This window comes from Phoxinus phoxinus (assembly GCF_949152265.1).
Source record: "Phoxinus phoxinus genome assembly, chromosome: 17".
Lineage (NCBI taxonomy): Eukaryota > Metazoa > Chordata > Actinopteri > Cypriniformes > Leuciscidae > Phoxinus > Phoxinus phoxinus.
The window spans coordinates 16,437,248-16,581,426 of NC_136892.1; the positions used below are offsets into that span (position 1 = coordinate 16,437,248).

The following is a 144,179-nucleotide window of genomic DNA, read 5'->3' on the forward strand; positions in this document are numbered from 1 at the left end:
GGATTAACGCGCTGTGTGAAAGGGGCTATAGAGGGAACAGCCATTTGGACATTGTGGACGTTATTGAGTGCACTTATTCAATCTCACATTCAATCCCACAACTGGAACTGTGTTCTAGAAATAAATTTGATATTGATTGATTTCGGACACAACCAATATCTGATTAACGTGAATATTATTACTAGTCTTCTCGACTATATGTCATCATTTTTCTTTTCTTTTTTTACCTTATGTTACAACGGGGTTCCTGATGTGTGGCATATAATAATAAGATACGGGGTCTCCAAAACCACACCTCCTCCAAAACACATGAACTTGACACAACCAGAGCAGAGTCTGCAAAGTGTAAAATTACCTGTCTCAAAGCACATAATAATAATCAACGTAAACAATTTAGTCTGGGTATGGAAATACAGGTTGACAGGCAGGACATCATTGTATTCGAGAAGAGAGATATTGTGAAGAGAGTTACATTGTATAATGTATACTGTATATGATAGAATAAATGTATACTGGGAGTAGCCTAATATACTGTTGGTGCAGAATTACAAATGGAAAACAGATAACACAGTAGAAATAATCTAGTCACAGGTGTATTTGTCATCCATGATACATTTAATCATTGATAACATGGTAGCCACCATGAAGGAACCCATCGTAGAATAAAACCGCTTATGGGCACTGATCTGGAGCCTTCATTTTATGTGAGTGTATCTGTAACAAGGTTCAATATTCAGGGAGGTTATGTTCAACATAACTTTAATCATAAAATAAACAAACAAAACGAAAGTAAAGCGGCAGCCTCACGGACAACTGCCAACTGCCAATTCTAAGCCTGGTCTTCTCTCGTCCTTCACTGTCGCATCTCCTTTTATCATTCCGGTGCTTCTCCGTGAGACTCGAGACCGGTGTGGTGCACAGCACAGGCACACACTCATTAGCACGCGCCACCGGCCTCGCTCCGTTCCCAATGCTCTCGGCCTCACCCTGCTTGCCACAGTATAATTTCTAACAATGTTGGTTTTTCATGTTTTATGGGGACATTGATAAAAAAAATTTATTTCATGCTGTACAAACTGTATATTCTATCACCTACCCCTTTTCATTTTTACATTAAACAATGCATTAACATGTAGTTTTTTTATTTATTAGCTGTTTTCCTCATGGGAACCAAACATTATATTTTGACCCCACATAGGGTTTAACAGGACCCCCAACACACACACGTACACACACACGTACACACACACACACGTACACACGTACACACACACGTACACACACACACACACACACACACACACACACACACACACACACACACACACACACACACACACACACACACACACACACACACACACACACACACACACACACACACACACACACACAATGATGAGGTTCAATTCAGAGTTTGTTTCTTTCATTAACCTAACACAAAACAACTGACATAGGCCTATAAAACGTTATCATAATGAAAAAACTTTTTTTTTGCTTGTCGCATACATATTATACTTTAATTTTAAAACTATGTATGAATACTGTAAAAGACTTTTATTTTAAAGCTCGGTGTGAGTGAGGCAAAGGAAGTCGACCCACAGACTGGTTTCACATTTCTCTTGAACGCAAACAACACTGGCGTCCGGGCGCTGCTGCGGTACCAGTCGTGACCGCCCGACTGCTCAGCTTTTCACGGCTCACAGATGTAATTCGTCGCGTACCACGGACTGGAACCGACCAATTTACACCCATTCACAACCGGGCCACGGTTAGGACATATTCTTACAATCATACTGTCAAAATATCAGCGACTTTTTCGAAGTCACTCGGCCAGCTAACGCGCGTTAGCAGGTTAGATGTGATTTTCAGAGGCGCAGAGAGCCAGTATAGGAGCAGCTGCGCGATGTTTTTGTGCTTGGATCGTTAGTTTGTCACATTGAGACGATATCAAGTGTTTGATTTGGTTTTGAAATGGACGTGTTGACACCTGTATGACGGATCATTGCTCGGAGTAACGCTGATCTGAGCGCTGCTGAGTTGGCTAACTGGAAGGAGCAGCTCAATAACTTGCCCTAAAGTTTTTGTGTGTTCCAAGTGGGACTTCCATGTGTCTTTCCTCAGGCTTGTGAAGAGGAAAACAGGACTTAACTTTTGACATTACTGATGCACAATAATATGCAGCCGAACATTTTTAGTTAGGGATACATTAAGGACCCTTTTGCCACCCGGCCTAATAAAACTTGTGAGTCCTCGGACTCGATTTTGCACATTTGTGCTGGGAACAATATTGTTGTATTTCATTAGCTGACTGGTTCAAATGAATCTGACTATGTTTTAATGCTGTAATTCCCACGAAAACTCTCTAGTTTAATTTTTGAAAATCACATAGGAAGTTGACATTCAATGCTGACACTCGCCGATAGGGTTTTTGTCGAAAGTTTTCAGTAAATTTCGTCTTCCTGTCGAAATTAAACAAACTATGACTTAACGACAGGACTTTTGTATTAATCTGTGCTGGTTTGGGGGTCTCACGCCGAGCTCAGGATCTCTTTACAAGTTGGACTTTGGACACTTCTCATCGTGCTGTGCCGATGCCACATTTGATTGAATTGTGAGAGCTGTGAACACGTTCAGTTTCAGAAAATAAACTGTCAAAATCAACCTCAGAATATGTCGACGAGGACACCACTGTTACCCATGATTGACCACTCCACTGGCCAGGTGAGTCTAATCCATCTGTTTTCAAAAACATGGAAGATTACTCATTACTTTGTATAACAAGCTTTGTCTTCTTTCATTACTATATTGTCATGTCAGATCTTGGCCTGGTTAGGTAGAATAAAATACAGGAGCTTATGATTCTCTAGTTTAACAATCAGCACTGGGAAAAACCTCTTTAGCTGCCTGTTTTTGACTGGAAAATGAAGTAATAAGAAAATGCTTTTTTATTATTGTTGTACAGACAGGAAACCACACAACAGTCTTGACTAATAGTTTTCATATTTACCACAAATAGAAGAGGCTTGTTTTAAAATGTCATGAGTTCATTCTAGATATTATTTTGATATGTTGTCATGATTTATTATGTTAGTGTTTGAGAAGATAAAGCCTAGGCTAAATCGCCAGTTTACTTTCTGTACCATTGCAAGTTCAGTGGTTGGGAATTCAGTGTAAATTCCGTATAGCCTGGATGTGTAATTGCCTTGTTCTGCTTTTTACTTAGTCAAATTTATTTGTATAGCGCTTTGCTGAATACACATTGTTTCAATGCAGATTTTAAAAGAAAATTATGATAATATTCAGTAGTGTACATTTTGCGTTAATATAAACAAAAATAGTTGAGATCTGCTATATAGTATATTTTGCTTTAAACGGGTCACTGAAGTTTGCCAAGTAAGACTTGTTCCTGGATCAACATATTTAGTTGATCCTGCAACAAAAAATGAGTCCTACCCAATGAAATCAGAGGTAAATGATGGGTGAATAACACTGATGTAGAAGCACCTAACCTTTGGTTTAAGCCTACTCTTGACATAAACTGTAAACTTGTCCCTCAAATCTGATTGGTTGAATGTTTTTCCAGGATCAACACCCTTTACCCAAAGTATACTACTCTATGTATGCGGATGAAGTTGGATGTACTTATGTATCCAAGTTATATATATATATATATATATGAGAGAGAGAGAGAGAGAGAGAGAGAGAGAGAGAGAGAGCTGTGCACTGTGCAGTAATGTATTTTATATTTTGTGATGATTTAAACAATCAAGCAGGTGAGATTTGCTATTTAGTATATTTTGCTTATGTGGATGGTTGGGTGTATATGTATGACAATAACAGTGGTATATACTTATAGTAGTTGTAGGTTGGAGTTATAACTACTTTATAAAGACATTTGTGGGTGAAGTTGGGTCAGTAGTTTTTAAAATGATGTGTTTAAATGTAAACCAATTGTACATCAGTTTTCCAGTGTATTTTTCATGGTTGTTGGTACTAGTCTTGCCGCGGTAGTCCCTGTTACTGGTGTTACTCTTTGTTCGGCCATACACCGATCACATTATTTGCCCCCTGCGGCACCGCCCACACTGTTGTTGTTGTTTTTTCATAGAAATAAAAATAATTTATTTCAGTTGAAAAACAGATGCTCTGCTTCACATACAGCACGAGCTGCAGAGTCAGATTTCACTTATCACGTGACGAGTGTAAGGAGAGATGACTGACAAGATGGTGGCGAAGGATTTGGTGCGCAACATCATTGAAAAATATCTAATTTTAAAATGTGTGGTCAGTACCCCCTCTCCCTACACAGATTAGCCTACACGTGATCGCGAATTTGAGTAGCCTAAGTAAAAAGTGAGCGTGCATTCAAAAGCGATTTAAATACCCTGCATATTGATAGCTGCTCCTTGATGGCCGCAAATTATAAGACTACCGTATATACTTAAAGGTCGCAAATTTAAAAGCGGAAGTTAAAAGCTAGCATGCATTCAAAAGAGAAACTCACCCCCCTATTGGTGTTGTCACAAGTTAAATGTATATAAGTGTTGTGTTTTAAACTGAGCTCACAGATCTTGAAACTTTAAATAATTTGAATGGTCTTAAACCCATGGAAGGAACACTAATAGCTTGTTTCTAAGGTCAGTTTTAACCAAAAAGACTGATCCTCTTTCAGTGACTCACTGGCAGAATTGTACCAACAGTAAGCAGCTTGCAGTTGAAATCTCACAAGACTGAGTTGAAGTCAGTTTGAGTGTAAGGTTTGTTTATAGAGGAGATGAAATGTTTGCCGAAATGTGTGTCTTGCTAATTCATACCCAATCGTCCTGTGATTTGCAGTCTGAAAAGGTTGGTCAGCAGGTTTTCCCTCAAGAACCTTTCTTGTGGTTTGAGGGAATCGAGTATAATCTGTTTGGCCTGCATGTAGTGTATTGATTTTAATCATCTCAGGCTGCTTTCCGTGTGAATTATTTTTTTAGGTCAGATAAAGACTTGTTTTATTTTGCCTACTCCTTAAGCAATCTTAGGAGTTGTGGCTCTGTTTCTCTGGGCAAAGATTTGTGACCGCAGCCCTGTCAGTCTGGACTGGCATTTCCAGTCGGGCATGGTTTGGGGAGTGTCATTGGAGGTGTGTTTTTATTTTGAATGTTTAGTTAATCTTCATGCACAATGTGTTTTTCAAGCCTTCCCTAACAAGATACTTATGGGTCTGGAAGGTCATGGGAGGAAAATTATAATTTTGTGAAATAATTCCTACCAAAACAATCATGATTTTGAATTGTCATCCTTCACATGGCTCAACGCTAACGCCGGTTTCACACTGCATGCGCTAGAAGAGCGTCAACAGCGCATGAGCAGTGCGTACAGTGAGCGGAAGCAGGACACGCGCGTTTTGCTTCCACACTGGCAGCGTTTGACACGCGAAACTGAACCGCGGCGTGTGTAGCTACAGACAACTCTATAATGGGTAATTTAATAAATTTGTTGTTTCTTGGAGATGGGTTTTCTTCATTTAAACTTGTCAAAAAAACTTAAAAACTTACCATCTGCACCAAGAGCCACTGCAACTTCCTCCCATGGCTTTTCCTTTGCCTGTGAGTCTTTATAAAGTATGTTTCTTGGATCATAAATAATTGAACGTTTCGAGACGAGTGTCGTCCATAGTTATATTTTCAGGTGCACTCGACCACGCATGTGCTTTTATTTGATTGTCAGCATGACATCAGCATGACATCCTTATGGCAATATATATATAGTCTATATAATATATGTATGTATGTATGTGTGTGTGTGTGTGTGTGTGTGTGTGTGTGTATATACATAAATATATTAAATTAATCTGTAAACTGGCAGTATACATCGATTAAACTTGTTTTTGTAGTTTGGCCAACAATTTTGTTTTGGACATTTAATTTTAAATTGATGAAGGTAATTTGATTGACTGTTTAAAACACAAGAGATCTCATCAATGTGCTTTTTGGGTGAAACTGCTGTGTGTTTTGGCCATGAAAAATGCATGGTCACTTTAATTCAGCGTAAGCGGCGCGTTAAAAATAGACTGTGCGCCGAAACTATCGCGGCACTGCTGTTCCTGCTCTGCTCCTGCAACGCGCTGCCGCGCCGCTTCTGCGTGCGGTGTGAAAGCACTCATTGAATAACATGGACGCCGAAAAAAATACGCGCAGCTCACGCGCCGCTGACGCTTGCGGTGTGAAACCGGCGTAAGGATTGTTTTTCTACTGGCCCAGTCAGGCCAGTTGTACATTTTTTACTTGCCTTGCTAAAATTTTCATGGACTCCAACAGAAAAAAGTAATTAATAAATAATCAAGGCTCAAAATGCGGTACGGGTTATGGGTATTGCGCATAATTTGAGTCATTCCCACAGGCATTGCTCTTATGATGCGGGAAATTCCCGCAAACATTCATTCCCTTTATCATGTAGGTTGTATGAGTAAATTAATCCACACAGATTATAAGATCAAATCAGTCATTTAAAAACTGTCTGCAAGACGCAATTTCACAAACCGCTTAAGTTCAGTGGGTGCTGCATTTTCTCTTTCGCTCTCAAAATGGGTTGCACGAGGTAAGCGTCAAGCGCGCTGCTCGCGGCGATACCAGACTCTCGTTTCGGGAGTCGAGAGCGAGACAGTTGGCTGAATTCTCAGTTGCACAATTGGGCCAATGTTGCATCGTCATTAATGTTTATCATTTTCACGTCTTTTTAAGTTTTACCAAAAGCGATTTTTATTTTATTTTAAATTATTCAGTACTCCCGTGCACTCTGAGCGATAGTTTTCTCTGCGCACACAATACATAAAGCCGCAACCTCGTAAACAGTCGGTTATGCCTTAAACATAAACAGTTGAAAAATGCATGTAATGAAAACAGTATAATGGATCTGTGCAATAGCTCTTAAAGTGACAGCAGCCTAATATGTGTCAGTCATTAATGCTGATAAAACAACAAAAGATTACTTTAATTGTTAGAATCAGTATTAATAATAGTATTTCATTTATACAGGACTCAAAGACTACCCAGTGCTATTTTACATTTTATTACTTTATCCAGTTTCTGTAGTATTTCTGAATTCTAGTGTTAGACCTACCAAAAAAACTTTTCTCTTTATTTCACTCAATTTCATTTGTACATTTATTCTATTGTATTTATTTGTGCTGCTTTTTTCAATTTAGTTCAAAGATTGAAATCAAGCTTCATTGGGTGTGTAAACCCTTGAGCAACAAAATTACCCCATTGTAAAAACACAAGTGAGCAAACATTTAGGTGAGATAAATGTAATTAAAAGAAATGTCTGGTATTTTACCCCCACCAAAACACCAAAAACTACTAGCTTAACTAAACAAAGTATTTTATGTAAGTCTAAACTATATTTTCAGGTAAAGAAATAGTAATCAAATGTCACTGTATAGTTTTTATTAACCCTTATTACAGTTTTGTGTCTGCTTGCGCTTGAATATATAAGTTGGCAAGGTTTAAAAACGCACAATTTATCAACTTCCGTGAAGATGCACTGTCCCGATCGGGCAAGTGACAGCTCCATCAACCGGCCCCAGTCTCTTTCACGGTGGCCCCAGCCATCGGACAGTCCTCTGTTTTGCCATTGAAAAAAAAAATAATAAATTTTCTCATTTGACTTTAAGCTGAAATGTTTTCAGTCATGTGCTGTAGCTGATCACCTGTAGTTTGAGCTTGACACGGGCATCTCAGTCTCTCTAAGTCTGAAGCGATGTAGCATTTCACCGATGGGGGGATGTTCAGCTGCCGTCTATTTGTGTACTGGCTGCTACCTCCCTCCTCTTGAAATAGTCATGATGTGATAAAAATACTGATAAATGACAAGCTGGCTCACACCCCTCCTTTATTTCCCCCTCCCCCTTGTGCCAGTCTACCCTGCTGTTTTCCCCAGCGTCTCAGACAGTTACCCTCATTCGGAGCCTCTGCTTCTCCTTGACCTTCTAATGCACGGAGCGCCGATGTTGAACGTGGTTGTGAGCTGTCGCTCAGCAACATTCCCGCAATCAGTGTCTTCTTTCTGGGCTGCGCTGTGTCTTCGGGGTTGTTTTCATATCCTAGTCAGATATTAGTCATTCACGCGGTCCTGAATGTCTTCCTTCAAGCCTTTGTAATTAAAAACCGGCAATTCAATAGGATGTGTGCGCCATGTGTATCTGCTCTTTAACCAATGGGACCTTCTCGACACTACCGTGACAAAGTTGCCTCCTGGACAACTTGTTTGGTTCTGTTTACATATAGGGGAGAGTGGGTAAGATATGCCACTTTTTACTGATGTTGTGTTCTAGGGAAGAGGAGGAGAAATTTTAGGATGTTTGCTATCATCTGAAATTAGATTAACACAGCTTAGAGTTGTCTCACATTTTTAAAATCACATTTCTATGGCTCTACACTACAGACGTTGTACATGGGTTAATTAAATAATTGTCAATATATAAAAATACAAACAATTTATGTTAAATAAAATTGAGCACGAATGAAGAAAAACCCCCAAAAAAGTATGCTAGGCCCTGCCCTAAGAAATACTTTTAGTTGAGCTATTGGCACTGCTAACCCCAAAGCTTAAAGGATTAGTTCACTTTTAAAATGAAAATTCTGTCATCATATACTCACCCTTAAGTTGTTTCAAACCTGTATGAATTTCTTTCCTCTGCTGAACACAAAGGAAGATATTTAGAAGAATGTCAGTAACCAGACAGTTTTTGGTTCCCATTGACTACCATAGTATATTTTTTTCCTACTATGGTAGTCAATGGGAACCAAAAACTGTTTGATTACTGACATTCTTCTAAATATCTTCCTTTGTGTTCAGCAGAGGTAAGAAATTCACACAGGTTTGAAACAACTTAAGGGTGAGTAAATGATGACAGAATTTTCATTTTAAAAGTGAACTAATCCTTTAACACACATTACCCCACTTTTACCATTTGAAAAAAAAAAAAGATATATATATTTTACATCCATAGCATTTTACTTATTTATTATTTCTCATATAAATGTTTTATTGTAAACATTAAATGCATATAATTGGTGAATTGCTGTATAAAAATATATAGATTTTGCTTTTGAGCTGCCTTGTAGAATGTATGTGCTTACCTCTTTATTTACAAGTAAGGAGATTTACCGACTTACCCACTGACACGTCTTACCTCACTTTTCCCCGTGTGTGTGTGTGTGAGATGTCAACTGCAGGTCTCTATTAGAAGAGAGACCGAAGGCTGAGGTGAGCATATACAATCAAAAGAACATTTTGAGCAAGAGATCTCCATAGCAACATGAAACTTCAGAGTTACGCCATCGAGGTGAATGCAGTCGAATCTTAGCAACACTACCGTGACACCTCAGTCATTTTCTGAAAAAAATTTTTTTAGTTGCTTTGTATGTTACATACTGTCCCAATAAAACAAACCCCTCCTGAATGTTTGTCAGCTCTGAGGTCTGTGATCGGCCCTCTGTAACTAGGCCATAAACGTCAGTGGTGACAAACGCTGAAACTAATCTTGCTTGGAACACCCTCAGATTGTTCATTGAGGAACTCCAACCGGTTTGACTGATGATATAATGAGGAGCCTCAAGTCCTGATGAACTATAAGTCTAGTAGTGGAAGGGCTTAAATGAAGGGTTGTGTACTGTAGATGTGGAGCTGGATCATCTGGTTGGTTTTCCCACTGGTGCTAGGTTAAAGGAAATAAAGGTGTTGGGCTAAACTGGTTTTTCTAGGAGACAGGTAGAGCTAGTTCATCTGTAGCACACTGTAAGCACATAGTTTGTATGCTGCCTTCTTTCTTTGGTTATAAAGATGGTTTTAATTGATAAGCGTCTGTCTATTTCTTAGGGTTTAATTAGTCTTTGAATGAGCAGGATTCCACCTGGTCTGGCCTATTCTGTGGCAGAAATAATGAGTATTTTATGGATGTTTACTGATGGGTGTGGCACTGAACTGATTTTGGCAGATGTTGTCAAGAAATCACGGCAGAACTATATATATTTTTTGTTATAACACATCAAATTCTACCATTTACTTTCTTCCGGAGACCCAATAAAAAGGGACGGACCGTACCCATTCACATAGACCGTGTGTGCAGGTTGTTTCAGCTCAGTTGAGGAACAAATTTAAATCGATTTGAAGCTGCAAATGTGTGTTCGTGTCCAAGATTTTATCTTGTAAAAATGATTGGGAAGATCGTTCATTGATCTTTGACTAAAACAATTATTAGACTCATGGCTGACTCACAAAATGTCCTGTATTACACTGTGATCATGGTTGGAGAGTCCAGAAAGTTTGTCTAGAAGAGTTTTGGAATACCTCATCACATGACAAATATATTACCCTGATCTCATAACATGCCAAATTTAGTATTGATGTAAGAAGTTTACTTTAATGTAAAAATGAGTCATAAAAGGTGTAAAAATAAATTGAATTATGAATAATAATTGTGTGACCGGTAGCCTAGTTTTAACTATTGTTTTATTGTAGCCTACATTTTTTTTCCATTTAAAGAAGGTATAGTTTTATACACGGCTAAGAAAAATAGAGAGTGAAATAAGAAAAACCTTTTCTGACGATCTTAGAGGTCTATTCTCTAATTCTTCTCATTTTATTTATTTTTGAGCATGTCAAAAATTAATTGTTTATATAATCAGCTTAAAAGGCTTTATCTACCTTATTTTACATTATGTTCATTCAAACGAATTCTTTCAAATAATTATTATTAGTAGTTAATAATACAAATAATGATTGGTAAGTCAAGATTAAATAAATATAAAATTGAAGTGATAATTTTGACAATTGTATTTAAAATGTTTTCTAAACTGAAAAATATGGATTAATAACCAAATAAAACATTTCTAATGATCTTAGAGGCCTATTAAAATAAAATTATACTCTTTATTATCTTTTTATACTTTCATACTCTTCAATTATTCTAAATTCCAATAGTTTAAAATGTTTCTCTTACCAACTTACAAGACTTTATTTTAATGATTAGGTTTCTACTTTAGAGTAAAGCTTAAGTCATAATTTGTTGCAAACCTAATTCTCCAGTGGAATTTACTGTAGTGATTAATATAATTAATTCAATGTTCTGATTGTAGTTTTGTTGAATGCTCATCCCTGAAATAATTGAATCTAACATCCACTTTTTTTTTTTACAGTAAGCTCCTTAATCTCTTCAATTCCTTTAAAATGTAGTCCCTCTTCTACATAAGGCTGCAATGACATCATTCATCTAGCGTTCTTGTATGTTTGACTCATTGCTAGTGGATCAGATTAACTGGAGAAACCTTCAGAAGGGCTCAGTCTGCAGTTTGTCTTCCTCCAATCCGTTCCATTGTCTTGTTTCCCAGCTGTCCGGGCATGTCAGCTTTCATTTCCAGAGGGCTTCTTGAAGCCTTGTCTTGCTCCACCAGCCACTCCTCCTGACAAACCCAGACACGTCGCTTCCTGTGTATGACCTGGAACCCAAATCATTTTGGCTTTTTTCTTCTCTCTCTCTCTCACTCTCCTCTATCACTGTACTTCCGGGAATTAGCTCGACTTCCTGTTATGCCGCAGTGTGTGAGGAAGCTGCTTTTCCCAGCTCGGACCCCCAGAGTGATCAGCATGTGGATCTTATTTTAGGCAGAGACCTCCTGGCCCCTGAAGTCGTCCTCAGGGTTATTCGTCTACTGCTATCAACGCTGTTTTTTTTTGTTTTTAAACCATCCTGGAGTATCTGTCCTCATTTCTGTCATGAGCCTTTAGATTAAACTCTTCGCAGAAGGTATTTTTATGGACACAGAAGCTAAAAACTAGAGGTACATTGTTTTGATGACTGAATTAAATTAGTATAGACAATGAAATAAAATTACAGGTGGACATTAAAGAACAGGTGGTTTATGATTGTGCCATTTGTTTTTGTAATGTGCATGTAAGACCTTAAAATCTTGTGTCAGTGTGTGTACAAGCACGGACAGCATGTTGTGTGACCCAGAAAGTTATAGCCAAGTGTTTTAGCCAAGTTAGCATGTCCTGTCATTCTGTGAGGATTTTTTCCAAGATTTATGGATTGTATGTTGTATTTGGACATTCATCTAGATTATTTGCCGAAAGTAGTGGCATTTTTTTATATTCTCTTTATGTTTCAAGGCATAAACAAAATTGAAAGCATGACAGCAAAGCCACATCTTTATGACTTAGGGGGCCGTTCGCATAGGACATGTTCTCTGCACTATTTTTTTTTATTGTTGGTCAATGTTTTTAGCTTTTTTCCAGCATCTTACATTTTTTTGTACGTTATTTCAAGTTAAAAGTGGTTAATCTCTGAAAATATCTCTTGAGACCCTTTATTTTATTTCATTTTGTTGGGCTCTTTGCCTCTTTCTATCTGTTTTTGAATCATTTGTGTTGCGTGTGTGTGTGGTGACTGTAGTTAGGTCTAGCCTTTTCTCTTAGGTGTTATATTTTTTGTGGTGTGCACAAAGATTTCTGTTTGACTTCTGTTGGTTTTCCCTTGCTGCATGTGTGTTGAAGCGATATAGATTTGGTTAGGTGATGGATGTGTAAATCGGTGTCTGTGCAGCAATGCTGCTGTACTGAAGGTCAGAGCTCTGTGTTTGTGTGTGCATTGAGTGTTAATCTCACTGCAGACCCTTACAGTACATCAGCTCAGTGACGTTCACTCGCTGCAGTATCATTACACTTCCCTTTTGTCAGGAAGAGGAGGCAAACTGGTTTGTGTGAAGGTGATTGTCTAAAAGTGGGTGAATCGCACAAAAAAAAAGTCTGGGTCGTATTTCACACTGAAATGGAAAAAAAAAAGATCGTACAATATATAGAATAATAGATATTTTTGTATACACACACACACACACACACACACACACACACACACACACACACACACACACACACACACACACACACACACACACACACACACACACACACACACACACACACACACTGCAGTCAAAATTATTCAACCCCCTGAATATAATCCCTCACAACAGCACAAATCTGCAAAACAGGTGTTCTCTCAAGCACACCTGATGAAACGTATCAAGGGCTTCATTAGTTGCACCAGGTTTGCTTGAGCTAGCCTAGAACACATTGAAATGAGAATCTTTTTCTATTTTGCTAGCAAAAGTGGAGTGTTTATTAATAGGCTAAATCAGGCTAGTCCCGGTATAATGAAGTAAAAAAAGATCCTAATAATTTTTTTATCTGATTTACTTAGGACTATATCATTTTAGTGATATTATTATTAATATTTTGCAATTGTATTGTTTTTAGTGTTATTAGTGATTAATGGTTTTGTTAATGTCCTATGGAAACAAAATACTGATGAACAACGATGCCGTTTTCATCTTGGATCTGTATAAGAATGATGTGTCTGTAAAGCACACTTGACAATTTGTGAATGGAACAGCTTGCGATTTAATTTTGATGTGGGATGTAGTTTTTTAGTCTATGTGGTGATGTCGTTATGAATTTAGGCAATGCAAATTAATTGCTGTTCCTAATATTAATTTAAAAACAATAGGCTAACTAGCTTTATAATAATAATAATTTTAATACATTAATGGGAAAATGAGCCAATTATCATATTGATATCGTCAAAGGCATCTACCATCAGCGATAACTCTGACTATCGTCGATACACAAGACTATCGTCTATCGGCACAACCCTACTGCAAAACACCTGCAGCAAGACTTGGTGGCCACAGGCACTGAGGTTTCAGCTTGCATAGTAAGGAGCGAACTAAACGCATGTCTGAGCTCCAAGACGTACACCACAACTGACCCAAAAGCACAAGAAAAGTTGGCTCCAATTTGCTCAAAATCATATAAATGAGCCACAGAAGTTTTGGGAATCCTAGGAGAAAACGTCATGTCGTCAGTGAGGAAGCTGAAGCATTGGCATCATTGGACCTTCCAACAGGACAATGATCCCAAGCATACCTCAAATTCCACCTAGGCTTGGTTGCAGAAGAAGTCCTGGAATATTCTACAGTGGCCATCAGTCACCTGCCTTGATCCTCATAGAAAATATCTGCTGGGATTTGAAGGCGGTTGCAGCACGCAAACCCAAAAATATTATTGAACTGGAGGCCATTGCTCATGAGGAATGGGCTAAGATTCCTCAGAAAAGCTGCCAGAAGCTGGTGTCTGGTTTATGCATCTTGTTTGCAGTGTGCTAAGTACTAAAGACGCTTGCCATGAAGGGGTTGGATAATTTTGAGACTGCAGAAGTTGCATGTTCAGTTGAATATGGATTCTCAGTTTTCAGAGAAAAATACTTGAAACATTTGTTGTTGAGCTATTCCAATTACTTTAGTTCGATTTGTTTCGACATTTTGCCAATAAACCTAATTTGAAATGGGGGTTTAATAATTCCGATTACAACTGTGTATAAATGTTACATCTATTTGAGTCAGAAGTCAATTTGCTGAAATTTTTTAAAATCAATTTAGTTTTCTGAAGGTTCCAAAACAAAATCACCTTGTAACCATACCTTAAAATCTCTGTTAATACTAACTAAACGTTAGTAAACTAACTCATTTAGTAAACTAACTAAATGTTAATTTAAGACATAACAGATGATGTTTGCGTGAATGCTTGCCAAGACAGATATTTTAAAATACTGTAATTCTGAAGTGTCTTTGTGCACACGATTCGGATCTGTGAGTCAGTGCAAGTAAGATTGTTTTGTTTACATCATGAGCATGAGTATGAAAATCACATTTCATTAGTTCAGACTCATGCCATTGAGAATTCACTCTGAATATTCACAAATTTGGAATGCAGTGCTTTACAACGCTACCAAACTTGTGCTGAGAGGAAGTGCCAGTCGTCGAGAAGCGAGCAGAGAAAAACAGCAATTTTTCATGGATTATTAAAACAAAGTAAAGTTTTAGGAAGGTACACCTGTCAGAAAACGTACAAATAAAGATATTTTTTGATGTTTAATAATTATTTGGAGCATTAGGATTGCTAGACGAGGGCATATTGAACACATTTTTGTGAAAACCTCAAATTTGTCATAAATGTATATTTTTTCACTTGTTTTGCTTGCTGCTCGTAATTACCCGTTATTACATTTCAGTCTCATTTTGCCAGCACTGGTCATAAATGTTATGATTCTTTATTATTGAACTTTACAGTTGTTCTTTTTCCAATTTAAACATTTTAAACAATTTTAAACATTTGTTTACATTATACATTTTGTGAATTATTCAAAAGTACTGTTATATAATATATATAAAGTTATTTTAGTTATATTATAAAATACTAACTTAATATTAGCCATGTAAAGCTTGAAATAATTTAAGCCTGTGGGTTTTTTTTTGCATACAGTATATATAATTTATTTTATTTTATTTTATAAGCATAATTTTATTATATAGCATTGTGTAATGTTTAAAAAGCACTTAAGAGTCTATCAGTGATGTGCTTAGTAAAACCCCTGAATGACTCACCACCAGTGATGGGTGTGTTTAGCAGAAGTGAATTAATCTGGCTTTATGAGGGTGTTATCAGGAAGATGCGTCACAAATCACAGACCTCATCCAGTGCTTTTTTATGTGACTTGAAATTAAGTTTCTTTAGATGTTTGCCATCCATAGACAAAGGGCTCCCTTAGCACACTGACGTACGGACACAAGCCAGACTTCAGGGACAGACTATTATAAACGTGGTGGCAGTAACCGTGTTTTGAAAATGTGCGACGATAGACAATGGAGTATCTGTTTGAATTGATGTACTCACCTCACTGGTCAACAGCCTGTCCTCAAAATCCAGCTCTAATGTGAGCTCATACACAGGGACAGGCCACAATTGATGCTCTGTTCCCCAATCAACGCAGAAAGAACCGAGTGTACCTCACACCAGTCAAGAGAAATTCCCATGGTCAAACACTAGTCTCTCACTCACTCCCCATCAGTTTCCTCTTCTTCTTTTCCCTTGACTGCTGTCTGTCCTGTGACCTCTCTCTCTCTTTTGTTATCATCTCTGCTGGTCATGCACTGAAATGAAAAGGCCTGAAACTGAAAATACTGGTCTGATAACCAAACTGAATGTGTTCATTTTAAATTAGCCCTTGTTTGGAATAACGGAAGTTCTCTTAACTTATTTTGTTGGAGCCTAGATGTTATTGTAGTCATGGCTCGACAATAAAAACTTTTCCATTTGCCCAAGGCCAGTGTAAAAGACGCTTGGGACGGTTGAAGGAATGGTCACTGGCCTGTGTTTTTAAGTCTAGTCAAATGAATCCGTTCAAACACACAAACGAATACTCGTTTCAGTATAGGGCTGATAAAACGATAATGATAATTATTGCAATATATTTTTGACACACTCAAAGCGGTCACACAGATGGCATAGATGGAGTCTAAGACATTACAATTTAAAATATATTAAATTAGGAACCTGTAATTTTAAACTTTAATAATATTTGACAGTATTGCTGATTTTTTTTCTCTATTTGTAATTGAACAAATACAGCTTTGGTGAGCAAGACTTCTTTCAAAACATAGTTAAATCTTACTTACCCCAAACTTTTGAGCGGTAGTAGATCATTGCCCTGAATGGTCTGTGATATTTTTACAGGAATGTAATGTATGTTTTCAGATGTTTCTCTCGTATGAGAGAGAATTAATCTGATGTGCTACATAAGATAGACTTGTATGCTTTATTCAACCTTATTTGGTTATTAACACAATCCAATGATTGCACAAAGTAGGTTAAGTTTGCCATTTAGACTTTAGAAAACCGCTAGAAAACGCAAATATAAATTGAATATGCAGTCACATTTAAATATTGACTGCAATCTGCTTCTTTTAGTCATTGTGCTTGTCTGAAGAGGTGTTTAAACAACTGTTGAACACAACCTCTTTCCCAACTATATATCATTCATCAACAGCTGCTGTTTACTTGTAAACCTGAACCATTTAATCTGCTTTTTTAAGGTCAGTGAAGCTGTTATTGGATGTCAAAGGGTTTTCCGTTCTCATTTTTGGCCTGAAATTTCTGCCCGTTTTCTCTCAGGCAAAAAACAAAAATGATTTCTGATGAAATTGTGGTGCATCCCTAATCTCTGCTCTCTTTCACAGTCTCTTCCTTTGTCTACCTCACTCTTCATCTCTGCCTCTCTCTGCATGTCTGCTTGGTGTGAGAATCAGATGGTGACTGGCGACAGTCCTATCCAATCAGAATCAATTGAGCTCTGATAAGGATATTATTAAAGCAGTACTCTGCAAACCTCCCATCTGTGCTTTTTAAGTTCAACTTTCATAACCGCTCCCAGGTGAAGAACTGCTCTGGAATAGAAAAAAAACAACTAGTAAAAAACATTGGTCTAAACTGTTTTTTTCTCTCCCCCTTTGTAGTCTCACTCCGACTCTAAGCCTGGGGGGCGCTGCATCATGCCCCTCTCCACAACAGACGAGCAGCCCCACATCGGCTGCTACAGGCTCCTGAAAACCATCGGCAAAGGCAACTTCGCCAAGGTCAAACTGGCCAAGCATGTCCTCACTGGCAAAGAGGTGAGGATTGAGTTTGAGTTTAACCCCCAAAGAAAAATATGAGAAGGCAAAAACCGTTGGCTGGTTAATTGGCATGCTATTTGTCAGATGAGTGGAATGTCTTTGAATCATCTGTCTGATCTCCAAAATGCAGATGATGATGATTACATGCAACTCAGTTGTTAGCTCAAAAATATTATCCCAAAGTGTGTACTTCACTGGTGATGAGAATGTACTTTTGAGTATTTAGAAATGGCAATATAGTAGCGATATGGCAAAAATATCATATCACGATTTTTTTTCAGGAAATGCACGATTTTAACACTATTCTCTTTCATGTTGTTTTTACTATTTTGCAAGTGACTGAGCATTACATCCAAACTAATTTCGCTATTTTAAAAACAAAGCCTTACAAGGTAACAAAATATGAAATAAAAAAAGAATGGCAGACAATTTGGCCAAAGTGGCGCAAATAAAAATAGGCTACACAACATAATATACAAATGAAATAAACAGTGCTTTATTTTTTCAGCTACAGTAGGTGTATTTAACAGTGGCATTCAAGAAAGAAATTTAATTAACAAATATAAAAATCAAACACCACATAGACATCACTGTATAAATTATACAGTTGATTCTATTAAAGCTTACTTTTAAAGGGCAGTGAGTGATTTTCTCTTTGTGTTTTGTTGTTTTATTAACATTAAAGGATTATTCTTAAACTGATTTAAGATTTTTAATCTTTTTAAAAGATTTAAAAATTAAAACACTGCTAATTACACAACTTGTTATAAAATATATAGTATATATATAGTATATATAGTGCATATTATTGATCTTATTGTCACTTTTTTTATTTTTTTTTATTAAAGGTGCTGTATGGAGTTTTTCTACTAAAATGAATCCATTTTTTATTACCTGTGTGTGAAGGGGTTGTAATCTCACAATAAAATGATCCACTTGGTGGGTTTTGCGATTACCTCTCAGGGAACTACACTAACCTTTTCCACTGGTGGCACTTGCGCTACTAACTTTTTCAGTTACTGGCGCAAAACATGATTTGGTCGCACAAATTAATTATAGTAAGCCGCTCTGGATAATAATGAACAATAATGAAACTGTATTGCATACAGATGTGCTTTTTATTTTACTTTCCATCTTTTAAACCACATGCCGCCTTGTTTTCTTTAACATTGGTTGGGATAGATTTACTGCAATAGAAAATACAGCACACAATAATGTGCAAAATTAATTTATTTTGGATTTTCAACATGCTATGGTTGCCACAGATGGGCAGACTCCTGAACTCTTAAAATAAAATAAATATAATCCATAAAATAATATATTAGATTTTCAGCAGCTATTGACTCTTCAGTATTAAAGAAAAAAAAATGCATGTCTACTTCACAATTAAGTGAATAAGGCTATATTATAAGCTACATTGAACTTAATTATCAATTCAGATTCCTCACTTGCTCGGTTTGCTTGACGCCGCCGAAATGCAGTAGGGAGGGCTGCTGCGTCACGGGATATGTACATGTCTATACATTTCGCGTGCTTCATACTGTCATTGTGAAGCTTCAATTTACATGAAGCTGTGTTTACATGGACACTTATAATCGGATTGACAGCTCAATCGGACTAAAAAATCTTCATTTAAACACCTTAATCGATCGGATTGAGCTCGATCCGAATGAAATTTCGATCCCACTAATTGTTTTGGATTCTCATCCACAGACGACTGGTTTTGGCCGCGGGGAGGGGCATTTTTACTGCGTGATAAATATAAGCAGCACGGCAAAACGGTTCAATGCTCATTGTCTCCAAATCATGACCAGAGACGGATTAATATTACGTCTGCTGTTTAAAACAAAGAACCAATAGAGGAGACTAGCTATGCGCGAACAGCGGGAAACGTGTGACATATAAACGCGCACATCAACCCGATTACTTTATAAGTCGCGGGGCTGAAGCCAACTTTGTGTTGAATGCTCAGAGCACGTTATAAAACGTATACTTAAAATACACATTTCTGTTTTAATAAATGCTCATAGTAAATCATAGCATATTGCCTAAAACATAAGGTAGGTACAAAAATAATCAGTGATACATTTGCGACCCATTAAAAATTAGGGTCGCAACGGCATTTCAAAAGGTCGCATATGCGACCATTTTGGTCGCAGTGTAGTTCCCTGCCTCTGAAAGCAAGTATTCCTATTTCTATGTGAAGTCTCCGGGTTGGATTTGCCGTGAAATCTAGTGACGTGACTGAGACCTGCATGCGCGCTCCCGAGCGTCTCGGCTCTCGCCTCGTCTACTGACTTTGCACTCAATAGCGACGACACTGCAACTTTATGACATGGAGTCTGCTAATACTAGGAAACGACTAGCACAACACAGACTCCAACACAAACTCCACATAATAATAAAAAACAAAAGAAAGCACGAGCTCGCGCTTGTAAACGTATTGGTTGCAATCTGAAACATCACCGCTAGATGCCGCTGAAAACTCCATACAGCACCTTTAAACATGACCTTTTAATGTTTAATTGAAATATCATGACTCAACAGTCTTCTCTTTGGTTACCTATGCCAGACTTCTCCAATAGTTGTCTGCTTAAACTTAAAATCTTTCTTACAATCAATTGCAAGCTCATATTCACATCTGCTGCCACAACCAGTGAATTGACCCTTCGCAGGGAGTTTGATTGACAGGTGATCTGACCAATCATACTTCTCCATCCGCCATTTTGTCCGACAAAGCAGTCAGGAGAGTTAGATTAACATGGGAGGATTTGAACTTAAAAAAAGGAGTGTACTGACGCCTTTCCGCGGTTAAAACAACATTCCTTCCTATGTTCATTCATGTTTATTTGATGCTATAAATTAACTAGAAGGAAGAGATGATCGGTTCACGAGCAGCTTTAACTGAGGCTCTACAGCGATCTGTCAGACACTTTAAAAAGCCACAAAACGGTATTTATGGTTTAAATTTCTTTTTTAAAAAATGACCAAATTTGAAAGGATGAGACCGTTTAATATCAAAAGTAACCTGGTCTGTCCTGTCTGTCAGCGCGCTGTCAGTGTCCTCTCTGCTCCGCGATGTATTTTTCACTGCGTGAGAACATGGTGTGCCGTGAGAGTAGCGTAGCTTGTCGGACATAGCAACAGTAACTAAAGGGGGCGGGTCTTTACGAACGGAGCCAAGTCACCGCCCAATGTTAGTTTTTCAATAATTTTTCACTTGGTTGTACGTCACAATGTGGAAGAAGTTATCTGTTGCTACTTCCGTTACATTACAAATTTAAAGTGCTTTATTACTTCTTTTTTTAACATGAAATAAAATCTAGCTGAGATAAAGAAATTTAGCTTTAATGTTTTAATAATAGTAATGCATAGGTGCATCTGTTATATCATACAAATACTATGCTCATTTGAAATACAGCTGTTCATTTACAATTCCTGCATAATGAGCTGATCAATTGACTTTTGCGTTCCAGTTGTCATTAAAGCACCATGAACCCCTCTGTTTCAGCACCAGTCAGTTCTCACCGTAGTTTTGAAACATGCTACAAAAAGTGGGCATAGTGAGCTGGAGGGCGAAGAGGGACCAACAACACAGAAACGGCTTCTAATTTGGACAGTTTTATTTTACTCTCATTAAAAGCATCAAAGCTCCCCACAAATGCACTCTGCAAATTACCATTTACAATTACATGCAAATTACACGCAACACAAACACATGGTTTTGTAAGCTCATCGTAAATTAAACCAAAAGAAAATGTGGTTTAGGGTTTCTTGACCTTTTAAATGTCTCTGAATCCTCCACTTGCTGTTCTTTGGTGCATGCTACAACACCCTTTATATCAGACTTGTTTTTGGATCCCCTTGCCTGCTAGTATGAGACTGCATGGTGTCTGAGACACCGATAATGCACTTGATAGAGAAGAGGGGGACAAAGATGAAACCTGTGGTTTTGCGTGTGTGTGCACTCGCCGCAGGAGCGGCGCGCTGTAATCTCAATGCGCCGTAAATTGTTTCCTGATGATGTGAGATTGTGATCTGTAAATGCAGACCAAAGCTGATGTGTGCCTTCTGCCTCAAGGCTTTTCCTTGCGCTTGTCCTAACTAAACTCTTTACCCTCTCGATCAGGTGGCGGTGAAAATCATAGACAAGACTCAGCTCAATTCATCCAGTCTTCAAAAGGTGAGTGTGACCCTTCCTCAAGGTTAATGAGGTCAGAATTTAATTTCAGAAGTTTACTGGTAAATTTTAGTTTTTTTTAACTCTCCCACCCCTGTTAAGTTGTCTTTCTTCCTGTTGCCTTGTGACTTTCAAAACGCAAAGCCTTTTCTCTGTTGGGCTCATGGCAGATAATTATAGGAAATTAGGCTCAAATACTTCCTGAAGTAAAGGGTTGATTTGCTTTGGGGAGAGAGAAGAGAAGAGGGGGGGAGGGGGGATTGTTCGGTGGTGAGGGGTTCTTAACCACATCTTACTCATGTGCACAAGCTTGAAATATTTATGCTCTGTGAAGGACAAACACATCATCTGTTTGCAACACATTGACATCTTCTGTCTCCTTTTTCAGCTATTTCGGGAAGTGAGGATCATGAAGGTCTTGAATCACCCAAATATCGGTGAGCTTAACTGACAGACAAATCGCCCTTAAGTCTCTCAGCTTGAGTCTCCAGTTTTCCGGTTTTGGCAGTAGCCACTGTTTTTTTCCCCCCTTTTTTGGGTTCATTAATCCTTGTCCAAATGTCAGTGTTTTTCTGTGCAACTGGATTTGGTGAGCGTAAAACCTCTTGGGTATAACCCAAATCAAAATGATTTTTAGTCTTCATTCAGAATGCTGAAAATTGCAAATAAAGCAAAACAAATTGTGTATGTGAGTTGAACCTGTCTTGCATTCCTTTTTTCCCTCTTCTGTCCTCATGTAGTGAAGTTATTTGAAGTGATTGAGACCGAGAAGACACTCTACCTGGTGATGGAATATGCCAGCGGAGGTGAAAACTCTCCCCAACCCATTTTAACCTCTTTTTTTTTTTTTTTTTAACCCTGTTACATCCTGTACTGTTTTTCTCTCGTATGCACTATGAATGTTCAACTGTTATGTAAATGCCTCTAGTTACTATAGACAGGATTTGGCTCTCAGTCTATAGTTTGATCACTGTCCCCATTAAATACCTAAATTTACCAGGATACTATATATTCATTCTTCAAATTTCAGAGCCTGACCCGGATTAAAAAGCGCTGCTGTTCAGCACAGTTCAGTGATTTAGGCAGTGTGACTTGAAGTGTAAAAATTAATGCATCTATGCGTGAGATTCTTTAAAAGCCTTCTATAATAGATCTAAATCAAATCTAACTGGGATGTTAACAAAATTTAAGTAATTTGCACTTTCTATGGTACAGTTTAAAGGAACACTCCACTTTTTTTTTTAAATAGGCTCGTTTTCCAACTCCCCTAGAGTTAAACAGTTGAGTTTTACCGTTTTCGAATCCATTCAGCCGATCCTCCAGGTCTGGCGATAGCACTTTTAGCATAGCTTAGCATAGATAATTCAATCTGATTAAACCGTTAGCATCTCTCTCAAAAAAATTACCAAAGAGTTTCGATATTTTTCCTATTTAAAACTTGACTCTTCTGTAGTTATGTCGTGTACTATGACCGACGGAAAATTAAAAGTTGCGATTTTCTAGGCCAATATGACAAGGAACTATACTCTCATTCCTGCGTAATAATCAAGGAACTGTGCTGCCGTACCAGCAGGTGCAATGATATTAAAAACTTGGTGCCTGTCACGTTGGAAGTTACCTAGCTGGGGACTATTTTCAGGTGTTGCGTAATATCATTGCGCCTGCTGGTACATTAAATATATATACTTTTTTTTTTAAAACATTAAGATCGCCAGACGACAGCTGAAAAACATCCCACTGCAGACACAACATTCCTTGGGAAACACTAGAACCCACATATTCTACTTTGTACGTCATGCAAACAGATTGTAGATCCCAACACGTACACGTCATCAATATTATCAATATTGAATTATGACGGCTCTAGTTTCATTTAATCAGTCACCTATTTGTTTCACAAGGTATTGATTCATAGTAAAGTACCAGCGGCTGTAAACGCACCAAAGCCACACCCTAGCTTAGCTTTCCAATTTGTGCTTCTGTTTCTTTTCTAAACGTGACTGTTGTTCCTCTTCTTGGTTTGCAGGTGAGGTGTTTGATTACCTCGTAGCCCACGGCAGAATGAAAGAGAAAGAGGCCCGGGCCAAATTTAGACAGGTGAGAGGCTGTGCATGTTTTGTTTTTTTATCCACTCACTTGTGCATATTTGATATCGCTGTTGCATGAACACAAAACACCATAGGAGCTGTAAACACATGAGTGGTGTTTGGGTTTGTCTGAATTTAAGAAAATTTAAACACCCGGTTACATGACTGTATGGTTAGTCCAATCACGAGGAGACAGTATTGACTATTGTTTAAAATCATCAAACTAATGGTTTTAGCACTCAGTTTGTGTATAAGCTTTTGTTATGATTCAAGTACCTATTTTTGTGTGTGTTTGCGGGCAGATTGTGTCAGCAGTGCAGTACTGTCACCAGAAGTGCATTGTCCACAGAGACCTCAAGGTACACAAGATACATTTTCACACTCTATTTTGTGTCTTTACCTCTGCCTTTGTGAGTCTAGTCTTCTATACTGATGCAAGTTGGTTTCATCTCTAAATACATTATCGCTAAAGATCCTCCCTTGCTTACAGGCAGAAAACCTGCTCCTGGATGCAGACATGAATATAAAAATAGCAGATTTCGGCTTTAGTAACGAGTTCACACTGGGCAACAAGCTGGATACTTTTTGTGGCAGCCCTCCATATGCTGCACCCGAGCTCTTTCAGGGGAAGAAGTACGACGGGCCTGAGGTGGATGTCTGGAGTCTTGGGGTCATACTGTATACACTGGTCAGTGGTTCTTTGCCGTTCGATGGACAGAACCTAAAGGTGAGCACAAAGAAATGGGAGTAAAGGTCAACAGCTTTGCGTTGTATTCTGAATATTTGTGTTCTGGTGTTCTTAGGAGCTGCGAGAACGCGTTTTGAGGGGGAAGTACAGGATTCCCTTCTATATGTCGACCGACTGTGAGAACTTACTGAAGAAATTCCTCATACTCAACCCAACCAAGAGAGGGAGCCTTGAGGTTTGTACAGGCTTTAAAACTTATGCAAACTTAACTTTTAACTATTGGTGTAGAGTCTGGTCTACATTGCAGCTTATTCTGAGCAAGAATATATTTGTTTCTTAGGGATTGATCTTTTTATTAAAAGATTTTGTATAGGTTTTGTTTTACCCTTGCCCTAGACTTTCAATATGAAAATATGAAAATTTATCAAAAATGTATTACTTTGTTTAAAACTAATAAACAAAACTAAAAGTATAATAATAAACCATTACCAAATGAGACGTGACAAAGGAAAGTTCTTGAACAGAATATTTTAATATTATGCATAGTTTCCAATCAGATTGTAACTGTCCATATGCAAAAACATTGTGAAAATGTATAAAAAATAATAAAATAACATAAAATACTGCCTATGAATGAGCCTTTTAGATATAGTATGTAAGATTAAATGCCTATGAAGTATGAACCTCTCGAACTGTGGTAAATCCAGTTGTTCTTGTGCAGATACCTGGTAAACACAATGGACTGATTTAAACCTTGATTCCTGGAAATTACATAAAAAGCCAGCCGATCAAGTATGGTGATTTTAGCCAGCTTTTGCTATTTTTGCGTGCAAAATGCATCAGACTGTTCATGAAGGGTCTGTGGGCGTATAGTCTGAGGCTTAGACTCCGCATAAACAACTGTTTGCAGATTGATATGTTTTTGATGGAGTGATTCAGCGTTTCAGCACTGTGTGATGTGCTCAGGTGACTATCTGTGCATCCCATTCATAAAGCCCAACTCTTGTTGCATTACGTTACTCCTCCCCTAATATGATGTCTTCACTTTTATTCCCTTTCTTTCTGCTTGCACTCAGCAGCAGATCATGAAGGACCGATGGATGAACGTGGGCCATGAGGATGATGAGATGAAGCCCTACATAGAACCCCAACCTGACTACAAGGACCCTAAGAGGACAGGTCAGCACTCCATCAGTGCAGCGGGTTGGAAGAGAGGTGGGGCAGACGTGGCCCGGGGCTTTGGTTGTGGGTGGGATTTGAGACAGAGATGGGTTATGATTGGGTAATAAATCTTGGTGATGGGACTGGATCTAAATTCCTTACAGCAGCTCATCTGAGCATCTTTATTTGTGAGTTAAAGCAACGATTGATGATTTTCCTGCTTTCTAACGCTTTCAAATTTCCTGTTTTCTCATCTCTTTATGGTTTGTGTTTGAAAATGGTTTGCATGATTATTTGTTTATTTTGAGAGTATTTTTTTTAAATCAATACATTTAGTTGTTTTACATACCGTAGTTATAATATGCTTAGAAAATTGGGTATCAACGAAATTTGCACCATTTGTACTGCATACATAAATTATACCCTAAATTGTATTGCATTTCTAAGCAGTCATACTTTTTTGACTAGTGGATTGCATTTTTGAAGGAATCTCAGCCATATATAGTGACTAGAATATCGGGACATAGGTGATGGGCTCTTATGGCCTGATCCAGTAATAAATCACCCACCAAAACATCCAATTCAACTTAGAATACACATGGTGACAAGAAGTTATGCTTGAGGATATATTATATATAAAACTAATTCAGCATGTTGTGAAACTTGTAAGCTGTTTTTTTTCCCTACTTATTAACGCTCTGGTCTCTGTCCTTAGATATTATGCTACGAATGGGATACTCTTTAGAGGAGATACAAGACTCCCTTATCAACCAAAAATACAATGATGTCATGGCAACTTACTTATTACTGGACTATAGGAACTCAGAGGTATGTTGCTCTAAATATCTTATGAATATCTGTTTTGCATGTAATTTAAAAAATATATTTTTTTTTATAGTTTTGTTCTATGTTTTGTTCTGTTTGTTCTTTTTTTGGTTCTTTTTTGTTTTTGATTGGTTCTTTTTTTTTCAGTTTGTCCATTTTATTTACTAAAACTGCTATATTAAGCCAATGATGCAAAGAATTTCTGTAATTAGTCATTAATATAGGCACCTTACGATTCATATTAGAGCGTGGAGATTCTTGATAAATTGTGAATAATGATTTTTCTGTTTAGAAACCACGATTCTGAATAGACTAAACAAAACAGTATATTAAGAAATATTTAATTAATTTTTAATTCTAAAAAAAAAAATCAGTTTTAATGAATGATTCAAGGATTCACTCATAAAGACTTGACTTGTTTGATTATGCCTACTGGATGAATCAGAATTTTTAAACGAATCTCTTCAATGAATGATTCAATGACAAATAAATTTTTTGTCACTTGTTGCCACCTACTGGCGTGATGTAACTGATGCAATCTTTATTTGAAGGTCAAGTTTCAAAAGGTGATTTCCTTTACTTTTGATCACTACTGTAGACATCAGTGTTTATATCCGAACTATGAGACAGAAATAATGATACTGAGTGGTTGAAATGACTTCTTGCTCAGAGGCAGTGCCAACACAGTAAGATCGCATGGGTGTTTGACTCAAGTGATCTTTTAACGATTGATCATGCAGCTCTTCATATATATGATTTTATTTTAGAGGCTTCATTATACATGAGATAAACCATGGAACAGACATGTGAACTAAGTTGTATTGTTCCTGTTTTTTTAATGAGAATCGTTATTAACTTTTATATTGTAATTATGCAGATTTGAAGCGATGAGCACACAAATGTTAAATGCTTGTTGTCTTGATACCCTTTTCTATCTCCCCCTCCTAGCTGGATGAACAATCATTAAAGCACCGCCTAAGCACTGACCTCACAAACAACACCCATTCACCTTCTCAGAAGGGACAGCGCAGCACCTCCAATCAGAAGTCCCGCAGATCCACAGACCAAAGTAAGCATCATTCCGCTGGTCATTAGCCACAATAAGCACTGGCTCTCTTGGTTTGTAGATCTCAAATATTTTCTCTTTCTGCCACAGGCTCTTCTGTTTCCACCAAGCGTCCTCAGGGCGACAGTAAGCACATCGCCGGTTCAAGCAGCTCCAGTAAAGTCCCTCCCAGCCCGCTGATCTCCGGAGACCATAAGAAAACTCCTACCCCTTCCACTGTGAGTACAGAGCCCCCTGAGTAGTCATAGTCAACAGGGTTGTGAGTTCACATCACTGATTTCTCTGTCTGCTCTCCTTGTGCCGTATAGAACAGCATCCTATCCACAGGCACCAGCCGCAGCAGGAACTCTCCAATCACTGAGAGATCCACTCTGGGTGTACAGAACGGCAAGGACAGGTACTGCCACATTCCACTTTATGCACAATCTTCCTTTCAGCCACGGATCACATGGAAGAGCCTATCAAACACATTTCTGCAAAGTGGACTGGTGTTAAAAGTAGTGTATGCGTGTATGTGTATATTTAGACTTGGAAAGCTTCTCTGCTCTCGACTCATTCTGTCAGGCTGTTGCCCTGCCAGCATAGGAAACATAATCCTGTTATGCACACACATACATTCACACATTGACAATTGCACACATTTGAGCGCAGCACGAAGCTGAAATCGGTTCAGCTAGATTTGCGACGCCTTCGGGAACTTCGAATTAGTCCAGATTAAAACGGAGTAATGATTAAAAAGGCTTGACCACTTGGGTTCCTTTTTAATACAATAAAATGCAATAAAATGTAATAAAATACAATATTCCAGGTTATTTTCAACTTAATGTCTGTCGGTGGCATGCTAGTGATTGGCACAGGCAATAAGTGTGTCTTGTCATTCAGGGAAACTCTTACAGCTATACACTTAAAATGAATCAATGCATAAAATATAATATAAAGTGTTAATACCTTTGTAGTCACTGAGTTTTTGTTGTTAAGTATCTTGTGCTCACTAAGACTTTTATTAATCAAAAATACACTAAAACATTGTTAATATTGTGAAATATGATCAGTTTAAAATGAACTACTTTCTGCAGTTTATTCCAGTTATGGCAAAGCTGAATTTTCAGCATCACTACTCCAGTCTTCAATGTTACATTTTCCTTTAGGTTTCTTTGATTAGAAAATTCAGAAGAACAGCATTTATTTGAAATGGAGATCTATTTTTTTTTATATTATAAATGTCTTTACTGATGCTTGATCAATTTATAAATACATTATTGATAAATATTACTTTAAAAAATAAAAGTACTGACCCCTAGCTTAAACTGTAGTATGTTAGCATAAGAATGGTATCTTAGAATCTCTTACAGACCCTGCTTGTCTAAAATTACATCCTTATATCATTCAATCCATAATATGACCAACTAAACAGTAAATCTAATTACTTTCTCTCAGTAAACACACAAGTTTTGCTCCACCCACCGGAATTATGTTGATAACTAGATTTCCATCCACCTAGAAAAATGATTTGGATAACTGCACAGTTCAAGCAGGCAATGTAAGTGCTTTTTACAGAAATATAAGCTGCACATGTCCTCTTAAACCCTCTGGGCAGCATGCCAACTATTGTAACTCCATTAGTTAATTTTTACACACTCGGGGACAAGTGAGAATTGTTGTCTGTGGTAATCAACAGAGTGCCACAGATGCTGTCGATAAAGCCTATGTTGTAAACCACCTCGAAATTTTCTCTAATGGTTTCTATAAAGGTGCCCATAAATATCTACTGTGGTGAATTCCAGCAGTCGGAGCACTGCAGATTTTATTTGTATTTTACCAAATTGATACTAAAATAAAAAAGTCTGATCTGTTTCATTATGGTATCGAGACATGTTGCTTATGTTCATATTGAACAGATTAGCAGATTGAAAAGAGAAAACTACTTAATACTCTGAATGTATTGACTACATACTGTACTTTGAATTTGACTATCTACTTTGAATTTATTGACCGCTTGTGTACAGTTACAATTGAATTTATTATGTTAATGTCACGGTTCCCACAGTCATGTAAAACTCAGAAAGACTGAGAATTTTTAAAATTGATGTTTAGATTCCAGTAATGGAGTAGAGGAAAAAATTCAATTCAATTTATTGAAAATTCATAGAAATATATATAGTGTTGTTGTTTTTTGCTCTGCTCTAAAATATTACATTGCCTTAAATTGAGTAGGAACCCCGTAATATGTAACTTTAAATAAAGGAGTGTGTTCCATTGCTTTTTTCAACTGTGGACACTGTCGAGAATCAAGAAACATCACTGCTATTGGTACGTCGACTACTGAATTTTACTGCAGATACTGAGACACACTGACGTATTACCGCTGATTGGTATGTAGTCAATCTCATTCCTTAATCTGGAATTAGTAATTTTTTGCCTGACCCAAATAATCAGGTTACCGAGAGAAGAGATGTGGGAAACCGAAAACAGCAGCCTTGTTATATGGATGTTTAATTTAGCTTGAGGTGACAGGCAGCAGCACAGTCAGAATGCTGACGCGGAAAGAGTTTTATATGTGTGCGCAAGGTCAGTTGCAGAGAAGCAAATAAAAATACGTAAATTGAGTTTATGGGAGTAGCTTTTAAAAGCACATCATGCCCATGAGGCTTATACTGTCAGACGCTTTTGATAATCATCACTGCATCTCATTTCAAATTCTAACACGATGAACAGAGACAGAGCGAGCTTTCCAGTGATAATGCAAGTTTGATCCAACTTTGACTAGCTTTGATCTGTATAGATCTAAGAATAGACTAAAAAGAGCCCAAACTTGCATTATCGCAACGCAGTGTTGTATTTTTATCTCCTGGTGTGTGTGCTTTTGTCTAATTCCATCACTTTCTCAACCCTCATCCCATCTTTGCTGAATCCGCTTTATAACCTCACCCATACCTCCCTCCACTCTGTACGTTGGGATGTTCGTACGTGGGGGCTGTTATTCATCTTTCCCCCAGCCTGAACACTCCAGGGTCCCGCGCCTCCACCGCCTCAGCGGCCGCGGTGCTCGCCGCCTCATCCCGCACCCGCCACCACAAGTCCTTTTCCACCTCCGCCCACCCCAGCCCCCCAGACCTCCATGCACATCGCCCCAGGCAAGTGGCAGCCAAACTCCAATCTATTCCGAAGGGGGATTCGACTTCAAGAATTAGTGACGAGTAATGTCGTATGATTTTTTTTGAGTTTTGGAATACATGAGATCCGCAGACTGAATTCGTCAAGCAAAGAGATGGGAAGGCCCTGAATTTTTTTTTTTTAAACCCTGTCTACTTTTCTCTCACTCGTTGTCCACAATAATACAACCGTCTCACTCGCCATCCCACTTTCCCATCCATGTGAACACACGTCACATACCTGCCAGCTCATTCCTTTCTAACCCATAATTCACATGCATGCTTTAACTAGATGTCTGTCTTTTCATGCAAGATCCTCCTTCATTCATGCATGTGTTGCTTGGTGTCATGCTGTTGTGTTTTAGGTCTGCTGCTCCATCCTTCTCCACCCCTTCTTTTCTGCAGACAAACTAGACGGTGCACTAACATCCTCTAAAACCGGTCTCACTGCATGTTCCATTTTGGAACCGTCACAGACAGTTGTATGCATGCTATAAAAGGGTTTTGTCTTCCTCCGTAAAGTTTTTTGTTGTTTAAATCTTGTTATTTGTTGGTAATAGCTGCATGATAACTATTATGGGTGACGTGTGTCATTTTTTTTCTGTGTTAAAATACTTGTTCCCAGTTTAATGTGGATAGACTAAGCCAAATTTTAAATACCGTTGTATTCTGAAGACATGGGATTTATTAATATAAAAATTCTGTTGATACTGATAAAAATACTGATAAGAACTCTCTTTGAACTACCTTTGAAAAATACAGTAAAAACTGTAATATGTGAAATATTATTACAATTTATTCTTGTGATGGCAAAGCTGAATTTTCAGCATCATTACTCCAGTCTTCAGTGTCGCATGATCTTTCAGAAATCATTCTAATATGCTGATTTGCTGCTCAAGAAAACTTATCACAGTTGAAAACAAATGTTTTTGTAGATACATTTTTTTAATTGTAATTGTAATTCAAGATTCTTTGAATAAAAAGTTCAAAAGGGCAGCAACGATTTGAAATGGATATCGTTTAAAGCATCATAAATATCTTTAGTCATTTTTGATCAATTTTAATGCATAAGTTAATTAATTTAAAATATATATTATTGACCCCAAACTTTGATCTGTAGTGTTTTATGATGCTACAAGTACATTTTTTAATTACAACATTGTAATGTACACTATGAAAAATGTATTAATTTAGACATTTTCTGAAGATTACATTTAACTGTTAAATTAAATTCAAATTGTTTACTTTAAGTTAGTTTAACTTTAAGGGAGCATTGGATTACTATGTAATCTAAATGTAAAAATAGGTTAAATGAGCTGCACGGTCAATATTATACACAATATCAGCCAAGACAAGATATTTAACTAATATATGATATAGTGATGCAGAGGTTACACACTTTACCTTTAACTATTACCTATTGTATGTTTTTGTAACATTAAAAAAAACAATGTGGTCCTCGTGATTTAAGCCTGTGGATTGTCACATGTCTGGCATGGTACTGAAAGGGCTGATGGTGGAATTGTACTTGGATTTCACACGCATGTGCATGCTTGGATTTTATTTCATCACATTTTAAAATCAATCTCAAATTAAATGTTGGTTCATTTCCACAAGGATAATTTGTCATCGGTGCATTAGCAGCAAGAGCTACAGTTGTTATTATAATGAAATGGCCTGTTTGTTCTTTTAGTCCCTGATTATTGAAGCTGCATGTTGAAAACAAGTGGCTTAAATGTACTGTGTTAAGCCTTAACGTGTTTTAATGGATGCTAAAATGGAGTTGAATAAAGTATTAACCGATTCTATTTTCACCTTTGCAAACTTCTTTGTAAAAAAACAGCACAGGCAACCAGAGAGCACCAGTTGTGTCCCCCTCAGCTCAGAACATTTCCTCAATGGCTGACCGTACCAACTTCCCCAGAGGGGTGACTAGCAGAAGCACTTTCCACGCTGGCCAGCAAAGAGCCACACGAGACCAGCAAGCCTCAGCATACAACGACCCCTCTGCCTCCCCTTCCCTTTCCCACGGCAACAGCCAGGTGCGCCGTCCCGGGACGGGTATCTTCAGCAAGTTTACTTCCAAATTTGTACGCAGGTGAGTTTATGATCGGTCCACATGACGACACGGTTACTTGCAATTGCGAAATATTGAGTTCAGAAATACACATACACACGTTCTCATTACTCTCACCAGTGCTCCCCTCTTTCAGGACGAAATGGTTTGGACTGGCACTATTTTTTTATAGCTATGATCATGAACTCTGAAACAAAGGGCCTCTGGAGCAGAGATGGTTTTAAGTGTGAGAGATGCTAACTGCTAACATTAAATCCAGGGTTCCCACAGTCAGGGAATAACTAGAAATATCAGGGAGCGATTTCCATGCCTAGAAAAGTCATGGAGATTCACTATCGACTTATTTAGTTTTTGTAGTTATGCTAATTTAATTGCCTAAACAATCTATACATTTTTTATTTATTTATCTTTATTCGGTAATCAGAAATAATTTGGAAAGTCCTCGAAATACATTGGCCAAAATGTGTGGGAACCCTGCAAACCTTGCCCTGATCTAACATCCATCATTCCTGCAATGCATTTACAATTCACAATTTCTTCAGCGATCCTAAATGGCCCTGTTGTAACTTAATAAATTGCAATTCCCATTCTTTAATCTGACTTTAAACACCGGTGCCATTTTTAGTGCCCCCCAGCTAACACTAAAGCTCAGAATAACCTTTCATTGGTTTCATAAAGAACTCTTTTTAAAATCTTTTCATCTATCAGCAAAACAGGAAGTATTTAATTGAGAGCTTTTTCAATGGTTCATGCACATGTGAGAAACACTTTATTTTCCCTTTTTTCTCTAATTTTTTTTGTAGAAATCTCTCATTCAGATTTCCCAGAAGGTAGGCAATAACACTACCCTTGCGTTTTCTTAAGACAATGTCTTTTTCCTGTGCTCTATATTCCTTCTGTAATGTCTTGTCAACATTTATTATTATTCCATATGCATATCTTTTCATATATATATATTTTTTTTTACTAATGCTCTGCGTTCATTGCCTGACTCACTACTCCGCCAGCCCTCTTTTCTTCCTTGTCTTACCTCGATGAATAACACATCCCTCTTTTATTTGCATTACATCCCGTTCCTCTCATATGAACTCATGGAGTCCGGTCATGTACATTGTTCCTCAGATCTTGTGAATGGTCTTCCTGTGCCCTCGTCTGTACTGTCATCATGCAACATGGCTACACTCCTACAATGCAGTTAAATGACAGTGTGATACACACTCCAAGTTTGCCAGATGTTTGTAGATTTTCAAATTAGACCATTAGACAAGGACTGAACTCTTGATAAAACACTTAAATCTAAATGATTTTGATGCTCAGTTAATTTAATGGTTTTTCTTGCACATCTACTTAAAATACTCAAATGTACAGCTATCTCTACATCTACAGTGCCTGGGTAAAAAAAAATTGTAAGCTTGCAGTCTAAATTTAATGTGATGAAAGGGAAAGACGGGGCGCTGCTATAAATAGACAAAACACATCTTTCTATTGCAATGTCCACAACAAACATACAGCATGACAATTGTAGTCCGATTCATCAACAAATGAACTGATTCATTTAAATTAATCTGTCAAAGACGGATGCGTTAAAATCGACTAGGCTGTTCTAGCAAGTTGTTTTGTCATGTTCAACTCAAAATGAACAGAGAACTGTTATTTAAATGGGTTGCTTGAACGCTAGCTAGCTCGCCCTTGTGTCGTTCCAAACCCATAACGACTGAAGTTCATCTTCAAATCACAAATGAAGATATTTTTAATGAAACTTGAAAGATTTCAATTGAGCGATAGTCCAAATCTTCTAAAGAGACACGTTTGTGTTATATGATGAACTGATTTAATTTAGATTTTTATTCATATATAAACATTGATCATTACGCGTACATGGAGAACGAGTATGATAAAGGGAAGCTCATGTGCTTGCTGCACAAGAACAATAGGCTTGCATGACTTTCAAGAACAAACCTCATTGGTTCTTGTGTGTTAAGCAAATACTTTTGAGCTTCTGTTTACCATATTTGATGTGCTTTGTGCATTGATCAATGTTTAAATATGAATAAAAGTCTAAATCAAATCTCTTCATATAAAATAGTCTTGATTAAGACTTGCATTTAACCGTTTGATTTACATGGATTACTTTTTACGTTCACTTTATGAACCTTAAGTTTAGGATGCGTGGACTTTCAATGGACATTCTCAGGTTTAGTAAAACATATCTTTGGTGTTTTAAAGATTCTTGTGTGTTTGGAAGAACTTGAGGGCGAGTAGATTACTTATTTTTGGATGAACTATCCTGTTAAGTGTTGTGAGATTTGAATCAGTGTAGTTTCTGACTGGTTGTTTAAATCAAAAAGTGTTTCAAAAACCTAGTGTTATAAATGGTTCCTTCATTAAAGGCACAATATGTAAGATTTTTGGATTAAAATGTCCCAAAACAACTAGAACAATGTTATACATTTTGTTGACTTGTGTACGTACTTTATCCCAAATGTTTAAATTCAAAGAAATCAGTCATTTTAACCAGTTTAACGGTCCGTATCATTGCGTCACCTGTCAATGACGTTATATCAGTGTTATCCTCGATTTCCAGTTTTACTTCCGTAGAAACCATGGAAACACCAAAGACGGTTTAATATATTGTGTTTTACTAGACTGGTGAGCACCTGTTTGGGTTACACTACTGTCAAGTGGCTAACATGGCGTAATCAGAAAAAGCTTTATTTGTAGTAACAGTAATACAGCATTTTGCAATATACATGCAATATCTTTTAAACTGCATACCATTTAGCAACACAAGTCATCCAGCTTTTATTAATATAATATTTTAATATCGATCTGGCTTACTGCAGTGTCTCATTATACCAGCCACCAAGCTAATGCAGAGAGTAACGTTAACAACAATTTGTCAAATAAATTGACCTGTATGAATAGTGTCAGCACTTGCAGCTGTTTTAGACAATTTAAATAAAACTATGTGAATTTTAGTGATTAAACGTAACTAACAAAATTCAAGTTCAGGGAAGAAGGTGAAATTAAACATAATTATAATCGTAAAATAAACCACAAAGCAAAAGGAGCGACAGTGGCATATTAGCATGATAAAAAAAACAGCGAAGTAAAATGTCCCAGGCTCTCGGCCGTGCCCGGCTTCATACCACAATAATGTTAATAAAACTTTATTACATTAGCCCTCCTATGAACATGATTTCTGCCTGAGTTATGTCGGATTGCTTTCCATGGACTGTGGAGGTGAAATGACAACTCCCATGATTCCGCGCTCATTCACGACGTCATCAAGCTACGGCTTTGTTATCGTTTTGAAAAAGCGACCTCTAGCGGAGAAACTTACATACTGTGTCTTTAATAATACTTTTATTATTGTATTAATAAAGTGTTGTTGTTAAAGGTATAATGTGAATATTACAATGCTTGGGTAAGTGGACCAAGAATAGTTACATTCCTTTTTCTTATCCATTTTGTAGACCCCTCAGACAAATGTGAAATATTAGAAGTACTAGGCATCAAATTCTTTATGATTTATATTCTGTTGATGGGAACTAAACGCTCATACAAAGCTTGACATTAGATTTTAAATTGGTTAGGTAAGTTTGCGGTTTGCAGAGAGCCTGCCAGAGTAAATAGAGGACGACAGTCGTGTTTTCATGGTGGGGGTTGTATAGGGTGACTCCTGCTTCTCTCCTCTTATGGTCTACTGCTTATTCTTATATGGCTGCACTAAAACAGACGTGCTGCTTTTGTCCCTTCGTTCTCGTGCTGCGCTGTTTCGGAGGTGGCTGGTCTCCCCGTCCGACTTTATCTTTCAACACACACCTCCCTAAAGTCACTTGTTCAGCTGTACGAAACGCACAAGAGTAGACAAAATTATTGGGCTATGATTTACATCAATGTCAGCCACAGATACAATTTTTTACAGTTCATCTTTGACAGTCAAGCTTGGGATTTAAGTTGTATAGGACTCCTGGTAGTTTTGCACCACTGGGCACTACTCTGAATCTTGCAGTTGGATTTTAATAAACATTTTTCATTCCTTTGGGTTTTCTTTTAAATGATGCTCTGACATAACCAGACTGCAGAATGTACACAAAGGAAAATCCGAACAGTTTTTGTCACATCAGATATTCTCTCCATTTTGAATATGGATATGTATATTCTCATCTTGGTCTACTAGATCTTCTCTGCTCATTTGTGCGCTTTTATGCTGAGTACAGAGTGGCTTGTGCGAGTGTGTGTTGATCCTAAGGTTCAGAGTTTAAAAGGAAAATTTTGTCCAGAAGTTGGTGAAGGGACTGTAAAAAGATGCTTTATGGCTTTTGCTAATTTTTGTTGTTGTCATTTTACTGATTGAAACAGGATATTGATTATGATAAGTTATTGATAATGAAATCTACATAAACCGGACTAATACTTAGCTAGCACCAATAAGAACTTGAATTGAGGGACTAAACTTGTTGGTTTTCTTTGAGGAGTCCGTATGAGGGAGAGGGTCGAGATGAGGCCAGCAGGTGAGGACAACTAATAAAAATCTCCAAAAGTGTACTGCTCAAATCACTGAATCATTACTTAATGAGACTTTTTTTTTTTAAAGAATGAATCATGTTCCGTGGAGTCATTTAAAGATTAAAATGTTTTGTTCTTTTCTTTTTGAATAATTGGAGGATTTGTAACTTGAGAATCAAATGTCCACCACTGTTCAAAAGTTTAGAGTCGGTACGATTTTTTTTAAATGCTTTTTTAAAAATCAAAATCGGTGAAACGGTAACATTATGAAATGTTTTAACAATTTAAAACAATAAAATGCTTTCTATTTTAATATATTTTAAAATGTAATTTATTCATATGATGGCAAAACTGAATTTAGAGCAGTCATTACTCATCATTCAATATGCTGATTTGCTGCTCAAAAAAATATTTCTTATCATCAATGTTGAAAGCAGTTGTGCTGCTTAATAGTTTTGTGGAAACCGTGATTTTTGTTTTTAAGGATTCTTTGGTGAATAGAAAGTTCAAAAGAACATTTATTTTAAGTATAAATATTTTCTAACATTATAAATGTCTTTGTCAGCTTTGAACAATTGTAATGTATCCTTGCTGGATACAAGTATAAAAATCTTACTGACACCAAACTTTTACTAGTGCATTTCTTTAATATACAAACAAGAATTCAAGAATTTGAAAATAGGTCTACACTTCTACCCATGTAGTGTTTTATTATATTTACATAAGTTTTTTTTCTTTTTACTCCCTCAAACACCTTAGAGGTCCGATTAGTTAGTGGATGACTATTTTGACTGCATTGTAGTCTTCCATCATGGGACCATGTTGGTGTTTTGTGTTGATTTATAAAAACATTTCATCATGTTGATTTTTAAAATTGTAATGTTGATTGTTGAAGCAGAAGATCTATTATGTAGATGTTACAGCTTGAATCAACCAAGATTTTTCTGTCTGTTATCATTTGCATTTCCTTGTCTTCCTCGTGTTCACCTTTATTTTCCTGTTTGTGCCTCTCTCCTCTCAACGTTCTCAACAAAGACCCATGTTGAGCCCAGCAGACAAGATGGAGAAAGGTACCCAGGGACTGCCCGGCGACGAAAACAAGGACTCCTTTTCTTCCTCTTCTCCAGCGTCCAGCACACCCTCATCCACCCTGGCCTCCAGGGACACCAAGCCACGCTCCCTTCGCTTCACCTGGAGCATGAAGACCACCTCCTCCATGGAGCCCAACGAAATGATGAAGGAGATCCGGAAAGTTCTGGACTCCAACAGCTGCGAGTACGAGTTGCGTGAGCGCTTCATGCTCCTCTGCATTTCGGGCATCCCTGCGCACGACGACTATGTCCAGTGGGAGATGGAGGTGTGCAAGCTACCTCGCCTCTCTCTCAACGGGGTGCGCTTCAAGAGGATCACCGGAACATCTATCGCCTTCAAGAACATCGCCTCGAAGATTGCCAATGAGCTAAAACTGTGAGGAAGTCGATCGTTTTTGTGTGAAAAGATCTTGAGGAACGGCTGGAGCCCATATGTTGGGTATGAGGAGGCACTGTGAGGAAAATCATTGGAGTTGTGAGCTCTACGGCAGCAATGAAGAGTCTCAAGGCTGTAAAGGTGTAAGACAAGTTCATGGGGGACATTTGTGCATATAGACATTTTTCAAGGGGGTTATTTTTTGGGGGAGGTGTTCTGTCTTGGTTTGGGTTTTCTGTTCCTTTCTCACCCTCCTCGAATACTTTGTGTTGTCATCTTTATTTTTGGCAATTTCGTTCAAATGTTGTGGTTTTTCTTGGACCTCACAATTGTCGTCAGCTCAGAAGGAGTTAAGAGAGAGCGAGATGAGGTTGGCGTTAATAAACTGGATTTGTTTGCCAGTGAATCTTTTTTTTTTCTTCTTCTTCTACAAATGCAAACCAGCTATACTGTCATGGAAAGCTGTAGCTAACTCCCCCCCAATACCCTGGTCCTTATTCCTTGTTCATCCCCAAACACAAACAATGGTAAAAACCACATTACTTGATCTTACTTCCAATTCCAGGTTAGCTGTGATGAGCAGAGATGGAAAGATTGGTTGTTTTATGCTCTGAATGTACAACAAAAAAAACGAGACCCAAATGGCTAGGCACATTCTGTAGAGCCATCATTTGAATTTTCATATCCACTCATGCTCTGATTGGTTCTGATCTAGCCAATGGTTTCTACATCACAGTACGTGTCTTATTTGAGCTGAAATGGAAGTGTTGACTTGAACCCTCGGTGCACTGGAGGTGAATCACCTCTTAGCACTCAATGCCCAGACAATTAGTTTTTTGTTGTTTGTTTTTGTTTTTTCCTCTATTGCAGGGGTTACATATCTGAAACTAATTAAGGGCCAATTAAGTAATTATTGGTGAATTGTTGTGTAATTAAGACTTGCTGGTTGGATCCAATCTGCTGCACTGGAATAAGTCTGTGTTTCGTTGCCTTTCTCTGGAGAAGATAATTATTAATATTATTATATGAATAAACCAGACATTGGATGATTTGTGTTCAACTGTTTATGAACAATATTATTTTTATTTTAGTGTATTTTTATTTCCTTTTGTTTCACCTTCAAACAACATTTGAAATATGCTTTTGTTCTTTAATTGATTTAAAGAGCGTGCAATACAAATAAAACTATTTACTTTCTAAAACATTCCACCTGAGAGCACTTGGAAACTAGCATATTTAAGTGGTATATTTTTTAGGGTAACACTTTCATTAATATTTAACATTATGCAATACTTAACAGATAATTAGTGTACTTTTAGTATCAGATGTTATTTATCTGATTATTATCTTTACATTTTAAATTAAATGTATATTAATTACAGATGCTAAAACATATAGCTGTAACGTTTATTATTGGTTTATGATACTGTTCCAAATATCAACTTTTGCCTATTTCATTTGTTGAAAAATGTTTCTTCATGTTAGAAAAAAGACTATTTCTTAACCCAGCAGCAGATTTAATCCATATTTGTTAATTGTTTAGTCTCTCTTATTAATGGAATGCTGATCCTAGCTGATATGCAGTAATCTTTATAGATGATTGAATGAACGAATATATAAAATGTGAAAATGACAGTGCTCTAAGGGGATAGAAAAGTAGCAAAGCTTTATGATAAATCTTGAAAAAAATTAGGTCTTGATTACCAAAGTTATAGGCTATGTTAAAATAATTGGGATTTTGTTTGTAAACTGATTTGAACAATCCGAGGAAGGAAAGATGTGATGTGCACATCTGTGATAGTGATGGCCTTTTCTTGAAACGAATCGTTATTCCGAGTCGGATAAGAAAACTTACAATTCGTGGATCTCACTGAATCTGTTCGAGTGGTTTTCGAGTAAAGGGGCGAAAGGTAAGTTACTCAACTCCACTAGCCGAATAGCAGAAATTTTACAAAATTTTTTTAGCCTACTGAGATTAATATCAAATATGTTTACGGCTTGAGTAAACATAATTGGGGTCAATCAATCAATGACATGAAGTGTATATTCTTGTGTCCAAGTGCATTATTGGAACATTTAAATTATACATATTTTATATTTTGTTATCTTAAAACCCCCAAAATGTCAGTTGGTGCAACTGTCTGAACATGAACAGTACGACTAAGAAAACTACTAAATAATTTTTTTAAATGATAATTACTATGGCATCATTTTAAGTTAGAAACCTTTCATAAAAAAACGTTGATAAAGATCAGTATAGTGTTAAAGCTGTTAAGATCATTGTAAAACTCAGGGTGGCAATTACATGATCCAAGTGATCTTGAGTGAAAAGGTTTGTAGATGTCTCTTAAATACTGTAAAACTGCTCGTGTCAAGTATGGGTAGGTTGGTATACTTTCCATGTCATGTGGTACAACTACAGTATAGCATATACCCCCTGACATAAAAACAGTCAACAAATACATTTAAACACTTTGAAACGTTAACTGAGACTTGTTTAAACACATTGTTCATGACTCAAAAATATGCATTACCCTACAGCAGGTTTGAAAAGACTTTCTAAAAACATTTTTTTAGAAGCTTTATTTGTCATGCGACGTTTTACAGCACGTAATGGATCACGCAGATATGTCAGGGAGCGTAATTACGTATTACGTCAAATAGTCATTGAATCATTTTGAGAGAGTTTTTTTAAATTAACTGTTCGAAAGAACCGGTTCGCTGAAATGACTCGGACCTCCCTTCACTAACTGGGGTCAATCGGTAGGAGGCGATAACTCCAGACGCCTCACCGCGCATGTGACCCTCCCCCAACCTCAAACGAGGCACCACTGACTCCGTCATCACACGTTATCAGTGAGCTAGCTCATGTCTTCGGTATAGTTGCGCGTTGGAGGTGAGTTTTAAAGATTAAACTTCTTAGTAGAGACCTTTAATGGTTTTCCTCTGTATTTCACTCGTCGAGTGTGTAAGAAGTGCGACAAGACCGTTTAATCGACCATAATTCAGAAAATGTATTCACTCCGTTGTTCGATATTCTCTCCTATCCTGAGCGTCGTCCTCATGTGAACCGAGAATATCGTAATTTAATCGCACTAAGTTATTTTACAATGTGAGATTCTTTTGTCTGTGGTTGTTGGCTACTGGGTCGTAATGACTATACAGTCTTGCCTCACAGGACTTTTGCAGCTACTTCCTTAGTCTGGTGCTAATATATACTAGCGTTAGCACGATAGCTTTAGTCATCGCTTTATTGAGATCCAGTGGATCAGTGTGACTAAATAAGAGGTTAAAGATACAATGTTTTCATCGTCTATTCAGTCAAATTCACGTTGACCACACAATCTAGATAAAAATAGAGTGTGAACCATGTTTGAAAGCGACTCATTCTAAACGCTAAAGCCTCCTGAAAGTGAAACCGCACGCTCTGAAATACTTGGTTCTGATTGGTCAGTCGCGTTTAGCTATTCAGCGGTAAAATAATTTTGTAGCGTGGCAGCTAAACTGTGTAATTTAGCACAGAGCTATGTAGTGATTAGGCAAATGTTTATATAAATTAACTTAATGCTTTTTCACTACTTAATTTACTCAGAAGCTGTGTGATTATAAGCGTGATAATATACAGGCAACCAGTCATCGCAAATTGCATTGTGCTAATGTTGTCTTTCTGGTTTTTACTCTACATGGAAAAAACAACAATTCATTTACTCTCAAATTAACATTTAATATCAATGCATCCATGTAATAAATGGGATGACTAAGGTAGAATTAGACGGTCATAATTGTAAAAAAAAATCCATTCTGTTATAATAATTCCTATATTTATATAAACCCTTAAATAATTGGTAGGTACGTACATAATATCTCAACTTGTATTCCTTTGATTCAAGTCTGTGAGACCATTAATTGTTAATAAATACCAATGGAAAAATGCTTGATGGCAGCAGGGAAGTTGTGGTTTCTACTGTGTTTTGCATTTCTAATTTTTGCTTGAACTGTAGTTATTGTTACAGTAGTTTGTTTTTTGCCTGTTTATGTGACTTTGTTTTTCTTTTTTAGTAACTTCATTGTTTGAGAGCTTCCACGTGCAAATCAACCAAAGACTGATTCCAAAGCTCACCGTTGTTCTTCCTGTCCAAAATGGTCAAGATATTTGTTGGCAATGTAGCTTCAGCGACCACCGAAGACGAGCTCCGTGCTTTGTTCGAGAAGTATGGCCCTGTGTCTGACTGTGATATTCTGAAAAACTATGGCTTCGTGCATATGGATGAGGAAGAGGCGGCGCAAAAGGCCGTCTCTGCTTTGCACAAGCACGAGGTCAACGGCTCTCGCATCACCGTCGAGTATGCCACCACCAAGGTACGCAATGCCACCAAGATCTACGTGGGCAATGTTCCTGAAGGCGTCACCGCCGCCAAAATCAAGGAGCTCTTCCAGCCGTTCGGCAAGGTTGTGGAGTGCGATATCGTGAAGAATTACGCATTCGTTCACATGCAGAGGGAAAGCGAGGCTCTGGAGGCCATTTCAGAGCTTAACCACTCCAAATTGGAGGGCCAAAAGATCTTTGTGTCCCTCTCCCGCAGTAACCCATCCAGAAATGGCAGAGAGGAGGACTATTATCCTCCTCCCCCCCCGCATCACTATCCACCTCACCCACACCATCATCCTCACTTTCTCCCCCCACGCCCGCCGCCCCGTGACTACTATCCGCCTCGTGGCCGACTTCCACCACCTCCTCTCCCACCGCCGCCGCCCCGCGCCTACTACGAGCGCGATGTGTATGAGAGGGGCCCTCGCCACGACCCGTACGCTGCCCCATCCCCGCGTTTTTACGAACGGGATCCATATGAACGGCGCCTTCCGCCCCCTCAGCGACCAGTCACACCTCCTCTCGCCGGGCGCTACTACCGTGAGCGCAGCCCTCTCGGCGGTCGCCGCTCTCTCCTGCCTCCGCCTCCCCCTCCACCCTCTTCTGCCGGCTTCGCTCGTGGTTTCGCCCGCAATGGCGCTAGCTCAGCACCCCCTCCCCCTTCCGCCGCTCCTTCCTCCCACTATCATCGCTACTCTCTTGGCTCAGGCTTTGATAAGGATGATTATTTGGAGGACAAGTACAGCAATGGCTTCAGCCGTAGCTACTAAGCATTGAAGTTTGTCCGTCCCTTTTTTTATTATCAAGGAGCCAAGTAATTTAAGAGGGGCGTAACTTCAGGGAGTTAGGGGTGAATTTTTGTAATATTCTGTGATCGTTGTAGCTATTTTAGATAACGGGTTAATCAGCTAATACTGTACTCATTTAACTAATAGATTTACGTCCGCCCGATGAAGGAACGGCAAATAGGAAGTTAAATACACCTGTTTCAGAGTTTTATAGCATGTTATGTTGTACTATATTTGCCAGCCGCTTTGAGTATTTTCTTCCAAAAATTTTTTTTTTAGGCATATCACATTTTTTGTTAATTTTGCTATGGCATGCACTAAATACAAAAGATCGCTTGAATATATAAATATATATATTTTTTGCATTGATATTTCAACATGCATAGCCTACCCAACAGGAAATTAGTCGTGTTAAATGTTTACCTGTTTTTTTTTTCTGTTTAGTGTTTAGGAATATTCAAGTGTTGTCATTGTCTTTTGCATGAGTCGGGCAAGTTAATTTCGAGATATTTAGAATTTTCTTCGTAATTAAATTATATTAATTCTGTCGGTTTTTTTTTTATTTTATTGAATTTCTTCTCTGGACTACCTTTATGTTGGCAAATTAACTTGCTATGTTGTTAGAAGTAATGGTGGATGTAAGTGAGACCAGTGGGAAGGAACAGAGGAAATGGGTAAAGAGGTGGTTGTGGGCGGAGCTGTATGCTAACTGACTGATCAACCAATCACATCCTACCGGCTAACCGAGCACATCGCATCCACCAGCCGCTCAACTTTCGGATCCGCCGCCGCATCCTAGGACCATCGGTCAAAGGAAACGAACGACCGACCAGCCGCCGACCGCTTAATAAATTAAAAACAACGCTGAATCAATTCTACACTGTATTTCGAGATCACGTTGTATTAGACAAATAGCTGATTTGCCGACTCCGCAGACTCAGAGAAAGTTTTTAAAGATTAGAGACTTATTTTGGCATCACATTATAATGGATGTGCTTGTGATTGAAAATATTACTGAATTCTCAACATTGTTTCCTGTCCTACTTGTACTACTGCTGTTTGCCTATTGTTAGCGTACACTTCTGTTTAAAATGTACGTTTGTAAAAAGCCTGTTTTCTCGACTGTTTATCCGAAACCGCTCTCTTTATCATATTGTCCACTCGAGCAGGTTCGAAACTTATGCTTGTTTTGATTTAACCCTATGAAAACAGATTCATGTTCTACCAGTCGCTGTCATCTTGCCGCCTGAATAAAATTTCGACTGATTTAGACGCAACGCTTTTCATGTCACTCGTTTTTAATTGAGTCTCTTTAATTTCTACCTCATGTCTCACTCGGTCACGTTGTCATTCGTATATAATACAAGTGTCCTTTGACTTTATCTCTAGTGGGTGAAGTAAAGTGTCAAATAGATTCGTATTAAAACTGCACTTTCCGCTTGAACCCTTCATTCAAAAGGCCTAAGGCCATTAATTTAAACCTCAGTAAATTCTAGTTTTTTTGTCTTTTTTGTTCAAAAATGACCCCTGTCCAAGATGAATGAATGTTCAATATTCTGTTTTGAATAACTTGAAAGCTTTGTGTGGTTCATCAGGATGGGTGAGTTAAAAGTTAAGGTAAGTAGTATTTCAAGCTGGATTGTTTGGACTTTTGTTCTCCTTTTCATGTTGCACGTTATTGAATGTATGTGCTAGCAGAGTCTGTTTGACTTGTTCTGTTTTTTTTTTTTCATTGAAGATATTATTATAAACAGTCATTGTCTGTCCGTAAAACACTTTGTTCTGATTGTCGGTGCAGGTGATGTCCGTCAAGTGATCTTTCTCTTCACAGCCTTTCAGTAGAAACACAGCTGAAGTTATCTCTATAATCAGCTCTATCCAGAGGAGGAACCGTTTTACATGCTTCTATGGTTACGTTAAAACAAAATGCATTGCACAATACAGGCCTTGTGTGAACTTGAAATACTCCAGTCAGCAGCTTAAAACCTCTTAAACAAGTGTCTAATGGGAATGATAAACGAAACATCCATTATTAGTTAACAACTCTATTACTGTTAGATTTAGTGCAAATAAGCAACTTTCAAGTCCTCTGTTTTATCAGTTGCATTTTATTCGGCATGATGACCAAAATTAGGTTATGAACTAATGAATAGATTGCCCCCCAAAAAAGTCAACACTTCAAGATTTTAAGGTAGGCTAATATAATAGTTAAATATAATTTAAAGTAAAAGATAACAAAATATGAACACATCCATGAAGACATTTGTGTTGATTTAATATTGGGATAATTGAGTACTGAACTTGGTCATGTGTAATAGATTTTGACTATTTTTAAATGTTTTTGTACAGAAGAATAACAGTTTATCACCCCAATGTTTTGAGTTATGTAGAATCTGAAATTGTCTGTTGTTTAAAAATAATGATTTGACTGCTATTCATCACTTAATATAAAAGCCTGCATAAATTCTGAACTTTTAAATTACTTTGGCCTGAAATTCTGCAGTGCTTTAGAGTTTAACTGCTGGTGCTTTGCAAGACTATAAACACCTGTTTATAATAAGGGTAGTAGTCAACCCTGTATTACCATTAATCAGAATGTTGTGCTGCAGGGCTGTAATATGATGGTAAAAAAACACTTTCCTGGAAATGTATAGTGCACATTGTACGGTTTCCTGAGAATGACCCATATAAAAACTAACATAAGGTTATTATTTTTATTTAATTCTGCTGATGATTTTCATGCAGACAATAGAGAGTGAATCATTGGGTTTGAGTAGGATATCATGTGACAGCAGATCAAATGTGCACTTGTGAGAGGTTAGGACTTGTGTGTCTGGTCTGTTTGTATAACACGAGCTCTAGTTAAGAAGTAACTTGAGTTCAGAATATATAACTTCTATAAACGAAATCCTGAGAAAAACGCAAAGCTATCCAAAAGGAAATGCACAATATGATTTAGTTCTTCATTGTTTGTCAATTTCACTGTTTGAAGGCTTTCACAATCTTTGTAGTGTAAATATGAGTGCAATAAATGCAGTGTGTAGTAGCTTTTATGCAGATAACTGATTAAATGTTTAGTATTTTTCTTTAATGCTCACTAATGACCATTTCTCAAATATTTTGGGAATATCTGTTGGTGAATAAAGGCAGCATGGTGGTTATTTAATCATTTTGTTGTGTCGTGGATTTGTTTGCCTCATTGCACAGCTTCTTTCTGCAGTTCTGCAATCATATCTTCCCCCAGTTTCTACAAAATAATAACTAAGCATTAAAATTACCACAGCGTCAAAAATGCTCAAAAAACGAACCCTCCTGCACCATGCACCACATTCAGGAAACCGCTTCAGTTAATGTATGTGACACGTGGTGTAGGAGCACGTGGATCCTTTGGCGATTTGGCGGGCTTTCTGTTTTTGAACAGCGTTCTGACATTCCAGACATCTGCTTTACGTGCGTGAGTATAAACCTCGAAAATTAAAACATAACAATACTTGTATACACCAATATACAAAACGAATCGGTCGCATTTCTAAGATTCTGATAATATTGCTTTTATTGCTTTTTGTATTAGTAGTAAGCAAATGGGGCTGCTGTAGTAGGTCTTTATGGCAATACCTTCGTTAGTTGCATAATTTCTTAGCATAATGTTAATATTATGTGGTTGGTTATTAATCTTCATGACTATAAGCAACATAGTCAGTCTTTAGAGGTTAGGAAACACTCGAGGTTAGGAAACACATGAACTCAAATTTAAACTCTCCAGCAAGCAAAAGATCTAGGGAATAAATCTATCTCAGAATGTTGGCAAAACATGACATGAAAAATCGCCCATCTATTTTTCTAAATGTATGTGAGAGTTCATCCTTGCATATTTTTTTGGCCTTGTAAATTTGTATTTAAAATGTTACAACTCGATCTTTCTTTTAAACGAGACTATTGAAGCTTGTTTCCACCACAGATTCAAAAATTAAAGACGTTTTATCTCACAATACTGACTTTTTTCCTCACATTTGCAATTTTTAGAATTGCGAGTTTATATCTCGCAATTATGACTTTTCTCAGAATTGTGAGATATAGGCTAAAGTTGCAATTGCGATTTATAAAGTCCAATTCTGAGGAAAAATGCAGAATTGTGAGTTTATATCATGTATTTCTGAGGGGGGAAAAAATCAGAATTGTGAGATAAATTCGCAATTACCTTTTATTTTATTTTATATTCAGTGGCAAGAACAAGATTCCATAATCTCTGGTGACATACAGTGCTGGTCAGAATTATTTGCCCCCTTGGTAAACATGGTCAAAGATGGCTGTAAAAAATAAATCTACATTGTTAATCCTTTTGATATTTTAATAAAAAAAAGTGTGCAAAAATCTAACCTTTCATTAAAAGTTAAATAATTGAAAGTGGGGGGAAAATATGTTATGAAATGAATGTTTTTCTCCAAAACATGTTGGGAACAATTATTTGCCCTCTTTTATTAAATACTTTTTGCCACCCTTTTCCCAAGATAACGGCTCTGAGTCTTCTTCTATGATGCCTGATGAGTTTAGAGAACACCTGACGAGATCAGAGAGCATTCCTCCATACATAACATAATATCTCCAGATCCTTAAGATCCATGTTGGCGCTGCTTCTCTTCAGTTCAGCGTTGTGTTTTGGAGAAAAACGTTTATTTCATGTGATTCCCCCCCCCCCACCCCCACTTTCAATTTGTTTACTTCAAAAAAAGGTTAGATTTTTGCATTTAAAATAAAATATCAAAAGGATAAAAAATGCAGATAATTTTTTTTACAACCATCTTTGATCATATTTACCAAGGGGGCAAATAATTCCCATACTGATCTGCCTCCATCTAATAACCAAATGAACAGAATTAAGTTCCGCTCCTAAATTCTTTTCAATAATCCGTGTCACTCGGATGCACATCACAATACAGGAAAAAAAGATGTGGCGCTGTTTCTGCTACATTGTGACTTTAGTGTTTTGTTCACAAAAAACTGTTGCCAAATTTCTTTCAATAAACACTGTTTTCAATGTTTTCAGGGCTGAATTTTTGCAATAATATAAAAATGATGGTTCCGTCAGTAACACTGATGTCAGGAGTACAAATGCCACTTTTGGGTTTGGGCACATACAAGCTACAGGACCTTGAGCAGCTGAAAATGTCTGTCAGCTCTGCACTTCAAGCAGGATACCGAGCCTTTGACACAGGTGCTGTCTATGGAAATGAGGCACATCTAGGGCAAGTCCTCAAAGAGCTGTTGCCCATGTATGGTCTAAGCCGTGAAGATGTGTTCATCATCAGCAAGCTTTCCCCATTAGACCATGGGCCGAGGGCAAAGGAAGGCTGCATGAGGAGTCTGAAGCTACTAGACTGTGAATACATCGACCTCTATCTGGTGCACTGGCCTGGGATGGAGGGTCTTGACCCAGGGGATTCCCGCCATTCAGAGTATCGGGCGCAGAGCTGGGCGACCCTAGAGGAGTTCTATGCCAGTGGGCGATTTAAGGCTATAGGGGTTTCAAACTACACCTCAAAGCACATTAGGGAGCTGCTCATGAGTTGCCGCGTGCCTCCAGCGGTCCTTCAGATAGAGTGTCAACCGAAGCTGATCCAGAGGGAATTGAGGGATTTATGTATGGAGACAGGCATTCACTTCCAGGCCTACTCTTCTCTGGGTAAAGGAGCTCTCCTTAGGGAGCCAGAGGTAGTGGATATAGTGAAGAGCTGTGGTCGGACCCCTGCCCAGGTACTCCTGAGGTGGGCTGTGCAGCAAGGCATCTCAGTTCTGCCTCGGTCCTCGCAGCCAAGCAGAGTGCAGGAGAATGCACAGGTGTTTGACTTCCAGCTAAGTGAGATGGATATAATGAGGCTGGATGCCCTGAATTGTGGAACAAGGTTTTGTAAACGTGACTCTAGCAAAATAGCTTAAGCCCTGATTTGACAATTTCCTGAATAAGAAATTATTAAAAAAAAATAAAGATCATCATTGTAATAAATAGTCAATGACGTGATGCTTTTTGTAGTAGAAAAAACACATTAAAAATTTTATTTATACTGGCTACGGCTTGGATACACCAATGATGAGTATGTTTTTATTTTGGAAACAAAATTTATGGGAAAATTACACCAAATTAGTTATTTAAACTTACACTTTTCTTGAAAATGTCAAAAAAGTTTTTCAAAACCATATGAAACCAATAGTAAATTTCTACAAGTTGGAACAGTTTAAAACTGGATCTTTCCTTTTTGACCCAAAAACATAACACTTGCTTCAGCCAGAAAATCTTTTATTTTGACGACAAAATTATAGAAAAAAGATAAAAACTTGATTGTTTTAAAAAGTATTTAAACAGTTCATCCATTACTCAATCTATGTAAACAGCTATAAATATGTACAAGGATCTTAAAAAAAGGAATGAAGCACATAAAGCACAGCAAGACTGATAGTACAGAAATAGCACTTGTGTTGTCCATCTGCATATATTTGCTTCTCCAGAAACTGAATGTTGTTTAACATACAAGACCAGCAGATGAAATATAAAGGGGAAAAAATCCAATAGAGACAACAGACAACTTTACAATCAAGAAATATGTACATGAAAGGCAGTGATGAATTGCAAAGCTATGAAAGTATCAATTAAATAAATTGTTCAGTTTTCCTGGTGACATATCCACGTATGGTATATTCATCATAAAAGATGGCAGAACAACTGATTTGATCCACTCTTACTAGTTATTCACCACAATGGTTTGGCATTAACAAACAAACAAACCTGAGATGTAGCATATATCAACAAATTAACAAATAAGTTTACCCGTATTATTGTTACCGTCACTAACCTTACAACTTTATCCTGTGTCACAGTCCTTGAAATATATTTACATTTTGCTAGCATCCGCTCTAGCCTTTAGTACAACAAAAACGCACGTCTATATATCAATCTATAAAATACATCATAGAACACATTTCTTTGCCAAATATGAACTTAATACATATCAATAAATAGTTTTAAATAGAGGTTTTATTTTTGAAATCAACACATAGAAAGATTGTCCAATGAATTGTAATATTTTAGGAGAGATTGTCCCTTTTGAGATTGTCAAATTGAATTAACACTGACAATTCTTTTAATTAAACGTACGTTATTGCAGTGGTAAAACGCGATACAGCACCTTTACCGTTTTCTCAGATTGGTTTTGCAGTAGCTTGAGCACATGGATTACAAAAAGGCCATGATGGTGATCAGACTAGCCTTCATCTGAGAGCAGCTCTCGGGGTAACTGTTATTAAGTGTGTAAAGCCATGTTAAAGCATGGCTACTTCATTCTCTGCCCTCCTCTTCTTTGGAACTCCAGAGGAATGAGAACCATCCTCTGTAGGTCTGTTTCTGGCTGTTCACTCTTTTGACATCCTAGAGACAACAAAACAATTTAAAATGTAAGATTTCACATATTTAAGGACAACCTATCAAATATAAATGCATTCAGTGTACCATATAGCTGGCTCACCCCTTTGTCAAGCCACGTGTCAAATTCATCGCTCATTCTCCTCAGCTGTCGTCCGTACTTCTTTGCTTTCCACAGCGCAGCAGGAGCAGATTGAGAACGACCTCTGAATGGAAGTCCATCTCCCGCTCCTCCATTCTCCTCCGCCGATGCTCCATCCTGGGGCTCTGCGTCCTGCCAGCGGCTTACTGTATACACCTGAGACTCTGAATAGAGCCGCACACGCCCTGCAAAAGCATGTGATCACATAATAAGATCATTTTTGTTTAATATAGGTCAATAGGCTATATGACGCATGTCCTTATCCTTAATGTCGAGTGTGGTTGTCTGAAGTTCTCACCTTGAGGAGAAATGTTTGGCAAGGTTTGATCCTGATGTTGTCCATGGTTCTTGATTGTCTTTTCAAGATGTGATTGCTTTTTGCCATCCAAGGCGCTGGAATCATCTTCATGGTCATGCGATGTTTTATCCATTGTGAGAGCTGGTGAACATAGAGTAGAAGGATATTAATATTGGGATTTCAAGGTGTTAAAACAATTAATTACCTAATACTTATTGTATTACAAGAAGATCATTTAGTAACACAAGGTTTTCAATGATTAAATTCGTTTATTTACATTAAGATTGACATTCACTGGTCTTCCTAAATAAATACCTGTGGATCTGGACGAATTCCAGAACAATAGATCTGAATGTGTTCGTCTCACCGGAACTCAGTTGGTAGTGGCACTAACGTTAGATGTTGTTCCGTCTTATCTCCGGTACGATTACGAGTAGCTTCTCCAGTTCTCAACATATATTGACTGCCTCATGGCATGTGACACACCCAAACAACAACAATAGCTGTAATTGCTACTTATATAAGTTTCATATTTCTAAGTCAAGCTCCTCTGAAAACGTCGTCGGCCAAAAATAATGGAAAAAAGATCCCGTTTTTCGTGACATTTAGTCGGAGTGATTGTCTTCTCGCCGCAAGTAGTAGCGTGCCAAATTTCCAGTCCGGCTGTTGTTATCGCTACAGTGTGTATGATGATCTCATTTCGGCTCCGATATTGTTGTTGTCCGTCGTCGTTTACAGTAGTGCTCCGCTCTCAGCCAATCAGACGGCGTTCGCCCTCTTTGGTCAGCCAATCACAGCCCGCTGCTAGGGTGTTTTGGGCGCTCTCTGGTGCAACGTCACTGTTGCGATAGGGGTTCGCGAGCCTTTGCTGTCCCGTGACTTGTTTACCTCATACGGGCCCCGGTCTCGCGGAAGCGTGGGAAGATATATCGTGCGCTTGAGGACGCCGCCGCGAGAGAATTTGCAAAAGAAACGCACCGTTTAACTGTATTTGCATAGAGTGGCATTAGAAAAAACTGAGTGATTTTAGTGGTGCAGCTCTCAGTGCAATATCAGTCACGGGGAGTTTATGCCTTGCTCAATTATGAATAATTTATTATGGAGAGTTAACGTAGGCTATCTATGTTTGGCCTTTACGTTGAATGGGTTGCAGTACAGTAGCCTATACGGATAATGCTAACGTTAATCAAATTAGTAGCTAAGAGAACATATTTTGCTATTTCTATTCAAGAGCTGTGGTCATATAATGTGTATTTTCTCAGTTCGAACTGTAGATGGCAGGAGAGACCTGTGTTTTTGAGTCATTAGAAGAAGTTGGTTATTTCTTTGCTTATATATGACTCATGTCTGCAGAACACAGAAATAGTATATAGGTTAATAGGACCTGTTACTGTGTAGATTGCGGCATATGTTAGATATTTTCATGTTATTTTTGCTAGGTCTACAACACAGCATGTCTGTGTGTTCGCTGTACATGCAGTTCTCCTTTTCAGCTATTAACACATAAAATGTGTAACAACTCTATATGTAATTTAGCCATACCAACTGAATTTAGCAATGCAACATTGACTTGAAAAAAAAAATTGAAGAAAAAAAAAAAGATTATGTCCTGCTTGTAAAGATTTAGATAGAAACATAGTTCCTCATTGACAGCATCATGGAGACACACGGGTACAGCAGAGTATAAATAAAAGGTCCTTCCACTGATTATTTTATTGTTTATACTGTTAGGTTTTTTCATTGTTGTGACCCTGCTGCAGAAATAAATAAAATACAATCTTAACACTAGAAGTGCCAGAATTCCATAACTACTAGAACTGCCACAAGCGGTCATTTTGACCACTCCAAACTCTATCTTTAATGATAAATACCCAATTGAGAGATTAATTGATTTATTGTATTTGGATATCTTTTAAAAACAAAACAACACCAAACTGTACATTTAAACAAGTTTAATTATACATTTATAAATAATAATATCATTAGTAGCCTACCGTAATTATCGCATATTCACAACAGATAGGCTATATTTCCATATCCATTCAACATAACTCAGAACAAGATAATAACAACTAAAATTATCTTATTTAATTATACATTTTATTTTAATATAATAACAAAGACAATAGTCTAATAACTCGTATATAATAGAGAATATCTACATAAATAACGTAGTCAGGTATTATTCGCCTATTTCTGATCTCTGATTTCTGAATTCAGTGCGCTCAATATGACCGTCTATGGCCGAAATAGGTAAATATGTTCATTCGTTTTTTTGCCTTATGTGTAATTTATATGAAAAACATTTTAAATGAAAATACAGACACTTTTAGGAAAAGTGCAGGTACCAGCAGGATTTGATTTATTTTTTCAACAAAGTTATTGCAGATATAAAATTCAAAAGGCCGTTCTAGTGTTAAACCAGATTTGCTGGCCTTAGCAGGAGATCAAATGTAGCGTTAGTCCTGGCAGTGGCAAGTCACGTTAGTCAAGCTCTTATCACCTGACTCTCAGCTGATTCACGTCTATCTATATGACGCCTATCACTGTATATATTAACTCCTTCAGTGTTATCAGCAGCTATCGCGTTTCTCAAGAGTTAATTACCCTCCTCCATCCCCAGCTCCTCCTCTCGTCCAGTCAGGATTTGGTATCCTGATTCCCCTTTGAATCAGACTAAATTCTCGAATTATGTTGTAAATTAAAATATTGACATTAATGATATCTGCGATATATTCATGTTGGTTCTGTTTACCTCTCCTACTCTTATGTCTTATCCATGATAGGCTGCATGGATGCGCAGGGAGTTCTTGCCCAGAACCTTACCGCCAATCCTATGCTTATTTTCAATCGTATTTGACGCAAGTGGTCCTGACAGAGCTGGCCATTCTGTTCCATTGGTGGCTTAAAATTTCTAAAAATCAGCCAAGGGGTGGGGTTGAGAGACTGTCTAAGACCAGCAAACCAGTTAAGGCTGGTTTAAAGGGATAGTTCTAGTGTTGGGTCCGAGTCCACCTTTGTCGAGTCCGAGTCGAGTCCAAGTCCTTAACAACCGAGTACAAGTCCAAGTCCGAGTCCAAAGAGGGTCGAGTCGGACTTGAGTCCGAGTCCTTAACATCCGAGTCCGAGTCGAGTCCGGCCGAGTCCACAAAGATTTAAATGATTTGAAATTGACCTTTCACAAAGACCCGCCCCTCTTGGTTACTGTTGCTACGTCCGACAAGCCATTCCTCTCTCACTCCACATGTTCTCGGTCGGAGCAAAGAGGACACTAACAATGTGCCAACAGACAAGACAGAGCAGGGTACTTTTGGTTTGAAATAAAGTCTCAGCTTTCAATTTTTTTAATTTTTATGAAATTCAAACGATAAATACTGTTTTGTGGTGCTTTAATGTGTAGGCCTCAGTTCAAGCAGCACGTGAACTGATAATCTCTTCTAGTTATAGCACAAATTTCTAAAAAAGAAATCAATACACACAATTTTTCAAGTTCAAGTCCACTGCCTTTAATCTACTAACTGATTTGGTTTGTTTGTCGAACAAAAATGGCGTGTATCTGCATTATAATTGGTCAGATCACCTGTCAATCAAATCCCGGCGAAAGGTCTCAACACTGAGCTCTTAAAATAATATTTTAAACCTTACAAAATGATTGCAATGTATAGTTACAGTCATACGTTTACCTATTGTACATCTTTTAGAATCTGCAAGGTAATGCTTAATAATGCAACACGATGCATTAAGAGCCAGGGGTAAACTTTTGAGCAAGATGATGATGTTCATGAAATTTTTCTTATTGTGTTGTACATGCTAATATCTTATTTAGCCTCTGAAGGGTTGGACTAAATTAATGAATGCATTTTTAAACAAATAAGACCAATTTACACCAATGATCAAGTTCAAAAGTTTACACCTCTTGGCTCTTAACGGATGCTTCCTTCTTGTGCATCACTAAATGTTTGCAGGGTTTGTAATAGTTGTGTATGAGTCCCTCAGTTGTCACCAGTGTGAAAGTATGGATCTTACAATCATAGTCACTGCTAGTAAGGAGTCAAATATGCAGAAGATGCTGGAAAAGCAAAGAATGTGCAGGAGCTGGATGATTTTTTCCTGGATTTAAAAAAAAGAAGAAGTTGTGGATCATTCAGGTAATGACACAATATTAAAATCGAGCCTATGTAATTTGTCTTTATTTTGTGTTTGTATTTTATTTAGGCTATTAAACATCTGTTATGTGAAAAAGCTTTTTCAGGGCAGTACTAAATAGAAACAATGTGTATGATCCGTCTTATTAAAAAACATATAAAAATAACATTTTGGAGATTCTGCAAGGAGTATGTAAACTTATGACTAAAGTATAAATGCAACAAAAATGATAACATTATTAGACGCCAAAATGTTGCTATGGTTATCACGTTCTTATGTTGCTATGTGTCAAATCATCGCAATTTCATGACTCAAAGGACAAAAATTAAGTGGATTCAATCCCACATTTAAATGCAGTTATCACTATTTATAATTTACAGTGTGAATGTAACCACTGGTCCTCTAGAAGTATGAAAAACAAAACTATTTAGATTGTCAACATCACTTACCGCGTTCGGCACTCTCCCTAAAACTCTCGTCATAAACACTGACTGAAGTTGTCCGCACTGCACAGTGAATATCTTATTTATATTGCGTCTAGAGAGACTTTGTTGTTTATGAGGGGATTTGCGAAAGGATAAAGCTCGTGCTGATTCTAAACATACATTTTGAGCGAATTATTCGCATGCGGACTCTAAAACGCCTCTGATTTGCCACTGTGTTTATGCACTTAACTGTGATTGGCTACAATGCTCAACGCTGAAACAGCGTTGTTTCGTTTAGTTTTTGAATAAAAAAATTCACAAAATTTTGTTTTGTGTCATCCAGTGCCCGGACTCGACTGGACTCGGACATTTTTCCGAGTCTAAAATGTCCCGAGTCCGTGTCAAGTCCGAGTACAAATTCATTCGAGTGCGTGACAAGTCCGAGTCCATTCAAAATTGGACTCGAGACCGGACTCGAGTCCGAGTCCGAGTTCGAGTACCCCAACTCTAGATAGTTCACCCAAAAATGAAAATTAGACCATGATCGACTCACCCTGAAGTCATCCTAGGTGTATATGACATTCTCGTTGTGTGTCAAGTTCAAGTGTTACTCTTTTGGCGTAAATCGATGCATACGGCCGTCTGCCTGAAGATATTTTTGTCGATAAAGTTTTAATTATGGATATTTTTCTTACACAAACGCATCGCTTCGCTTCAGAAGAACTTTATTAACCCCCCAGATCCCTGTCGAGCACTCTTATCATAAAAAGATTCGCTTTAATGGACTTCCAAAGTCAAATAGCCATTCACTCTCATTATCAAGCTATATAATATGTTTACAGTAATATAACTCAAAATCTATTCGTCTGAAAGAAGAATGTCATATACACCTAGGATGGCTTCATGGTGAGTAAATCATGGGCTAATTTTAATTTTTGTGTGAACTATCCCTTTAAGAGGCTTTTGGTGGGCCCTTCAGCAGGCCAATATTGGTGCACAACCAAGAGGGACTATGCCTTCACATGACTGGGTTTTCTAGTAAGGAGTAGTTCTTCAAATCATCTTAATCATTATTTAATATATATTAGAGAGGGTATTTTTGCATAAAACATTATGAATTGAAAATAAATGTAGGCCTACTTGAGAAAATATAGGCTACTAGATGCTAACTTTTTATTACACCTGACGAGATTCAATAAAACTGCTGTTCACCTTTGAACCGCTATAGTTGTTTGCTAAGAGTCATTATTGAATCACGTGTCACCAGTAGAGGGGTCAGAGGGTAGCCAACAACGTTGATTCAAATTCAATTAAGCCCCTCTGATATGCACGTGTTTTTACACTCTAGCCAAGATAATTAGCATTTCTAATATATGTCTGTCTGTGCTACATCAGTGCCAGTTTGATGAATTGTCGTCCGGTGTTGGCTCGCCATGCCTGCCAGCGACACTCTGGCAAACCTGCACGCGCTGTATGGGAAAATGTCACCTCCCCTCTCTCTGCAGTCCACGCACTGCTGAAAAAATGCCGCTTTTCGCTTTTCTGCAGAATCCATTCGCAGAATTTCATTTCCATATTACCTTTTCCAACAAACTCCGCCCGTCTCCTCCATCCTCATGGCGAGGCTGATGCTGATGCGAGCGAATAGTTAACATCTTCTCATTCACTCCCTCTGGCGCCACACGTCCATGTGCGGCTCTGATCATTCTTCTCTTTTTTTTGTCTCTCTCTCTTTTCTTCGCTTTTTTTTTGAAAGCCTATTTTTTAGCAGTCTTTTTATTTTATTTTTTACCCCTAAAATGCCATTGCTGGAAGCATGCGATTGATCTTTTTCGATTGTGTTTGGAATTATGTGAATGGGCTGCAGTTGGTGCTCGAAGATCTTTCGTCGATCACTTTTTAATTCAAGTCTCATCTTGAACGTAAGACGCTCTTTTCTTAAGAACAGTCTCGCCTCGAGTCTACAACTTGATTGGATTGTGCGTGTTTATGTTAGTTTTTTTGTATTGTTTGAACTGTCGAATCAAGAAGAGCACCGCTGTACAGCGCGCGCGCATCCCCGCTGCTCCATGGAGACATGAGTCGCGCGCACCGAGCTCATTCACTGTGAATTAAACCGAACTACAGCAAGTCAACAGCGAGTGTCCACTGGAATCCACACACCCTCTTTGTAAGTACGAATTTACTCGCCACACCACATTTCAATGCAACTAATAGAGTATTATTTGCTCTTACCAACCTGACTGTAGGTTTAATACACAAAGAAAGCGAACTGAATTGCAACAAATGAGTAATAGACGTGCGTCCTCCTCCATGTTTTCAGGTTACTTGATGTCAGAATGAAATAGACGATTCTATGAAACGAAACTCCCACGTTTAAATATCTCATATTTATTCAAGACTACATAGACATTTCCAATTTCAACCTGCGTATCTTTTTTCAGGTACAAAGTTGCGTGTCATATTTCACAGCCCATACAGGAGCCACCCAACAAAATGAACCTCTGTTAACGTCCATTTGTCTGTCAGAGCAGGTAAGATTGACTTTACTCTTGTACTAAACCGGTTCAATTGAGTTACTAGTATCTGCGTACGTAGCTGCCATTCTCTCTTAAATGTTTTCTAGTAACCCCGCATAACTAGTAGAACATAGTTTTCATACTGGCTGTGAATACTTAGCAGGCACAGTTCTCATGGAAACGCTCTCCGACTCTCACTACAGAGGCAGCCCACCTGTTTCAGATAAACATAGAATATGATATGCCAGTATGCTTTGGTATGTAGGGAAGCCCTCAGCTTCCACATGCATTGACTGAGATAAAACAAATATATATTATGTGGGGTAGAAATGAGACATGTAAATGTATTTTTTACCTTCTACACTGGGCAGGTTTATTTCTCTCCCACAGTGTTTACGTGATGCGTAAGAAACCTCTGGCTGATCTTGACATGTTTTTCCTCTTTTTTTTGAAAATGAAGTGTGCTGTTTTTTTTGCTTTAAGGTATTCAACTTAAAGGGATAATTCACTCAAAAATGAAAACTCTGTCATCTTTTACTCATCCTCAATGTTGTTTCAAAACCTCTATGACTTTCTTTCTTTATGCAGAACAGAGATAAAAGATATGTTAGTATTTTTACTCCATTGACTTTCTTTGTATGGACAAAAACATTCTTCAAAATGTATTGTTTTGTGTTCAGAATGAGGAAGAAAGTCATCCAAGTTTTGGTGAGTAAATGATGACAGTATTTTTATTTTTGGGTGAAGTATCCTTTTAACATATAAGCAAATATAACAGATGGTCATTTTGACAAGCAGAGGATTTGATACGCACTTGATAGACCTGCTCTCAGTCATATGACACACAAAATGACATACGTTCTCACAAGGGAAATCAATTACGTCTTTAATTTCCTTCGTTATATAATTATACTGCAACAAAACAGACTGAAGGCAAATGATACTCCTTCAGCTTGTGTTTCAAATCAGTCCTGTCCATTTTCACTTAGGTTGATGTGAAATAGTCTGAAATATGTTTTTTTTATGCCAGAATCTTAGTGTGTCAATAGCAATGCCTGTGGTACAAAAATCATACGATCATTACAGCTATATATATATCGTGTTTTTTTGCTGAAGGCTTGATTTAGCTTCAGTCTGGTCTGGCTGAATCTCTCTAGTTGTAAACCGCTATGTGTTCTCCTGTTGTATCTCTTGGTTTCAATGGCATTATTTCCTTTCCCCTAATGCCTGGAACCATTACTCACAGCTTGAGCTAATCTGAATGTTTCTGGCAAACTGAAAATAATCCTACTCTTGCTAAAGGCGGAATTCAGAAAGTGGTTTGTTTCCACTGCTGCTGCTTCTTTCATTATGTGGCGTGTGTGAATATTTGTACATCCTATTTTGCTCTGAAAGCTCCGGAAGACGTGAATTATGACGGCCAAGATTTTAAAGGCCATTTTTGTTGCAAGCGTGAGTTTCCATTGGATTGTAAAGCCTGCAAGTCTGTCCAGAGAGCTCCATATGTGGCACAAGAATTATGTGTATAACTGTATGCGACACATCCAGAAAATTGGATGTTTAAGCCTTTTCTTTTTTTTGGTGCAGGCTTAAAGTTCTGTTCTAAATCTGAGGTTCTTTTAGTGCACTTGTGTTTATGTCTACCGGTCGTCTATATTTTATCCCTTTAGTATCACCCTCCTCAGTGAGAATCCAAAGCCTCCAAATGGCGTTCTTCTCGCTTCCACTTGCAGCTCAACCACCATTATTAAAGTTGAGCCAGGGGCCCATCACTAAAGCCGTCATATTCCCAGTCCACAGCTCGCCTGCCCTTACAAATGATTAGCACTGTAAAATCCAGCCAAGTGAACCATTAAAATATCTTGCCCTTTTCAAGTCTCTGCGCAATTGAGGTAAGCAAGCTCTGTCAAGCTGTGTTATAGATAATATAAATATGTAGCCTTAATATGAGATATTTTTGTCCGTAGCTTTTTCCTCTGTCCTTTTAGAGCAGGGGTGTCCAATCCTGCTCCTGGAAGGCTACTGTTCTGCAGAGTTTAGTTATAAACCCAATTAAATATACCTGAACCAGCTAATAAAGGTCTTAGACATCCTAGGCTGTGTCTGAAATCGCACCCTATTCCTTCATTCACTATTCTTTACATTAGTCCACTATTATATTTGAGTGAGTGAATAAAAACGAGTGAGTGAATTCGGACACTGTGTGTGCCAGAAGGACTGCCGCATTTGCATAGTTTGTGCTTGCTGTTTAATAATTATTTGAAACTTTGCAAACTGGCAGATTCAGTCATGGAAACCTTAATGAATCAATTTAATAATCAATTAAAAAGGAATTTATACTGTATGATATGCATTGGACCAGTGGTTTGGAAAATAGATGGATGGATGATTGTTAGAAACCGAAAATTCTCGGGCCAGCAGCATGTGTCCAAATTTCAATCTTAACCGTTCTATTTTATCAGAAATTACCTGAAAACAGGGCTTTAAGTGTAAAATACCGAACTTGTCCTTTAATGCGTAAACATCATCGGAACCGCGGTAGCCAGATAGGATTTAAACTTTGTTGACTGAAGACCCTTTAAAGTTTACTTTGAAGATACCAAGCACAATGTTCTCTCACCATTCCTGATTTGGTCTTGCGGCTGTCAGAGCAGAAACGAAAGCTGCTGCTCTCCATATGTTTTCACGTCGTCTTTTCCATCCTGGCGTGTTCATATATAAATTGCGTGAGGTCATTTTGTCCTTTAGATCTAAAAATCTGAAAAAGCCCATACATTTACCCCCCATAGGCCCCTCGAATAAATTAGGATTTCTTCGACAGAAGTGGTTGAAGTGACAGAAGTGGTTGAAAGTGGACAAAAGAGACATTAAAACACCAGGTGTAAACAAGGATGTGTCTCCCTTGTACTTGTGATCCGAATCCGATCGATCAAAACGCATCTTAATACCAGGTGTAAACAGGGCCTTAGAGTGAGAATCGTTTGTTTGCCTAAAATCTGTTTTAAAATGTTTTGAGCTTGTTCATTGTGACCATTTCCAGAGGTAGTCAAAAACGCATTCAACTTTCATAGCTTTCGTAGAGTATAGTTGAACTTAAGAGTGCTTTTTTGACACACTTAAGTACTGTAATTTCATAATTACTTCTGTTGTTTTTGAAATACGGTTAAAGTGTTCAACTGCCAAATTTACTGACAGATGAAACCCGAAAAATTTGAATATCGTGCAAAACTTAATTTATTTCAGTAATTCAACTTTTATATTATAATTCAATAATATTGTAATTCAACTTATATATTATATAGGCTTATTACATGCAAAGTGAGATATTTCAAGCCTTTATTTGTTATAATTTTGATGATTATGGCTTACAGCTTATGAAAACAAACCCCAAATTCAAAATTAGAATATTGTGAAAATGTTTTCATAAGCTATAAGCCATAATAATCCAAATATAACAAATAAAGGCTTGAAATATCTCACTTTGCATGTAATGAGTCTATATAATATATTAGTTTCACCTTTTAAGTTGAATTACTGAAATAAATGAACTTTTGCACGATATTCTAATTTTGCGAGTTTCACCTAAACTAAAGTAAACGTAAATGTAATTTCTATTGAAACTTGTATGTTATGTATTTAAATATATGTGTATTTACACATTTGTAATGTTGAAATTGCAACACTACAGTTAAATTATAATCAAGTACTTTACATGTGCTTTAGTATGTTAGTCAACACATTACAATAAGCGCACTTCTTTAAAGCATGACAAGATTATTAAGCATACTGAATCAATATGTGCTTTAAAGTAAACCGTCTAATTTGACATTATTACAAAGCTCTCTTAATACAAAGTTGCATAATTAAGATGGTTATCTTTTGGAACAACATTCACGTCACATGCCTACGATGCCCTAAAATACTTCCTCTGTAGCCATATTACCTCACCGGGTTGTTTGGCCATATGGCAGGTTGATTACAGACCGTTTAGAGTTGTGTCCTTTCAATGTATACAAAATATGTTCCTTTCACTATTCAGGAGTGCCTCTTCATAGCAAGACTCATTCCATGATCAAAAGAAATGTCTGAAGACCCCAGAGAAGGAGTTGAAAAAAAGTAAAAACATTGCTAAGGACCTGTGACCAGTTAGAAAATGTGTACCTGAAGATTACAGAACACCATTCACAAAGTAAAATGACTACAGCAACCATCCTCAAAGAGGTTGCAAAAAAACAGTATGGCAGGAATGAATGAGTACACTCATGTTTCGGCTCAGATTGTATAAATCTTTCACCTTTGCTAAAGAAAGAAGGAGCTGCATTAGACACAGGGAGGTCACTTGGGACAAAAAACAAGGAGAAATCCACAGCTCTCCTAAAGAACACTCTTGCCTGTCTAAAATTTGCCAAAATGTTTGGCAAACGCAAAATACTTCTAACAAAATCACCTTGTCACATAACATTGGCTGTACCAAATGGGACTTCTAGCTTTTAAGATTCTGGCAGCATGTAATTAGGAAATTTATTTAAAACTGGGAAGTCTGTTCATGCTGAGAAACTTGAACCACAGAAAGTGGATTAGGCGTATATAAGGTTTAAATTAAAGCTGAAGTGTATAATTTCTACTTGGACAATATATATATATATTTCCTGTCTTTTATTGTTCACTAAACAGCTAGTCCCATCCTAAACTTGCACCGATGGACCAATCAGGGCTTTCAAGCAAACAGATTGCAACTCTGTTTGGTGCATAAATTAGACACTTCACTAGCTACATTGTTCAACTCACATTTTAGAATTATTGATATGCTTTTTCTCACCAGCTGTTTTATATTTATGATATATTTTATTTTGAATATATATTTATTTACTTAATATTAAATAAATAATGTAACATAATTCAATAATTTTTATTTATTATGAACTATTATTAGTTTATACGGATAACTATTATTAACCTTTGGTCTAATTACACATTATTAGTCAACCGTTATCTGAGATTTGTTTTCATGATTATCGAATGTAAATAGTTTTATCTCTAAAAACAGTTTAGCCTATAACGCTAGTATAACGCTAGTATATAGGGCATAGAGTAATGACAAATAAAAATCTCGCTTGTTAATACCACTAACAATGCTCAAAACAGCCCCACACTAACACGGTAGCATAATGAGGGTCCCTACCTTCAAACCGAAGCATTGAGAACTTTGACAGTGTCCAGACAGTTTAATAAGAAGATATTTTATACATACAGTCAACTTCACGTATACAAGCAGAAGCCATCTTTGAAAAACAGTCTCTACCAGTCGATCTACGAACGCCGATCCAAGTGCGCTAAACTGTGTAGAATCTCATATGGTCCAGCGCACTTGGATCGGCGTTCGTAGACCGACTGGTTGTGTGGGGCTATTTTGAGCCTTGTTAGTGGTATTAACAAGCGATTTTTATTTGTCATTACTCTATGCCCAATATACTAGCGTTATACTAGAGTTATAGGCTAAACTGTTTTTAGAGATAAAACTATTTACATTCGATAATCATGAAAACAAATCTCAGATAACGGTTGACTAACAATGTGTAATTAGACCAAAGGTTCATTTTGCGCCGGAGTTCTCCTTTAATTTAAATGCTCATATCACCTCTGTAGTTGGTTGTATGGTGTTTATATATTCTCTGCCCAGGAAACATTAAATTGGTGATATGATGATCAGCCTTATACAATATATATCAAGACCTCCATCACTATAAATAATTGCTGTTTGTAAGTGTCTCTGCTAATGTAGCCAGATAATTCTGGATGTGAGGAAAATGCCATTGATCTACCTCCTTGTTTTCAACGTGCCAGCCCTCATCCAGGAACTTCAATTTAGATTTAATATCGGCACGCTGTTTTGCTTGTAGCATTTGTGACGCAGGGAATGGGGTTTGTAGGGTGTCTCTGCAAAGACGCTGATGATAACTTCTCATAGGTTTCTGCTAATTATTTGCATTTTGATTTTCTTCATGAGGCTTATCCTCTTTCTATCCTTTCTCTCCTGCTTCCCCTTTGTCCTTCCTTCCTTCCCTCGTTCTGTTTATAATCATGATTCTGAATGCATATTTTAAGCAAACCTACTTTCGGTTGCTTGACTTTGACGTTTGTGTTTGTACATCCTGTAATGAATGCTAAAACTGGGTAATTAAATAATAACATTAATAAAATACAGTTTGACTCATTGGGAATTTGGGAGTTACCCAGAACAAACATTCCAGAGAGTACTCCTATAATTGTGGACTAGTTATTGTGCCCCATTCATCGAAGACTCACAAGCCAATTGGATTTTACACATTTAAAATAAAAAAATACAAAATTACACAATCAAATACATGCCTTTCCTTTTGCTCCTCTAGTGTTAACACTGTTTATATCTACTGCTTTTGCCCTTTTTATTATTCAGCTTTTAGAGTCTTTAAATACCTTTCTAACCTGTTATATTCATGCTGGCCAGTTTTACACCCATAATTTCATTACACTATCAGGAGAAATGGTAAAAAGAATATTCCTGTATGGTTAGAATAGTTTTGTTTACAGTTACACGCATATGCCAATGTATTATATACAATATGCGTTGTAATGTGACCATGACAAATGAGAAGAAGATCTGGTGCAGTATAGCCGCTGTCCGTGGTGCTGAATGTACATTAAAGGGTTTGTTCAACCACTAATGAAATTTCTCTCATTAATCACTCACCCTTATGTTGATCCAAACCCGTAAGACTTTTGTTCATCTTCGGAACACAAATGAAGATCTTTTTAATGAAGTCTGAGAACTTTCTGTCTCTCCAATGACAGCTGTGCAACTACCACTTTCAAGCCCCAGAAAGGTAGTAAAGACATCATAAAATCCATGGTTTAACCTCAGTTTTATGAAGCAACGCAAGTGCTTTGTTTGCGCAAAAAAACCCCACAGAAAAGTAGGACAGAAAGCTCTCATATTTCATTAAAACGATGAACGAATGTCTTACGGGTCTGGAACAACATGAGGATGAGAAATTAATGACAGAATTTTTGGGTGAACTAACCCTTTAATGTGGTGAAATGATTCTTCCCGATTTGTCAACGTTTTGGGTTTGCTCTTCTGTATTGAAAGTTGTGTAAGGTGATTTGGTCTCAAAGCTTTTTTGTGTCAAGGCTTTGTTGTGTAACTGTTGCAACAGGCTGATGGGGATCAGTTTGAATGACAAGTAAATACCTCATATGAGACATGTCAGTCAAAATACTGGCTGCAAACCCGGCATTTTACACTGGGTCGTAGGAACAAGGGAATTGAGGAGCCCAATGATTCCTACCTCCAGATTAATGAGTGCAAATTAAATCTGAATTCTTCAAAGAATAAGCACTGTGATGTTGTTTTCTATCACTTCATTTTCATTCTATCCTCCTCTCTATCCCCATGATGGCATGCTAAAGGTTTTTCAGATGGAATACGGGGCTTTTGTGCTCCCCTGTCTATTCCACAGCATGAATGTAAATTAGGAGGCGGTTTTTGGACCCTCTTTCGTGGACAGTGGTGCTGGAATTATGGGAAAATGTTCACACTTGACTTGACAACTTCAGTGGGTTTTCTCACAGTTCCTGATAACCACTTTAGACAGAAGAATTCACATGACAGCAATGGACACATAGGGCCCTATCTTGCACCCAGCGCAATTGACTTTGAACACCGACGCATGTATCATTCCTATTTTGCACCCGCGCACAGCGGACTTTTCCCTCCACAGACGCACGTCGGTAAATTAGGGAATTAACTTGCGCTCGCGGGGGCGGTTCAGCGCAAAGAGGAGGCGTGTTCCGGCGCAAAACTTCCCTGGTGCTATTTTCCAGTTTTAGAAAGCAATTGCGCCACTGACCAGGAAAAAAAACAGTCTAAAGACACAAGACAGTGGCGCGTTGCGCGTTAGTGATATGGTATTTTAAGGGCGCGTGCTTGGCCATAATGTAGTGTGTTAACGCGCATACACTTTGTTTCTCTAATATAAACAGACGCAGCAGTTTTCATTTGTGCAAATCATACATTATTACAAGGAAAAATATTAACACACGAGGGAAATCATTGTTGTGTCCGTGAAGATGTGAAAAAGATCTATCTAGATTTAAAAAAAAATAATCTAGATTAGGGTACACATTTACCATAATTATACGCCTGTTTAACCGAAGCTAATTTGGGTGGGTTTCTCCCATCATCCCCAATGCCACTTCTCTGTGTTTTACGGCCCTGACGAGAACGTCGCTCTCCTCGGCTGTGAACCGCTCCTGGCGTGCGCCGGCAAACCCGCCGTTATAATAGCGATCCGCCATGGAACAAGCGCGCCTGCTCTTAAAGGGAATGTGAGCTGACGCTCTGATTGGTTTATTTCACGTTACGCCCAAACCACACCTATGAATAATGAAGCTACTTCAGACCAACCCCTTTTAGATTTGCGCCAGGCGCAAGAGTCATTTATCCCGCCGGGAAAATAGCAACAGCGCCGGGATCCGCCCACAAAGTTACTTGCGCTTTGACACTTGCGTTTCAGATCGTTAAAATAGGGCCCATACTGTCTTTTATTGAGAAACGATTTTTTTTGTTGTTGTTGTTGGACAAACTCTGTCCAGTGTAGATGTGAATGTTTCAAAAATGAATAAACACCACTGGTGTGAAATCAGATTCTACAAGATGAATAACTTCTACAAGTTAATCAGGATTCATTATCAAATATACTTGTTTTCTTTTTTTAAATACTACGATAAAGCAATATTATACGAACAAGAATGCTGTACTTAACATGTGCAGAGATTACAGCACTATTGGAGGTGTGATTATTGCTTATTATTAACCACAGTATTTTTTTATAACTGCCTTTCATAGTTAATATTGTGGAACGTACATTTTAGACACAATATTGACACTTACAGTCATTTGTCAGTTTTTGCTTCACCAATGAAAATACTTCTAAACGAAGAAATAGCTGTTGCCTCTCTCCAAAATGAATGGGTTTTTGAATGAATCGATTCGGTTGATTGATTCAATTATTTACTAATAAAGACTGTGGCTGCGTTTGAAATTGCTTGCTCCCTGATTAGGTTCTTCTTTGGAATAAGTTCTTACTTTGTGACTGTGAAAAAGGTATATGTTCTATGTAATTTTAATGTGTAGCATGAATGTAATCCAGATGTAATACATTCATCATGTTGCCATTGTCATGTGACCTACCAGCGTCAGTTACTTGACCTCACTTCAAAAAGTGTCCATTGGATGTGCACTTCAGAATCTCTCATCCAGGTACTTTGTGCCTACTATTTTATGAAAACTATGAATTTAGACATACTACTCTTTTCACATACTGTTTTGTTACCTCATTCCTTATACGTGTGTCTGAAAAAATCAGTTGAGTAAATGATTCATACGGACATATAAAATCAGTCACCTACTGGTGTAACAATGTAACCTGCAAAAAGAAAGTCCCCACCACTAATGCACAGACTGACAGTCTGTCTGGAACAAACACAGACAAATGGCGTGATACAAACAAAGTGAAAAGTCCCAGTGCTGTTGGACTAAATATCACACCTGACCAATCAAATTTGAGAACTGTTGTATATAAAATAAATCACTACAGATGAGAAAATGACAGTCTGTCTTAACACATGAGCAAATTCTTCCTGACTCAATCCCACAAAGTATCTGAAAATAGAGCCAGTCGAAATGCTTGGCCATGTGTAAATGAGCTCATACTGGCTCTAGTGGTGTGTAACTGCACAATTAAACTAATACACTAAAAGAAAAAAAGTGAGCCAGACCCAGACTGTGTGAATGTTATCATTGGGACTTTTGGCAGCAAACCGTGGCATGTTGGTCTGTGCGTGCGTAATCGCGTATGTGTATAAAGAATGATTGATTGTGAATGGAGAGAGGGTCGCCTTGTGGGGTCTTGTGGGTATACAGCCTCATTTACACTGTCACACCATGAGACAAGCAGAGAGGGTGCCTGGGGCAAATGTCGCTATGTGGAAAGGAGCTAAGACTGGAGGAATAAAGAGACACAGGTATTATTTTTGGCTGGCAAATGCCATATGTTGCCTGTTGAGGGTCCACAGTAGGCGACCTTTCCAGAGTGCCCATGGTTGAAATGAGAAAGATGACAGGTGGAGGAAATTGGTTTTAACGAGATTTAAACTATTCACCCAGCAGAAAATGCCATCCACAGGAACTGACTCGAGGCGATAGATCGGTCATGCAAGACCAACTTGAGGAAGACATTGATTTGCCAATGGCTCGTCAATAGCAATAATATATGACAACATTGACCATTTATTGCTTTGTTGACGGATCTGGTGCTGAATAGACTAAGGCAGACATGTCATTAAAAATCATTAGAAACTTCATCTGGCCCACCTTAACGTTTAACGTGTCTCGCCGGAAGGGGTTGAAGCTTGGCTGGTTAGCATTGGACCAGTTAGCCTCTGCTGTCAGATGCCATACACACCATCTGGACCCAAAATGCATCCTTTTCCATTGACTGACATTTGAAAGTAACATAAATCACAGATATTTCTGCTGTTAAAAGTGTTACATTCCCTTTTTTCCCCAATCGCTTTTCACATCACAGTTTATTTTGTTTGGACTTTTATGTTATTTTATTTATATTATTCATTTTCTTAGTTTCCTTTAGTTTTCACTTTATCATTGTTAGGTTCCTGGGATTTCAAGTTTCAGTTCATTTCGTTTTCATTGCAGTTTTTGATAACGAAAATCGCACTGTTTGGGACTGTGTACTATCTTGTGGTGCCATCAGCATTGTTGTGATGTCATTCTCCTGCGGCTCCGATGCGATCAGTCACATGACATTCACAGCTCAGGTGATTGGCTTAACAATGTCTGGTCATGTGCTCATGTGCAAAGATGGCAGATTGCATATCCGGCGTGTCTTCCCTAGCCACGCAGCTGTTACTGAGATAAATGAAAACTGTAAAAAATGTCTTTCTCCATGTAATTTAGGCCTCATTTGTCTCACCAATAGCAAACAGTTATGCTATAAAGCATATTTTCTTTTAACCACACCATACCATTAACCAAAGATCTATTCTGTTCCGCACCGAGGTGCACCGTCAGTTATTCTCACAAACCCTACAGAGCTCCTGTTTACTCTGCTACAGCCCTGCTTATTATGTATTTAAAGCACTGGATGACTCCCTGCTGGTTTAGGCCCGTCGACTTCCCTCCTGTCAAAGCCACCAGGAGAGTGATGAATGCTTTATGGAGAGCGAGAGGCTACTTGAACTACTGCGATCTGGATAAGCCCGCTGCGCAAAAAGGTCCGCTCACACATGCCGTGTTTATTTGACTGTCCATCGTTAAGATTACAGAGGGCATGTGAGCAATGTTGCACATTTCATGAATATCGATGCGTACGTGGAAACACTGGCGGCGCATCGAGAGAGCGCTACATGACAGTTGTTAATATGCAGGGATCTGAGGGTGGGAGAATCTTCATGTTTTTTTTTGCAGTCCACAGGAGAGGAGGCTGACCCATTTAAATGGCAGATTCGACGTGTGTGGTGCCTCACAATAGGGTGAGATAGCAAGAAACCGACTAGACCAGCCATTCCCAAACTGTGGTCCGCGGACCACTTGTGGTCCGTGAGGGTACTGCAGGTGGTCCGTGGAAAGGCAAAATAAAATATAAAATAATATTTTTTTACCTTCATTTTACGAGGAAATTCCCATAAAAAACTTTTTAAATAAAAAGAATATGTAGGCATTAGGGGTGGGCGATATCTTTATTTAAAATATATCGATTTTTTTTAAACACAATATGGATTTTGACATATCGTATATATCGATATATTGTTTATATTTAATTCTGATTTCGCCACTTTGCTTATTTGCCTTCTCTGTGCTGTGCTAAAGGCGGCCGCCTAAGCAACACATGCCTGCCCCCTAACTACATCGTCAAAACAACAATGAGCCATATCCGCCGTGTTACTCTGTCCTGTTTAGAGCTTAGATTCTCTGCCCGAGTCCGATATTTCCCGCCGCTATACTCGGCTCGGGCTCTCGATCTAGAGACGTGCGGCGCGGGACTAGATTTGATGACAGAGTGCGAGCGCGGGCGGTAATGCACTCACTCTGTGTGTGCGGGATGTGGGAGAATAAAACGATTAAATAGAAATATCTATGAATAAAACATAAAAACGAATAAATTGTTATTCATCTGTTGCAGAAAAGCAACAAGAACAACTAAAACAAAATATAGACAGACGATAAAAAGAGGAAGGGAAAGATGTGGAGGGGGACAAAGGGGGATATTACGTTCATATCGGGCTGGCAAATAGACTCCAATGGCTTTTCCTTTTGACAACTTTTTAACATTTTTAACCTGGAGTAGGCATACTGTGTTTTCATTAAATGTGTATAAGGCAGAGGCAAATATGTTCTCATTATCACATCACGCATAGCCTTTATAGGCAGTTTATATGAAACGAAATGTTTATAAATGGAATGAATAAGGCCTGTTATTATTTTAATTTCCATTTAGTTTCGCGTTTCTGAAATGTTTTGCGGATGTGCTGTTAAATGGACAAACTCAAGCCACAAGCCTGTTGTTCAAATGAATCTGATTATGCCCTCGGGAAGCTTAAATAAATTAAATATGTAGCAGCCGTTGTGTGCAGTAAACTTTATTTTAACAAGCCTGTTGTACTGATGTGATGACCAGGTGCGGATTAATTCAGGTAGGACTGTGTGTAAACATATTTTATTATAATATGAGGTGGTCCGCAAAAATTCTTGATTACAAATAGTGGTCCACACACACAAGAAGTTTGAAAACCCCTGGACTAGACTATGTCAAGGAAAAGGAAACGTGGGCACTCTGAGGCACTGATGAGATCTGTTTCCAGCAAACATATGGAGAATGATTGCATATACTATAAAATTAGACTTCATAATATGCAAGGAATGGTAGAGCTGTGGGGTTTGCATGATTATGTAAATGTTGTGTGTTTTTGTGAGAATATGTGCACTTTTTGTCTTGTATAATCGTGTTATTTCATAATTACAGCCCTCTGTGCGTTCTTTTAAGTGTTTGGATACTGAAGTTATTTCTTTCATTAGAGTCGTAAGTTCTTTGAATGCACTGCCCACCCTCCCCCATCTCTGCCCTCCAGTATGAGGAGCTTCAAAGCTTGAGATTTCACTAAGATCTTTTTCCATCCATCTCACATTGTGTCACTTCCTCATTTTCTCTCTCTATCCTATCTGCTTCCTCTTCTTTATGCCCTATTTTCCATTCTTCTCATCTCACTACACACCTCATATAAAAAGCAACATGTTCTCTGATTATAGAGATGTTCGTTGAATGAAAGAAGGTGGTGTTTGAATCAGTCCACAGACAGTCAATGAATCTCTGTGTGCAGTGATGCTTATGAAGTAGCAACATTCTTAACAAAATGACTCAACTGGATTTATTTTTTGCTAATCTTGTTCATTCAGTGTTTAATCTGAGAAACTGAACTGGCTTTTATGTGGCTTTTATGAGTCTTTCAGATTCTTTAAGATATATTTGTGACTGCTGTGAAGGAAGCATAAATCTTAACAGAAGCCATAATAGAAAAATTAAAACTGGAATTGAATTTTTTATCTATCTATCTATCTATCTATCTATCTATCTATCTATCTATCTATCTATCTATCTATCTATCTATCTATCTATCTATCTATCTATCTATCTATCTATCTATCTATCTATCATCTATCTGTCTGTCTATCTGTCTGTCTGTCTGTCTGTCTGTCTGTCTGTCTGTCTGTCTGTCTGTCTGTCTGTCTATCTATCTATCTATCTATCTATCTATATCTATCTATATATCTATCTATCTATCTATCTATCTATCTATCTATCTATCTATCTATCTATCTATCTATCTATCTATCTATCTGTCTGTCTGTCTGTCTGTCTGTCTGTCTGTCTGTCTGTCTGTCTGTCTGTCTGTCTGTCTGTCTGTCTGTCTGTCTGTCTGTCTGTCTGTCTGTCTGTCTGTCTGTCTGTCTGTCTGTCTGTCTGTCTGTCTGTCTGTCTGTCTGTCTGTCTGTCTGTCTGTCTGTCTGTCTGTCTGTCTGTCTGTCTGTCTGTCTGTCTGTCTGTCTGTCTGTCTGTCTGTCATCGGGTGTTCGGCTGGCCCAATTATCTATAGAAAATTACAATTAGGCTTCATGAATTTCTTTGAATTTCAACTTCTATTAAAATTAAAATTAAAATTTGTCATCCAATTTGCAACATTTCTAACTTTAATTAACAGGAATTTAAACAGGAATCTAAGAGGAATTTACAGTAATCAATCTTTTATTTTTTTTATTGATATTGTTGATGTTACATAATTGCGCATTATTAGTTTCTACACTACAGTTTGTCTCCACAGATTGTTTCTTTATGAAATCATGCTGTTAGCTTATGCCGTTATTGTCCATAGGAGTTCTTCTCATTTCATCCTGAAGAGATAAGAAAGATGATGTGGGAATACAGGGTGTCCGCGTTCCGCCCTCAGCCAGTCGAACGAGCACTCGCTTAACGATGAAATGTGACAGCGGTCACATTAAAACATCCTTAGACTGGCTTAATTTCCCGCCAATTATGACATGCCCTGTCGAAGGAGCGTGAAAGGGCCTGCAAAATAGAGGAGAAAAGCAACAGATGAAAGAGGAGAGCATGGAAATGAAAGACTTTCACAGGCCTGATCGCGGAGTCATGGAAGGTAATGATGACGAACAAATGATGGCTGTGTTGTTAAACATCGAGCTGACCTGCTGCTTTTCTCAGTTTGTTTCCTAATTGGGTCTGGTGCGCTAGTGAGACACAGATTCCCCATGCTGGGCCGTGTGTGTGTGTGTTTCATGCTCTCTCACATATCTCTGAAGTGCAACATGACCGCCTGCCACCACTGGTCCTAATTGATCATCATTGTTATGTCTTTGTTATGGCTGCACGTACTGCCATTTGCGAATTTGGCATTTTAGAGAAAACACATTCTTTCTTACGTATGTGGCTCTGCAGCTTTATATCACATCAGAAAATATTTAATTCCAGCTGGATAAAGCCCCAAACTGCTCTGCACATTGATTTGGAGGTCTGAATGAGGAGCCATAATGATTCTTCGAGCAGCTGTCCTCAGTGTTTAATATAAGCTTCGCCCTGCCTCACATCCACTACTGTTAAACTGTCCATTTGTGCACTCAAATGGGAGGATTTTTAGGGGGAGATTCCTGTAAGGAAGCTAAACTAAGATGGAGGGATGTCTGGTAAATATTGACTGCTGTGGAAGGAAAAGGAGGAGGATGGAGGGACAAATATTGACAAAACTGTTAATGATCGTCTCAAACTGAGAAATCTTTATTGGTGAATCTCACCTGAAACCTGCCAACAACATGTCGTCCTGATCATAAAATCACAAGGAATAAACAGGACATTATGTCTTTCTTAAAGAAACAGAAGCCTATTTTAGGAACTTTACAGTAAGATGTTTTGCATTGTGATGAGTTGATTCTGAGGGAAATTGTCATACTCGTCACAACTTCTAAACATTGTTTCATCAGATGAGCCTTCACAAAAAACAGTATAAGTGTATGAATTGTCTTTTTAAATGTGAAATATGGGGTGAGTGGATAGTGAATCCATCAGTACAGTTTTGTACTGTTTTGTACATTGCTTGATGTGAGACTATAGAAAGGGTTTTTACCTCATGTTCTACCTTAACCAATAGGCTACTGTATTCAAACTTTTTGCCTCTGTTATTCCTTTGTTCCCTTTTCGTCTGTCTTCTTCCTCCTTTCCATTTCTGACACTCCAGCTTTGTTACCTGTCCGTCTGTCTACCATCTTCTCCTATTCCAACTAAACAGTCTTTCTCTTTTTCTTTATAGCTTTTTTTCTCTCTACACCCTTCACCTCAGGAGACTGAACATGTCTCCTCTCCCTCAAAGTTAAAGACCGCTTTTACTCTCTGGGCAAAGGGACTAAAGCATTCATATTTCACCACCGCTAAAAGCCTTAAGCGAGATTAAGGATTTAACAGTCTGCTAAAATCACTCGGCATATTTAAAACAACTCCATCGGTTACATATATTTGATCTTTTTTAAATGTGTGCTGTTTTGTCTTAGTAGAGGCACTATTACAGTCAGGCTTAGCTGGAGGATTTGTGTTGTTTTATGACTACTTATAGTTGACTTTGATATGCCTTATTTTACAGGATTGTACAACATAAAACACGATGCTAAGAAAATTAGTTTTGAAAAGACTGAGGGGAGACCATATTTTTGGTGTCTAGAAATATAAAGATACAAATGAAGTGCCGTGAGCTCTTAACAAAATACCGTTATTTTTTATTCTCACTGATTCTTTGGGCAGCACTGCATCAAACTGAGGACGGTTATATAGTACACTTTATTGGTAACACCTCACAATAAAGTTATTATTATGCATTAGGTCTTATGAACTAACAATGATCAACTATTTTTAACCGTATTAATTAGGTTAACATTAACTCTTTCCCCCGCCATTGATGGGATTTTCCGTCATTAATGACACAACACAATATTGTGTCTGAAATGTCAGTTACGCGATATTAACTTCTTGTTTATTGAATTGTTGTACAAAAAACAATATCACACTTGCAATCGTACAAGTGGTCAAAATATCAGTGATTACCTGTAGCTGAATCCCAGCTGTGTTGACATTCAGTATAGTAGTCTTGGACATGTCATATTGATAAACCATAAGCTGAAAGACCCCGATGAGCTTGTTTAATCATTTATAACTGTCCACAAGTGTGACATAGTGTGTTCATAGTGCGTGTGCAGATAGAGTGTCAGGGCAGACATATGGAGAGCTGTCTTGTTATTATGGGAATTGGCCACAGCTAGATTCAGTATGAATGAATCCCCAGTAGACTGCGCACAGCAGGTCATAAAAGCCAGAGAGCTAAAAACTGCATTTTTGGATAAGACTGGGCTACACACTCACACTCAAAACAATATCCTGACAGATGTCTTTGAGATTATTCAGATTGTTGCATGTACATGAGGTGTTTGTTTTTTTGTTGCCAAGAACTATTAGATAGCTTGATGTATTTTTTAAAGGGGGGGTAAAATACTTAGTTTCAGTCAATCTCATGTTAATCTTGAGTACCTATAGAGTAATAGTGCGTCCTTCATATCTCCAAAAAGTCTTTAGTTTCATCATATTTATAAAATAAAAATACAGCTTTCCGATTCTAACCGGAAAAAGCCGAGGTCCTTGATTCTGGGCGTGGGCGGAGCTATAGAGTCAAGCGGGAGCGCCCGGGAAGGTTTGCTTATTATCGATCGTGGTGCGGTATGCCATATTACTATATATATATAGTATTTGGTTTGCAAATCCAGCGACGACCTGGGTCTTGTTAATAAAACATTCGTCACTGAAATGACAACAACACAAAACCGCACTTGCCACACTCCTTTGCTGTCCCGGAAATACAAACTGCATCCACTGTTCCAGTAACACTGGGTTCTTTGGGAAGCTGAACAAGGTAAACTTTCCCTCACATCCCAAAACACACTTTTTTGGAGACATTCTTGACATCAACCATTCCTATTTAGCGCTGCTGATGATGATTTCCGGTAGTAGCGCGTCGATGCATAGATATTATATAGAGATATATGATGTCGACGAGCGCGGTCTTTCTCTCCTCTGGTCGACGTGTGCGTGAACGCGCTTTTCCGAGAGCAATGCTCATATAAGGAGTTCCACTCTGGTCTACGTCATTAGATCTACCATAGAAAAAAACCAGCCGAAACGTGTTGCAATCCGGAAGTATGATTTTCAGCACAGAAATTCTCTGTTATTCGTTCAAAATAACTTTTCAAACTTTGGCCATTATTAGCATGAGAATCCATCTCTTTAACACTGTAAACAACTCTGAATACATGAAACACCATTGTACCCCCCCCTTTAATGATCATCTGATATGTGTCTGTTTTTGTAAGTCTGCAAAAGAATCCGAAACTTACTCTGTAGACCAGTGCTGCTCTACTGGCTGACCAGCATAATCAACACTCTTATGACAACTTGAAATAATTCAAGAAACGCCACTATATTGTACTACTTTAATTGCGGGAAAATGTGAAACTTTAATAGGATGGTTTGGATTAATGTCAACCTTGGCTCCTTTGCACCATGACCTCGAGCCAAACCCAGATCCCCCCGCGCGTTTTTTTCCCCTTGGTCGAACATTATTAAAGTTAGAGCTTATTTAGAGATATCAGCCGAATGGCTTAGTGCAGGCGCTAATGGATCCGAATGTTGTATCTCGTAAATTACCCCACTAATAATGCCCGGAATGGTACCGAACTTCTACAGTAGTACAAATAGGTTCTGTACTCACAAAACGAGGCATTGTGAAGTTTGTAAGTACATCAGGAGATTATTTAAATAACACTTGCCTGATGGCTTATGCTACCGCTAACCCGGACGTCGAGGTCACTTCAGTGATTTGGGAAAAGCCCGTAAATCTTGTGCAATCACCCGGTGTTTCTGAAAAAGTTTTTTTGGTATATCCAAAAAAATGAATTATTTTTCCCGAAGTGTTGACAACTTAGTGATAACTAATAATTAGGGGGGGAGACCCTAGGTCCCTAGGACCCTGAGGTCATAGGACCCTGACCCTATGATCAGTATGCTTTTTCTTATAAATCTGGCTGACCAGGAAAGTCAGTTTGGGGAATGGGGACCAGCATCCAAAACAAAACATACTTTGAAACCGGAAACCTGATTAAATGAGGCAATCTTTTGAGGCATCAGAAGCCATACATTATCATGCTATCGTAATCCATGTGTGCTCTTTTCCTCTGAGTGTGCATGAATCCTCTAGGCTGTCAACAGTAGCTCATACTGGGTTATGTGTTCCTTATCCTCAGGCTTGCTCATATAACTGAGGGCTTTGTAGTGCTGCTCTCTGCTCCTTTTGCCTTGCGGCCCGCGCTAGCCATCCTGCTGTGGTGTGGATGCTCTGCATATGCCAATTAATGCAATCAGCCTCTTGATTGATGTGTCCATCAATTGTAGATCCCTGTAACACTGCCTGCAGGATGGTATACACTGCCATGCAGTGCTCTGTTCTGCCTCTCACATTTGCTTGCTTGTATGCTCTCTCATGGGAAATTAATAAGATACAGTCCAAATGGTGTGCGAGATAAGCCCTCACTCTTGATAGGCACCGTTGGCTGAGAGCTCATGCTAAGGACTCAGGAAACAGCCTCAGTGCTATTTATAGGCCTGGCATCTTGTGTGGCAATAGTGGGGGAGCGTGCTTGATGCCAAGTGCAAGATTTGTGCCCAGGGAAGTGCATAAGGGGTAGGGTTGGTGAACACGCTAATGTCATCAAAGCGTTAAGGCAGTGCTGAGACGTGTCATATAATGTTTGAGTGTCAGTGTCGGGGCTGTCAAATTATTAAAAATGTCAGTTGAATGTGTCATATGGCAATGAATAAATTTTAGTTAGTCACATATAGCAATATTTTGTTGAGAAAGGGCTTAAATGAAGATAAATAAATTATGTTACAATATTGTGGTAGAGGAATGCATTAAACAGATATTGCATATAGACTAGTGGCTTTAGAACTCTCTTATTATGTGTTTATTCAATTCAATTCAATTCAAGTTTATTTGTATAGCGCTTTTCACAATACATATTGTTTCAAAGCAGCTTTACAGAAAATGCATTTCAAAAATGTACAAACAAAAATACAGTTAGTTAATCATAAATTTAGGGCATAACATATCGCCGGCGTTGGGTCGTCTCTTCACAGGCGTCGAGTCGTCTCATCACAGGCGTTGGGGCATCTGAAGTCTCCATGAGAGGCTGGATACATAACTGGAGCTGACGAACTCTATTTGAGTTATCTAGGGACAGGCGTCCCGAGATAACAACAAAAAAGGCAGATGGGAAATAATTAGCGTAGCTGCTGTTCATAATATGAATGCATTTGATCTGATTTAACTGTAGTATAAAAGGTACGATGCATTATGTGAATGCTTGGCTAAAGAGATGCGTCTTTAGTCTAGTTTTAAACTGGGAGAGCGAGTCTGAGCCTCGGACAGTATCAGGAATGCTATTCCAGAGTTTAGGAGCTAGATGTGAAAACGCCCTCCCTCCTTTAGTGGACTTAGTTATCCTCGGTACGACCAGAAGCCTCGAATTTAGCGATCTTAAAGAGCGCGATGGATTGTAGGGTGATAGAAGATCCCTTAAATACACAGGAGCTAAACCATTTAGGGCTTTATAAGTCAGTAACAATACTTTGTAATTGATACGGAACTTAATAGGTAACCAGTGTCAAGACAAGTTGCGGTCTAGTATGACACCCAGGTCTTTTACTGTAGAGGATAAAGTAACAGGACATCGTTCTAGATTAAGGTTGTATTGTAAGAGGTTTTGTGGGCAGTTTTATTGGACCAATCAGTAATACCTCCGTTTATCTTAAATATTATATTATTTGTCTTATTTCCTTAAGTCTTAGACTTAGGTGCAGATTCTGTCTGTGCTTATTTTTTTAATTGTTGGTAAGTAAACATGCTCTAAATGGACATCTTTGGTTGTTGTGTTTTCATTTGTTTTAATCTGTTTTTACAGCTTGATCTCATTTGTATTCATAGGTATTTGAATTAAATGTTTATATTATTGTATGTTTGGATATGCTCTGAACATAAAATATGGATGTATTGGCAGCAAAAGAAGTGTATCTACATATGCATAGCTTTAGAAATGTAAACACCTTTTGTGTATATTATATTTGCATTTTGAAAATATTTGTGCCATAAAAATTTTACACTGGCGTTCAAAAGTAAAAAAGGATGCATCTACACTGCATTTATTTTGATTAAGAAAAACAGTAAAAACAGTAATATTGTGAAATATTACAATTTAAATTATTGTTGTCTATTTCAATATATTTGTAATTTATTCACGTGTCAGGGGGGCATGATTAATTCCGTTCATTTTTTATCTTTCACTAAATTAACTTATGTTAAATAGACAGCCCTAGTTTGAGCCATGTATGTCTGCATCATGTGCAAATCTGCATTTTCAAAGGGGCAATGTGAGGTCTGACCTTTCTCACATATAAGCTAACAGATTATCCTATGTCACATTAATGACCTGGATGTGAACTAGACTTTGCGTGACAACCCAGGCATCATCACACATCCTCTTAGCGGAAGATGATCTCATATATCTCCAAGCAGCCAGTGATACGAATGTGTGTGAATGTGTGACTTAAGCCTTGTTGATACTTCCAGCTGCTCCACACCACAAACCTCTGCTGACTGCGCGGTCTCCTCCCCAAACGGGCGAGACGTTTATGCTTGACGCGTTCACAGTTGTACTATTCTTTGAAACGACGGTGGGGGGTGGGGGGGAACTCGGAGTAAATGTCCTCTACACCATCAGGAAGTAATGTAAACACGTGACAATGTTTGTTTTTATTACACTTGTCCAAACCCACGCTACCAAAAGAACCAAATGAGAAATGTGTTAATCTTGAGATTGTGACATTAGAACAAAATATAAGTCAGGGTAGGGTGAAGGGATGAAGCGAGGACTCAACATGGAGAAGTGATGGGCTTTCTAAAGATAATAAAATAAAACAAAACAAAACACAAACTACCCCAAGGGGGGAAGACTGGACTGGACTGGACTTCACATTTCACATTTGTGTGAACTACTTCATGTGTATTCACCTACTCAAACTATTATGTCTTCTTCTACCACGACTATAGTTATACCATCTGTACGTTTGACGTTTAGTTGTACTGCTTCGAGTCTTTGGAATACCTTACCTCAAGCCATAGGGAATAGTTCTAGTCTTTCAATTTTTAAATCATGTCTTAAAACTATTATTTTAGATTAGCTTATTCTGATTGACATAGTATTTGTGTATTTTTATTTAATTTTTTGTTCATGTTTATATTCATTGTTCATGTATTTTATTGTTTGTAAGGTGTCATTGAGTGTCTTGAAAGGCACCCATAAATAAAATGAATGTAAATATAAACCGCGTGCTACAGAAAACACAAGGACAGAAGAGCATACAGCCCAAGCGAACTCGAAATCGCACACTCACACAAGAAGACGGGGCATGGTGTTTGGATCCCGGCACTTCTGTCTAGTTTGGTTTCGGTTCTGTGCCGGGATTCGGACATTCATGCTCGTTCTTGTACGCTCACAACAAAAGACAAAACACACGGAGCATGAATGTCCGAATCCCGACACAGAACCGAAAACTAGTCAGAAGTGCCGGGATCCGAACACCATGGCCCGCACACAAGACAATTCACATGGACAGAAGACAGTAGTGTCAGGGCTCTGTCACAAAACCAAGAATAAACTAGCTGGAAGTGACAGAACCCTGACAATATATGGATATAAGAACATGTATATAAAATAACAATCTCTCAAAATGAGGTTGTGCATCTTCGGAAGTTGCAAACGTGTTACGAAAATGCTGTGCACACCGCCACATGAAATGGGGTCTCACGCACTCAACGCGCACGGTCGCTTACATCACGCTGACATCATTTATGTCAAATGCCTTTTTGTCAATAAAGCAGTCAAACAGTTTTTTGCTTGTATGTCTTAATGTGTGGAAGGTCTATATATGATCATTGAAGTGATGGCCTTGATCATTGCATGAGAGAAAGCAGAAAATAGTTAAAGCAGACCAGATTTAAATTGGTAAAAAAATCTAAACGTTCATTGAAAATATAATTGTGAATTATTTGACATAACAGGCCAACAACATTTATTTTATATTTACCTTGGAAACTGATTATTCACACATTATTCACATGTGACTCTCATCTACTAAACTCTAAGACTGAGTGAGCAAAATAGATGAGGTCGGATTTCTACATTAAATTAGGTATTGTTGTGTTTTTGTAATGTTTTCCTTTCTTGTAATAATCAAGAAAATGCGTTGCAAAACACATCCAAAACCGATGTGTACTGTTTGTCAGGAATCATCATATTGTTTATAGAGTTGTAAACTCTCATTCTCCCTGCATGGTCCTGAACTATATCTGTGTTTCAGGTGATGCTTGAATCATTAAAACTTTTATTAATATGTCACATTTAGATACACTCAACAGGTCCTTTTTTAAATGATCATTCTCACCAAAAGTGAATATTTCTTTTGTGTGTTTCAGAGGTTTATTGATCGTCAACTCTGCGACTGGTGGACAGAGTCACCACTACACTTCCACCATGCTTTATTTGCGCCTTCCGTCAACTCCTTGCCTTTCCTCTCTCCTCCTCCTGGTCTTCCTCTCGGGCCTCACTCATCTCTCTCAGGCCAGTGGCGATGCATCCCTCAGCAGCACAGGAAACTGTTCAGGGGAGGACAGCTGCTCTGAGGGCGTCGTCCTGCCGGTGTGGAACCCCCAGAACCCCTCAGTGGGCGACAAGGTGGCACGTGCCATTGTCTACTTTGTGGCCCTCATCTACATGTTCTTAGGCATGTCCATCATCGCAGACCGGTTCATGTCATCCATCGAGGTGATTACGTCTCAAGAGAAAGAGATAACAATCAAGAAACCCAACGGCGAGACCACCACAGCAACCGTGCGCATCTGGAACGAGACCGTGTCCAACTTGACCCTCATGGCTTTGGGATCGTCGGCACCTGAGATCCTGTTATCCGTGATTGAGGTCTGTGGACACAAGTTTGAGGCTGGTAACCTGGGCCCGAGCACAATTGTGGGCAGCGCTGCCTTCAACATGTTCATCATCATCGCCATCTGTGTTTACGTGGTACCAGACGGTGAGGTGCGAAAAATCAAGCACCTGAGGGTCTTCTTTGTGACGGCAGCCTGGAGCATTTTCGCCTACATTTGGCTGTACTTGATCCTGTCTGTCTTCTCTCCTGGTGTGGTGGAAGTCTGGGAGGCCGTCCTTACGTTTCTCTTCTTTCCGATCTGTGTGCTTCAGGCCTGGATCGCGGACCGTCGCTTGTTCTTTTACAAATACGTCCACAAGCGCTACCGCGCTGACAAGAACCGTGGCATCATCATTGAGACGGAGGGTGACGGCATGTTCAGCAAGATGGATATGGAGATGGACGGTCAAGGTGCCAATTCCCACCACAAGGAGTCACTTGATGGCATGCTGGCTGGTGTGGAGGAAGGAGGTGGTGGAGGGGAGGAAGAGGAGGCCAGGAGAGAGATGGCTCGTACGCTGAAGGATCTCAAGCAGAGACACCCAGAGAAAGACATGGAGCAGCTGATCGAGATGGCAAACTATCAAGTGCTGGTGCAACAGCAGAAGAGTCGAGCTTTCTATCGCATCCAGGCCACTCGCATGATGATCGGAGCGGGAAACATTCTGAAGAAGCATGCTGCAGACCAGGCCAGGAAGGTGGTGAGCTGCCACGAGGCTAATCCCCAGGAAGAGGACCCTCACACCATCTACCTGGAGTTTGAGCCCTTCCATTATCAATGCTTTGAGAACTGCGGCTCCTTAAAGCTCTCCGTGACCCGACATGGTGGAGACAGTGGCTGCACTGTTAAGGTAATGATTCCACTGTCTATACACAACAGTACTGTGATTATATTGCTGTTATTGTACTTTAATTATATGGATGTGATATAATTTTGAGGCCAGAAACCTACACGAGTCCCAGCAGCGAGGATGTACTCTCAGAGCTATTTTAAATAATTACAGCACTTAGGAGACAAGCAATTTAATGACACTATTTTAACAGACTTCAGATTAGCTCATTTTATTATATAAACCTTTCAATTGTGAAGTTCAAGTTATATTTTGATAAGAGGTCAAAATATACTATAATATTAATATTAACAACACATAATTATAAAAAAATAAAATTATGATTGTTATTTTATTTGACTAATAATAACAACATGTATTATTATTATGATTAAATATAATAACACAACATAATGATAAAAATGTATATCATGTTGTTATTATAATGTGATATGATTAATAATAAGACTGGATTATTACAATTAATGGCAAAAGGAATGTTAACTGATATTTCCTACTGATACACTACAGCTAAAGATATTAATAACTGGCTTAAACCCTTTCTTGTTGTTATTTGTGGAATTTAATGATCACACATCCTCTCTTAAAAGTTAAATTTTAACACTGCATGTATGAGAATTATTGTTACTCACTCTTCTGAATATAAAAATTCTTTTCTGAATATAAAAAAAATATAGCTGTATGACAACTTTTCCTATATAGGTTGACTATCGCACAGAGGATGGCACTGCTAACGCAGGATCAGACTATGAATTTGCTGAGGGCACTCTGGTCTTTAAACCGGGTGAGACGGTGAAGGAGCTGACAGTCGGCGTGATTGACGATGACATATTCGAGGAAGATGAGCATTTCTACGTACATCTCAGCAACCCTCGAGTTGTCCACCGTGCCGAGGTCTCCATCCTTGACCCTAATGCGGTGTCTCCAGGCAACAGCATTACAGGGTCCAGCCACGTTCCTCCCAAAGCTGCCTTGGGTAACGCGCACACTGCCACGGTGACCATTTACGATGATGACCACGCGGGTATCTTTACGTTCGAGAACAATGCCACACGAGTGAGTGAAAGTGTGGGCATCATGCAGGTGAAGGTGCACAGAACATCTGGAGCGAGGGGGAAGGTGGCAGTACCGTTCCACACTACAGAGGGTACCGCCAAAGCTGGAGAAGACTATGAAGAGGTGGCTGGCAAACTGGAGTTCCTCAATGATGAGACCATGTAAGTCAAATATTTTTCATGACTTACAACCCTGAATATGTTCTACTAATAATTGATCAAGTGTGCACAGGAGGATTTCAAGGAGACAAGGTGTTCTTTGTCACTGCCAACACTGATTGAACCAGATGTTTGCAGAGAGCGTATGTTTGTGTCCTCAAATAGGCAAGACTGAATAAAGTAATCCTTGTCAGCACATGGCTGCATCCACATTTGCATACTTCTAATCACTAGAGATGGGAATACTTACTTTTAAGTATTTTTAAGACAGAACATTAGATCTTGGACTCTGTTTTGGTATTCAATAGTGAAATACAGGTGAAAAATCGCCTAAATGAGCAGTGATGCTAATGATTAATGAAAGGTTGATTAATTGTAGATAATAATTTAAATAATTTAAAGAAAATTTAAGATTTAGCAAGGCCATCATTAGAGTGCGTAAAACACGTGCAGCAGACACACAAGGAAAGATGATTTTTATCATATTAAAAGTTACAAACAAAAACTTGGCATAAATTGTGTATACATACTGTTTACATGTGCATCTGCGACACTTTTTAATACAAATACTTCGAAATTTGTTTCAGTTAGAGACCAAACTATACCGTTATATTCTGCTAGTTGAGACCTTTCAACGATATGTGACACAAGTCATCTGTTATGTATGATACATTAACAGATCACTTTTTCATGTAAAGGAGTTCTTTTTTTCACGTTATGAAAATAGAGCACTTCTAATGTCAGCAAACTTAAAAAAGCGTGGTCATGTTCCCATATTCACTGTAAAGCCATGCTTCTAAGCTTTAAAGCAACACCTATTTTGTGTTGGTTGTTAATCAATTAATTAATCGTTATTTTAAAAAATGATCGATTGTGGGAATTTATGTAAATCGACCACCCTATTCACAACAGCAAATCAACCTGAAGGGGTCAAATTGGTGGAAATTGTAAATATGTAAAAGCAACGTTGGAGATGGCGTTTTTATCACTCCAAAGGCGAGTAAGGTATTATTTAACAGATAAATTGTCATATGTAATTCTCTAAGAGTTCATTGTAAAGCATTATCTATTGTGAGGGGCCCTTTCATTCACAGGTTGAGACGCTTTAAAAAAATGGACGCACGCAAGAAAACATTTCCGGAGTTCAATCAATCATCAATCAATTACACGTTCGGTGATGTGAGCTGCGTTACACGCGGGATAGTAATGTTGGATACAAAGAAATCTCTAATGTTTATTTTGGCCACGGCTTGTCTTGAAAAACGAAGACAATTTGGCAACCACTGTGAGCATCGAGAAGGGGGCGGGAGAAACAACCCTCTTCAATGTTTTGAATTTGGACTGCAGTACCCATTTCAACCACTAGCTGTCAATATTACATACTGCACCTTTAATGGTGTTTTATTAACACAGAAACCATGTAAACATTAAATTAAAATGGAACATGAATTTACATTAACTTTGGGGACTGTGGCTCCTCATTTAAAGTCCATCACAGTGTCAATGAAAAATGCTAATTGGGATGCAGACCATATCTTAATATTTTTATTTGTAGATTGCATGTACATCCGTGTTTGACTGTTTCCACATGGCAGTTAAAGTAAGATGTACCCTGTTGACCTGGTATGATCACAGTATGCATGGATTACAGGCCCCGATACTAAAAAAGGAACACAAATAGATAAGAGCAAGGCAGAAAGAAATCTATAAGCCTCACATGAAAACGGATGAACAAGGGATAAAGTTGAAGAGATGTGTGAAGTCTGGAAGAAAGCCAGAGAGGAGGAGATTGAGAATGATAGAGCTGCTGAGTTTTCTCTCAATTCTGAAAATCGATACTGACCTGCACATCAAGCACACTGCGCTGCTGCAGATCTGAGGTGAGCAGGTCAACTGTAGAAAAGAGCATGCTGGCAGCAGAGAGAGGGAGGCAGTTGTTGTAAACCGCTTGTCAGGTTATAGGTAAACAACTTAAATAGACGTTGGGGTGAATGGGGCATTGTGAGTCATGCATGGACTGCGTTGACATTAGACAAAAGCTCATGCATTCCAAGATGGAGAATTTCTAATCATAATAAGCGGCATGCCAAACTGACATATTCACTGAATTCAACTTCCAAAAAAAGTGTAAGACAGGATAAAGTGGTGGTATATTTAGTGTGAAAGGGAGCTGGGTTCTTTTTTTACTTACCAAGGATACCTTTTTTTCTTAGAACAATCCAGAACTCACATTTCAAAGATACAAATAATTTTGGATCCACATAGATCCATAATATGTTGATTTGGTAAAAACATTTCTCATCAATATTATGATTAGTTGAGATTTGTTGTGCTGCTTAATGAAGTGTGGAAGGTTTGAAGAACTGTAGTTATTTAGTACATAGTTTAGGCGTAATTATTTAGTACTTTAAAATGCCTTTACTGTAATATTTGATCAATTGAAGACATCCTTGATTAATTAAAGTATATATATATTTTTAAATCTATCAAATGTATGTATACAGAACATGTATATGAGCATTTTACATACTCGCAGTTTCAGAACAGTTTGCAATCACCGAATAGCCCACATTCATACCTAGCGATTGCTTTGATCTACTGCTAATGAATTATGACTACTTTATGTTTAATTGATGGCGTTTATATCATACCTGTACACTCGTCACTCGACCAGGAAAGTTTTGTTGGCACTTTTTTTTCATCTTAATTCTGTATAATGTCTAATAGAGTGCTGCAGGCAGGTATAACGTCAGAACCCAGAAGACTAATTTGCCACTAGTTCCTTTGAGATGTGGTTTAATAATTGTTTTTCTTATTTATGTGTATAATAAAGCCTGTGGTAAACATAAGTTGAAATACTTTGACCGTAATGTTGTAGCCCAGGGGCATCTGGTTATCTGGTCATGCTAATTAGAGGATAATAGTCTGCTTTAGGTGTCATTTTAATACAGTTATTTCCTATAAACAGGGGATAAATTGGCTTGAATGGCACACCTATTTCTGATAAACAGGTTTTAAACCCAGGATTGCTCACGGCAAAACCAAGAATCATAACACCTATTTCCAATTTAACTGCTGCTCTACTTGGTAAGGGTGCCAGTAATATTTTTCAGGCCATTGTAGGAGTCTTTGTACTGCAAACATGTCAGCTAAAGTGTCAAAATTTCACAGATTTGTTTTGTTGATGCCAATTTTTTTAAAACACTTTCCAGAAAGAAGTGTTGCAGAATAAGAAGTGTATTATATGCTTTTTGGCCAAATCTGAACATTAGTTTAGATTGATATTTCATCATGTTTCCGTTTGCATGCTAAATTATTATTATTTTTCTTTGGGGCTTATCTCGCCAAAGGCACAAAGTGAGTCAGGACTGCCACTGGTGCTCCCTCCAAAACAATATGTGCATGACGCACCTGATTCCTCTGGTTTGTAAGATTGGACTGGGAACAATATGACATGATGGAAGCGGAGTACAATGAATGAGAAATGAAAGAAGGGATGGATAGAAGCTTCGATCGAAGTTATTAGTTGAAAAGTGAGGGAGCACGAAATGAAGAGAGGCAAAATGATGTGCAAGGCACCATGGGATGGACAGAATTAAACCATGATGTGATGATAAAGCACAAGCTATAATTCACAGAGGAGAAAGAGATAAAAACGAGAAAGAGAGGAGGTGAGAGGCAGGTGCGCGGGCGGAAGGGAAGGTAGAATGAGGGTGATTTGTTTGAACAGTTCACTCATACTGTTCAGTGTGTTGGGCAACTAGAGAGGGTTACAGAAGTCAAGCACCGTGTGGGAGTGTGTGTGTGTTTTTACATGAAATGTGTCATACTGAAAGCGTTGTCTGTCATGGAAAGATCTGACCTGTGTGAGTGTATGTTGATTCTGAAGAGTGTGTGTGAGTATTTTTGGAGGTGGGTGAATGATTGTGTACCGCATACGAACTTTTGCATGTGTTCAGAGTGGGAATCTGAGAACCAGAACCGAAATAAACTGGGACCAAATGATTTTCATGATAAGGGATGCAACAATATTAAAATTCTGACCAATACCGATAAACTGATCATTATTAATTATATTATAGTATATACGTATGTCATCCAAAGTTTCACTTCAACCTTGATTAAACCTATTATATTTACCTTAAATGTAGAACAGTAACCAATAAGTGTTTTTTAATTAAGAAAAAAATTTTTTAATTAAAAAACATTGTTCGTTTATACAGTAAAATGTGCATATGTATCCTTATTTACACAGAAAGTATGAACAGAAAGTCAGCAACGAGACTGATCTATTTCACTCGGATGTACGTCACAATACAGAAGAAAGGATCTGTCGCTATGTTACACCTTAACTTGAAAATATTGTTGTGCATTTGCAGCCATTTTAGTTGCAGTCTGTAACCCTGTATGGTCGATAATATCAAAGTTCTATACTATTTTGTGTAAATGAATGTACAATAAAATGCTCAATCATAAATGGAACTTTTAGGAAACCAGAATTATTCAGAATCAGAACGAGAGTCGTTAAATTCCGTACAATTCCCATCCCTAGATGAGTGTGATCACTCATGAGAGCATGTTGGAGGTGGTGTGGAATTGTGTATTGTGGGTCTGTGTGGGTGGATGAGTGAATCTGACTGCAGATATGAGTCTCTTAGTTTGTACATATATATTTCGGTTGCCTGCGCTCATGCTCAAAGCTCGTTTGCACACGTGTGGGCAAAAAAATGCATGTGAGCGTCTGTTTTTAGCAGCTTCGAATTTCATCTATTGCTTTTTTGTTTGCTTTGAATTGGTTTATATTTGTATGTTTGCATTTGTGTGTATTTGCATATGGATATGAGTGTGTTTGTCAGTGGATTTCTGCTGACCAGACAGCTGAACCACCTCTGCCTAACAGCACAACAGAAGCTTAACTCTTATTCCCACTCCAGTCATAATTCCAGAGAGCTGACACCTGACTGCAGGAGACCAGGGGATTCTGTGTGTGTGTGTGTGCGTGTGTGCGTGTGAGAGAGAGAGATTGTAAAGGGGTCCAGCGTTTCAAGCTGCTAATGAGGATCAGTAAGGACTGGGCTGAAATTCAAGAGTGCGTTTTGGTGTGGATTCATTCCCATTAGAGAAGAATGACATATAGAGAGAATTTTAAACACTCCCAGAAACCTTAGCAGCGATTGCAGGATGATAAGTTCACCCTCTCCCCCGCACCCACTGTATGTTTATGTGACTGCTTGTGTTATTTTCTTGTTTGTTCTTCTATTCTCAAAAGAAGATGAGAATCCATGCCAAAGAAAATTGAGTTGAAGCAGTGTGAAGTGGGCTATGAGTGCGCTTATGTAAGCGTTGCTCTCAGAACAAGCTGAAAACATGTACGCTGCAGAGGCTTACGTGATGATCTGCATGAGTAAAGAAAAGAGCAAATCGATATGAGCGGGATCTGACAGCTCTGAGAGTTTGTGGGGTGTGACGAATCGATAGTGACCCAGCCTCCTGACACAAACAATCTGCATGCTGAACATTCCCACTGATTTAAACATGTGGGAAAGCCTTAGGACTATATTTAAAAACACATTCCGTTATGTATCTTCATCCTGAAATATTGACTGCTAAATCTCTTTATGGGTTATATAGATTTGCATGTATTTATTTTAGTTCATTTTAATAATCATTTATAAAATGCGTAAAGACACAGCTTACCCCAAAATGAATATCCTTCCCAACTTTATTTGTTCTGTTGAACAAATAACAAGATATTGATCTGAATGTCCAAGCTGCTCTTTTCCATTTAAAGGTCCCATATTTTCAAAACTGAAATTTCCTGGCTTTTTTTTATGATAACATGGGCTATGTAACAAGTTTCAAAACGGTCAATCCACTGACAAATGCACACAGCCTGCATAAAGCTGTGCCTTTTCACGAGCCGTTGTGACTTCCGTAAAAATGTGATGTCAGAACTACTCAGTCACCACCTTCAGTCTCACCCCGAGCACTGCCCACCGTCCCTCACTCCTTTTGTCCGAACCCAGACAACATCGCGTCCATGCCATTGCTGAGCAACAACAACACGGAAACATTTTGAGAAAACCCTGGTCAGTCGATGGATGTTAGGAAACTATATTATTGTACTGAACAACGTTAATATAAGAAACCAGTCGCTAATGTTTATTTATTCAGAAATACCACAGCAATTTAATTTGACCTTAATTTAACGTCTGTTCTGCACATTTCAGAAGTGACTGCTTCATCAATCAGGCACAGTTTAATGCCGGTTTTTCAAAGAAGCTATCCTCAAAGATGCTGCAGTCCCTATAGTTCATAGTTTTACAAGTTTACCTTGGGCGTCAATTGCAGCATATGTTCTGTGGGCATCTTTGCACATTCACCACAAGTACACCTTTTACAGAAAAAAGTAACATTGTAAAAGAAATTGTTGCACGTCAACTTACTGCATCAGTAGGAAAGCAATAGTTACATAGCTTACTGCATTTGGTGTCTGTCTGTTACATTATAAAGCAGTTAAGTGTTTCAAAATCAGTGTATAACTAGCTATTAACGTACATATTTTGGAGATTTACATCGAATTTGACAAAAAACTCTGAGTTTGTTTACAGACAGTTTAAATGAGCATTAACGTTAAATCTGATTGCAGATTTGCAGATTGATGTAATGGTAATCATAATACTCTAACAATAACGCTGAAAGTAAGGAGGTGGTTGTTTGTCTCCTGTCGTCGTCGATTCGGGGTCTGAGTCCGGCTCGAATATATAAGGCGGGATAACATTTCCCTCAGCAATGTCCATCATTACAGGTGTTTTATTTACCTTACTTGTGAGCATCACCAAGCCGCAACAGGGCTACAGCATACATGACCCTAGTTACCTGTGGTTGGCCTGGCCGTGCGTCACTCAGAAAACAACAGGCCAATCAGAAGAGAGGCTCATGAATATTAATTAGACAGGCCAATTAGACAGACCAATTAGACTGGTCTTAGCAGAGCTCCTGAGAAAGGAGCTGTAAAAATATATTGGGACGGTTTTTGGTACTTATACAGCAAATATATATTCTAAAGGGCATCAAAACCTAAAATAAAACTCCAGAAAGGTGTACAATATGGGACCTTTAATGAAAGTGAAGGGTCACGAGCAAAAGGGGTGTGTCCAGATTGTGGCATTAATGGTGGGTCTCAACCTCTTATATGGTTGTATTTGAGTGGCTCTGTAGTGCACCCCTTTTCACCTACAGTAACCAAACTTCATACACTTATAGATCTCATTTGCCCAAACAACTTTTGCACACCAACCCAATAGGAAGTCGGCTATTATGGGTTGTTTGAAAAACGTATTCTCTGGAATTTAATATACTTCTCCCAGGGGATTCATCTGATTGCCACCGAACTCGGTCAGCATGAAGCCAAGACATTGAGGATGCTAAATTGCGAGCGGATTTTTAATATTTCGAACGGTCTGGCCGTGGTGAGGCAACACATTTATGGCAAAAAAGTGTCACTTTGGAACTACTTGCAAATTTTGCTAAATTTCTGAATGCAAGAGTCTGTTTGCATAAACTACTTGCGCATTTTGTGTATGTAAAGAGAGTATTCATACAGGTTTAGAATTACATGAGTGTGATTAAATGGCAACATTTTTGGGTTAACTATCCCTTTAAGATTTCTATATGTGGTTGCACAGAAGATTTCTATACGTGGTTGAACAACCCGATCTCACGGCAATTCGTACGAATCACTCGTACGAATTTGTAAGTTTTTTGCTAAATCGTACATATTTTACGATTTGCCAAAATCGTATGAATTCATCCGAATGACCTACCCCTGTCCCCGCCCCTAAACCCAACCGTCACGTGGGTTTAGACAAATCGTACAAATTCGTACGAGTGAGGTCGTACAAATTCGTACGAATTAGCCACCTTTTAATCACTCGTACAAATTCGTACGAATTGGTCGTGAGATAGCGTTGGTTTGAACATGAAGTGCATGCATGCTCACATGCAATAACATGCATCAGCGTATTCATGCGAACAGAGATGTTTGTGGTTTAATAATTGACCATTTATGTTGCAATTGCATGAAGCATGCAAGCTTTTTCTCTGAAATCTCAACTGGAGACAAAGCATCTTTGTGTCATTTTTTTCCTAAGATGGGGAAATAGAGATTAAATGGAGCAAATCTTTTCTCCAGATAGTGACAGCACTGATTAGCATTTTGCTGCTTGTTTTCTTGTTGAAAAACAAGTTCTTGTACCACTTCATCAACCTCACTTCTCTTCACAAACACACATACAAATTGGGTAAGCCCTGCCAAGCTCATAATGTTTGAATGTTTCTGCTAATGCTGCCACCATAAGCTATGGCTTTAAATTCACTCTAATTCAGAAAGCCTTCAGGCACAGCAATTCACCATCAGATTAGTGCATCTACATGAAATTATATCCCTTTAATCCTGTAATGTCTTGTTATTCACCTTAAAATTTTCACTTAAAATATTTAATATGCAATCAGAGACTGGATTTTAATGGAAACTGGCCATCAGCACAGGGCAGCCAATAAGATGAACATTTATTCCAAGTCTACTGTGGTTTCATAGATCCGAAGGAGACATATTTGAGGAGTGTGCAAAGTGCACGGAATGTCAGCATCAAAGTATTGTATGGCAACATTATCGTAAAAATGAATTACAATATAGTGATTATTATTATGGGAACCAATTCCAGTACTTTCATTAGATCCCTATTTCAGCTCATCTTAAAGGGTCACGCTAAGCATTTCCTCCAGTTATTTCACCCCTACCCCTTTCTTTCATGCTTCCCATAGCATATTGTCATCACTCCATCCATCTCTATGGGTATCAGAAAGTGAACGAGAGACCTGTTTAATTTCACACTGCCTCTACAAATAGACTAGGATATAAACAAAGCGGGATGCAGATCAATGGAAATGGAGGGCCGAGGTGAATTAAAGTTTGAGAATGAATGTGTTGTTCAGAAAGATCACTGTTGAAGTTGAACATCATAATCTTTAAAGATGCACTCAGACATCTTTCATCAACAAAAAAGTTTTGCCTTTAAATAAAAGAAGAGTACTTGAAAGATGTTTAAAATCATGTTCACTTTCACAAAATGCCAGTCATATTGGTAGCCTAAAAGTGTATTTCCCCCTATGGAGGCCTCATGAGATCACATGACCTGCTTAACAATGTGTAGTGTCTTCGCTGTTAAAAGCGGCAGATGGAATGGAAGTGTCTCTTATTTTCACCAAGGCTGCATTTATTTGATCAAAAATACAATAAAAGCTGTAATATTGTGAAATGTTATTGCAATTTAAAATAACTGTTGTCTATTTAAATCTATTTGAAAATATAATTTATTTCTGTGATGACAAAGCTGAATATGCAGCATCATTAAGACCTCCAGAGTGTCACATGATCCTTAAGAAATCATTCTAATATGCTGATTTGATGCTTAAGATAAATGTCTTACTATTATCAATGTTGAAAACATGTGCTGTTTAATATTTTAGTGGAAACCTTGATACATTTTTTCAAAGTTTAAAATAAAAGCATTTATTTGGAATATACATTTTTTGTAACATTATAAATGTCTTCACTGTGAGTTTAGATCAATTAATGTATCCGTTGGTAAATAAAAAGTATTCATCTCTTTCTTTCTTTCAAAATAAAAACCTCTTACTGACCTCAAACTTTTGAACGATAGTGTATATGTGTGGCTGACGGTGTGAAATAGCTGTTGATGCTCACGTGTTTGAGTCCAGCTTTCATTCTTCATTTTTTTGTTAAAGGCCAAAAATAAAAGGAAGGAATCTGAATTCTATGAATCTGTTTGTGCGTGTGACCATAAGATAACACTGGTGGAGAAGAGCAGCTTGCACAGAACGACTTGCAACTGCCCATAACCCTACAGTTTCCTGTGAAAAGAAAGAGAGAGAGTTAGTGATAAAGAAGTGAGATCCAGTGATTAAGCCCAGCTGCTCTTGTGTCCCCTCAAAACCCTGAGTTAGCGCCCCACACATATGGAGTCTCTTCCGCCACGTCTTCCGAAACATTATGGCTGTCATTTTCACCCGAGTGACCATCTGATGTCCTGGACATTTACTATGACATCAGTTTGGTTTGAGGACTGTTCATCTGAAACGACATGTGTCACTGCGAACAAAGCACTTTGATTGGCTGGATGGTTTATATGATGGGTATATCGGAAAAGGACTAATTTTAAGTAATGACCACATTCCAGCTGGCAATGACAGCGATGCCATCATGCCTGCCTTTGAATCTTTCTTCTCTTCCTCCCTTTCTCTTCCTTCCCCCTCCTATCTCCATCCATCATTCCCACCAACCCCAGCTCTGAATTATGAATTATGAACAGCACGGCACAATTATGATATCCATGCCAGTACTTTGAAGATGGGGGCAGAACAATGCAGCGAGAGCTTAGTTTCTATTTTAATTTATCAGGGGCATGGCGTAAGTGTTTCAGATTTAACGTTATCATCCTTCTGTTTTCCTCTCTCTATTTTTTGAAATGAAGATAATCGTATGGCTTACCTCAATTGGCCTATTGCTTTAGAGTCTTATTTTAGAGTTAAAGCTGAGCAATTTTCCCAGACATAAATATAATTTGATTTTGCAGTGCTTTGAAGCACCATTATCTTATGAAATCAAGCATGTGGATTTGAGCATGTTCATTTTTTTTATAAGGAAAGTTTAAAATGTATTTAACAATCATAAAACAATTATTTCTGACATAAATATTCATAACGACCCATTTTACTGAAATTGTGTTTAAAGAAGAACATTTTAGTGGGAAAATATGGATCATTCTCACTTATCGCTCTTTGTGGTTGCATACAGTCTAGCGGCAAAAAGTGCTAATATTTCAACACACGTAAAGCTAAAATCGGTTCTGAAAATAGTGCATATGCACATGATTGAAACTCCATGTAGCTCCTGTAGTACTTTCCATTGGAAATGAATGAATAGCGCTCTGTCGTTTGTTGGAGTGAAAAGGTGGCTATACACTCTTCCATTGCCTGTGTATTACTGACATGCATTATAGAGTGTCCTGAATATGAGTGTGTGGATTTCCTTATATAAAAGTGTGCTGGTCTGTTCAAGCAGTGCTTCTGAGATGTAAGTGCTGTATATGTTTATTTAGCAGCCATCTGACCTCTGTAAGACCACTGTCTTCCTCATCAGTGTGAACGTGGTTCTGATGCCAGTTAGTACCTATGAAAACTGATATTTCTATTTTCTAAACTAGCATTCTGCATGTGGTGAAATGTTTGGAAGCTAGAAATGGTCCCACTCCTCCGACACACACTTGTCATCCTCTCTCAATTTATCCAAGTCTTCTGCTTCATCTTCTTACGTGACATTTTCATTTTTTTGCTCTTCTTTGCCATTCGTCATCGCCAGATTTGTCTCACAGACATTTTTAATGCCAGGTCTGTGTATCCGGAGCGTTTCTTTACGACTGCATGCGTGTGAGTTGAAATTTTAAATTAATCATTTAGAAACCAAGAGACATGCCAGTTTCTCTCTTTCTTTCGTTCTCTCTCTCTCTCTCTCTCTCTCTCTCTCTCTCCCTCGTTCTTTTTTTCTGGGCATGATCCTATTATGTGTGCGAGCAAAGAGAATGACATTCAACCAAGCTGGAAATGGATTTGTGCTTTTTTGTCAGTCAAAGCTTTGCGTGTGTGTGTCCGTGTCAGTGTGCGGATAGAAATAGACATCCTCCCACGGGTCATTAGGGAGAGAAAGAGAGAGGGAACGTGACTACAGGGGAGCATTGGACAGACTGTGACACTGTAAATGAGACTTTGTAACCGTAGGGCATCTTTTTTTGCTTATGTACTTCATCTTCCGCTCTTACCATATTTTACCACACACTTGTTTTCTGTCTGGGTGTGGCTAAACTGCAGCCGTATATTACCGTCCCACGCGTTCGCATGTTCGCCCACAGCCCCGTAGCCCACTCTCGCTTCAAAACACATCCCGACACCCACGCATCTATTTAACGCACAAAAATGCTTTTTGTGTCAGTGCGTTGGCTGGGCCTCTATGACACCACGGGTACGTGTGAAACAGAGTCACACTGTTGTGTATCCTCCGCTCTTCGGCGCAGTTGTTTATCCAGCATTATTTGTTTGTCCCTGGTGGCAGCCCTCCATGTGCGCATAAACCTGCGGTGCAGAAATGAAACGCGGTGCGGTGTGCTGTGATGCGGTTCACAGAGGCTTGTAATGAGCGACTGGGGACTAGCGTCCGTCTCAGGCCACTGGTGCTGCTTTAAGCTGCAAAGACAGACAGGCACTGACATACACAAACATAAGAAACAAATACTTTAATTAGGTTAATACCTCTCAGCTGGGAGCCATAGTGCTGTTATGTTATGAAATGCTTTTGCACACAAATACGGATTATTACCGTATTTGACTAAATGTTGTTTTTTGCATTTTTTTTTTTTGCATTTAGCAAACAGTTTTATTTAAAAATGGACTAAGGGGTGTTTGTACAAAGCACATTCTTGCATGGGTGAACAGATGTGCAGTCGCCATTTTTATTGGCACAGAATATTGCTACGGTTTGGGTTTTCGTTAGATTGCTGTAAATAACAGCAATCATTTTAACATTTTAAACTGAATGCTCTAATTTTGGCTTTTTCTATCACAAGAAACCAGCAGCGCCATTTGTAGCCTTAAGGAACAAGAGTGAATTGGCATTGAATTTGTGAATTTGCTGCTCAAGAAACATTTCTTATTAATATCAATGTTGAAAACAGTTGTGCTGTTTTTTTTAATAGGATTCTTTGATGAAATTTATTATTTAGTCGAAAAGAAGACATTTTGTAAGATTGTAAATATTTTCACGTTTAATCTTGATGAATTTAATGTATCCTCGCTGAATAAAAGTATTCATTTAAAAATATATATATCTTACTGACCCCAAACTTTTGAATGGTAGCGCATATATTATCATTTCTGAGTATATGCGACCCTGGACCAGACTAACCCTGGACCACAAAATTAGTCACATCTGGTGGATCACAAATCATTAGGACATTAAGTAAAGATCATGTTCCATGAAGATATTTTGTAAATTTCCTACCTTAAATATATAAAACAATTATTTTTGTGAGGGAATGCAGCAATATCGCGAACATAAATTGGCAACTTTAAAAGTGATTTTCTCAATATTTCGATTTTTTTTGCACCCTCAGATTCCAGATTTTCAAATAGGCCTAGTTGTATCTCGGCCTAATATTGTCATTTCCTAACAAATCATACACCAATGGAAAGCTTATTTATCCAGCTTTCAGATCATGTATATATAATTTGAAAAAAAAATTAAATACCCATAATACTGGTTTTGTGGTCCAAGGTCACATATTCCTTCCAGTTTAATGCGTAATAGATCTGGTCACCAGAGCACCAGTTTTAAAACATTCAATCAACATTAAAAACAGCACATTTTCAAAACACATCTGTGTTTTATTCCATTTTTCTCTGCTGTGTCTTGTAGAATGCAAGAACATGTCATGTGTCAAATATAGACTATTCCATCGCATATGATCTTTATTTCATCACAGGTTCTTTTGAGCCTGTCAGCATGAACTTTGAAGCTTCTGTTCTTCCAGGCCACTGTGATGCAGGAGCATTTTCAGGAGACAAGAAAGCAAGGAAGAGATTAAGGCAGATTCATGCTGAAGCCGAAACAGAATGAATCTCTTGCTAACGTGCTGCATGTATTTGCATACAATCTGCCAATGAAGAGCAATTCTATAATGAGACTGCCCGGTGAAAATAGATTTGCCCGCCTCATGCGGTTATTTATATAGCTGTCCCCATTTCCAGCATCTTATAGAATCTTAGACACCATAATGCGGCCGCACTCATGCACAGATGCGTGTGATTTACATTTTCCTGTAATACTTGGCAAGAAGGAAAACAAAGATAGATGAATAGACATTATCTCTTGCAACTACCCCAACTCCCTTCTTTTTTTAATATTCATGCTCTTTCTGTGCCCCGTCTAGCTTGCGCCCACATGGTTTAAGTTAAACAATTAGGGATTACAGGAGTATATGATTCCAGTGAAAGAGAGAGAACTGTGCTAAAATTAATTACATTCTTCGTCTTATCATATCTCAGATCTCTCTCTCACACACACTCCTCCTGTAATTATGAGTCTTGTCTCTGTAACTTAGATGATCCCTAAAGCCTCTCTCTCTCTCTCTCTCTCTCTCTTTGTCTTTGTCTTTTCCCTCTTTTACTACTCATCTCTTAGTTCCTAATAAGCAGCATGCAACATTGTTATACAATTCTCAAACGTTCTCTATGCTACTTTAAAACCAAATGATGAAAAGGGATCTATTCTTCTGCAACCATTTCAATGGGTTTTTGACCCAAATATCATTAAAAATAATTTATTTTTTCTTTCTCACTGACATGTGGTAATTTTATTGAATTGTTGTATATTCACCCCATGCCTAGAACTTATTCAGTGTAGAAAATTTAACACAAATAAAAACAACAGTTATTGGCTGGAAGTTTTAGTCACACTTTAGTTTAGTGTCCAATTCTAACTAACTATTAAAGGTATTGCGGAGGATCTTTCCTACTTTTAGAAAAGACCCGCCCTCTCCAATTTCTATTTGCTCCCGACCGAGAGGGAACGCCTACTAGCAGTGATTTTAAATGGATTTCTCCAAAAAGCAGGACAAACTTTACCTGTCTAGTAGAATCTTCGCGACTGCGGCATCAGTGGGAAGCCCAACATGTGCTTTTAGCGCACGCCAGCGTGTGAACGGCCTTACGTAAACATATCACCAGAATGATTGACACTTAGGTGGACCAATAGTACACACTACCCACCCGGAAGAAGAAAATCCTCCGCTATACCTTTAACTGCGACTTTTGTCATTAAGTCTTAAGTCATTAATATGTGCTTTATACGTATTAATAAACAGCCAATATTCAAGTAATAATGCATGCTAATATGCAACTAGTTAATTGTGAGAATTGGACCCTAAACTAAAGTGTTACCTTTTTTTTTTCTTGCTTTATTTTGTATTAGCTATCTGGTCATATTACTGTACATATTTAATTATTTTTTAGCTATTTTAAGATTTAGATTATTGGGTCTACTATCTCTTTGGAAGCTTTCTGGAGCATGTTGATGTGAGTTTCTGTGTGTGTAAGGATGGCAGGGCTGTGTGTTTGTGCGTTAATATTTTATTGAGTTATTAAAAAAGTAAAACAACCTTTATTAATGTTACTGTTAGGTAGCAAACCCAGACCACACACACAAACTCTCTGAGCTCTATTCTCTAACCAGTTTTTCAGGGACTGTCTAGCATCCCAGAAGTAGTTCCTCTATTATTATGAGCACTTATTTATTCTCATACCAACAGTATAGACTTTTAATAGCACCTTACAGAAGGAATATAAATTCATAATTTATTAGTCTATTATCGTGTTGTGGTGCCTAAATTCACTTTTATTTTACAAAACAAATGTTCAAAAGTTTTAGGTTGTTTCAAATTTCTTTCGAAGAATCCTAAAGAAAATGTACCATGGTTTCCACAAAATTCATACTAATATGCTAATGTGCTGGTGAAGCAACATTATTATTATCAAAACAGTTGCGCTGCTTAAAGGATTAGTTCACTTTTAAAATGAAAATTCTGTCATCATATACTCACCCTTAAGTTGTTTCAAACCTGTATGAATTTCTTTCCTCTGCTGAACACAAAGGAAGATATTTAAAATAATGTCAGTAACCAGACAGTTTTTGGTTCCCATTGACTTCCATAGTAGGAAAAAAATATACTATGGAAGTCAATGGGAACCAAAAACTGTCTGGTTACTGACATTCTTCTAAATATCTTCCTTTGTGTTCAGCAGAGGAAAGAAATTCATACAGGTTTGAAACAACTTAAGGGTGAGTATATGATGACAGAATTTTTTAATTTTAAAAGTGAACTAATCCTTTAAGCAGCGCAACTGTTTTGATAATAATAATGTTGCTTGACCAGCACATTAGCATATTAGTATGGATCACAAAATGAAAATAATTATTAGTATTTTGCATCAGCTATAATTTCAATATTTAATTTTTGTCAATAGAGCATGTTTGATTCCATCTTTTGCCGAGGTTACAGACTGCCAAAACAAGGAGATTATTTGAGGTGAATGTGAACTGAAAAAGCAGAACTAAAAAAAGAAAGAAATCTCACCACTGAGTCTGACACTGAGATTTGTCTAACACAGAGAACTGTGGCCCTGAGGGACGTCTCTCTGTTCATATCATGGTCTTTCTGATGGTGCTGCCTATAGGAGTGAATATGGTTATAGGCAGCGCTTAATTTGTAAATGATCCAAAACAACAATTCTGCGCTGTGCGCTGTGACCGACACTGACCATACAACTTTAGTTTTCCCGGAACATACAATGACGTCACTAAACGGTGATGGCACAACTATAAGAGCATCATTCACAAGTTTCTGCACTTCCGCTATTGGTAGAAATAGCTCTAACCATCTAAACAGGATACATTTTCCTCAAATTCCTCTCAAAAAGCTCCCCTCGAAAGAATCCACAGTGATGTTTAGCTGTGGTGTGACTACAGCATCTTAGCCTCGAGGCCTAGACTGAAAAACCTGAGCCTTACAGTTGATAGTGCTGCGCCAAGCTGCCTTAACAAAGACAGAATCCCTTGAGAACCTCTGATATTCTCCATTTTGTTTGTCAGAGGTAAATCAACCATGCTGGCGTCGCACAAACATAATAAGCTCATCTACAACACTCTTTCCACTGCCTTCCCTCAACAAAACCAAGGCAAAAAGCAAAGCTAGTGTGGTGAAGATTGAGATCAGGGATGAACATAATCAATTGTTAATGAATGAGTGGAACAGATGACCTAATCAGACCTGTAGAGGGATGGAAAACGAGAAACGGAGATGTAGCATGAGGGAAAAGGATGAAAACGTTCCATCTTGACTTTCATTCCCTGTAATTGATCATTTCATGAGACCAGAGAAGCATGCTCTCATCAGCAGTGTGAACGTGAATGTTTCACAGATATGAGGGATAGGAAAGGAGAGATAAGCATGCTAATATAGCAGCTAGCATATGGAGCGGTGGCTAATCCAGCTGCGCTTCATTAAAGCACACATCAAAGACATCGAACTGTGACGCAAAGGAGGAGGGGAGAAGGGGGATCAGAGAGAGAGACATACAGAATTTCTCAAGGGTCTGATCAGACCAGTAAAGTATTTATGAAAGCAGAAAGTCATGACACCCCAGTGCCTTTGTTAGGTGCTGACAATTGCTGAGTGTGTTTTTTTAGTAAAATCATTCATTTTTAACCTCTCATTAGTGTCTGGCACACTTTCTGAGCGGCTCTCGCTGTGCTGGCCCTGGTGAGAAATGAGTTCATAGAGATTTGTGTTGTAAATTACCAGCAGAAACATCATGGTGTTATGTATTTATGGTCACACTTGATATGCGGCCAATGAGAAGCCATTTATCTCTACACAACATGCAATGTGGCATAGTCTCAGCCAATTAGGCCAATGTCAAGTTAAGGATTTTGAACCAATGAGATTTTGCAGTGGGTGGGACTAAGCAGCACAATTCTGCACAAATTCACCTTGTTTTTAACATAAGTTCGGGTGCAGCCATTTGTAACTTGAATGTGCGAGGCTTCCGGTGTCATTCGATATCAGTTATTTTAGCTGCACACACAAAAAAAAAAGCTGCTTGATGTTGCACACTGATGTTTATCATGTTATTTAAATGTATTCACGCAATTGTAATCACACTGGTTGTAGCACAAAATTGTTTTTGTTATTATTCTAGTCATTTATTTACCTATTTGCTAATGAATTGGAAGTCACGCATATTAATAGGAAATAGTTTACTTCTGAATTGAAAAATGTAATAGAAACCAAGGGATTGACAAATTGTTTTATTGCTCTTAACTTTTTACGACCAAAAAAAATATACTTTTCAGCTTTATCATATTATTTCGGACCAGCCGCTCTGTAAGAGTTCTCACTGTCTGTACTTTATTTCATCTGTCGAATCCTAATGGATTTACAGCGCAAGTCTACTGACAGCCTCACCTTTAGGAGTTCCTCTATTTGCATCAAAAAGCAGTGATTCAGTCCATGCTGGCCTCTAGGCGCCTTACACACAGACCAGTAAGTCTTCTCAACAGTGAGGAAGTAAGAAAGATAATGGAGAAGAATTTATGAAGGAAGCGAAAAGGAAACTGATAAAGGTAGGGTGGGCAATTTCGGAGAGGCTAGCGATAGCAAGCTAGCTTTGAAAACATAAGATCCCACCCTCCCTTCAGAGCGTCTCCAAAGTACGGCTGGGACGGTTACCGCAATACCGCTGTCACGTGACGCTTACCGCGGGTCTGAGCTCGTCACCGTCATCACAGCAAAAAAACAAACATTGGCCTGCACATGTGTGCATGACATGTTGTGTCTAATGACATGAATTCATTGATTCTAATTACATTGATTATGTCTAATGACATTGTGTCTTACGTGCATGGTTAAGGTTTTCTAAACAAAACTTTTCATCAAAAGATGGAGCAAATCCGACCTTTGGCGAGTTGGGGAGCGCTATGTTCCATGACACATAATAACATTCCATTCTTAGGCTATTGACTATAACCCCTTATTTACACTGCACACATCTGTGGCACATTACGGCTGTGACGCGGCTACCGGAGCTGATCGTGCCCACTGTCAATGCTTGTGTTTACACCAGCCACGACGTGGCACGTTTCAGAAGCGTCTCTCCCCGCCGCTTCGCTAAGGATAGGCGCCTAGTCTATTTTCGACGGACACCGCGTCCAAGCCGCACCGTAAATACAAAATAAAAGTAAAAAAACACAATGTCAATTTTTAAATAAACACCCTGCAGACTCCCAATTGTATTGCAAATGTCTTGTAGCCTATAATTTGAATTTCATAGGCTACACATTTTACTAAAGCATAAAATACAGGCGCATGACTCATGAGAAAGCCCCAAAAGCAGGACCTCAGTTTTTAATGGCACGTCCCTTTTTCTCCCGTGAAAAGACCGCGTTTATCAACCCTCGCGGAGTCTCGCTGCATGTGCACAGCACCATAAAAGTGGAAATTTTGCTTCAATCCCAAACTGACTACATACAGTAACTAGCTTAACTGAAAGACTCAGATTTATATTTTGCGGGTGAACAGCATGGTTATGCTGGTTGGCCAGCACCAAACCAGCACTAACCAGCCTTTATCAGCATGAAGACTCCTGTGTGTTGCAGTTTGTGAGGACTGATGATGTTATGGGTGCTTGTGTTTCAGCCTGAAGCTAAACAGCAATCTGCTTTCATCCAGCATGTGTCCAGTGCAGCTGTCTGCCGCCCCACAGCAGAAACCACTTCCTCTACAAGCCATTTAATCACCTCTACCTTATGGTATCTGTTCATCTGTCTGTTTGTCCTTTATCTCGATTCCTCTCAATAATTTTAGCTCCCATCTCTCTGCACTGCAAAAAATGAATTCCTTGAAACAAGATAAATTTACCAGAGAAGCATAATTGTGTACGGAAAGAAGATAATAAGAGAATATATCTTGAGTTAATTTATTAGTATTTTTTTTATCTTTTCCAAAGCATTACCAAAAAGCTTAAATTGAAAATTCTGTCATCATTTACTCACCCTCAAGTTGTGCAAAACCCTGTATGAGTTTCTTTCTTCTGTTGAACACAAAAGATGAAGAATGTTGGTAACCAGACAGAAGTCAATGGGGTCCATCAACTGTCTGGTTATGAACATTCTTCAAAATATCTTTTGTGTTCAAAGAAGCCGAAATGGCCAAATAAGTATTTCCATCATGTCTAGACCGTATGCAAATACAATCATACCCTAATTCCAGGTAAGATAACCATCTCATGTGAAACTTAATAATAAACAAGATACCACACATATGAAACAGGATACCACTGAGCAGAAAACGGAAAAAACAAATAACATGTCTTGCCCACAAATAGACATTTTCAGAGTAAAAGTAAACTAAATGTCTGGTCTGAATAGAACATATGAATATGAGTATAACTATGAGTATATTATATTAAAATATACAATAAACATAAAGCATGAATGGATCAATTAAAGAATATTATTTGTCATAGAATTTTTTTCTTCTTATACAACACATGTTTAACAAGATTTAATCTTTAATATGAATGAATTAATGATTTTTACATTTATACTTTTAACAATTGTTTGGTTCTTTGTTCAATCTCAAACAATTATTATATAAACATTAAACTTTGCTGAAATTAAATGTCTTTACCTGGAAGTGTTCTGTTAACTCTGCTAAACTATAATTACTAAAACTGAAACTAAATAGGCCTATATAAAAACTAAATATAAATGTGTTCATAAAATAAATATAGAAACTAACAAAACCATTAATGAAGCGAACTAAACCTAAACTGAAATTTATAGGAAATTTGAAAATGATACAAACATTTATTTAATCCGCTCGGAGCGGGTCGAGTAGAACCGGTTACATTTGGTCCCGTTAACCCGGATGGGAGTGAGGTTTAGGGAGGTGAGTGTAACTGTCATGACTACACGACATTCCTCCCGAGTTAGTGACATTACCAACCCTAAAATTTACATAAACCCCTCCCCCGGAACACGATTTATAGATTATCAAGACAGAATATGCTAATCAATGACTAGAAGATAACTACACATAAGCTACCTAAATTCACCAACTAACCAGAGGTGGAAAGTCCAGGTTCAGAAAGTAAAAGTCCTCCTCAGTATTTTGTTCCAATCACCTGGATTTGCTAATTAGCACAGTTTTTCAGCCAGGAGATAGAACTAATTAGTGAAATCAGCTGACTGAGTTCATGGGTGGAATAAACATACGGCAGGACTTTTATTTTCTGACCCCTGGGCTTTCCACCTCTGAAACTAACTATTCAGAAATGTTGTCTACATGTTGTCACTTCTTCTTGAGTCTCTCCATCTTTCTGACTTCTGTTTGAACATAAAAGTTTTGAAATTTTCAGTGCATGTGTGTGTGAGGTAAAAGGACACAAACTGGTATAGCTCCGCCTCCCTGTGCTGGGAGCAGCAGCTCATTTGCATTTAAAGGGACAGACACAAAACGGTGCATTTTGCTCACCCCCAAAAAAGTGACAACTTTAACATGCTATATAAAAATATATGTGGGGTATTTTGAGCTAAACCTTCACATACACACTCTGGGGACATCAGAGACTTATTTTACATCTTGTGAAAAGGGCATTATACCCCCCCTTTATCATATAAAAAAGCACCAGTCAATGTCCAAATCCTTTACTTTAGAATGGCGAGCGACAAGAATTGCTTTCAAATTTCAAGATTTCAAATTACTACAGTAGGTTACTCCATTCTGCCACAAGGACAAATGCGCATGTCTGCTTAGACCCTGACGTGGCGCTAAGCACCTCATGTCAAAGACATGAATAGAAATAGAAATATGAACGTTGGCATGGATTTTAGCGTGAGCAAACTACGGACGACTTTTACGAAACCTGAAAGTCTCTATACATTGAATTTTCATGGAAAAAAGCAACTTAAACTGCTCCTTTTTTGCTCCTTATGGAACGGCATCAGATGGAACTATCCCCTGTACTGTACTGTGTTTTCCTCTTCCTTTCCCTTATCTTTCTCCAGTTGCGTGTGTCTCTCTTCATCTACATCTATTTGAACGCATGATAGAGCTTTTCCTTGTGTTTTCTTCTGTCTCTTTCCTTCGCCCCATGCAGTCTCATGAATTTGTGAAGCGTTCTGTCTGTGTGAATGTGTGTGTGTGTATATACAGTATATCAGAGAGAATGAAAGCGAGATTGATCTTCCTCATTTATGCTTACAGTGCTTCCTTTGATAGTTTGGCTGATGTATTTACCCCTGCGTCTGTAACTTTCAGAACGTGAATGCATTAACGATTCATTTAAGAAAACAGGCCGCTGTTTTATCAGCCTCACCTTTCTATTTCTGTTTCTATATGTAAGGCCTCCTCCCTTTTAACTTTGCCACCATCTCGCTACTTCTCCCTCCTCCTCCTCCCTGACTCCGTCTCTGTCTTTCCTTTGCCTAAGGCCTATACTTTTATCATTCCCCGCACTCTAGCTACCTGTTGCCATGCCAACCCCATCATTTAGTGTCCTACACAATGCAGTGTGCACACCTGCCTAATGTGCTCGCCTTACCGTGTGAATGCATGAGAATCTTACCTGCGCCGCGCTGCTGAAGGTGCTTTTAATGACTCATTTAGACCCGAGCTTTTAATGTTCCGCCTCCTGCGCTCGCCCTGTCATCTCCGCAGCCCACACGCGCTCATAAAGGCCCTCTTCAGCTTGAGAGAGCCCAGTGCATGGAGCGAATATTTTTATTGCAAACACTGTTAATGTGCTCACTTATTATTGAGTTGACACCATGTGTGTGGCTGTGTGTAAATTTGTGAATTTCACCCATGACAACTGTGTGTATTCATGCCTGTTAGCATACGTACAGGCTTTTGCATGCGAGTGTGAAGTGGAGAGACTTTTGGAAGTGAGCAGCTGTGTGAGTTTCAGACCGCATTAAGGTCCCTTGTTGATTTTTTTGTTTATGCACATCTGTCTCTTTCTTTGGTGGGGAGTGTTTGCATCAGTGAGTAATGGATCTAATTACAGCTGAGAGCTAGCATGTGGGGTTAAGTTACCTGGTCACAGAGATGACGCTACTGTGGAGGCCTGGCATCATGGTTAATTGCTTCCTGCATTCCGTTATCCTCATCCGTCCTTATCCTGCTGTTTGTGTGGATCTTCTTATCTCCAACATCCAGGCCAAAGCAACCAGAAAACAAACTACATCTGAATTGATTCTGATCACATTTTATTTTATGTATATGTGTTTTCAAAGGTTTGGGGTCAGTAAAGGTCCTTGCATACTGAGTTCGAAATTCTCATCCGAAATTTTCGCACATTAAAGAATACTAAAAAAATTAAGAAAATAAAGAAAAATTTCGAATCTAGTTAAATTTTCTGCGTTTTTCGCATCCGTAGCAAGCATTTTTAGAGGTGTTTGGACATTTTTAGAGGTGTTTCAGAGCCACCGTACAAGCGAACGCCAAAATTCAGAACTGTTCAGGATCAATTGGTTCATGGAAATTGGTGGTCTTCCTTTTAATATGTGGCTCCAGTCAGTGTCGCTAGCAAAGCATCAAACTGAGCCACTTTGTGATGTTTACATGGTCATTGAGATGTAGTCAGTAGAACTGCAGATACAGAGAAAAAAGACAAAAACGGGGGATGGGATGTGCTAAGGCATGCACGTGTTACAATCATGTAAGATAAGCACGGTGGGCTAATTAATAAAGAACAAGTCCTAATGAATTTAATTACACACACGTCTGGCCAATGAATGCTGCAAAGCACAGAGAAGTGGGCAGAGAGAAGATTAGTGCTAACATGTAATAGAGGGATTACAGTACAAAACAGCAGTGGGAACGTGTTTACACAGCAAATGCAGATATACCTGAGCATGCCCTTTGTCATTATCCATGAGCTCTGTCCCAAACAGTCTTGAGATCAGTTCACTTCTTTTCCTTTATGTCCTCATATCCAGGATTACACGCAGACAAAACTCGTTTGTGACCCTGGACCACAAAACCAGTCCCATGTCGCACGGGTTTATTTGTGGCAATAGCTAACAATACAATGTATGGGTCAAAATTATCTATTTTTCTTTTATGGCAAAAATCATTAGGACATTAAGTAAAGATCATGTTCCATGGAGATATTTTGTAAATTTCCTACCGTTATATAAAACATTTATTTTTGTGAGTGAATGCAGCAATATCGTGAACATAAATGGACAACTTTAAAGGTTATTTTCTCAATGTTTAGAATTTTTTGCACCCTCAGATTCCAGATTTGTATATAGTTGTATCTCGGCCATATATTGCCCTATCCTAACAAACCATACATCAATGGGAAGCTTATGTATTCAGCCTTCAGATGATGTATTACTCTCAATTTAAAAAATTGTGGTTTTGTGGTCCAGGGTCACATTTTCTGTTCTATTTTTTCAGTTTCTGCACCGAATCTGCACAGTTATACAAAATAATAATAAAGAGAAATCTTAATATGTATGTCTCATTTTTTACTTTCTATAAGTGTCTAAGTGGATAATTCACCTTTTCATTCTGGTAACATTTACCAATCAAAATTTTGTCATTCCAAACCAAAATGTGATTTTTTTTTCCTTGAAATGATGAAATTGAAAACACAAAATGAAAAAGACTGACATGGTTTAAAGCTATTGTTATCCAATCTTGCACATTTGTATATCAAGGGAATCAACATTTTTTTTCTGGGGCGCTCAAACCCTCAAGCAAGCTCAGTTTTTGGACCTCAGTTTTTCTAAAACCCTGTGTACAGCCATGGTTACCACAAAATGATATATTGTGGTGATTGAGTGCCACCATCTTTTTTGCTAAATTAATCAAATTCTCCCCTTGTTGCTGTTGTAAAGCTTTCCTGTAGACAGTGTTTATCAACCGTGTTCTGAGTGTTCTAATTGCTAATAATGACAAATGGCGATTTGCCATGGCTAACCACCTGCTTCCTGCACAATAGCATTGTACCGCAGCCCCGTCTGCTGCATGTTCCTGCCTCTCTGAGGGAATCAGCTCTTCTGCTTTTGCGCTTCTCTATAATGCAGGAAACTCAAAAATGCAAACTGCATAAAGTTTTCATTACCTTTTTTTCAATAATTGTTCATTCAATGAATATTAGGGAATGTTACATACACTCTTTGGGGTTCATGCATAAAAACAAGCAGAATGACTTTAGGTGTAAATCATTCATAAATCCATTCCTACATCAATTGTTGCATTGAACTGAAAGCGACAATCTACATAAGAATGGTTTTACGAACGATTTACACAGAAAACCATTCAGCTTGTGTTTCTTGAATGATTCCCCATTGCCTTTCCTTAGCTCTTTCTCCAAGTCTTTGTCAATGGTTGCTGCTGCATAGCTATACCAATGTTTCTTAATAATCTGCTTTAACAATTTTACGTAGTTTTTCCTGCCACTGTCAACTTTGACTTACTCTCTAGCACTTGTAACACACTTTATTTGTAAAGTTTCTTTGAGCCATCAAAATGTTCTGTCTTTGTCCAACACAGGAAGATCCTGGAGGTAAAGGTCATTGACGATGAGGAGTATGAGAAGAACAAAACCTTCACCATCCACCTGGGGGAGCCGGTGCTGTTGGAGATCGGGCAGAAACACGGTCAGTGGATCTCCTTTGGACATCCATCTGCAGAGTTCTATGGTTTTGTATTAGAATACAGATTGGGGTCTCTGTTTAATATTGTATTAATAGCTTTCACATCTATCCCTGAATAATTCAGGAACAGATTTGATTGAAAGGTTTCTTTGTGCGAATGGAGCGAATAATGGGAGACAGTGGACTGTGGTCTAATGAGTGATTGTTATAACGGGAGAGTAGGAACAGGCAGTAACTGGTCGCAGTGCAAGCGGCCATGTTGAAGCAATATCTCTAGGCCATTTCTGCACGTTAATTATGTACTAACTGCTCTAATTTAATGTTCATCCCCATGCTCTTCAAATTGCTGTACTGTTATGGGATCCAATTATGAATAAGCATTTTTTGATGATTTTTGACTTTCAGTCTCTTCAACGCTTCTCTAGAACACACAAATTGATGTGTTTGTTTCCTGCTTATATATAGCGCTGCTACAACATGATACATTGCAACGGATTATAATAAACACAAAGGGATGAATTCACTAAACAGTTGTGATGCATTTATAATATGCAGTACTGTATTCTTGTTCACTATTCATCCACAATCTAGTTCAGTGTTTTTTTCACAATGCAGTCTGTGGACCACAGAAAATCTAAGATATTTATTTAAATAGTCTTTCTCGCGAAACGCCTTTTTAGGGCTTTCAAAGGTAACTGAAATGAAATATATTTCACAAGTTCACACTTACATATAATTTGAGGGGGTAAAGTTTAATGCGTATTTGGCGTGCTGTCCGGGGGAGGGCTCCGAGCTCGAAGTTCGGCCCGAACCCAGAGTACTCCCCCCCTATGTAAGTGCTTAGGACTAGAAGCGTGGAGAAGGGGTGGTGGAGGGATGCTCCAAAACTGTCAATGGAATGAGGTGAGACTGCTGAGTGTATATACACCTCTTACCATTGATTGCTGAGTGCTCTCCACTTGCGTTAGTTTATCTGAACGTGCTCCTCCCGAACTTTGTTAATAAAACATCATTTAACGCAGTAATTTTGAAAACATTTTAATATTTATATTACAATTGACTTAAAATTTAAGTATTAAAATGACTGGGGGCCCTATCATACACCAGGCACGATGCAAGTGTTTTTTGCTAGTTTCAGCCCTACGCAGTTATCATTTTCCCGTCCTGCGCCCCGTTGTTTAAATAACAAATGCATTTGTGCACCCATGGGCGTGCTGGTCTGAAAACTAGGTGTGTTCGGGACTTCGGGTGCATTGTTGGCATGTTGCTATTTTAAGGCAACTGAGATAGACTGACTAAAGTCAATGGTGCATTATTTTTTTCTGTTATTTAAAGAGCGCGTAAGTAATATGCGCCTATAGGCGAGTCCACAACGTGCGTACACTCTACTTATTACACACACACTGGGACGCGCAGCACATAAACTAGCTAAATATTAAAAATTAAAGGATTACAAAGTAAAATATTAATATTGTGTAAATAACGATATCGGGGAATCCGGCTTGTCCCGTAGATATTCTGCTTGCGCGTTTTTAAACCTCGCGCATGAGCAGATCCGTTTGTTCTCTGGAGACGTGTTCAGTCTTTCCGCTTGCAAATTCCGTCATGTAAATAGCAACCCGCTATGGCACGGGCCCTACTGGCTTTGGGAATGGGAGATGAGACTCTGATTGGTTTATTGTAGTAGACAAGATTACATTACTCATTAAGAGATTAGAGACAACCCTTTTAGACAATGCGCCGGGCGCTGTCACGTTACCTGTTCATCATCTGTTAGTTTTTTATAATAAATACCTTTGTTTTGGAACCTTTTGAATCTTTATCATCATCTGGACTAAAGTATTACACATTTATACAATTTATTTTGGTTTTAGTTTAGTAAAAGTTAATGATTTATTTTGGAAACTTGTACAGTCACAACCAATATGCCAGATCACTGCAGTCTGTTGCATCCTCTACGGCCTGCGAGATGTAAAAATGAGCATGAAAATAGTGTTTAAAATTGATCTTTATTTGCGAAATTCCTTTAGTGAAGTTCTACTGTTTCAGCTCTGTAATACATGTGCAAACTCTACACAGCTCAGTAGCTGTTCGATGTGTCTTCTGCTGACAGGAGACTCTAATGATAACAAACCGGCGGTGGTGGCTGAGGAAGAGGATGTGGCCAAGATGGGGTGCCCGAGTCTGGGAGAGCACACCAAAATGGAGGTGGTCATAGAGGAATCCTATGAGTTTAAGGTAAGGTCCTGTGAATCAGGAAAAACAATACAGCAATACTGCTCAATTTCTCACATTCAATTTATCTGAATCCTTACCTCCTCCTTCCCATGGTGACAGCCTCAATACTGGAGGTCACTGGGGTCAGGTAGCTCAGGGATTTAGAAGAGATTTGGAGTGGAAACACTGTGTTACTCCCTCTAAGATTATCCACAGACCTCTGAATGCAAAACAAGCAAATGGCTAGGACAGTATGACATTGGAGAAAATGAAATTCGGACGGGGTTGTGCTTAGACGCCCACTACCTCACTGAAATCAGTTTAGTTGAGACCTGTGCTCACTGGCCTACGAGACAGAGTCATATTAAATCTTGTCTACTACAAGGACACATTTTTGTGAGTTTAGGTTTGATTGATCTTCTTGGTGTTGTATGTGTATTTGTGTGTTTTTGCAGAATACCGTCGACAAGCTAATAAAGAAGACTAACCTGGCGCTGGTGGTGGGCAGCAGTAGCTGGAGAGAACAGTTTGTCAGCGCTGTGACTGTTAGTGCAGGTCAGTGTCTCTCTGTGCTCTACATGCTCAAGTAGAAGCCTGTGGACCACACAACTGATTTATATGCAATCAAATGATTTGTATAAAACCTTGCCAGCAACAATCAATTTGTCTGTCCACACTGAATGTGAATCTTCTGTGCGACGTGACTCAATCTCAGCCAAGCAGGAGATATTTAATGTTAAATGTACACTGCAAAAAAATGTAGTTTTGAAGTTGTAAATTAAACAAAAATTATTGGATTAGATTTTTTGTTTTATTGGATTCAATTATTATTGGATTATTTTACTTTGCTCCAGACTGCTGGGCGATTAATCAAATTTTATTCTCAATTATGATTTTGGCTTCCAACAATTATGAAAACAAGACCATTGAGATGAAAACAAAATGTTGTGCTGCATTGCGTCTCACAATGATGCTCTTGTTTTGTCTTTTGTTATAAATTTGGTGCACCCTTATAACAGTCTAATTTATTTAAATTTGTAATTTGTATTATTTATTTAAATGTATGTGTGAGTGTGTGTATATCTATTTTTTACATAATTTTTTTGTTTTTGTTTAAAAAAAAATATATAATATATTATATATTATACTGACAAAAAATTATTGTGATAACAAATTTTGCTATTATCAAGCAACCCCACTATACACTTTTGTTTACCTCTATAGGTGATGATGATGAGGAGGAGAGCGGGGAGGAACGCTTGCCCTCATGCTTTGATTACATCATGCACTTCCTGACGGTTTTCTGGAAGGTTCTGTTCGCCTTCGTTCCACCCACGGAGTACTGGAACGGCTGGGCCTGCTTCATTGTCTCCATCACGCTCATTGGGGCCCTAACTGCTCTTACTGGAGATCTGGCATCTCACTTTGGTTGTACAGTTGGCCTGAAGGACTCAGTCACAGCTGTGGTGTTTGTGGCCCTGGGCACATCTGTGCCTGGTGAGTGTTTATTTGTGTATCAGATGTCCTTCCAATAGCATGTAGCTGATTAGTAAGGGATAAAGTACAGTGATCGGGTCATTATCAAAAAATAAACCCTGACAAACCTGAATGCCATGATTAAACAATCAGAATCAAGTATTCCGTCAAATATTCAAATACTACATATTGTACCATTAAAATGTTATTACTGCTTCCAAAATCTTTTCTAATTTATATTTCCATAATGGCCCTAGACAGCTTTTGTGCGAGTGCTGTGTTTTTTTTAGACTGTTTAATTATGTGGACTAATTAGAGGACATGATTTGCTCTGGAGCTACAAGGGATCTGTGTGTTTGTCTTGGCATTAGCCACAAACAATAGACTGGATGGAATGATTCTGCACACACTCGAGCTCTGTATGTCAAACCATCCTCAAGCTCCAACACACATAATGAAAAGATCCACTTGAAAGACAAATCTCAAATGAGATCTTTCATGTCTCAGTTGTTTCTTCTAGACAGCCGTGAGATTAAAAGGGATAGTTCATCCAAAAACGGTTTGGTTACCCATATTCTTCAAAATATATTTTGTGTTCAACAGAACAAAGAAACTCATACAGGTTTAGAACAACATGAGGGTGAGTAAATGATGACATAATTTTCATTTTTGGGTGAACTATCCCTTTAAATAGAGAGCAAACTGTGCTTAACTTTCGTACTACTAAAACTTATAAGAGGTGGATGATATAAGTACAAATTAATATCACATTATTCTTATACATTTTGGTTGCTAATGATATATATCAATTTATATATCACAATATATATTCTAATAAAAAGACCTTTGTAATCTCATATTTATCTCTCTAGAGTTTCAGAAGAGTTCAATAACTGCTCAGATTTTCCAAAATACCAAAGTCTACAATCAAAAGTCAGATATTTTAATATTTACTCACTCAAACATTTCTCATCTAGTTCAGACCGGATTGCTTACATTAATTTGATCATGTAGTACATCTATACTCTTAGTAGGTCAACAATGAGCTCTTTTGTTTTTCTTTTTCTTTCTCATACGGTCTTTTTAGGAGAAAAATTTGAGACAAAGTTGATACTTCAATTAAACATAATTGCGACTTCAGTCCCTTCAGTCTGATTCCCATCCCCAATAGTAAACATTTCGGAGGTCTCTCTTATTTGACTCATCCAGTTCAGGTCTTGAAGCCTCTACTGATGAGCTGAATCAGGTGTTAACAAGTGTTTGAAATGTTTACTGTTGGTGTGTTTCCAGGAACAGGGTTGAGAAATACTGTCCAGAACTATGAAAGCAACGTCTTTCATTAAAATGGCCCTTTGGGTCTCTTCCAGTTCTCACCATCCTTCTTTCATCTTTCTCTCTCTGACTTTTCTTTTGCTCTCTCCAGACACATTTGCCAGCAAGGTGGCAGCCATCCAGGACCAATACGCCGATGCATCCATTGGAAATGTGACGGGTAGTAATGCAGTTAACGTCTTCCTGGGAATCGGAGTGGCGTGGACCATCGCTGCAGTGTACTGGAACAGTCAGGGCAAAAAATTCATGGTCCCGCCCGGGTCGCTGGCGTTCTCCGTCACCCTCTTCACCATCATGGCACTGCTGGGTGTTGTGACACTACTGTACCGCCGCCGGCCCACTGTATCTGGGGGCGAGCTGGGGGGCCCGCGAACCGCCAAGCTGCTCACCGCGTTCCTTTTCTTCGTGATGTGGCTCATCTACATCATGCTGTCCTCACTGGAGGCTTACTGCCATGTGCCTGGCTTCTGAGAAAGTTCATCAGAAAGATGTACTCCACTGCACAACCCCCATCATTCTTCCTCTCTGCTTTTGTGTATATGAGAAGTCTAAAATTAGTGTTTACATCTGTTCTTACTGGTAATTATCATTGTTGAAATTGAACTTGCATCCTTTCGCTCACACTGATGTGAATATCTAGATGAGTGTCAGGGAAGGATGATAGAGGCTGTGTGGTTTCTTGCACAGCTTCTCTTTATAGATGGATTTCTCTTACATGGTGTCTGCCACCACCTGGATATTCAGACAGCAACACTCTCCAGAGAGCCCCCTCAGCGCTTTTCTTGCTTCAGTGCTGTTTTTTTCCAAGGATGGTCCTTTACGCCTCACTTCGATATTCTCTCAGAAATCCCTCTTCTATCATTTTTTTTTGCTTCCCTCCCCGGTCGCAGTCAATAGACTCATTCCCACTGCAGAGGTTTGGGAATGCTTCACACCTCTACCAACCCTTAAGACATGAACACTCTGTTTCATCTGTCTTCTCTCTCCTGTTTCTGCAGCTCCACATAGACCTTCACACCACACTAGCACTTTTCATTTCTCACAACTATAATTTCAGCTCAAGTGATGCGGCGAGGGCTGAGCCTTCCCAAACTGACTCTGCCCTCTCCCCCAATAATAATTCAACTTCCTGACTACTAACCTTGCTTCGGTGTTTTCTATACTGCAGATTTGTCATCATTGACCCTAGCAGTACTTATACTGCACTTTTTGACCAATGGCCCCGTCCCCCAATATTTCATCATCTTTTTCACCCCATCACTACATACACCACACCCTATTCACTTCTGACTCCACCCACTACACTACCCGTGCCACACCGTTTTCATCTCTGACCCTACCCCAATATAACCACACCTTATTTACATATGACCCTTCCCCCTACATGTGATATGCCTTCTCCATCTCTACCCCACCCCCAAACTATCTATGCCACACCTTATTTACATATGACCCCTCTCCCAACACAACAAACAGCCTCTTCCCTCCTGACCCCTCCCCTACATTATCAATACCTCACATTTGAGGTGACCTCTCCTGACCCATCACTACAGTACCTACACCACACTCTTTTCTACTTCGACTCTTCCCACAATTCTTTAGTCACACTTCTTTATCTGTAGCCCCACCCCAATATTATATTTACCACACCTTCTTTAGAAATGACCCCACCCTTGACAGAACGTCACGCCCTCTAAACATCTACTTTTTATGTCAAATACTGGTGTTGTAAAGCTGGTGTTTTTATTTGTTTATTTATTTATTTATTTATTTATTTATTTATTTATATCATGCTACTGAAAGTTAATTATGAAGTCAAGAGAAGGAATGCAGGGAGAAAAGAAAGATTTGTTTTTCAAGCTTTTCTGGCTATTTTTGTCGAACGTGAACAAAACCAGAAGAGGTACACATTTTGCATGGCACAACATTAGTGGTAGAAGTTGAATGGAGACCAAAAGAAATAGTTTAACGGTGACATTGACAAAAGAACCAAGGTGTTAGTGTTTATTCATGTGATATTTATTGATATTTATTATTATCAACGACGTATTATGTGGGGAAATATTGTAGGCTGTATGTGTATGAGAGCATGCATTCGAATGGACGAGTGCAACGGATTAGACGAAATATACGAGTGTTGTGTGCTAATCTGTCAAACAGTGTTCAAAGTCTTTGTATATGAATATGAGTGTCTTAACGTATGAAAGTGTTGAATTTCGTCTGAACTTTGTCTGTCACTGGCACACTCAGGAGTTTCAGGCTCTCATCCTGTGAGCTTCGAAATCTTTTCCCATCATCCATTAATCTCCAAATGGGTGCAGCTTCCATGACCATGTGGTACATTCGTTCTCATAATGTTGGTCCTAAATCATGCAGTGAGAGAGCAGACTGTCCTGTCGTGCCGAACTATGTTCTACAGCTTCACTGTGTCAAGCTTTTAAGCTCTATTCGCTATCAAAGGCATTGCGTCATGTGGTCGTCTGTGAACACGACGACATGGGTGCCTTGATATCAACAGTACAATGTCTCTAGGCCATACAGTAGGTCAGTCACTGCGTTTACACTGTAGTCAAGTGAAAATAGTGAGTTTATTTATTGTTCATGCACAGCGTGAGCATTTTACCTGTGAAATGTGAGCCCCTCACCTTTGCCACATTAATCCAGAGCCGTATCCAATTATCCAAGCGCTTACCTCTCCTGATAGCCTAATTTGTGTTTATGTGCATGGTTAATGTATAATAGATATGATTCCAGTTCGATTTCAGTTTGCTCTCTTTATTCAGTGTCCACCATCTGCTCCTTAACTAATGAGACTTGGGTCATTTCCAGTTAGCCAGGAGTTAAACTAGCTTAGTTAGCCTCTCTCTCTCTCTCTCTCTCTCTCTCTCTCTCTCTCTCTCTCTCTCTCTCTCTCTCTCTCTCTCTCTCTCTCTCTCTCTCTCTCTCTCTCTCCTCCTCCCCCCCCCCATACTCCTCTTTGCTAAGTGATACAGTGATTATGGGTTTCAGTTTGCAGATATTACATAATTGTTTACAAGGGTTTAATGTGTCCCCATTTTCTCAGCTATCAACCATCTGCTTGGCCCGACCTGGGACACATGCTATAGGAAATGGAAAGTTATAGCTTTAGGAAATTCTGGTGTTGCTCCTTATTAAGGGCCCCAGTAGAGCAGAGCATCACTTTTTAATGCACTAAATAAAAGTCATTTTAAAGAGCTTTCTGAAATATGATAAGAGGGAATGCGCAGTCCCATTACCTGATTTATAATAACGCCAAAGGCCAAATGCACCACTTTAGAAGGGTGCTATCTGTTATGACGATACCATTGGTTTAAAAGAGGCTGGGCTGCTATAGCACTCCGTTTTCATGAAAAATAGAACATAGAAGTCCAACAAATCCACAGTCAGCCTCTATGAAAAAGTGCTCCGCTCACTTTCTCATGCGACGCGTGACGCAACAGTGGGCGAAACATATGTACATACGGTCCGCATTTATACCTGCATATGTGTATTTATACATTCCAATGATACCAGATTTAAAAAAAGCACAGAGTGATGTATTTTTAGTGCTTCTTGTTGCTAGGCGACGTCTCAAAGAGTCATTGTCTTTCAGTCATTATGTTGTCTGGTGTCAGTGCTCTATAGGGTGGGCGGGTTGGTTTGTAATTACTTTATAAGGTCACTCTCGTCTTTCTCCTTTTATCTGGCCGCACAGGGTAAATGAACTTAAGTTCCACCCGAATTCAAGGACAATTAGGAACCCTAAATTGCCCATTGGAGTTTTGACTCATATTAATATGAGCGTTTCGCTTTGTGGAGAGCAGAGCAGTGATTTATAAAGGTATAAAGGTAAACGTATTCAAACGTAGCTGTCATAGTTGCATCAAACTATAGAGGATTGTGGTGGTGAATCCCTGTTTAATGCTCAGTAGCCTGTGGATAACATTGAAGGAAATTACCATATGAGAGCATATCCCTCTAGAAAATCTTTTATGTGGACCAGGAAGGACCATTTTTTGAGGACTTAGCCTAAAGCATTGTGACGGATCTATGATCATATAAAAGAAGATGTGCATAAGCACACACTTAAAAGAATAGTTCACCCAAAAATGAAAATTCTGTCATCATTTACTCACCCTTTTTTTTTTGTCAATACAATTAATGTCAGTGGGAATCAAAATAACATTAAACCCCATTGACTTTCATTTTACGGAGAAAAAAAAAAGTGTTTGTTTTTAAGGACATGAGGACAAGTAAATAATTTTAAATGTTGTGTTTTTCTGTCCTTTTAGGTGTGTTTCCATGCTCGTCCACTGTTATTTGATCATAAATCAGTCACAACTTCCCTAAACACCCTGGCATAAACAAAATGACCTTGAATATCTAATATTCATAGTCCATCGAAGCATGCTCGTTTGACTCTTGTATGTCAGAGTGCTTGTGTCGTGTGAGAGTCCCGGTGTCACATGTGCTCTCTTGTGATACTTCAATCTTAAAGCATGTCTTTTCTGTGTGTGTGCATTCGTCTCATAATATTGCATTTCTCTTTAATCACAAACATTGAAATATTTACAAAAGAAATTAATTGTGTTTGGTTTTGTATGTATTGCTATTTGATAAATTACTGTTTTAAAAGACTTTGTTTTTTTTTAAAAAGCCAAGTGTTTGTTAGTTATATGACACTATTATTGTCTTGAGATCTGTTCTGTACTGAGACAAATTTATATTTTGGGTAAAAAAAAAATTAAGTGCTGCATAGAGTACTTTATCATCATCATCACAACAACAACAAAATAATGTATGTTCTCAATGTTTTATCTAAAATTGTGTGAGGGAGAAAGGGTGTAGTTTTAATGTGAACTCATTTAAGCTGTAATGTGAAGGAAAACTACAGGATTATGACAAAAGATGGAGAATGAGTCTCTGTTTGTAATGCGTAAAACTTTGTTTCTTATTTTATTTATTACTGAGTACATTAAAGTTGGAATTGTATATTACTAACATACTTTTTAACTCTTTATTAAAGGGGCTTTTGTTTTTTCTACAGCAAATAACAAAGAAATCACAACACCTCTGCTAATATAATTGTATTGACTTTTCTTGGCCTTTATATCAAACTAATAAGCTGTATAATCGAATATCAATATGCAATGTAAAGTACAAAATTAGATTTTAAGGATATTATTATGGGCTGTGTATGTTTAAGATAAATATGAAGAAATTTCTTCATTTTTTTGCCCATACACAGTAAAAAAAAAAAAAAAATCTATTACTGGGGTGGTACCCTTTCAAAACTTATAGGCCTATGTACCATTTACATAATAGGCACACTTTAGGTACATATTTAGTAAATTTCTTTAAGAAAGTACACATACAAAAGGTGTATCTTTTTTTCTGAGAATGTATAATGAAATTCAGTGCACACAAAACAACATTGGTCCCCATTTACTCTCACTGTATTTGTATGTGTTCCCCAGAAGAAAGTAAGTCATGGGGTTAGGAACAAAATCATCACTGAATTTTCAGGTTTGTGTGATATCCTTTTAAGAAAACTTGATCATCTTTGAAGTTTTAAAGGAGTTGTACTAATTTCCCAAGGTGTGTGAGGAACGGGAATTAGTGTTTTTAAAGCATATAAAGCTTTTTTATATCAGCAGAACAAGGAAAACTGAATTATTCATCATATGACCCCCTTAACAAATCAATCCCTGAATGGTGATACTTCGTTTTGAGCTCGAATGTTTGACAGTTGGCTCTTGACTCTGTCCCATCCCCCTGCAGACCGATGAACAGCACAGTAGTACAAAACAGTCATTATGAAAAGAAATGAAGGAGAAAAGACAGGGGAGAGGAAATGTTGTGGAGTGGAGAATGTAAATTACAAGAACAGAACAACCCCCATTGGGGAAGAACAGGAGGAAAAGAAGTGTTTTAAAAATCCTGTTCATTTGAAGAGCTACAAACACCTTAGCAAATTTATGAGAGAAAGAATATGAGATGTAAAATCAATGTAACACGCTCTCATTTATTATTACTCAAAAACTACATGAAAGAAACATTCTGACAAGCATCTACTTTTAGGCAGAGCACAAGTACAACTGCAGTTGAGTTTGCTCTAAAACTGGACCGCAAGAAGAAAAATGTGTAATAAGACTGCTGCAATTCCCCTGGTGATCTTCTTTGTAACTGTAAAAAAAAGAAAAACAAGCCATCATTAAAAAGAATAATTTAAATGTTAATTGATCTCCTGCTATATTATTGTGTTCTGTAACTTTATTTGTATGCATGTTATAGATCTTATTACTGTATGAACAATTCAACTATTTGTGTTCAATTTTAAACCTTTGTTTCGACTTCGTAATAACTCGACTGTCCAGTGAACCGGCAGAATCTCTCTGGTGACGTATGCCAGAATCCAACCATGTAGTGTGTGTTTAAACCCTGTCCACGACCACAATCAACTGCGAGATAGAATAGAACCAACTTACTGCTCTACACTTTTTTCTTATTCAATAATCCGTTTCACTCTGACTTACATTCCAATACTAAAAAAAACGTATGTTTGCTACTTTTGTCTTATGTCAACCCTAAATGTTTATGTACAACATAACAGATAAAAAACGCATTCTCTTTTCACAGAATTACATTCATGTTTCCATATTCATTCCATTATGTGCTCTCAATCATGTTGTTCCCGCCTGCTAAACATTTTCATATATTCTCTCCTGAAAATCCTCTAATGTCAAAAAAAGAATGTCAACATTTTCCAGTGTATTTTTATTTTATCTTATGACATTGCAGAGAGCTAGTGAGAAAGTTGAGAGAGAAAAAAAATGCAATAAAAAGGAGAAACCTTGATCTTTATTGGAAACCAGAAATAGCCAAGGCCAGTGTTCAATAATGCATTTAAACTGGAGCACATTTCCCTCATAACAACAGCGTTGCTCTACACTTGAGATCCTTTGAACTCCTTTGAACTTTTTAAGCACATTTTGGCAGTCAAAAGAAATGAGAAGCTTATTTTCTTCCTCCATTCTTTCTCTGTCCATCTTTGTGTCGTTTTTTAAAAGATCCTTATAACAACAGTCTCTGAACTGTTTTGTACACGGACAAGTGTCTGCTATGGATTAATATGGTTAAATTGGACAAGACATTAACACTGACAGCAGGTACAAAGCGCTTTCATATCCACTGGGAAATGAAGTGTTACCTGTTGAGTCTACGCTGATGCTGATGGTTGTTGTTCATAGAATCACCTTCTTAAAAATGCTCTGTGAGAACAAGAATCTTCTTGATCGATGAGGAATCAGATGTTCATTGTTTTCAGTGACTGTCTGTTTTAGCAATCCACAGCTCTATTTTCAGATCACTGGGGAGACAAAAAAAAAGACACAGCTGCAGTGACAAACATTACAGTGGCAATTTCGAGTCATCAATCACAGCGGCCGTGGCGAGAGACGGGCTGAAGTGGGGTCAGCTCACACCGTGCTTCAGAACTCACCCACAGTTGTTACAGGAAATGGATTCCACTCTGGCCAATTATAGCCGTCATGTTGTATATCTCACAGCCAGATCTGACTTTGGAGAGCTCGGCAGGAGTGGTGGCAGGGCCAACAGGTAAGAAAAAACACCCAGGATAGCAACTAAACTACATTTCTATGTCTTCCAAAGCGGAGAAAGCACAATAACTGCTCATTGAGAGCTTACGGGATTCCAAATTAAGGGGTCGGAAACCTTGACATCTAACCAACAGGTAGGAAACAACACCTTTAACACACAAAAAATAACACCTTCCCCTTTATTCAGTCTGTAATTATATGTACAATATTCACTTTCTGTCACAGAAAGCCCAGTTTGAATTAAAACGATGAAGAAAAGGAAAGCGAGGTGGGGGGAGAGAAAGAGAGAGCGAGAAAAGGCTTGTTTCTTGAATCACTAGCTCAGGCAAGTTAGTCATCATATAGTGTCACTTCAGGGTGAGGATGATTCACATAGAGCAAGCTAACACTGTAGTCTTACTGAACGCTCCAGAGCTTTCTAATATTAGGATACTGAGAAACGGAGCATCACATTTCCGGCTTTCTGAGGTGGTTGTTCCATCTAAACAGTGTTGTCGCTTTGAAAGTATATTGGCATCAGCCAAATTGAATAAGTATACATTTATATACACTTATTGGAGGAATATCTTCTAGGCTACCTGGGTGATGTGATGACAAAAAACCCATTACATATCAATGGAAAGGTGAGGAACTGAGAACTATGCTGTTATTCCGTGTATAAGGCCATATTTGAAGGCCAAATGGCAAAAATAAGTCTAAACCTGTTCGAGATTTAGCTTCCTTGGGATTCAAAGGCTCTGTCCCAAATGGCAGAACTAAACACTCGCGGTCTTCCTATGAATTTTCGCACTTTCGTGACGTAGCCAAATGTCACTTTGACTGTCGGGAAGAAGTCTACTGCGGAGCTCGCTTCAGTGGGAGGCCCTGTCCCAAATGGCACCCTAAGCACTCGCGGTCTTCCACTGAGTCCGCACTTTCGTGACGTAACGGCGCTTTGACTGTCGGGAAGAAGTCAGCTGCGGAGTGCACATCAGTGCGGGCTTCGCAAAAGTGCGCATTGAGGGCGCAAATCGACTCGCGAGCACCCTTCTGAGAGCTAAAATCACAAATGGGACACCCTACGGTCTTACGGACTTAACGGACACGCGGCAGCCATTGTAAGTCCACAAGACCGAAAGTGCATATGAAGTGTGCCATTTGGGACAGGGCCGGATAAGTGCGTATAGAGAAGGCGTATATTGATCCCAAAGGAGGCGCTCGCGAGCACCCTTCTGAAACAAAATGACAAAAAAATGGGATATATGGTCTCATGGAATTAACGGACACGCCGCAACCATTGTAAGTGTGCCATTTTAGACAGGGCCATAATGATCGCAGTGTGTTAGGACCTCAGTTTAACATCTCATTTAGCATTCACCATCACTATATTGGCACCTAGTGCCCCCTGCTGGTGGTACTAACACCTCTTCCAGCAGCAACCCAATCACCGGCACTAAAAGGAAGTTGCATTAGTCGTTTATTTTGCATTAGTCTTTTTATTTATACAAAAAACTATAGATCTCTTGTAAGATTTGTTTTGTTTGGATGATTCTAGAGACCTTCATGATTATATATATATATAATCTGTGTGTGTGTGTGCGTGTGCATGCGTGTGTGTGTGTGTGTGTGTGTCAACAAAAAATACTTTTTAGTACCATGAAAATGACCTTTCTTTGGGAGGGTTTGCCTTCGCCATGCTTCCTGGAAGTAGGGGTAGAAAGTTGACAGCCTCATGTGACAGGAAGGAAGTGAATACCTTATTTTTCCTCTTGAAATCCTTAATTCGGTTGTTTGCTTGCATGTCATTGAGACATAAAACATGGATAACATCTAGAAAAATACTTACAAAAGGAAAATGACAACTATACACTGAGGCAGCTATCATTGTGATCAATCAATTCATCCATGCATGTTTGACCTCATAATTCTTAAAATCAATCAAAATCATAATTTGAGTTTCGAAAAATTCTCTCTGGTGATGGACACTGGACATCTCCGATCATTTAGTTCCAAGTTCCATCATGTCTCCCATCCAAGTGCTGACCAGGCCCAACTTTGCTTAGCTTCAATGGAAATTCTACAGTGTGAAAGCTGCAGGCTAATTTCTGTCAGGGCTTAACATGAATGTCTTGAAACCCCGCACAGAATGGTTTTTGACTGTTTGAATCTCTCCGTGACTGACAGGTCGTCAAAGGCGGGAACATGACCCTCAAGAGAGACTAGATTAATGCTAAAAAGCCACACTGCTCTGCAATATTTCCCACTTTGCCCCTCCTAAACACCTCTGAGGGTAAATATAGAGAAAGAGAACTGAACGCTCAATTTGAACGTTATCCAATACTTAAAGCGAATGAGCCAATGGCAAGTGGTTATGCAACATTTCATGTTGCAGTTGGCTTGTTTGGAAGGGCTCTTTTATCTCAAACATTAACATTATAATCCCAAACGGTTTGGAGAAGGCAACATGTACCAGCACTCGGTTCTGCCTTTCGATTGGTTTTGTTGTGACCGTTGAGTGTGTGAGGGAGGCCCACAGGACCCAGAGCTCATAATCCAGAGCTGGCGTGTGGCACACAGGGGCCACTGAACCAATTACACGGTGCATTAAAAACAAGGATAACGGCCTTGTTGGCAGCGATTTCAGCAGGGTCTGCCCTAGAAGCAGCAAATCAGAAATATAAAAACTGATTAACAGGCAATTTCAGACAACAGAGGATACTACTGTGTTTGGCAGATCGGGTTTTACTGCTTTAAAATTTGTTCTGTAAACAGAAGGAAGAACTCTAATTGGATACAAGATGATGATTCTGCGTGGTTCTTTTTTGTAAGCTATTCATTGTGAACTAGTTAATGCATTCTGTGTTTTCATATTGCTGAAGTTGTTCTAAATCTGCATATGTATTACATATTTTTCTAGTTTGACTCTTAGTTTTTTTGTGACAAGTCAAACTGCTATCTCGTTTGTAAGTTTTTTTTTTTTTAAATAAGCAGCTACAGTTCCAAACAAAAGATCTGCATTACATAATGGCCTCTTCTCAGCACTGTGGTTCGCGAGACACCCTTCACTGAAGTAAAGCGATCACGTGCTGCCCTCTAGTGTTACACTGAGGTTTTACATACTGTAGGCTATACAACTGTGCAAACATTTTTGGTCAATAGGATTAAAAAATAAAAATATATTACATTTTATTCAGCAAGGATGCATTAAAATAATCAAAGGTGACACTAAAGATAATGTTAAATTTTATTTGATAGGGTCAATTTTTTTATTTCAAATTGTGTTCTTTTAAACTTTCTATTCTACGAATCCTGAAAATATCTATCAAGGTTTCCACAACAATACTAAGCAGCACAGATGTTTTCAACACTAATAATAATAATAATAATAAGAAGAAATGTTTCTTGAGCAGCAAATCATTATTAGAATGATTTCTGAAGGATCATGTGACACTGAGGTAATGGCTATTCAGATTTACTAAATAAATTATATTACAATTACATTTGTAATAAATAAAATTTTTAAATACATTAAAAGACAAAACAGATATTTATATTTTAAGTACTAATATTTCACAATGCTTCTAAATCAAATAAATGCAGCCTTAAGGAACATGTCCTGTTGCTTCTACATGTTGTCACTTCTTGAATCTCTCCATCTTTCTGACTGTGGTTTGAACATAAAAGGCTAAAAGTTTTAGAAATTTTCAATGCATGTGTGTGTGAGGTAAAAGGACACGAGCTGTTGAAGCTCCGCCCCCTGTGCCGGGAGCAGCAGCTCATTTGCATTTAAAGGAACAGACACAAAAACGGTGCGTTTTGCTCACCCTCAAAAAGTGACAACTTTAACATGCTATATAAAACTATCTGTGGGGTATTTTGAGCTAAAACTTCACATACACACTCTGGGGATATCAGAGATTTATTTTACATCTTGTGAAAAGAGCATTATTCCACCCCTTTAACAACATTAAAAAAAATCTCACAGATAACATGACAATGTATGCTAGTACAATTTATAGTATCACGTCATCAAATGTCATGTTGACGTCATAGACATGTATATATGCAATACAATGTATAAAAGGCTCTATTACCTTGTATCTTATGTTATGGCCCCGTAGAACCTGTTTTTGTAAAAATAGGCTAACGATTGCTTCATAACCACGCGACTCTCTGTCGCACAGGAGAGAAATGACCGAGAAATCAACAAGATTTGGGAAGAGGAGAAACTGCCGACAGAATGGAAGGAAGGGTAACTCATGAAGCTGCCAAAGAAAGGTGATCTCAGTTGTTGCTCAAATTACAAAGGGATTACATTACTGTCTATCCCAGGAAAAGTGTTCAACAGAGTTGAACTGCAAGACCAACAAGCTGGTTTTAGCAAGGGCAGGTCATGCACTGAACAGATTGCAACATTACACATCATCTTGGAGCAGTCGCTGGAGTGGAACTAGCCTCTCTGTCAACTTCATTGACTATAAGAAGGTGTTTGAGTCTGACAGCATGGATAGACAGACCCTCTGGAAGCTACTGAGATGCCATGGAGTCCCATAAAAGATCACAAACATCATCAAAAACTCTTATGATGGGATAACCTGCAGGATAGTACATGGCAAGCAACTCACAGACGACTTTCTAGAATGGAAGTGAGGCAAGACTGTTTACTATTGCCCTTCCTTTTCCTGCTGGCAATAGACTGAGTCATGAAGACATCCACAGCCCATAATAAAATGGCATCCAGTGGACATTATGGACACAATTGGAGGATCTTGACTTTGCTGATGACCTGGCCCTTCTTTCTCACACTCAACAACAGATGCAGGAAAAGACCCGCATTGTTGCAGATACCTTAGCAAGCCTAGGCCTCAACATCAATAGAGAGAAGAGCAAGGCACTAAAGACCAACACAGCCAGAAACGGCCAACATGCTTGGAGAGGAGGCGCTAGAGAAAGTGGACAGCACATAATTCACAGGCATGTGGGGACAGATGCGGATGTGAAAACATGAATCAGCAAAGCTTTCCTCCAACTGAAGAACGTCTGGTGATCCACTGAGATCAGCATCAACACCAAGACCAGGGTCTTTAACACCATTCTGAAGCCTGTCTCACCGTAAAGAGCTGAGACCTGGAAAACCACCAACACTAGGAGAATCCAGGTTTTTCATCAACACCTCAGGACGAAGGACTGTGGCAACGAACAAAACACCAACCCGTGGAAGATGACATCCTCCGAAGTAACTAAGGGAGGAGGAAGAAGGGCCAACCTGTCGTGTGATCTGTAGCCAGACTTGGAGGATGGGCCACACACGTGGGGGCAGCTGGAACGACTGGCCCAGGACCGAGACATCTGAAAAAACTTGTTGAGCCTACATGCTCCTGATGATGCCACAGGTAGAGAGAGAGAGAGAGGGAGAGAGAGAGAGAGAAAGAGGGAGAGAGAGAAAGAGGGAGAGAGAAATGATTTGCGACGCACTAATTCTAATCTAGTATTCAAATTAGAATGTGTCAAATCCTTAAACTCTAGTGAAAATTAAACCTGTAAACTTACGTATCTCTTCGTAGATAGCAGAAAGGGATAATGGGTGGTGATAATAGACCGTAATTATTCATAAAGCACTAATGGACTTGGAAAAAACTTTAGGATTTAAACAATATAACAGCTGGGAAAATACTGAAAATTAAAGTGCTTTACCAAAAATATGTGATGCACTTTATGTATCTTGTCTCTTTGGTTTCCATTGTAAGTAGGCTACATTAAATGTATTTGTGTTTTGTTTGAATTTTAGTAATAATTTCAATAGTAACCTACTCAAATACTATGAACCCTAATTTCATTGCACTTTTTCGACCCTCTGAATTCAATACTGATTGAGAACATTGAGATGAAACTCTGAAAACATCAAGTGTTAAATGGATGGAAATTAATGGCTGTTACAACATATGACGAAAACATTTCACTGTGTCCTTATGGTAATATATTGTATAATTTATAGGCTATTGTAATAGCCTAAATACAGTTACTCTGGTGTTTTAGATCATCAGAAATATATGTAGCCATTAATGTCAATAAGAATAATGAATAACCAAATCAAATAATAAATATAGCTGCAAGCAGCGATTACGGGCCCAAGCCGGTGGCACCGCCACCCTGGTGCCTTTAGTTATACTAAAGGCACCGGGCTGGCGCTGCCACTGGCTTGGGCCCTCCATCGCTGCTTGCAGCTATATTTATTTATACGGCTTGGGCCCTCCATCGCTGCTTGCAGCTATATTTATTTATATATATATAAAAAGCCGCCACCCTGTTGCCTTTCGGGTTCCTGTGCATGACGGGATAGCGTAACCCCGCTTTGACTGTTGAGAAGAAGTCTGCTTTAGAGCTTGTATCAGTGTGAGTCTTTCTGCTCCCCTCCAAACACACACAGAAAAGGGGGGGGGCTGTCTGTGTGTGCGCCCCCCCCCCCCCCCCCCCCCCCAAACCAAAATATCTGACTTCCTGTTGGTCGGAGCTAATGACTGTAAATGAGAAAGTTGTCCGGATCGATAAGCACAATATACAGACCGAGTTTTGTGACTGTAGGTAAAAATAACCCCCCCACTTTAGTCAAAAGTATCTTGAAAGTAACACACTTCCTGCTGCCAGTTGGTGGCGCTATAACTTTGACTCACAATAGTCACATCCATGTGATAGCCCTCTTACAACAAACACACTGCTGAAGTTTTATCAAGATCAATAAATGTATGAAGACATTATAACACATTGTGTTTTTCTTTTCTCGCCATAACTTCGTTTCCTCGCCACGGCCAAACCGTTCGAGATATCAAAAATCCGTCCGCAATTTAGCGTCCTCAATGTCTTTACTTCATGCTGACCGAGTTTGGTGGCGATAGGATAATTTTTCTTGGAGGAGTATATCAAATTCCAGGGGCATGCGTTTTCATACAACCCATAATAGCCGACTTCCTGTTGGACTAGCGTAAAACTTAGAGCACGAAAGTTGTTCGGCCCGATGATATCTAAATGTGTACCGAGTTTCATACTTATTCATGTAAGCGTGTTTGATATATGGACAAGTGTTCGAATCCCATTCCAGGGGGCGCTGTCGAGCCCCCATGCCACGCCCAGGTACCAGCTTCAACCCGGCCCTGATGGCCATGGGTTCTGACCTGTGTGCAAAGTTTGAAGAGTTTTTGAGCACGTCAAGGGCCCCATAAGTGCCCGAGAAGTCGCACACAGCAGAGAAAGGGTTAACATAAAGCCCCCCTTCTCTCACACACACAGACACTGAGAGAGACTGGCAAAATTCTCAGATATTCTCCCATTCAAACCAAAATATCTGACTTCCTGTTGGTCGGGGCTAATGAGTGTAAATTAGAAAGTTGTCCGGATCGAAGAGAAGAATATACGTACCGAGTTTGGTTACTGTAGGTAAAACTAATACCCCATTTTTGACTAAAGGTGGCGCTACTGAGCCCCTTACCACGCCCGTTTCTGAAACTTCGCACAAGTGTACTAGGCAATAAATGTGATATGCATGTTGAGTTTCATGCAATTTGAAGCATGTTAAGAGCCTCAAATGCATCCAAAAAGAATATAAAAGTTTAAATTGTTGCCATGGCGACAGTATTAAAGATATCAATAATCCTTTCACAGGTCTACATCTGCCGTGTGTTTACATTATACAGATGAAGTTTGAAGCAAATCGGGTAAAAATAAGAGGGTGATTTCAAAGCATTTTGAAAGTGACACACTTCCTGCTGCCAGTTGGTGGCGCTATAACTTTGACTCACAATAGTCACATCCATGTGATGGGCCTCTTACAATGAACACAATGCTGAAGTTTCATCAAGATCAGTTAATGTATGCAGAAGTTATAACACACTTCCTGTTTCCAATATTCGCCATAAATTTGTTTCCTCGCCACGGACCAAACCGTTCGAGATATCAAAAATCCCCTGGCAATTTATCATCCTCAATGTCTTGACTTCATGCTGACCGAGTTTCGTGGTGTTTGGATGAATTCTCTTTTAAACTACCCTAAATAGCCGACTTCCTGTTGGGCTGGCGTAAAAAGTAAAAGCACGAAGGATATATGAACCGATGAGATCTATAAGTATATCGATTTTCATATTATTACTTGCAAGCGTGTTTGATTTATGGACCAAGTTTTCGGACCCCGTTCCAGGGGGCGCTGTCGAGCCCCCCTGCCACGCCCGGGTCCCAACTTCAGCCCGGCCCTAATGGCCGCGGGTTCTGACCCATGTGCAAAGTTTCAAGAGTTTTTGAGCATGTTAAGAGACCCAAAAGTGCCCGAATAGTCGTAAGAAAAAAAAAAATAAAAAAAAAAATAATAATAATAATAATCCGAAGGAAAACAATAGGGCCTTCGCCTTTTCAAGGCTTGGGCCCTAATAACAAAAAATCCTTAGAAGAACAATAGGGCTCTGCGCCCTTTCAGGGCTTGGGCCCTAATAATAATCCTTTGGAAAACATTAGGGCCTTCGCCTTTTCAAGGCTTGGGCCCTAAATAACAAAAAATCCTTAGAAGAACAATAGGGCTCTGCGCCCTTTCAGGGCTTGGGCCCTAAAAAAACATGACCCGGGACTTGAACTCAATGTTTTTGTGGATGGAGCTTAACTGCCATCAGTTTAAAGAATATCTTTTGCCTTTTAACAATGATAGGAAAGTATGAAAAAAAAAAAACGATGACCCGGGACCTGTCGTCAAAATCCCAAAAGTATGAGAAAAAAAAAAAAAAAAAAACATGACCCGGGACTTGAACTCAATTTCTTTGTGGATGGAGCTTAACTGCCATCAGTTTAAAGAATATATTTTGCCTTTTAACCATGATAGGAAAGTATGAAAAAAAAAAAAAAAAACGATGACCCGGGACCTGTCGTCAAAATCCCAAAAGTATGAGAAAAAAAAAAGAAAAAAAAACATGACCCGGGACTTGAACTCAATTTCTTTGTGGATGGAGCTTAACTGCCATCAGTTTAAAGAATATCTTTTGCCTTTTAACCATGATAGGAAAGTATGAAAAAAAAAAAAAAAACGATGACCCGGGACCTGTCGTCAAAATCCCAAAAGTATGAAAAAAAAAAAAAAAAAAAACAAGACCCGGGACTTGAACTCAATTTCTTTGTGGATGGAGCTTAACTGCCATCAGTTTAAAGAATATCTTTTGCCTTTTAACCATGATAGGAAAGTATGAAAAAAAACCGAAAAAAACAAAAAACGATGACCCGGGACCTGTCGTCAAAATCCCAAAAGTATGAAAAAAACAAACAAAAAAAAACATGACCCGGGACTTGAACTCAATTTCTTTGTGGATGGAGCTTAACTGCCATCAGTCTAAAGAATATCTTTTGCCTTTAAACCATGATAGGAAAGTATGAAAAAAAAAAGAAAAAAAAAAACCGATGACCCGGGACCTGTCGTCAAAATCCCAAAAGTGTGAAAAAACAAAAAAACAAAAAAAAAAACATGACCCGGGACTTGAACTAAATTTCTTTGTGGATGGAGCTTAACTGCCATCAGTTTAAAGAATATCTTTTGCCTTTTAACCATGATAAGAAAGTATAAAAAAAAATAAAAAAAACGATGACCCGGGACCTGTCGTCAAAATCCCAAAAGTATGAAAAAACAAAAAAACAAAAAAAAACATGACCCGGGACTTGAACTCAATTTCTTTGTGGATGGAGCTTAACTGCCATCAGTTTAAAGAATATCTTTTGCCTTTTAACCATGATAGGAAAGTATGAAAAAAAAACAAAAAATGATGACCCGGGACCTGTCGTCAAAATCCCAAAAGTATGAGAAAAAAAAAAGAAAAAAAAACATGACCCGGGACTTGAACTCAATTTCTTTGTGGATGGAGCTTAACTGCCATCAGTTTAAATAATATCTTTTGCCTTTTAACCATGATAGGAAAGTATGAAAAAAAAAAAAAAAAAACGATGACCCGGGACCTGTCGTCAAAATCCCAAAAGTATGAAAAAACAAAAAAACAAAAAAAAACATGACCCGGGACTTGAACTCAATTTCTTTGTGGATGGAGCTTAACTGCCATCAGTTTAAAGAATATATTGTGCCTTTTAACCATGATAGGAAAGTATGAAAAAAAAAAAAAAGCGATGACCCGGGACCTGTCGTCAAAATCCCAAAAGTATGAGAAAAAAAAAAAAAAAAAAAACATGACCCGGGACTTGAACTCAATTTCTTTGTGGATGGAGCTTAACTGCCATCAGTTTAAAGAATATCTTTTGCCTTTTAACCATGATAGGAAAGTATGAAAAAAAAAAAAAAAAACGATGACCCGGGACCTGTCGTCAAAATCCCAAAAGTATGAGAAAAAAAAAAAAAAAAAAAACATGACCCGGGACTTGAACTCAATTTCTTTGTGGATGGAGCTTAACTGCCATCAGTTTAAAGAATATCTTTTGCCTTTTAAGCATGATAGGAAAGTATGAAAAAAAAAAAAAAAACGATGACCCGGGACCTGTCGTCAAAATCCCAAAAGTATGAAAAAAAAAAAAAAAACATGACCCGGGACTTGAACTCAATTTCTTTGTGGATGGAGCTTAACTGCCATCAGTTTAAAGAATATCTTTTGCCTTTTAACCATGATAGGAAAGTATGAAAAAAAAAAAAAAAACGATGACCCGGGACCTGTCGTCAAAATCCCAAAAGTATGAGAAAAAAAACAAAAAAAAAAACATGACCCGGGACTTGAACTCAATTTCTTTGTGGATGGAGCTTTACTGCCATCAGTTTAAAGAATATCTTTTGCCTTTAAACCATGATAGGAAAGTATGAAAAAAAAAAGAAGAAAAAAAAAACGATGACCCGGGACCTGTCGTCAAAATCCCAAAAGTATGAGAAAAAAAAAAAAAAAAAACATGACCCGGGACTTGAACTCAATTTCTTTGTGGATGGAGCTCAACTGCCATCAGTTTAAAGAATATCTTTTGCCTTTTAACCATGATAGGAAAGTATGAAAAAAAAAAAAAAACGATGACCCGGGACCTGTCGTCAAAATCCCAAAAGTATGAGAAAAAAAAAAACATGACCCGGGACTTGAACTCAATTTCATTGTGGATGGAGCTTAACTGCCATCAGTTTAAAGAATATCTTTTGCCTTTTAACCATGATAGGAAAGTATGAAAAAAAAAAAAAAAACGATGACCCGGGACCTGTCGTCAAAATCCCAAAAGTATGAAAAAAAAAAAAAAAAAACATGACCCGGGACTTGAACTCAATTTCTTTGTGGATGGAGCTTAACTGCCATCAGTTTAAATAATATCTTTTGCCTTTTAACCATGATAGGAAAGTATGAAAAAAAAAAAAAAAAGATGACCCGGGACCTGTCGTCAAAATCCCAAAAGTATGAGAAAAAAAAAAGAAAAAAAAACATGACCCGGGACTTGAACTCAATTTCTTTGTGGATGGAGCTTAACTGCCATCAGTTTAAAGAATATATTGTGCCTTTTAACCATGATAGGAAAGTATGAAAAAAAACAAAAAACGATGACCCGGGACCTGTCGTCAAAATCCCAAAAGTATGAGAAAAAAAAAAACATGACCCGGGACTTGAACTCAATTTCATTGTGGATGGAGCTTAACTGCCATCAGTTTAAAGAATATCTTTTGCCTTTTAACCATGATAGGAAAGTATGAAAAAAAAAAAAAAACGATGACCCCGGGACCTGTCGTCAAAATCCCAAAAGTATGAAAAAAAAAAAAAAAAAACATGACCCGGGACTTGAACTCAATTTCTTTGTGGATGGAGCTTAACTGCCATCAGTTTAAATAATATATTTTGCCTTTTAACCATGATAGGAAAGTATGAAAAAAAAACGAAAAAAAAAAAACCGATGACCCGGGACCTGTCGTCAAAATCCCAAAAGTATAAAAAAAAAAAAAAAAAAAAATGACCCGGGACTTGAACTCAATTTCTTTGTGGATGGAGCTTAACTGCCATCAGTTTAAATAATATCTTTTGCCTTTTAACCATGATAGGAAAGTATGAAAAAAAAAAAAAAACGATGACCCGGGACCTGTCGTCAAAATCCCAAAAGTATGAGAAAAAAAAAAGAAAAAAAAACATGACCCGGGACTTGAACTCAATTTCTTTGTGGATGGAGCTTAACTGCCATCAGTTTAAAGAATATATTGTGCCTTTTAACCATGATAGGAAAGTATGAAAAAAAACAAAAAACGATGACCCGGGACCTGTCGTCAAAATCCCAAAAGTATGAGAAAAAAAAAAACATGACCCGGGACTTGAACTCAATTTCATTGTGGATGGAGCTTAACTGCCATCAGTTTAAAGAATATCTTTTGCCTTTTAACCATGATAGGAAAGTATGAAAAAAAAAAAAAACGATGACCCGGGACCTGTCGTCAAAATCCCAAAAGTATGAAAAAAAAAAAAAAAAAACATGACCCGGGACTTGAACTCAATTTCTTTGTGGATGGAGCTTAACTGCCATCAGTTTAAATAATATATTTTGCCTTTTAACCATGATAGGAAAGTATGAAAAAAAACGGAAAAAAAAAAAACCGATGACCCGGGACCTGTCGTCAAAATCCCAAAAGTATAAAAAATAAAAAATAAAAAAAATGACCCGGGACTTGAAGTCAATTTCTTTGTGGATGGAGCTTAACTGCCATCAGTTTAAAGAATATCTTTTGCCTTTTAACCATGATAGGAAAGTATGAAAAAAAACCGGAAAAAAAAAAAACCGATGACCCGGGACCTGTCGTCAAAATCCCAAAAGTATGAAAAAACAAAAAAACAAAAAAAAACATGACCCGGGACTTGAACTCAATTTCTTTGTGGATGGAGCTTAACTGCCATCAGTTTAAAGAATATCTTTTGCCTTTTAACCATGATAGGAAAGTATGAAAAAAAAAAAAAAAACGATGACCCGGGACCTGTCGTCAAAATCCCAAAAGTATGAAAAAACAAAAAAACAAAAAAAAAACATGACCCGGGACTTGAACTCAATTTCTTTGTGGATGGAGCTTAACTGCCATCAGTTTAAAGAATATCTTTTGCCTTTTAATCATGATAGGAAAGTATGAAAAAAAAAAAAAAAACCGATGACCCGGGACCTGTCGTCAAAATCCCAAAAGTGTGAAAAAACAAAAAAACAACAAAAAAACATGACCCGGGACTTGAACTCAATTTCTTTGTGGATGGAGCTTAACTGCCATCAGTTTAAAGAATATCTTTTGCCTTTTAACCATGATAGGAAAGTATGAAAAAAAAAAAAAAACGATGACCCGGGACCTGTCGTCAAAATCCCAAAAGTATGAGAAAAAAAAAAAAAAAAAACAAGACCCGGGACTTGAACTCAATTTCTTTGTGGATGGAGCTTAACTGCCATCAGTTTAAAGAATATATTGTGCCTTTTAACCATGATAGGAAAGTATGAAAAAAAAAAAAAAACGATGACCCGGGACCTGTCGTCAAAATCCCAAAAGTATGAGAAAAAAAAAAAAAAAAAAAAAACATGACCCGGGACTTGAACTCAATTTCTTTGTGGATGGAGCTTAACTGCCATCAGTTTAAAGAATATCTTTTGCCTTTTAACCATGATAGGAAAGTATGTAAAAAAAAAAAAAAACGATGACCCGGGACCTGTCGTCAAAATCCCAAAAGTATGAGAAAAAAACAAAACAAAAAACAAGACCCGGGACTTGAACTCAATTTCTTTGTGGATGGAGCTTAACTGCCATCAGTTTAAAGAATATCTTTTGCCTTTTAACCATGATAGGAAAGTATGAAAAAAAAAAAAAAAAAAAAAAACCGATGACCCGGGACCTGTCGTCAAAATCCCAAAAGTATGAGAAAAAAAAAAAAAAAAAAACATTACCCGGGACTTGAACTCAATTTCTTTGTGGATGGAGCTTAACTGCCATCAGTTTAAATAATATCTTTTGCCTTTTAACCATGATAGGAAAGTATGAAAAAAAAAAAAAAAACGATGACCCGGGACCTGTCGTCAAAATCCCAAAAGTATGGAAAAAAAAAAAAAAAAAAAACATGACCCGGGACTTGAACTCAATTTCTTTGTGGATGGAGCTTAACTGCCATCAGTTTAAATAATATCTTTTGCCTTTTAACCATGATAGGAAAGTATGAAAAAAAAAGAAAAAAAAAAAACCGATGACCCGGGACCTGTCGTCAAAATCCCAAAAGTTTGAGAAAAAAAAAACAAAAAAAACATGACCCGGGACTTGAACTCAATTTCTTTGTGGATGGAGCTTAACTGCCATCAGTTTAAAGAATATATTTTGCCTTTTAACCATGATAGGAAAGTATGAAAAAAAAAAAAAACAATGACCCGGGACCTGTCGTCAAAATCCCAAAAGTATGAGAAAAAAAACAAAAAAAAACAAGACCCGGGACTTGAACGCAATTTTTTTGTGGATGGAGCTTAACTGCCATCAGTTTAAAGAATATATTTTGCCTTTTAACCATGATAGGAAAGTATGAAAAAAAAAAGAAAAAGAAAAAAACCGATGACCCGGGACCTGTCGTCAAAATCCCAAAAGTATGAGAAAAAAAAAAAAAAAAAACATTACCCGGGACTTGAACTCAATTTCTTTGTGGATGGAGCTTAACTGCCATCAGTTTAAAGAATATCTTTTGCCTTTTAACCATGATAGGAAAGTATGAAAAAAAAAAAAAAAACGATGACCCGGGACCTGTCGTCAAAATCCCAAAATTGTGAAAAAAAAAAAATGAAAAAAAAAACATGACCCGGGACTTGAACTCAATTTCTTTGTGGATGGAGCTTAACTGCCATCAGTTTAAAGAATATCTTTTGCCTTTTAACCATGATAGGAAAGTATGAAAAAAAAAGAAGAAAAAAAAACCGATGACCCGGGACCTGTCGTCAAAATCCCAAAAGTTTGAGAAAAAAAAAACAAAAAAAACATGACCCGGGACTTGAACTCAATTTCTTTGTGGATGGAGCTTAACTGCCATCAGTTTAAAGAATATATTTTGCCTTTTAACCATGATAGGAAAGTATGAAAAAAAAAAAAAACAATGACCCGGGACCTGTCGTCAAAATCCCAAAAGTATGAGAAAAAAAACAAAAAAAAACAAGACCCGGGACTTGAACGCAATTTTTTTGTGGATGGAGCTTAACTGCCATCAGTTTAAAGAATATCTTTTGCCTTTTAACCATGATAGGAAAGTATGAAAAAAAAAAGAAAAAAAAAAAACCGATGACCCGGGACCTGTCGTCAAAATCCCAAAAGTATGAGAAAAAAAAAAAAAAAAAACATTACCCGGGACTTGAACTCAATTTCTTTGTGGATGGAGCTTAACTGCCATCAGTTTAAATAATATCTTTTGCCTTTTAACCATGATAGGAAAGTATGAAAAAAAACAAAAAACGATGACCCGGGACCTGTCGTCAAAATCCCAAAAGTATGAGAAAAAAAAAAAAAAAAAAACAAGACCCGGGACTTGAACTCAATTTCTTTGTGGATGGAGCTTAACTGCCATCAGTTTAAAGAATATCTTTTGCCTTTTAACCATGATAGGAAAGTATGAAAAAAAACAAAAAACGATGACCCGGGACCTGTCGTCAAAATCCCAAAAGTATGAGGAAAAAAAAAAAAAAAAAACATGACCCGGGACTTGAATTCAATTTCTTTGTGGATGGAGCTTAACTGCCATCAGTTTAAAGAATATATTGTGCCTTTTAACCATGATAGGAAAGTATGAAAAAAAAAAAAAAACGATGACCCGGGACCTGTCGTCAAAATCCCAAAAGTATGAAAAAAAAAAAAAAAAAAACATGACCCAGGACTTGAACTCAATTTCTTTGTGGATGGAGCTTAACTGCCATCAGTTTAAAGAATATATTGTGCCTTTTAACCATGATAGGAAAGTATGAAAAAAAAAAAAAAAAACGATGACCCGGGACCTGTCGTCAAAATCCCAAAAGTATGAGAAAAAAAAAAAAAAAAAAACATGACCCGGGACTTGAACTCAATTTCTTTGTGGATGGAGCTTAACTGCCATCAGTTTAAAGAATATATTTTGCCTTTTAACCATGATAGGAAAGTATGAAAAAAAAAAAAAAACGATGACCCGGGACCTGTCGTCAAAATCCCAAAAGTGTGAAAAAACAAAAAAACAAAAAAAACCCATGACCCGGGACTTGAACTCAATTTCTTTGTGGATGGAGCTTAACTGCCATCAGTTTAAAGAATATCTTTTGCCTTTTAACCATGATAGGAAAGTATGAAAAAAAAAAAAAAAACGATGACCCCGGGACCTGTCGTCAAAATCCCAAAAGTATGAAAAAAAAAAAAAAAACATGACCCGGGACTTGAACTCAATTTCTTTGTGGATGGAGCTTAACTGCCATCAGTTTAAAGAATATCTTTTGCCTTTTAACCATGATAGGAAAGTATGAAAAAAAAAAAAAAAACGATGACCCGGGACCTGTCGTCAAAATCCCAAAAGTATGAGAAAAAAACCAAAAAAAAAAACATGACCCGGGACTTGAACTCAATTTCTTTGTGGATGGAGCTTTACTGCCATCAGTTTAAAGAATATCTTTTGCCTTTAAACCATGATAGGAAAGTATGAAAAAAAAAAGAAGAAAAAAAAAACGATGACCCGGGACCTGTCGTCAAAATCCCAAAAGTATGAAAAAAAAAAAAAAAAAAAACATGACCCGGGACTTGAACTCAATTTCTTTGTGGATGGAGCTTAACTGCCATCAGTTTAAAGAATATCTTTTGCCTTTTAACCATGATAGGAAAGTATGAAAAAAAAACAAAAAACGATGACCCGGGACCTGTCGTCAAAATCCCAAAAGTATGAGAAAAAAAAAAAAAAAAAAAACATGACCCGGGACTTGAACTCAATTTCTTTGTGGATGGAGCTTAACTGCCATCAGTTTAAAGAATATCTTTTGCCTTTTAACCATGATAGGAAAGTATGAAAAAAAAAAAAAAACGATGACCCGGGACCTGTCGTCAAAATCCCAAAAGTATGAAAAAAAAAAAAAAAACATGACCCGGGACTTGAACTCAATTTCTTTGTGGATGGAGCTTAACTGCCATCAGTTTAAAGAATATCTTTTGCCTTTTAACCATGATAGGAAAGTATGAAAAAAAAAAAAAAAACGATGACCCGGGACCTGTCGTCAAAATCCCAAAAGTATGAGAAAAAAAACAAAAAAAAAAACATGACCCGGGACTTGAACTCAATTTCTTTGTGGATGGAGCTTTACTGCCATCAGTTTAAAGAATATCTTTTGCCTTTAAACCATGATAGGAAAGTATGAAAAAAAAAAGAAGAAAAAAAAAACGATGACCCGGGACTTGAACTCAATTTCTTTGTGGATGGAGCTTTACTGCCATCAGTTTAAAGAATATCTTTTGCCTTTTAACCATGATAGGAAAGTATGAAAAAAAAAAGAAGAAAAAAAAAACGATGACCCGGGACCTGTCGTCAAAATCCCAAAAGTATGAGAAAAAAAAAAAAAAAAAAAACATGACCTGGGACTTGAACTCAATTTCTTTGTGGATGGAGCTTAACTGCCATCAGTTTAAAGAATATCTTTTGCCTTTTAACCATGATAGGAAAGTATGAAAAAAAAAAAAAAAACGATGACCCGGGACCTGTCGTCAAAATCCCAAAAGTATGAGAAAAAAAAAAAAAAAAAAAAACATGACCCGGGACTTGAACTCAATTTCTTTGTGGATGGAGCTTAACTGCCATCAGTTTAAAGAATATCTTTTGCCTTTTAACCATGATAGGAAAGTATGAAAAAAAAAAAAAAAACGATGACCCGGGACCTGTCGTCAAAATCCCAAAAGTATGAAAAAAAAAAAAAAAACATGACCCGGGACTTGAACTCAATTTCTTTGTGGATGGAGCTTAACTGCCATCAGTTTAAAGAATATCTTTTGCCTTTTAACCATGATAGGAAAGTATGAAAAAAAAAAAAAAAACGATGACCCGGGACCTGTCGTCAAAATCCCAAAAGTATGAGAAAAAAAACAAAAAAAAAAACATGACCCGGGACTTGAACTCAATTTCTTTGTGGATGGAGCTTTACTGCCATCAGTTTAAAGAATATCTTTTGCCTTTAAACCATGATAGGAAAGTATGAAAAAAAAAAGAAGAAAAAAAAAACGATGACCCGGGACCTGTCGTCAAAATCCCAAAAGTATGAGAAAAAAAAAAAAAAAAAACATGACCCGGGACTTGAACTCAATTTCTTTGTGGATGGAGCTTAACTGCCATCAGTTTAAAGAATATCTTTTGCCTTTTAACCATGATAGGAAAGTATGAAAAAAAAAAAAAAACGATGACCCGGGACCTGTCGTCAAAATCCCAAAAGTATGAGAAAAAAAAAAACATGACCCGGGACTTGAACTCAATTTCATTGTGGATGGAGCTTAACTGCCATCAGTTTAAAGAATATCTTTTGCCTTTTAACCATGAAAGGAAAGTATGAAAAAAAAAAAAAAAACGATGACCCGGGACCTGTCGTCAAAATCCCAAAAGTATGAAAAAAAAAAAAAAAACATGACCCGGGACTTGAACTCAATTTCTTTGTGGATGGAGCTTAACTGCCATCAGTTTAAAGAATATCTTTTGCCTTTTAACCATGATAGGAAAGTATGAAAAAAAAAAAAAAAACGATGACCCGGGACCTGTCGTCAAAATCCCAAAAGTATGAAAAAAAAAAAAAAAACATGACCCGGGACTTGAACTCAATTTCTTTGTGGATGGAGCTTAACTGCCATCAGTTTAAAGAATATCTTTTGCCTTTTAACCATGATAGGAAAGTATGAAAAAAAAAAAAAAAACGATGACCCGGGACCTGTCGTCAAAATCCCAAAAGTATGAGAAAAAAAACAACAAAAAAAACATGACCCGGGACTTGAACTCAATTTCTTTGTGGATGGAGCTTTACTGCCATCAGTTTAAAGAATATCTTTTGCCTTTAAACCATGATAGGAAAGTATGAAAAAAAAAAGAAGAAAAAAAAAACGATGACCCGGGACCTGTCGTCAAAATCCCAAAAGTATGAGAAAAAAAAAAAAAAAAAACATGACCCGGGACTTGAACTCAATTTCATTGTGGATGGAGCTTAACTGCCATCAGTTTAAAGAATATCTTTTGCCTTTTAACCATGAAAGGAAAGTATGAAAAAAAAAAAAAAAACGATGACCCGGGACCTGTCGTCAAAATCCCAAAAGTATGAAAAAAAAAAAAAAAAAACATGACCCGGGACTTGAACTCAATTTCTTTGTGGATGGAGCTTAACTGCCATCAGTTTAAATAATATCTTTTGCCTTTTAACCATGATAGGAAAGTATGAAAAAAAAAAAAAAAGATGACCCGGGACCTGTCGTCAAAATCCCAAAAGTATGAGAAAAAAAAAAGAAAAAAAAACATGACCCGGGACTTGAACTCAATTTCTTTGTGGATGGAGCTTAACTGCCATCAGTTTAAAGAATATATTGTGCCTTTTAACCATGATAGGAAAGTATGAAAAAAAACAAAAAACGATGACCCGGGACCTGTCGTCAAAATCCCAAAAGTATGAGAAAAAAAAAAACATGACCCGGGACTTGAACTCAATTTCATTGTGGATGGAGCTTAACTGCCATCAGTTTAAAGAATATCTTTTGCCTTTTAACCATGATAGGAAAGTATGAAAAAAAAAAAAAAACGATGACCCCGGGACCTGTCGTCAAAATCCCAAAAGTATGAAAAAAAAAAAAAAAAAACATGACCCGGGACTTGAACTCAATTTCTTTGTGGATGGAGCTTAACTGCCATCAGTTTAAAGAATATCTTTTGCCTTTTAACCATGATAGGAAAGTATGAAAAAAAAACGAAAAAAAAAAAACCGATGACCCGGGACCTGTCGTCAAAATCCCAAAAGTATAAAAAAAAAAAAAAAAAAAAATGACCCGGGACTTGAAGTCAATTTCTTTGTGGATGGAGCTTAACTGCCATCAGTTTAAAGAATATCTTTTGCCTTTTAACCATGATAGGAAAGTATGAAAAAAAAAAAAAAACGATGACCCGGGACCTGTCGTCAAAATCCCAAAAGTATGAAAAAAAAAAAAAAAAAACATGACCCGGGACTTGAACTCAATTTCTTTGTGGATGGAGCTTAACTGCCATCAGTTTAAATAATATCTTTTGCCTTTTAACCATGATAGGAAAGTATGAAAAAAAAAAAAAAACGATGACCCGGGACCTGTCGTCAAAATCCCAAAAGTATGAGAAAAAAAAAAGAAAAAAAAACATGACCCGGGACTTGAACTCAATTTCTTTGTGGATGGAGCTTAACTGCCATCAGTTTAAAGAATATATTGTGCCTTTTAACCATGATAGGAAAGTATGAAAAAAAACAAAAAACGATGACCCGGGACCTGTCGTCAAAATCCCAAAAGTATGAGAAAAAAAAAAACATGACCCGGGACTTGAACTCAATTTCATTGTGGATGGAGCTTAACTGCCATCAGTTTAAAGAATATCTTTTGCCTTTTAACCATGATAGGAAAGTATGAAAAAAAAAAAAAAACGATGACCCGGGACCTGTCGTCAAAATCCCAAAAGTATGAAAAAAAAAAAAAAAAAACATGACCCGGGACTTGAACTCAATTTCTTTGTGGATGGAGCTTAACTGCCATCAGTTTAAATAATATATTTTGCCTTTTAACCATGATAGGAAAGTATGAAAAAAAACGAAAAAAAAAAAAACCGATGACCCGGGACCTGTCGTCAAAATCCCAAAAGTATAAAAAAAAAAAAAATGACCCGGGACTTGAAGTCAATTTCTTTGTGGATGGAGCTTAACTGCCATCAGTTTAAAGAATATCTTTTGCCTTTTAACCATGATAGGAAAGTATGAAAAAAAACCGGAAAAAAAAAAAACCGATGACCCGGGACCTGTCGTCAAAATCCCAAAAGTATGAAAAAACAAAAAAACAAAAAAAAACATGACCCGGGACTTGAACTCAATTTCTTTGTGGATGGAGCTTAACTGCCATCAGTTTAAAGAATATCTTTTGCCTTTTAACCATGATAGGAAAGTATGAAAAAAAAAAAAAAAACGATGACCCGGGACCTGTCGTCAAAATCCCAAAAGTATGAAAAAACAAAAAAACAAAAAAAAAACATGACCCGGGACTTGAACTCAATTTCTTTGTGGATGGAGCTTAACTGCCATCAGTTTAAAGAATATCTTTTGCCTTTTAACCATGATAGGAAAGTATGAAAAAAAAAAAAAAACGATGACCCGGGACCTGTCGTCAAAATCCCAAAAGTATGAGAAAAAAAAAAAAAAAAAAACAAGACCCGGGACTTGAACTCAATTTCTTTGTGGATGGAGCTTAACTGCCATCAGTTTAAAGAATATATTGTGCCTTTTAACCATGATAGGAAAGTATGAAAAAAAAAAAAAAACGATGACCCGGGACCT

The 144,179-nt window shown here is 38.1% G+C and overlaps 5 protein-coding genes across 23 annotated transcripts; 4 read left to right on the forward strand and 1 right to left on the reverse strand.

The window, feature by feature from the left end:
• The first annotated feature begins 1,592 nt into the window (after window positions 1–1,592).
• Window positions 1,593–39,980, forward strand: mark2a (MAP/microtubule affinity-regulating kinase 2a). Of its 18 annotated transcripts, none has more exons than XM_079585877.1 (19): window positions 1,593–2,724; window positions 17,400–17,555; window positions 21,688–21,741; window positions 22,127–22,175; window positions 22,479–22,544; window positions 23,765–23,835; window positions 24,128–24,184; window positions 24,316–24,552; window positions 24,629–24,748; window positions 25,593–25,692; window positions 26,390–26,502; window positions 27,448–27,568; window positions 27,656–27,783; window positions 27,874–27,962; window positions 30,562–30,699; window positions 32,561–32,815; window positions 33,598–33,624; window positions 37,273–37,311; window positions 38,342–39,980. In XM_079585877.1, the coding sequence occupies exons 1-19, from the start codon at window positions 2,674–2,676 to the stop codon at window positions 38,775–38,777; spliced, it is 2,307 nt and encodes a 768-aa protein (XP_079442003.1). In that variant the 5' UTR covers window positions 1,593–2,673; the 3' UTR covers window positions 38,778–39,980. The 18 variants fall into 18 exon arrangements, with proteins under 18 accessions (XP_079442003.1, XP_079442004.1, XP_079442006.1 ...); XM_079585878.1 differs by having other exon boundaries at window positions 37,276–37,311; XM_079585864.1 differs by having other exon boundaries at window positions 1,607–2,724; window positions 25,593–25,728.
• A 1,511-nt stretch (window positions 39,981–41,491) lies between these two features.
• Window positions 41,492–47,094, forward strand: LOC306984391 (uncharacterized protein). Its single transcript, XM_079585701.1, has 2 exons — window positions 41,492–41,669; window positions 42,833–47,094. Exon 2 carries the CDS (start codon window positions 42,914–42,916, stop codon window positions 43,910–43,912), a length of 999 nt encoding a protein of 332 aa, XP_079441827.1. The 5' UTR covers window positions 41,492–41,669; window positions 42,833–42,913; the 3' UTR covers window positions 43,913–47,094.
• Window positions 47,066–50,011, forward strand: LOC306984392 (putative oxidoreductase YtbE). Of its 2 annotated transcripts, none has more exons than XM_079585703.1 (2): window positions 47,066–47,384; window positions 48,975–50,011. In XM_079585703.1, the coding sequence occupies exon 2, from the start codon at window positions 49,001–49,003 to the stop codon at window positions 49,862–49,864; it is 864 nt and encodes a 287-aa protein (XP_079441829.1). In that variant the 5' UTR covers window positions 47,066–47,384; window positions 48,975–49,000; the 3' UTR covers window positions 49,865–50,011. The 2 variants fall into 2 exon arrangements, with proteins under 2 accessions (XP_079441829.1, XP_079441828.1); XM_079585702.1 differs by having other exon boundaries at window positions 47,196–47,380.
• A 194-nt stretch (window positions 50,012–50,205) lies between these two features.
• On the reverse strand, window positions 50,206–52,681 carry bada (BCL2 associated agonist of cell death a). Its single transcript, XM_079585704.1, has 4 exons — window positions 52,097–52,681; window positions 51,782–51,922; window positions 51,445–51,668; window positions 50,206–51,347 (listed from the first exon to the last, which is right to left on the reverse strand). The coding sequence occupies exons 2-4, from the start codon at window positions 51,912–51,914 to the stop codon at window positions 51,258–51,260; spliced, it is 447 nt and encodes a 148-aa protein (XP_079441830.1). The 5' UTR covers window positions 51,915–51,922; window positions 52,097–52,681; the 3' UTR covers window positions 50,206–51,257.
• A 5,673-nt stretch (window positions 52,682–58,354) lies between these two features.
• On the forward strand, window positions 58,355–120,124 carry slc8a4a (solute carrier family 8 member 4a). Its single transcript, XM_079585639.1, has 9 exons — window positions 58,355–58,522; window positions 58,797–58,886; window positions 82,122–83,481; window positions 84,184–84,698; window positions 109,955–110,061; window positions 112,172–112,296; window positions 112,731–112,830; window positions 113,500–113,772; window positions 115,175–120,124. Exons 3-9 carry the CDS (start codon window positions 82,180–82,182, stop codon window positions 115,552–115,554), a joined length of 2,802 nt encoding a protein of 933 aa, XP_079441765.1. The 5' UTR covers window positions 58,355–58,522; window positions 58,797–58,886; window positions 82,122–82,179; the 3' UTR covers window positions 115,555–120,124.
• Window positions 120,125–144,179: the final 24,055 nt, after the last annotated feature.

Excerpts from the sequence above, each read along its gene's own strand:
- mark2a (XM_079585864.1), top strand. The coding sequence starts at position 2,674 with ATGTCGACGAGGACACCACTGTTACCCATGATTGACCACTCCACTGGC. Across the intron at positions 24,749-25,592 it reads CCAAGAGAGGGAGCCTTGAG|CAGATCATGAAGGACCGATG; the intron begins GTTTGTACAGGC and ends TGCACTCAGCAG. Across the intron at positions 25,729-26,389 it reads TGCAGCGGGTTGGAAGAGAG|ATATTATGCTACGAATGGGA; the intron begins GTGGGGCAGACG and ends CTCTGTCCTTAG.
- LOC306984391 (XM_079585701.1), top strand. The coding sequence starts at position 42,914 with ATGGTCAAGATATTTGTTGGCAATGTAGCTTCAGCGACCACCGAAGAC.
- LOC306984392 (XM_079585702.1), top strand. The coding sequence starts at position 47,281 with ATGTATGTGACACGTGGTGTAGGAGCACGTGGATCCTTTGGCGATTTG. Across the intron at positions 47,381-48,974 it reads ATTCCAGACATCTGCTTTAC|GGCTGAATTTTTGCAATAAT; the intron begins GTGCGTGAGTAT and ends CAATGTTTTCAG.
- bada (XM_079585704.1), bottom strand. The coding sequence starts at position 51,914 with ATGGATAAAACATCGCATGACCATGAAGATGATTCCAGCGCCTTGGAT. Across the intron at positions 51,669-51,781 it reads GCCAAACATTTCTCCTCAAG|GGCGTGTGCGGCTCTATTCA; the intron begins GTGAGAACTTCA and ends ATGCTTTTGCAG. Across the intron at positions 51,348-51,444 it reads ACACGTGGCTTGACAAAGGG|GATGTCAAAAGAGTGAACAG; the intron begins GTGAGCCAGCTA and ends TGTTGTCTCTAG.
- slc8a4a (XM_079585639.1), top strand. The coding sequence starts at position 82,180 with ATGCTTTATTTGCGCCTTCCGTCAACTCCTTGCCTTTCCTCTCTCCTC. Across the intron at positions 112,297-112,730 it reads AGGAATCCTATGAGTTTAAG|AATACCGTCGACAAGCTAAT; the intron begins GTAAGGTCCTGT and ends GTGTTTTTGCAG. Across the intron at positions 112,831-113,499 it reads CGCTGTGACTGTTAGTGCAG|GTGATGATGATGAGGAGGAG; the intron begins GTCAGTGTCTCT and ends TTACCTCTATAG.